The sequence below is a fragment of the Centroberyx gerrardi genome, chromosome 6, assembly GCF_048128805.1.
Source record: "Centroberyx gerrardi isolate f3 chromosome 6, fCenGer3.hap1.cur.20231027, whole genome shotgun sequence".
Classification (NCBI taxonomy): domain Eukaryota; kingdom Metazoa; phylum Chordata; class Actinopteri; order Beryciformes; family Berycidae; genus Centroberyx; species Centroberyx gerrardi.
In genome coordinates this window covers 22072457-22215856 of record NC_136002.1, presented here as the reverse complement: position 1 = coordinate 22215856, position 143400 = coordinate 22072457, and the positions used below count along the sequence as shown (strand labels likewise).

The following is a 143400-nucleotide window of genomic DNA, read 5'->3' as shown; positions in this document are numbered from 1 at the left end:
CCAATTAAAAGCTTTGGCTGGACATTAGAGCAGCAAGTCAGGGAAGAGTGAACTCTTATTGTTTTATTAATACTTTTTTATTATTGTTTGTTTTTTTGTCCGCCTGTTCTGCATTGCATGTCTGCTCAATGTTTCTATGTTTGTTTAATGTAGTATTGTGTGCTGGCCATGCTGCTTCCTGCCTTCTAATTTCTTGTGTGTTTTGTAATGTGCTGTATTAGTCTGCTATGTGATTATTATTATTTTTTTTACCCATAATGAATTCAATCAGTTAATCAATCAAAGTGTTTGTTTACGTAAACAGCAGCATACAGGCTGCCCTTAGTGCAGGTGGCCCTTTCTGTTTTTTATTCATTCATCTCCCAGAGTTCAAGGTAAAGGTCGATGCTAATTGATGGTGGTATAATGATTTTGGGCCCCAGTCTTAATTTTTATGATGGTGGCGGAAAACTATTTTTGAATCTCCCATAAATTGAAGAGGACGTAACATCAGGCCAACATCACTGTCATCATTTTTCAAACCACCAGTTGTGCCATGTTGATGGAGGGATGAATCAAGGGCTGATGCCGATCATTAGTTAGTGGTGATTCGACTTTGCATAGACCTCCTTCAAATTATTAGAGTGATTTCATCCCAGTAAATACCCCCCCTCCCCTCTCCCACAGCACCAACAGAAACCTTCACTGGTGCAAGACTTTGATGTGGCGTTTCACTGTTTTACCAAAAACTGCATTTTATAGTGTCACTGTAGCTGTGGAAAGTGTCAGTTAAGCTTGGTTGAGCATAAAAAGCCACAGAGTGATGCCGTTTGAGTGAGCAGTGTGCTTATGCGTAAGCGATGCATGCTGTCGTGTGTGAACATACAGAGGACACAGATGCCATGCCAGAGGAGTTGGTGAGGTTAGTCATAGATCTGCCCGTCTTTAGTCTGCCTCGATGGTAACTGTCCTCGGAGGTGGAGTCAGTGTCTCTGCCGTCACCCTGGAACACAGACAGCAGCCACAGAAAGCCTCGTGCACAGGGATGCAGAGCAGCCTTTGACCTAATGGATTAAAGGATGCGGGGGCGGCTTTACCTCCTTCTGCAGGAACGAAGGAACCGATTTGCTCATCTTCTTCAGGTGTTCCGGATCAGAGAACGAGGACGAGGAGGGCGAGGGGATGGACGGAACTGAGGAGCGAAAACAGGAATGAGAGGGCCACCCTTTCATGAGAATGCACATCTTGACAAATTTGCCAATATGTTTGCTAAATGAAATAAAGCACAAGGCAAATTTTAACCATCACTAATGCGTCTCAGATCAGCACCGGAGTCTTGTCTTCTTTCTTGTCCTGTGGGAAATTATTAGTTTTTATGGGAACCGTAATAAGATTCACTCAAAACGACCGCTGTGATCTTTACATATTGGGAAAGTATGACTTGGAAGTTGAAGATATGCTCACGTGGTGTTAAGGATACCGTGATGTCCTCCATACTTTTAGCCAGATTTTTAGGCCGTGCTTCAGCTCGCCTCAAGGCTTTCCTTACAGGGTTTTGGTCCACATTATCATTTTCACCTAAAGTAGTGGAAAAAAAGCCCTGATGAATCATTAGCACATGACTACTGGGTTTGTTTGTTTGTTGGCTTAAGGACTGTTTTCACTCTCAAATTGGCTGACTTAACTATTGACACGAGGATTGACAGTATGTGAAAGCATAGATCTGAAGTTTTAATTGCTGGTAAACACTGGAGCAATGGGTTGGCATTTTGATCTGAAAGTTGCAAAGAGATTATAACAGCAAGCGGAAATCCACGTTTGCAGCAAGATGTGAAAAAGAAGCTAAACAATAAATGTAGAAAGTGTGTTTAGTGAAAAATAAATTATCTTAAAATGTCACGGTATTCCTTTAGCATAGACAATGAAAAGAGCATGCCGAAAATAAATGGCATTCAAGTCTGTTTAAACAAAAATCCACCCTAAAACGAAAGGCGTTTCATTAAGTCTTTATATTATTCCTATTATCTTGGATAATTAAGTTAAGATTTGTGTACGTGAACAAGAGAGACAAGTCTGTAATTTGTGATACCATCAATCAAATTCTGGAGCTTCTACATTGACAAAGAATGAGCTTGACTTGAGCATCGTAGTCTAAATTTGTTATTTACAAAATAGGATGATTTTGATTGGTATTTCACTGCCCTGTCCACATGTTCTTACATAAAATATGTAATAAACAACCCACAGTGCATCAAATGTAATCCAGTGACTAGAGGGAAATTTCATGTACTCTGTGAAAGTCCCCAGGGTGATTTTCCAGGCATATGGGAACACTCTGCTTCAGAACGATTAGAGCTACTACGAAATTAAGTTAGGTTGAAAGTGATGTTCATAGTTGCAATGATCGAATAAGAAGGCCGGTCTGAACGTACATTACGTTTTCCAGAGCCACAGTGCTATGCGGTGTCAGTAAAAGTCACAGCAGTGTATCGCCCAGCCCACAAATCAAATAAGGGCAGCTGACTGCAAGTACACACAGTGTTTACAGAGATTTGCCTCTGCCAACACAGATAACCAGACACGGACATTATATCAAGGATACTGCTGGATACGGCCGCTTGTGATGACATACACAGTAAATATGCATACAACAGGAGCTTGGGCCACTTCAAAATAGATACAAATCATTACTTTATTTTCAATATACTGTCATAATTATGTGTGACATTGTATAAAACATAAAACTAATGATTCATACATGCTAATGGACAGTTCAGTGTAGTCTATAGGAAGTCTCTGCCAAAGACAAACTCTAATCTCGACATTCTCTAACCTGTGATGTTATGAAGATTCACTTTCTGCTCTGTAAAACATGTCTATTTTAAGTATTTTAGTTTGTAACCAGATTTAAAATATTTTTCTTTCTTTCTAAATGAGTCACAAATTCTGCCTCTGCTGTGAGATGACTTAATTTTTCAAGATAATTCTAGTCACATAAGCAAAAGCATAATTGCTTTGAAAAAATAGCAAAATTAAAAGGTTTTTCTTCTTCTTCTAAAAAAGTGAAAAATTCTGCAACTGTTGTAATTGCTTTTAAACAAGTGAAATCATCTTAACCTATTAGCAATTTTTTAACTAGTTTCATGCAAAACAAGACAAGGATTTTCAGACTAAACACAAGATTGAGACTTGTCAAGATGGACAATTGCAGTTTGAAGCTCCCTCACTGGCAATGAATGGTCAACGGACATTGGGCAGTGTGGCAGCACCAACAGTGATATTACATATGGGTCCATATTCTGTTGCACAACTGTTGAAAAAAATAACCCCACATATTACAGTATGAACTCTATTTTCAAGCTTTGAAAATAATGGGTCATATTCACAAATTATAATTGAATTGTCCCAGATTGTAAGAATAGCATGTGGATACTGTTGCTGTTGGGTGAAAAACCAGTTTTGGTGATTTTCATGTTTTGACTTCAATTGAAGTTGAAAAAATGCTACAATCCTTAGGTTTATGAAACCTAAGGATTCAAAAATGCATTGTCATCAAGCTAAAACAAGGCTGTTTTCTTAGTTCCTAAGAAGTTGACATTTTCAAGGTTTTCACCCAACAACAGCAATATGCAAATTCTAATTTTAGAGTGGATTTTTGCTTTGAGTCAAAAACAGCCTCTGTTAGAATTATCACACAGTAGAAACTACAGTTGGTGCTCACGGTTAGAACTGTTCCTAGAGTTGGACCAGGTTTCCGATGTGCTGCTCACGGATGACTCTTGGCCGGTGTCTGAGCTGCTGTAGTTCACCCACAGGGGGCGCTGACAAGCCTTGCTGCCCTTCCTGCCATAACGCTCCTCTGAGCCCACTGGGGTGCTGGCCCTCACCGGCCCAGTCAGGTCCAGGTCATATCCAGGCTTGCCCTCCGACCCCTGTTCCTTCACGGCCGGGGCCAGGGAGGTGTGGACGCTGGTCTTCTCCGTCATGCCCAGGTAATGCCGATAGTCCCTGGGAACAAACGCCCGTGCACGTGGGGTCAGAGTTTCAGATTCCTCTACTGGTCTCCTAGGCGTGGCTCCTTTTTCTGAGTTCTGCCTCCTGTTCTGTGTCCGATCGGTGCTCTGCCTTCTGCTCTGGGAGTGGACAGGCCCAGCGTCCGAGGGCTTTTTCAGCTGGCCCACAAATGGTTGATCTTGTTCTTCAGTAACGTTCAGAACAAACATGCTAGTGGCACGACGCAAAGCACTTCCACGGCCAAAGCTGTCTTTCTTGGTCTTGGGAGAACGAGTTTCTTTTCCCAGATTGCCTTGTGATTTAGTGGGTTTCTCCTCTCTAGTGGAGTCTTTTGAGCCCCTTCTGGAATCTCTTTGCTGGCCCAACTCAACCGTCGTGTAATGAGACACGTTGGTTTGGTGGTCATTCCCTGCTCCTGACCCAGACCCCATCTGTCTATCATGTGGTGACTTTGATCGATTCTGGGAGGGTGGAGATGATTTCATAACCGGTCTAGAACTGGTTTTCTCGACAGTGGAGGATTTGCGGTAAAACTCAGGGTCAACAGACTTTAACTCCGGAGCTGGAGGCTGGCCATCTGTTTGCTCTTTCTTTTTGGGACTTTTGGGTTTGTGATCTGAAGCGGCCTCGCCCCAGAACTCACGGAGGTTGTTAAATTGTGCACGGCTTGCTCCGAGGCTTGGGGATAATTTGTCTAACCTCTGATTCAGAGCAAGGACAGTAAAATTTTGTCGGTTTCTGTCAGAGTCTTCTTCATCACTGCCTGAATCATTGCCAATTGACCTCAGGTCATATTCAGACTTGGTGAATCTTTTATTTAGTTTCCCTAGGTTTGCGGCGCGAGCTTTCCCATCCCCTAAACCTTTAGATTTACCAGTGTAAAACATAGGCTTGTTCCTCTCCTGCTCCCAAAAAGACTTGAGCTGCTTTATCCTCTCTGCAGTGCTTTCCTGATGTTTGGGACCCTGCCTCTGTGAATGGGGGCTATTGGCTCTGTCTTTATTAGAATAATCTTCCTTTTTTTTAGGCAACATGCTTGACTGCACACTCATATCTTCACTATCCCTCCTCTTCACATCTTCACTTGAACCTCTCTGCATTTGTGTTTTGGAAGTGAAGTGTACATCATTCCCACCTCTCTGGTAGTCCATATATGGGCTGTTTCTGGACAGGTAGAGCTTCTCGTCCTGACTGTCCCATGTTTGGAGGTTTGTATCAGGCTGTGAGGTAGGACTAGCCCTGGGCAACTCTTCTTGCTGCGGGGTTGAAATGAATGATGAGGATTTGACAGACAGAGGGCTGCCTCCAGATTGGGAAATACTGTCAGGTTGTGGACTCAATGGAGAGAAGCTCTCAGACTCTGGGCTGAGTTTGGAGAGTGTCCTTTGCTGAGGACCGAGTCTGCTTAGAGATATAATCTCAGTGTCTGAACCTCTTCTATCAACTACTTGGGGATTTGCTTGTAATGTTAAATAATCTGTCTTGTACTTTGGGTCCTCTTTCCTTTGAGTTCCAGGACTCTGTTGATTTCCCAAGTGGGTTGGTGATGTATGCATCTCTGGTGCAGGAGAATGAAAGGTACCCTTCTTTGCTGTGTAGTCTGCCTGTTGGTTATAATTTAAATGAACACTTTCATTGATTCCAATGTCTTTCTGTGGACTAACCGGTAGTAGCTGTTCTTGTTCTCTTTCATCTGTATTTGAAGCATATTTGTCATATTTTCCCTTCACACCATATGGGCCAGGAGCAGATGGCATGTCAAATATATAAGTATCATTTTCATTAACTTCTTTCTGTCTCTCCTTCTCCATTGAAAGGTGGACAGGTTTCTGTCCTTTGTCACTGATCTTGTTTGATCTGCTGATGAGTATTTTAGGGCCCGTGTTACCCTTCTCCCAGAACGACTTCAGATGAGAAATTTTGGGCGGTTCGCTTTCATCTTCATTTTCCTTTACTTCCGGTGCCCTCATCTGTGCTCTGGCATCCTTCTTCACGTCTTCTTGCACTTCTGTCACTTCCTTGTTCTCCATTCTGTCTGTTAACTTAATCTGTCCCATATTACCTTTAGCCTCATTGGTCTCTCTTTGCAAATGATCTCTCTTCATTTCTGGAGCCTCCCTCTTTCTATCACTTATTCTGGTTTCATAGATTTCCTCAGCATCTTTTGTTAATGAATCCTCAATTCTCAGTGGGCCGATGTCTCCTTGTCTGTCAATATTGTTTATGGCCTGTTTACTGTCCTCTACATTTAGCCAGTCACTGCTGTCTGTGCTGCGACTGAACCAATCCAGGACTTTGGCAATGGAGTCTTCCTCATCCCCGGTGGGATTGGAAGCCTGAGTGGATAATTTGTACACAAGTTTCTGATTTGATTTTTTGGGTGAGGGCTGATCAGGCTTATCAATGAAGTTGAGATCATAACGTACTGGCGGATCTGAAAACAAAAGTGTGAAAAATGCATTAGATACTTAACAGTAAAGCAATGCAAATATAAATGGGTAATGGGTAAGGATTTAGGTTTGCCCGACCTCCTGGAAGTCATAGGCTCCAGTTGTTTTCAAAAATATATTAAAAACAGCTTGCAGAGACATGCTGCTGCCTTGACTAACGTTATACATCATGTTGAACAGCACGCATATTGCAGTTTTTCCTAACATGACTTTATCACGCAGCTAATTATCAAGATTAATGGGGATTGTTTTCACATTTTTCAATCCAGCGCACTGTTACTTACTTCTGGTGGCGGCGAAGAGGCAAAATGAAAAACTTAAAGGGAGAGTAGGAGTCGATCTGGAAACTTCAATTCTGGGACAATGGAACTACTTTTGATGTGATTGCAACTGCAATGATTGTGGCTTTGTAAAGTCATGTTGATTCAGTCATGATTACATTAGTCAAGGCAGCAGTATGTCTCAAGACGTTTTTAATGTATTTTTGAAAACAACCAGAGCCTATGACTCATTGGATGTCGGGCAAACCTGCAGTAGAATAGACACTAGTAGCTTCAACTTTGGTAAATGAGTTTCAACTTTTCATGGGCATTAATGGTGAAAAAAACAAAAATTATACCTGTGTTATCCTTTAAGTGCTGGTTCGAACTTACATTAAGTAATTTCTTGTTATTGAACTTACCCAGAATGCCTTGGGTCACACTAAGCTCCCCCTGTCTCAATGTTGTTCCCACACTGCTGTTGTTTTTCCTCTCCGAATCCTGACTCCTGGTAGTAGACAGAGGGACAGTGTGCACCCCTGCTTCTCTTTGGGTCAGATCATTTGTTTCCCCACTCTTCTCCGGGATTACTCTGTCAGGGGACCCGTCCTTTTTGGTGTATGTGGCTGCTCTGTAATTGAACAGGTTGTCAGTTTCAGTGGGAGGCAGAGGAGGCTTCAGTGAAGGCTTGTGGTAAGAGTTGTAAGAGGAAGTTTCCACTGACCTGTCTCTTGTTATAGAGGCTAGGTTTCTATCTCTCTCCAGCCCGATATTAGAGGAAACCTGAGATGCATCACACAGCGGCTGTTGGGAGGCCTCATTCGGAGATTTGGGTGGCTGACCAGAGTGAGAAACTTGATTAGATGTTGTAACTGCAGGTTTCTGTGGTATTTCTTCAATGCCCCTCAGGCTAGACTGGTTAGAACTGGCACTAGAGCCATGCTGGAGGCTCGCTCTCGGGGCAGGGACAATGACCTTTGACCCTGCCTGAGGGCCTAACCCGGAGCTGTTGCTTTCTGACAGAGCGCTGGAACGTCTTGAGACAAATGTCCTCTTCTTGGGCACCGGCCTGAACCCTGCAGAGGACCCCTCTGATGTAATGGAGCCTCCTGAAGTCTGACTGGCCTGACCAGCTGGGTGATTCTTCAGTGGAGAGATGGGTTCTGGGGAAACACAAAAGAAAGATGAGAGGGTGAGGCTGATGCTCTGATAAGGTGCATGGATTTCACAAGCATTGCTATCACTTTGCACATTTATTTTTTTGGGTCTCACAAAATGCTATTTTGTCACAGATAACCAGTGCCTGTTCACAGCTTCACAAACGTTCTTGTCTGTTTTTAATGTTGATTCGAACCTGTCTCGGATGACTTCAGAAACTCCCGGTCCCCATTGGTTAACAGTTCCTCTGTCTTTTCAGGTGCCTCAATGAGAATAAGGGAAGCACGATTGAAAGGGTTGTGCCTTGGCTTAAAGGAAAAGGAATGTACTCTGAATGTTTCAAAATATTACAACAGTTGCAATGTGATTGTAACAAGACTACATCAAAGAAGGGACAAGAATGCACCAAAGAAGACCAATCTGCTTTTGTTATTTGCTTTTTCTATTTAACATGTACGCCTACCCTTCCTGGAGAGCGGACTGCTGAATTCAGTTTCTCTTTCTCTGCATCCCTGGGGAAAAAAACAACATTTTTTTTTAATTTACATTTCATAAAGGTGAATAAAAACAAAAGTGTAAATGATGTGAAAAACCAAATGAGGAAAAACAGATGAAGCATGATGGGTCCCCTGCAAAATTCCTCAGCACCTTAGTGGCTGCTTTGCTCAAAAGTATACTGTAGTGCGCATGACTGGGACTTGTTCACACGTAATTAATGCTGATATCAAAGTGAAGCAAAGCCATTTAAGAGAAGACCAAAATACTCAAGGCCCTCTGCGAGTCTGAGAGAACACTCCTGTTTGGTAAATTCCCCTTATTTGGCATTTTAACTTTGTATAGGTAAGTAAATGAGGAATGACATTAAGGGTCAGCACATTTGAAGATTTCTGCCTTTCTTGTTGCTTCTACAATCAGCATAAGCTATTAATAACTCTCAAATCACAGGAACTACATTGGAAAACCAGTTATTGGTTTAAGCATTTTATAGCCTTGTGCACAAAGTTAAGAAGCCTCGTCAAATCAATCATAACACATAGTGGAAGAGTGTGTCAAATGTGTCCCAGCCATGGCACAAGGTTACGCAACTATACATTTTACATTGTTTTTCAAAGTTTTAGTCTGATAGACAAAGAAGATTGTTGCATATTAAAAAAAAAATCGGAATGCCGTAATAATCTTCTTCAAGTTCCTTCGGATAAAATTCCCCAAAAAAGCTGTCCAGAACTGAATGGTAAGTAGGAGCTTCCTTTCTCTTATTTTCATTTCTTTGGATTTGGAAAAACAGGTAAAACTCCTTCTGGACCACATCTTCTTACTCAGTGAAAACAGGAAAGAAACCACAGGGTTAACATCAGATCCACAGGAAAGGTAGAACTTTATTATTGTTTGGTGGTATTTCATTATAGGAACGACCAAGACACCAACACAAAAGGTGGCCTCTCATTTAGAGTAATTATGCTGTGAGCTCTATTCAGTTAAACACGTTGCTAAACAGATGTTTTCCCTTAATATGTCAGACCGGCCTTGTCAGTCCACATCCTGCAGGTAGCTGCTATAAAGCAGACATGTTCCATGCTAGCACCACCTATGTTGACTCAAGCTGAGTCACAAGACAACCACGCATGCCATAACACACACACACACACACACACACACACACACAGGGGCTGTTCCAGCATTTCAAATCCATCAAAAGTTATTTGATGGATTCTGGATTGCTGCTCTAACTTATACCTTCCAGGAAATTTATGGGACACAAGGGAGCAGAATAGAGGGAATATATATGCGAGATGACGTATGGTTTTAAGGAGGGAAGGAAGGAAGGAAGGAAGGAAGGAAGGAAGGAAGAATAGAAATGTACCTCATCTCCTGGGGCTGTGTTGTCTCCAAACGTCTGGCAGGTTTAGGTGGACCGACGATGTCCGAGCCTCTACCACTGGACGCCCTGGATCTTTCAAGTCTGAGAGACCCATCTGCAACAGAAAGGGGAAATAACTTGAATATAGAACAGTTCCATGAAAATAAAACACTTTGTGCAATCAAATCAAACTTTCTGGTCACACAATGTGCATACAAATGAGTCTTTGTGCCTGTTTGGCTTTATGCATTTCTCTGATGTTGTCAGTATAATATGAACACACCTAAAGCTCCTGCTTTCCTCTGTTTTATGGAGGCCAGTATGATTTCCGAGCCATGGATCTTGTCCATGTGTCTGCGAGACTTAGCCTCGTAGAACCACTCTCCTGACAGGTACTTGAGCTTGGCCTCTGGCTGCGAGCCACTGCTCAGTAGCTTCTGTAGTTTCCTGGTGGAAAAAACACAGACAACACATGCACAACGCTGAATACGCTCTATTCATTCACCATCAATGTGACAAAAGGATATTAATCAAATGACAAATGCCTGAGTCAAGACATTTTTCCTGACAATTACTCAGTCAAAAGCATTTTTCCTTTTTAATAATGTCTTGGTAGCACACTGTGCTGAGAACCCTTTCACACTGAATGAATGTAATGAAAGGTGCATCACCACCGCACAGGATAATGTAACTATCCAGTTGCTTTGGAGACACAATAAGTCACTGTCTTGTCAGAGAACAAATAAAAAGACACACTTATTTCATCCATCACTGAATGGAGAATCTGACACCATTTTTATTCAAGTCTTTGAATAGCACTACTCTAAAAATGCGTGGTGAAATATAAATCCATGGGCAGACAAAAAAGGGCCAAAGCACAGGGTGTTTTTAAGTTGTTAACACCACTTCCTTCTGGAACAGGACATGCACCGATGAGTCATTTAGTTTCTGCAGAAATGGATATAGTTAGGATTTGGACTTATGTACAAGCTGTAATTTCTGACCTCTACTCTTCTCTTATTATTGAGAAATATAATTTTTTATATAACAGTGCGCATGATCTATCAGAAATAAGGAATTCGAAAAACGTTTCCAGAATTGAATAAAAAAAATCATGTGCTTTGAAATGACCATTCCAACTCATCTTTTCCTCTTGACGGGTAAACTACAGTGGTCATGTGAAAAAAGGGTAGCACATTATTACAGGCTATTGGCTTAATCCTTTTACACTAGGCTGACTAGGGCCAAGCCCGGCCGAGACACAGCGAGCATTCAGTCTCCCGCTGATGAAAAGGGAGATAGCCGGCCAATTCCATTACACTCACAATGAAAAGCACATTGTTTTGTGACATTCTTGACTTTTGAAAATAAAAACGTACTGTATTTTCAAAGCTGTTTAGCTTAGTTTACACATCGTCGCTGTCAGGTGAAAACCCTATATCTCCAAAATGTCAACTTTTGATCACAATGCATTTTGACTTTCTTTTGTTTTCATAAAGCCCAGGAGGTCGGGGGATTTTCTCAACCCTCTGAGGAGAATGTAATCCTCCAACTGAAGTGAAAACATGAAAATCACCAAAATTGGAGTACATGGTTTTCACAGGACGACAGCGATATGCTATTCAATATTGACTCCGCTGGGAACAAGGAAGTTTCTCAGTCTATTCAACCTGAAGTCTGGCACATGGGAGAGGTCAGACAAGATATTAGGCTACTTGTTAGTCTTAGCATGCCCTTAATATACACAGTGCTGAATGCCTGCTTCTCACCCCTCCCATGGGTTGAATGGAAAGTACTATCTTACGCCTGCCAAATAAGTGTTTTCGTGTTCAAATTAAGTTCAAATTAAGTTAGACTGAAGAACTCCATTCCGCTGCTAATTACATTGCTCAAACTATAAAAAAATGATTTAAGGTGACAGCTGTAATATCTGACATGCAGCGTACTTTAATTCCAGGCTAGTGGTGTCAAAGGAGGGTGCATCAGGATTCATGTTTGGCAAATATTGTTGCAACTATATGTGCATTTTTTTTTTCCATCAGGTGAGGTGTCGCTCTTTGTTGTGCCTCTAAGGGTTTCTATTCCTGTCCATCAGACCAGCATGATCCTCTGCCATGTGTGGAGTTAAACAGGGCTGTAATCTAATTGCCTATCTCACATTGGGGCTTCTCAAGTGAGGCAGGCAATGTTCGCATCCGGCCATGCTGTTATTATGTTATTCTATTATGGCCAGACAAATATCATTTTGACTGGGTTGTTTACTCTTCCACAAAGTCCTCTTCTCACAAAACGGGTGAGAGAAAACTTTGGGCACACTCATCAATGACATTACATGTGCTTAACTGTAATCAAAGACATTTCTGCTTATGTAAAATGTTAGCTTGCGGTGGACGACGCCAAAGTCTGCAAGCAACATGAAAACAGCCCCGTGATACAGCAATGCTATAAAGAGAATGGGTCAAGGCCGTCGAGTTATGATGCATTTTTTGGACTATAAAAAGATCGCCATTGCCTATGCAAGACGTAGATAACGTATCACTCGTTTACCCGATTCTGTCCTCCTCGGCCTTCTTGAGTTCAGCATCCCTCTTCAGCACCGTCATGATGATCCCCTGCTCCTCCTCCGTCAGGTGGCTGAGGTCAATCATGGTCCCTCCTCCTCTTTCTCTCAGCGACAGGTGTGAAAAGCTCAGGGGGCTGCGCACAGCCACCAGCTGGGTCTGTCAGCACCACAGAAATCGTGTGGCAACAAATTCACATTATTGTTAGATCCTGAAAGCCGTGTTCAGTTTCTGCTCACTGTTAGGGCTGGACGATATTGAAATCAAATATCGCAATATTTTTGAACCAATACCTCGATATCGATAATGTGATGATATTTTTCGGGATGACTATTGGTGCTTTCAGAAGATATTTACACATGAGAAAATTTTAAGAGACGAGCATTAGTAGGCTAATATGGATATGATGGCATTCATTGTTCATTTCAACAGTCAAATAAGTTAAAAGATAACTAATGCAGCCTTTAAGACCCAGGAAAAGACATTTAAGCCAAATCACGATATTACGATCTTACAATATTAGGATCTAGTCTGCTATCACGATATCAATATTATATTGATATATCGGCCAGCTCTGCTAACTGTTTTATTGTCTAACTATGCCTTTGTTTAACTGCCAAGGGAAAGTGAAGTGCCCTTTTTTGGAAGCTTTGAAATACACTGTGGCGAGACAATTAACTTGGAAACGCTCAGTTGATTATCAGATGCATTGTCCTCCATAAAAAAATATTGCTGTAAGTCAAACATATAGTTATGGATTAGAGAACAGTTGTCTTTAACTTGCTGTGTACACACCACTTCCATGGGGCAAAGTTTATAATGCTGGACTAATGTACAAATGATAAATAACACCAGCAATGAAAAATTATAAGTCTTCACCTCAATTTTGTAATAGTAGATGGGGCCGCCATGTTGTTATTGTATTATACAACCTGATGAGTTGTTTGACTTACTAAACTGAGTGAACAAAAAGGTAACCATTAACATTGTAACATGCCATGTTTTACATGAACCTTAAGGGCTTCCCCACAAGAAGCTTCAATAAACTTCTAATTGTACAGTGGCATCCATTAGCCTAATTTAAATTGGTAATATCTGGAATGCAATGACAACAACTCCATGCACCAACTCAATTTCTCACAGTTGTTAATCTGATTGTAAAGCAGCTTGTGAATAGATTCTTCACGGCAACATTAGTGCTGCAGTTTATCTTGTGCACTCCTTTTGCACATTTACTTTGAGAGCCGGTAGTTGACACAGTTACTCAGCAGATAACAGCTGCTAACATGAGAGCAACACTGGGGCAAAATATGTGGCTCCGGCTGAGTGACTTCAGGCCTTCTGGAGAGTTCAGTTCTGCAGACCAGACGCAAGCTGAGGCTTTTAAACTTGAGCAGCGGAGCGCAACACTGTGCTGCTTTTCAAAAGAATTACAACCTCTGACTTTGTTACTGTTCAGTAAATTAACAAAATGTCATCTAACCATACGTGTTTTTAAGGGTTAATACAATTCAACATGTAAGTTGTCGTCTTGCCCAGGGAAGACTACATACAACTAGAAAATGTTTTTCTTGGAGTTGTTTTCTCTCTATTTAACAAAGTTAACTCAACTGACTAACTTAATTCTATTTCCCAGATTAAGTTTGGCTTCACTGGGAACACATAATCTTTGCAGTTTTATCAGTTTGTTAAAAAGTTCCCCTTTCTGACCTGAGTCAAAAACTCCATGAAGACGTTAAATAATCAGCAAAATCCTGCAGCTCTAACATTGGACTGTCTAATAGGATCCAGAAAGATTGTATCTAAACTCCTAAGATTGATTTCAGTCATTTTCTGTGGTATTCTAGGAGACCATACTGTACTAAAGGATTTTCAATTGTATGCTATGTAATACTCAATAATTTTCCCACTACTATCACACACACACACACACACACACACACACACACACACACACACACTATCAAGGTTTAATATTGGTCCTAGTCTAGCACAGCAAGTACTTAAAGTTTACTGTTTCAGCTGAGTTAAACTGAGTTGTTTAAGGCAGAAACACACTGGTCTACCAAGAAAGAAAGAAAGAAAGAAAGAAAGAAAGAAAGAAAGAAAGAAAGAAAGAAAACACAAAAAACAAAGCTTAGTAAACGCCTAGAAAAGTGACTAATAGATCAAACAGTTAACCTAGAATTATTTAGCATGTAATTTATCCTACTTCTCCACAGCAGCTTCGCCTATCATCCTCTGCTTTCAGACTGGTACAGTATGAGAAGTGTCTTACCCCGGCACACAGCACACCTGCAGGCTCGTCTACAGGCTCAACAAAACCGCTCCTGCAACTTCCATCCTGCTGTGTCGGTAAATAACAGCTCAGGGCGACCGAGTGAAACTTTTTTTTTTACCTCGTTGACAGGCTTATGGACGCTGCTGGATGTGCTGCACGCCTCGGACAGGAGAGGAGCTGAGGAGAGGAGAGGAGAGGAGAAGAGGAGGAGGGGAGGGCGGACTCTGGGAGGAAGGACCTGACATGTGCAGAGGTAACACCACCATGCAGCAGTCAGCTGAGCAGCTGCACACTCCTAGTTATTACTCCACTCTGCTCAAGCATGTTTTCCCCCTGATCCAGTGGATTTAAACCCACCCAAACTCATTTTACACCGTTTTTAATTCTCAGGCATACAGTTTTCTCGCCTCGTTTAGGCTAGTGTGGATCTTTATGATGTGAAATTCAGAGTGCACATAGTATTTGAGGTAACAGTTAAATTACATTAGGTGTAGAGAGTCTGTTGAGGCTAGAAAAGCTTTTAGCACTCATTAAAAAGGCTCATTCTGTGGTGTAATAGCAGGTGGCGGCCAGCAGGTGTCCTCAGTTTCCACAGGTTCGGATCAGCAGAGCCACTGTTTGTCAAAGAGGTGTGGATGTTTAACTTTACACTATAACATCCCCAAAGGCAGGGCTACAGAGCGGAGGTATTTAAAACAGCAATTACATGAACAGAATTCAGTGTTGTTTTTTCCCATATGGCTGCTGTTCTGGAGGCAATCATTCATTCTTGTGGAGAAAGATAACTTCAACGTGTTGAACTTAGACACAGGGCTCCCACCACAGATGCTGATAAAATTCCATGACTTTTCCATGACTTTCCAAATTAAGTTGGAGCCCTTCCATGATCTAAACAGTTGATTCCTTCCTGGTTTGTGTAGTTGTTCAGCTCAGACAGGGGAGAAAATACAACTGAAAATCACCTTCTAATGCAATGAACATGTGAAACATATTTCTGTATAGTGACACAATTTCACATTTGTAAAGTTCCCTGATATTCCATGACTTCCCCAGAGAATTGATCAAATCCACAGACTTTCCCTGTCTGGAATACACCTCTCAAAATTCCATGATATTTCAGAAATTCCATGACCAGTGGGAAACCTGGAGAGATTTGAAAAGTTGATCAGGAACAAAAATCAACAATTATGTTTTTCTGCTGGATGGATAAATCGTGATTTATGCTGGTAATCAGTTTTCATAGTTGTGCACATGGCTAAAAACCCTTGGGAATACAGTCAGTAGACGTAATGGAAAAGAGTAACACAGTAGAGGGTAATACAGTAGTATTACTGTGTACTGTTTTGCTTGGGTGGAACTGTCCGTTGTATAAATGCAAATGAGTCCTGTCTGGCTACTGACCAGGTAGGCGCCTCATTGTCTAAGCCTAAGCCTTACTGATCAGATAAATTGCCCATCAATCAGTGATAGAGGCATATAAGGTAATGTAGAGTAAACAGTAAGATGGCTGGTATAGTGGATTGGTGCAAAGAATTACAAAGCATAAAAAAATCTGTCATCTTCATGCACATAATGTAACAAATCTGACATATGCCACAGTGTCACCAGTAAAAAAACCACATGGAGAGAAGGTGCATCCAACAATGCTATAACACCTTAATAAAATGAATAAACAGCACTTTGTGGAAGCTGCTCTTTATTTGAAAAAGAAAGAAAAGACCTCAGTCATTGTCTGCTACACGTTCTAATTACATAAAGAAAATATCTGCGTGAGACAAACGCAGAGAATATCCTGAATCAAACTTAGGTAGAGTCAAATTTGATTGAATTGCTTTCATATTTCATACATCTTTCACTTTGCGCTCAACGAACAGTCAGTTTTTATATACACAGAGCACCGATCAACAGTGCTCCACTCCACCCTGGTCCTCTGGATCTTTATACAATTAATTTACATCGAAAACTGTGACCCTTTTTTTTTTTTTTTTTTCCATCACTGCAGCAACAGCCAACAACCAGACACACTGTCCTCTCCATCCCACTCCGGTGAGGAACTGAGGAAGGGGCAGCTAGTGTAGAAAGATGTGTGCAACATGAAGACAACTCTTTCACATTCAGAGTAAAGGCAGCCTTGAATACGGTCAGTGAGTCAATGGCATGCCAAGCTTAAAGCAAATGGAGCCCACCACCCAGTGCGACGCTTCAGAATCGTGGATGAAGTGTTTTTCAACTAGACAGAAAACTGTTCCATTGCAAAAACCCTAGGCACAGAATCGACTATATACTGTTGATAACTGACTCATACTCTAACCCCTGCACTTTAAGTACAATGGAGATTGTGAAATCTTTCATCTAGTAAAAATTGTTCTTAACACAAAACTTGGAGAATATTTAGTGCTCTATCATTCCGCTTAATAGGTGTAATTTTATATAATAGCTATTTTATTTTTTTTTTTAACTCTACCTCTCAAAGATACAGTCTGAGATCCTTGTTTAATGCTGAAGCACTCCCACAGGTGTTCAATGTACTGTAGATTTTACAATAATTTTTTTCCCCAATCTTAAACCAATAATCATAAATAAATACAAACAACACACAAGGAATGTCTACTGTAAACACGGTAAAAAAGACAAAAACTAAACAGGTGTAAACGTCATTAGCATCACTACTTAGTGACAGTTAAATAACTGTAGGAAATGGATGACTGATGATCGGATCAAGAAAGGGAAGGACTCCTCTCCTCTTTTTCCCCGCCTTCCCCTCCCCTCCCAGCAGAACATCAAGCCTTTACATCCAACCACAGTATTTCCAAATACATAATATCAAAGTTTCTCAGCACCCATAACTATCTTTACAGATTATACTGTAAAATGGATGAGGAATCCTTATAAGGGGGTTAGACAGCAGCATCACTCGACGTCTTGGACAAATTACAGAATAATGGGTGTGAGTTATCGCCAAACGTCATTTGGACATGGTTACCATGGTTTCTGACAGTCATTGCACCATTGTGTTCTTGACATGTCTGTATTTGGGGGCGTGTGAATGTTTCTCTGAAGAGTTAGACTGCAACGAGGACAAAGCTTTGCTGCTAAGTGCTTCATCTTCTGAGAGACACTTCCTTCAAATTACATGAACTGCATCTGTGGGGAGGAGAACAAACAATATTATTGAAAGTATAAACCGCTGAAAAATTATTGAAAGTCAAAAATCTTGCAATTCAATCAATTAAACTCAGCAATACCCGCCAGCTGGCTGGGTACTGCATGATTCAGAAAAACAGTCCATAGTTTGTGCAATAAGTGATGACATGTATGAGAACAAAAGGTCAGCACAAGTCTAAGACATAAGGTAAATCCTTCAAAACAGACAAGAAAGCCAAAAGCAACAAAGTCAAGATAAACAGTATAAACAAGAGAAAAATAAAAAGGTAGCATTTAATCAGATGAAGGAGACAGCGAGTATGCAAATGGAACAAGACAAGATAAAAAAGAAACAAAAGGGTATTAGCTTTGGGCATGCAATGCATGCAGGTGCATCCGCAAGCAAAGAGCATGCTGTACCTAAAGAGATGCTCTACAAGAAATCCTTGAGAGAGAGCTGTGCAAATGGGTCCTGTCCAGGGGCTCGGAGAGGACTCTGGCTGGAAGGACTAGAGGCTGCAGAGGGCTATTTCAGGAGGGACAGGAAGAAACAAAGGAAGGAGGAGGACCAGAGGAGAAGTCAGAGAGTCAGTACAGAGAGTGGAGTAAAGAGATTAGTGTGGAAAAATAAAGTTGTGACAAATGAAAGAAAGGTTAATAAAAAGGAGTTGTGGGGAAAAAACAGGGAGTCATAAGGAGGGTGATGATTGACAGTTTTGTCCCTTTCTGCTCCAGAGAGTAAAGGGTCCAGTGTTAAACTGTCATCATCATCATCAGGATGGTAAAGTATCCACACTCACAACACGGCTTACACAGTGGCTAACTATGGTACACTACACAAAACAACACAACACACCTACATTCTCAAACTGACACTGCGTAAATAGATACTGACTTTATGGTGCACTGGTTCAGGACAGTAGTCAGACTGCCATGCACCCACCTGAGCACTGGACACAGAGCCAAAGGGGTTGGGTGGCCTCATCACAGGCTGGGTGTACATCATAGTGGGTGGGTTCATCATGCCCATGGAGCCCATCTGTGGAGGCTGCAACAGACAGCGCAGGGATAAAACAAGTTATTTCAGAGATACAGTCAGTAGTTTAGCAATGTGCTGTTCAAATTTAATTCAACATGATTTTAGACAGCATAAGTGACTGTGTGACTTTATAAGTGAATATAACTACTGAACCGGGGTGCATCACCAAGTGTCTACTGCATGTAGACACACATACATTTGACATAATACTAACCATGCCATATCCCATCATGCCTGTGGGTGTGGTGGCAGGGAAGGCCATGACTGAGGGGGGCTGTAGAGACACAAATAGGCCAATGAGAACATGGCATTTCTCCAACACAAATGACCAAAAGATTAACAATAAGGCACTTGAGCTGCCTGATGTCCCTCCACAATCACCATATTAAATATAACCAGTTGTGCTATTGAGGTCATTAATTAAGCTAAGTAATGCATTAAATAGCAAATATTTCTAAGTCAACGTACTTATCTTCAAGTTACACAAGTGGTATTTTAGATACTTTGTATCTTAAAGCATTAAGGAGTTATAGTAGTTCAGTTTACTTACTTAAAATCTGTGTTTTCCTCATTAATATGCAAATGTATGCAGCAAGTTGCTCCAAAATCTAATCAGATCATCTACTCTATAGGAAACCTGTGGTGTAAGTATGACGTTTCTATCATATATTGTTCTTGAGTTATTGCGTTGAATGTGTCATATGTCCCGGGCCATAATAATAAACAAACACAAAACAGCCTAACATTATAACAACAGTTACTTGGCAGTAAAAGATGAGCATACTGAGAAGAGAGTAACATTATAGCACAGACAGTCAGACGGCGCGAGCGCTACAGTAAAAGGCCTGTGTGTGTCACCATGGAAACAGGGTTCCAGGTCGTGGTCGGCGCTGCCTTGGGCTGCCAGTTGGTTCCGCCGGTCAGCCTCTTCTCCCCAGGCTGGCTCCAGTGGATGTCACTGTAGATTAAGACAGTTAATATTAGCACCAGCTTCTAACTGCTCCCGAACACACAGCGCAGTGCCGCGGCTGCCGCTGAGCAGCAGAGCGGCTGCGTAAAGGCGATGGGCGCTGACCTATCACTTACTTTTTCGCCGTGCCGTTTCCAATGCCGAGGTCTGAAAGGAAATTTGCAGGGAAGACGTTAGATGTCTATCCACAAACATTTGTCTATAAGTAGAATTCTGTGATGCAGCTTATGTCATGTTATGCCCTTATGTGCTTTTAATTCCCCCTATTCTATGTTTATCCTCAATTAGAGCTGGACAGCACAGCAGCTGAAAGCATAATACTTACTGCCCACAAGGTTGGCCAGGGAGGAGTCAAGGTCATCTGACACCAGCTTCTCTGGCTGCTGATTGGACGGCTGGTTGGAGCCGGCCAGAGTGGGTTTCAGAATGCCCCCAGTAATATCTGACAAGACACACAGGGGTTTGACTAACAACAGATGATACATCTGTTATGCATCACTGGGTCACAAACAAGACTTTATAAATGTATTCTAAAATGCACAATGTGAGCTGCTGTGCACAACGGTGCTCAGTTTTCTGCTGATGTAAATTAATTGTATAAAGAAACGTTATGGTTTAAGGTTCATTTCCTGTTAGGTTTGGTCAGACACAAGGAGAAAGTGACATTCTGCACTTTTGGGGTGCTCCTCGTTATTGATGGCATGTGTTAAAAATAGTGCAGTGTAGACGACAGTCTGTTCTTAATATACTGCCGACTGTGGAAAACTTGCAAGGCATGGCCTGCTGTTGCAGGTGTTTTCAGTTACGAGGTTTATTTAGACCAATAGTCTGAAACAAATGACACAACTTAAAGTGTGCCAAATGTCAGGGTTTTTTTCTGTGAGAAAAATAAAATAGTTTGAGATCTGTAGCAGGTCAGCTAGAGGCGACCCATCGTAGATGTCTTTGAGAAACCCATTATAGAGGCTTGCAAAATCAACGGACATCCCCATGACTGCATTCCAGAGTGTCCCTACTCCTTTTTTAAAACCTTTTATGTTTAACTTGTTTCTTGCATGACCCTTTTATTGGCTCTCTTGAGTGACTTTTGTTTGATTTAGTTTTGTACTGAACATAGACAAGTGCTTTATGCAAGATAGGCCTTTGATACTTCAAGTGCGAACTAAAATTAAGTGCCTCTACCTTAGGAACACAGAAACCTGCGAGCATTACACATTCAAAATTAAATTCAAAAGCGTAACATCCTCACCATCAGAATTGAGGCTGTTGCTGCCTGCGGCTTTGGCTCCAAAAACGGACTCAAAGTCCACCTGGAGTCCCCCCGCTGACTGCTGGGGCGGGGCCTGTGGCGTTGAGTATCCTGCAGAAAGAGATGAGAAAACAGACGGTTCAGAACACCGCAGGTGGGGTGACAGAGCTACAGAAAGTCACATTTCTGGTTAAAATAGGGCGCTGCTCGGACTCTGACTTTTGGATTCTGTACTGGCCCGTGGAATTACAGTGATCAGATCAGTCACTGGAGAGTTGGATACTACAGCCTTCTCTACAGAACACACATCTCTGGCAGGTCGCAGTGATCTACCACTGAATATGCTACAGAGAGCCTTCAGTACTCTACCTCTGAATAGACCTGCTACAGTAGAGGGCTCAGTGGGGAAGGGAGCCTGGTGTGGGAGGTGCTGGGCAACGGACACTGGACCACAGAAGGAGTCTGACACGCCACAGGAAGCAGGAAGAGACAGAGAGAGAGAGAAGAGAGACCAAAAGGAAAGACATTTCAAGGCAAGGCCAGAGAGACAGGTGGGAAATGACAGCAATACAGGTAGGAAGAAGACAGCCATAATGTGTAAAACTGCATACAATTCAATTAATTTTAAGGAAAGTTTAAGATAGTTGTGGAATGATAAAATACTGTCAAAAAGGATAGTACTGACCCTAAGGAATGGGGATTAGGATAGGTCTATGTCCACATTTATACGGTAAATGTAAGATTGGGGGCCGATGGGTATTGCATAGGATCAGGAGCCTATGTTTGCCGGGGCTCAGGAAACATAGACTGAGATGGAGAGCCATCAAAGTACCTGAGATGGAGTGTTCTATCCGCACTGTGCGTTTGTAATTGGTTGAAACGGATGAGTTTGTGTCAATAAAGGGATTGTAACGATCTGGAGAATCAAAGATAGTGTTGGTAAAAAGAAGAGCAGATTTCAACTTAAAGCTCTATGGTAATGTTTCTATTACAATACAACACAGCACCAAACTGTCACCATAAAGAAGAGAGAATGAGAGGTAGTAGAGGCAACTGTAAAGCGGATGGGCGTATGGCTTCTATAGAGGGAAATGGGAGTGGCCTGTTTGGTCGCTACATAGGGGGGGAATGTGAGGTGGTGTTTTAGCCACAAAAAACTAAATTTCAGCTTTGTATGAATTGCAATGGGGTATACTGACACAGACAAGGAAAGATAGATAATTTACACCTTTGCACAGACAGCTTATCAACAGAGACTACAGAGACATTAAACATGCGAGCTGGACGTGCGTATGAACAAGCGACTACAGATACATGGGAGAGAAAGACAGGACTTTTGAGGAGATACAAAATGAGTCATTACCACCAAACATTTCATGACCAGATGTCCTAGAGGAAAAGCTAACACCGTCTGAAGACACGACAGGTAAGTGAGCGGCATCGACAACGAGTTTTGAGAGGAAAGGGTTAAGGTTTGGCATGGAATCATCTCCAGCTTCAGCAGAGGTGAAAGGATCTAGGCAGGCAGAGGAAAGAAAGACAGAAAAAAAGAAAAAAAGAGAAAGACAAAAAGAGTAGAGAGGAAGAGGTGGACGTCAGAGTCAGACAACAACAAGAGAAGGAGAGCATGCAGAACAGGTCATGAACGTCCTGGAACACGGACATCAGCTGAACACGGGGGTCAGGTGGCTCCTCACCTGCCCAGGCTGTTGCCACTGGAAGGCCTGTGGAGCCGGACTGCATGGAGGGCTGGAAAGTCGACTGCAGGTCAAACAGGTCGCTCTCCATCTTCAGAGCACTGCACACAGAAAGGCAGCGGTCACACTCACACGCATTTTAAACTTACATGCACTCTTTATCAATTAGTCAATCAACATTACACAAGGGTGGGGGCCATTCATGAATTGAATAGAGAATGCAAGGTAAATTCCAATTCAATTCCTGGAGTTGGAATTGGAATGTCACCCAGCTCTAAGGAAACAGAATTGGAATTGAATTGGAATGACAGGAAGCATAATTAAATTCCATTACATTCCACTTCTAAGAGAGATTGTCTTGACTTGCTAAACATTATAAATCAAACATTATGAATCAGACGGTTAAGCAAATCAAATGCATTCAATCATAATGTATGTATTACAATTACATATTATGCATCAAATACCACCTGAAAGGTTCCTTTAACAGCTGATATCCAGTATTGATAATATATAACACTAACACCGTTTAATCTCAGATATGTGGTAAGAAAAAACCTTCAAAAAAACCTTGGAATTTCACAGAATTTCATTGAATTTAATTAAACTTCCAGAAATTTCAGTTCAATTCCAATTTGTTCAGTTCCATGTTTTCTGTTGGTTTTTTTCAAAGTCCAATTCCAATTTATCAGTTGAATTGGAATTGATGAGTTCATTCATGAATTGACCCCAAATCTAAAGCACATTTAACGCAAAGGGTTTAATTTAAGATGCTCCGAAGAATGATTAAAAAGAGCGTGAATTTAATCCAACTTTGTAGCAAGGGTATTAAAACAGCCATACATCGGTGAAATAATAAAAAATTAGAAGAAGCAGCAGCAGCAGCAAACAAAGGGCATTCTTTATTGCTCTTTTATCAAAAAAGTTGTTTCATTTCAGCTGTCTCAAATCTTGTTTAAAAAATAATTTCAGCTCATCCAAAACTCCACAGGTTATTGATTTCCACACAGTACCCATTGGAGCAGCTGGGTGTGGAGAAGAGGTCGATGGCTGGTGCTGTGCTGATGGTGCCCCCGGTGGTGGAGACGGGCGATGTGTCGGTGGTGGCGAAGGAGGGCCTCTTGGAGAGCTCCTTGAGCCTCTGTTCCTGAGAGGGAAGTCCGATTCAAACATGAACACACTACAGAGACACTGCAAAAATAATGTTCTTCACCGTACGTTCAGTTTTGTTTTTTCTTCTTCAAATAACATCGTTACCTTCAGAGCTTTGAGACGAGCCTGTTCTTCTTCGAGCGCCGCCTGTTTCTCCCGCTCATCCACTTTAGTGAAAGACATTCCTGTGCTTGCCAGCGACGACACTGCGTTTGACAGAGTGCTGGCCCTGAAGAAAGCACACACATTCACACCGGATGTAGCACAGGCAGGTGGGCTTCGAGATTCAAGCAACAGAATAGGAGGAATTCAGTGCAATAAACTGAACGCGAGGGCGAACCTACCTGCTGGCTGCGGTGGAGTCCTTAACTTTCTTGCCCTCTAAGGAGGCCAAGTGCTGCTCCAGAGCTTCGAGGAGGCTACTGGGAGCCTGTCATGACAGAAGACACACAGTCAGCATGTGATTCATACATAGAAGATGCAGTCTGTATGGACATCAAGACTATTTAGGACAGTGGTGGGCAACCAGGCTTTCTAAAGCAGAACACACTATGCACAATATACCACACTATTGTAGCCTACTTGTAGCGAGCCAATTTATGTCTCTGATTGGGAGGTTTCTATTTAATTTTGCTCCTAGTGTATTCTACAGATAGGTCTAATAGGGCGGACAACCTTGCACTATGAGTTGCCCACCACTGATCGATGATTGCATTCCAGCTGAAAAGCTATTTTGGATGAGAGTAACGTCTGTGTGGAATGATAAACCACGGCACTTTCAACAACCTGGGCATTGTTGAATTGACCATGTCTAAGCACAACAGGGCAGCCATTTCAGATGAGCTACGCCGGTTATACACCTCATGTGACAAAGTGTGAACGCAATTCACCACAGAGAGTGTTTTTTCCTTCAACTTTTTTCACCACGATGTAGAAGACAGAGTCAGAGCAGAGGCATGCAAAAGACAACACTAAAGCAAGTCACAGACATAGAAGAAGAGTGAGATGATAGTACTTACACAAACTGTGAACTAAAGTGGAAAGATAAGGGAAAATACAGAATATAAAGGTGGTGACAGTCAGAGAGGAATGTATTTTAGGGGTAAAATCCTCATTTTCATATTGGTCCCCATAGCACAATAGTAGTGCGCTTCCAAGTATAACTAGGACACCCCTGCAATTCTTGTTCAAGATCTCACTGTCACTGTGCAGATATGCTGTGACTGGACTGCAATCACACTAGGCCATCTATTGTCACTGATTTACTTTTAAAACACTTAGTTTGGACTTTACACCTTTATGTACTGTAGAAAGGAGAAGGAGAAAAAGTAGAAGGATAAGGAGAAGAAGAAGACAAAGAAGAAGGCAAAGAAGAAGAAGAAGAAGAAGAAGAAGAAGACGAAGAAGAAGAAGACCTCCTTTGGAAACATGCGTTTGAGAAGGACATCATGCAAAGTGTCTTATCTTAAAGAACATTTGTGCAGGGTGGAGAGTATATAGTTGGACAAGGTGACAACGCTGATTAAAAAGAGAGGAGTTAGCGTTGGAATAGAGACACAAAGCGAAACGCTAATGAAAGAAAGAAAAGAAAGAAAGAAAGAAAGAAAGAAAGAAAAAAAGAAAGAAAGAAAGAAAGAAAGAAAGAAAACTGGAGATGAGAGTGGATATTCTATGTTTTCATTGTAGAGACAAACAGAGAAGAGTATGCCTGCTTTTAGTGTATTTGATTGTTTCAAGTGAACTGTGGGACTCCCTCTAAATTCTAGCTTCAGATGGTCCATGCTTACCTGAGAAAGGTCTGGGATGTCTCCTCGATCGATCCCCACCTGCTGTAGTACGAGAACGGAAACCCGAGTTACAGTGGTGTCTCTATTAACACACACAGTACATACAATAGAAACTCCACTAGCCAGCCTACTCGAGGAATCCAATTCATGACGGTAGATCCAAAACGTAGGACAAGCATTTAGTGGAAATCACCTCTGCTACTTTGAGGAACTCTGATATCCGGGTCATTCGGGTGAGGAACTTCTTGTAAATGTCCAGGCCTTCTTTACACTGGGTCTTCTTCATGTCAAAGTATTTCTCTGTTTGGTTGGAAATAAACAGATTGTACCCATTAGGATAAACTTAAGAAGAAAAAGTTAAGAATTCTGTAACTTAAACCAACAAGAGGCACTTGAGCTGCCTGATGTCCCGCTATAAACACCATGATATATTACACACAACCAGTTATGCTAAGGAGATCATTAATCAACCTAATGAATGCATTAAGTAGCAAATATTTCCACGTCATCATCAACATACTTGTCTTTTACGAAACAGCCCACACACCTATATGTATTCCAGGTTCTCAGAGTATAGGTGCATCATAAATTGCACACTTGCTACTTTTCTTCTTGCTACTTTATGTGGAAATAATGCCAACGCTTCAGCCAACAAATCTTCATCAGGGCTTGTTTACTTGTCTTCACATAATTCATGGGTGGTATTAATATGAACTCCGCATCTTAAAGCATTAAGGAGTTTCAAGAAAATCAGTTTTTCCTCATTAATACACAAATTTATGCAGCAAGGTGCTCCAAAATCTAATCAGATCATCTACTTTCTAAGGGGAACCTGTGGCGTAAGGATGAAGTTTACATCATGTATTGTTTTTGAGTTATTGTTCATAAGAATGAGTCTACACACAGAAAGACCATGCACCATGGTGGTGGGACATAATATAAACATATTCCCACTGCACGCTAACTAATGTGTTATGATTCCACCTTTGCTATATAAATACAAACTAAATCACTACTGAGGAGTCGTTTGGAGAAGAAGAAAGTTGACTTAAGGTCTTACCCAGCAGGTTGATAATGCCTTCATTATAAGCAGCGAAGAGCCTGATGGAATCTTTGAAGAGGAGCATGAAGGCGGCATTGATGACTCCATTAGTCAGCTCATTGGCATTGACCTGAAGGAAAGTAATCAAGCTTACATACAGCCTCAACATTTATCTTATAGGTTGTCTTCATAGCCGTAGATTTGCTGACATACAAAAACACAGTGTTAAGATAATGCATCTCGCTTCAGTTGCGGCGCGCATCAGCCTCGGCGCAATCGGCACACTCCAGACGAGCCTCTTTCTATTACACGAGCAGCACAGCTACGGGTGGCTTCACCTTAAACTCACATTGAAATCGAGGAGGGCATCCATCTGGTTCTGAATAATGGGGATAGTCTTCAGCAGCTTCTCTGTATTCATGGTCCTCATCACACCATCCACTCTGTATGGACACATGGTGTGTCAGAGCAGGCGAGGGCACAGACGAGAGAGAAAAGATGGAGAGGAGGGAAACAGAGGGAGGGAGGGACGGAAGCAGCAAGCAGAGGAACTCCTAATGCATGTTAACAAACTGGCGCCTGTGTTTCACTGATTGTTCACTTCTTTTCGCATTAAAATCTTCCAATTATTGAAATAAATATGGAAATCTGACATTTGAAGTGACAGGTATTGTATTTTCTTCCATGGACATTTCAACTTTTTTTTCCAGCAGCAATACTGCAATGGGAGATTATTTCTACAGAACATAAAGACATTCACTTCCACATAGACAGCACATAGGTGACAAAAATGTGAAAAAAATGACAGTATACATTTAAAATCCTTACCCTCGCTTAACTTTAGTGAAGTCAAAGGCAACCTGTCTGTATGAAACAGCTTTCTCATTCAGGTATCGACTATACCTCCGGATAAATGTGGACATGTCGTAACCTGGAAAAGAAAGGCAGTAAGTAACATTAACATTAACAGGTTCATTATTGTCTTGCTAAAGAAAAGCCAATAATCCCTCTTAAAAAGGTGCATGAATGAAGTACAACTTAAAGCTGAAATCAATGAGAGCCAAAATCACATTTTTACCTTGTAACCCACTTTTGTCCAAAAAATTACTGAGGTTGAATAGTGTATTCCTTGAAGCCAAGTACTGGACAAAACGCTGTGTGAGAAAAAAAGTGGTCAAACACAACAATTTTGCACTTTACTAATCAAAAAATCTGCTGTTGTTACACTAAATAATCCATGTAGTTCTGACGTAAGTGTCATTATATTTGTCATCTCTGGTAGAGTGCATTCAATACAGTGGATAGTGGATAATCTAACCATACTGCATAGTGAAGCAGCTCACCTCATTGCCGTAGACCATGAGGTGGTGTGTGGAGATAAGCGACTTGAAAACCACCACCCAGCTGGTGTTGGTGGTCCTCTCAAACAGCGAGTCAGCCAGTTGGGGAATGTTCACGTTCATCTCATTGGTGCAATGGATCAAATCTGAGAGGAAAAGAGAACAACCTGTGTCATCGCACGTCTCACACTATAGTACAATGGCAGTGCATTATAACAACCAATCATATTCTTGCCCTATATGATGATGTGCACGTTGTCCAGGCCTGCTAGCAGCAACACAAGCAAAGCAAACTAAGCCTTCTAAAAATAAGCTACCTCCAACTGCAAATCATGTAAGTGTCATTTCATCCACAACACTGTGTAAACAATACATGCAGGGAAACTGTCCTACATGTAAGTTACAGTCTCCATAGGGGGAGCAGTAGCCTTGAGGTCTGACAAGTGAAGTGACAGTCTGAATGAGGGAATGTGCCGGTTTCTGAATGGCTGACAGCCATAGCAGATGTATACTGTTCATGTATACACCCTGTCAACACAGCTACAGGGCAGCCACGCATTTACAATAGCAGAAACCTTGGAAAACAGTCAGCCAGTGATCGTGTTACACTAAGCGCTTCAGGCTGAATATTGGGTTAATTCAGCTGTAAAATATTGTAAAATAATTTTTATAAATGTGACGTGAATAGATGTTATTGTCCTTGACTTGTACTCATCTCATGTTACACGTTTGTACTTTTGGTTTTACTCGTTACACACCCTGGACTGTGGTTCAGTGCTGCTCTGGTGTTGCATGTCTACTCACAAATATTCTATGGCGTGCTAAACCATAGTCAAACATTTAAAACTTTATTTATTCATAAACCAGTTTTTGTCACTCGATATTTAATTAGTCATGGATAATTAGATGGTTGGTAAATTTATCATCAAGCAGACAATGTGTTGAGCTGGTGAGTAGACGGACACCTGCTACCTCAGACGCCAAAACTAATTTTGTCAGTCCTGAGCCAAAAACAGGCTGGTGCTTCTCATGCCTGGGTTGACCAATTACTGCATAAATAAGTTGCAATTAGTGTGTACTGAATTTGGTAACCTGTCAGCAGTATCAATAAATGCCCCAAGGTTGGTTTTAGTGAGCGATAAAGACCATTGCATTCAATTCAGTTTAATTTAAGCTCTGACTGGCTGATTAAACCAAATAAAGTTACTATGCCATGCAGATCGCTTCTCTTCCTTTTTTAAAATGGGTGTTTCTCAAAGAGTGGTTCACAGTCAATTTCAATAAAGACGGTAACAGATCACAACCCTTTGAAAATAGTTTAGAACACCTACACATGGAAAAGATAGATTTCCAAACGACCTCTCTCTACAACAGCTGGAAGCCTTAAGTGCTATTAGCCTGATCCACCACATGAAACAGTGCACTATCGAGTTTAAATCCTCAGTTCAATGGAAAACTTTGAATCAAGTTGTACTATACAACTGAGTCAAAACACTATTCTAATCACATTCACAATACTCTAAAACATGCTAGTGTAATATCTGAATAAAACGGGGCTATGGGTAAACGAGGATGTTTTCTAAATACGTTAGCGTAATACACAGTATGCATAAAACCATCATCTTGCAGCTCCAGTGCAATCAGGGATCTACAGTATAAAAAAAGACTTCAAAACCGCTGCAGAAGAAGAAACTGATACTGCACAGTGCATTTCTTAATTGGCTTGTCTGTCTCAGTTACAAACCATGGCTACAGCAGACTAGCATGCAGTGCAATGCAGTAAGATCTTAACCATGCATGTTTTGTCCCAGTTCATATGTTCATCATATGTCCATGTGCTAGTGGAGTGATGCTAGTAGCCCAGCCCCGGGTGCTAATGACCCTGCCATTCACAGCAATGATCAGACTGACAGGGTAATTGGGCCTCCCTTTCTGTCCTATATTTGACTTTTCAAAAGGAGGGGGATTCTAAGTAGGACAGGATAACCTTCCAGAGAAGCAGCAGTTAGCATGGCTGGCTGAATTGCCCAGAGAAGATAGAGAGAGATGATGAAGGGAGGAAGAGGAATATGGGGGAGGGGGAAGCACTGACAGCACTGTCATGTTATAATCAGCCTGCTAAGTATCCACAATGCTATTTGTTTATCCTTATTTATTTATTCATGGTACACAAATGTACTCTTGTAGTATCCATTGTGGTGCGTGATGTTGCTATGTGTTGCAACATTTCGCTGTTCACTCAATCGCTGTTCAATCACCAGCTAAGTGAAAACCTCTAATTGAAGGAAGTGGGTTGTTCAGTGTGCAGAACTTCCTCTAAAGTCAGGAAGTGCAACAACTATTTCAGAATTGTACACTAATAATTGCTTCTATCCTGTTGAATCAGTCGGGGAAAATAACATTTCAAATGCTGTCAGAGTTGACAAAAATGAATCCATCTAAACTTCCAGACAAACTTGCTGCTGTGCCAGTCTAATCCTGGCAGAGACCCCAACAAGCCTCCTTTACATTGCAGCGAGAACAAGGGGAAATCGTGTTATCTTATACAGGCTTTCTGTTCTCTGTGTATGAGTGAGAGGAGTTGAGGCTCGGTCACGTTGGATTGCTGGCTGGCTTTGGACGAGCCAACAGAGTCCCACTCTGCCAACTCTCACTCATCTCACCTCAGGGGAGTCGCAGCACAACAGGTGTGGAACAACAGTCCTGCAACTTCAACGTATGCCAAAACATTCACCTTAAGTGACTATCATTGCCAATGAGGAAATTAACGTTCTGCAATGTTTCTGTCACAGTGTTAATACCTGCAAAGCTGCCAAGTGCACAGGCCACTGTCATGGGTCTGGGGCCTGGAACATTATAACTTTAGAGACACAGTACACACCTTGCTCCAGCACTGTTACTCACACGATGAAATTCAAAAGCTGTGAAGCGTGGCCTTCATGAATGCATGAGTGACCTTTATTACTGCTATCATACTGCAAGTGCAGATTGATATCCACAACAGAAAACCTACTGTTGCATACCCAAGTACAGTGACTAGGTGTATTCTGACTATGAGTGTATCAGACTATGATCACACGAGGATTTGCGGTCTTATGCTTACGTCAGGGTATATATAGCAGTCTGTTTGATGCCCTGGGCAGAGAGGAAACTCCTCCTCATGCCTGGCTCCTGGCTAGAAATAAAGCCCTCTGGCAAAGCACTGTCTTACCCCCACTGGCAACACACCCACAGCTCCTCTACAAAGCCACAACAGCCACTCACAGACCTCAAATACAAACACCCTACTGTGATTTTCCATGCTTCGTTCCTTTAACTTCTAACCTAAGCTTGCCCTTACAGTATTACCCTATTGTGTCTCCAGCTTCATGATCCCACCATGAGAAAGAGGAGTGTCACATTACTCAATCACTTCTGCGCCTGGGCTGTAAAGTGCCTGAGTATGTATGCGGCCATTAAAGCAGACACCTGTCTGACTGCAGGTGTATAAAGAGGAGAAGTGCATGTAGAGACAGCTGAGAAATGGGATTGCATGCATTCTTGTAACTGTTAATTCTAGGCCTGTGCAAGGGGCCCACTTGCTCACACTCATGTTTAGCAGCTAAAATAGGCTGTCCCATTAAAACACTGTTACAAAAATAAGTCCTTCCAGATTTGTGGTAGGCTATGTAAACATTCAAGCAGCCAACACTGCCCCAGTCACTGAATACATTAAAAAAAACAAACACAGAAAAACAAGAGATTACTGCTCAGAAAGGTGGTGAAGGCTTTGCGGACTGAACAAAACCATAGACAGCTAGAGAGGCTAGTTTGACAGCAATTGATGATGAACACTGAATCGAAATAATGCGAAATCACGGTTGGGCGTGTCACAGTGCTATACCTTTATGATCCTCCTCGTTATTTCTATTCATACGTTACGCTGGCCTGTGCTCGATTTTATTCTAAAGCAGTCTGTTTGACAAGAAGAAGCAATAGCATATAGGCTATCCTGAGGCTTTGAGGCCTTGCACCGCCACCACCATCGCCATAACTCGGCGAATACTGGTTTCACAGAGAGCCTACATGGTGATACATCGTGTTGTTTAGGTAGAGATACTCACAATCCAAATGTTTCTTTTTCGGGCCCATTATTTCGTGAGTAGTGGCCTTGCATACTGTTTTCGACACGGCAGATCCCGTTACACTGTGCTGGGCTGCAGTTATCCTGTCCGTAATGCTCTGCCCCGACATCTTCGTTTATTGATGCAACAAAGAATTGGAAAATGCAACAATATGATGTTGTTTGTATGTATATTATAGATCTTCAGCGGCTCAAAATGAAGTGCAAACAACAGCCACCTCCTCCGCGGCCAGACCCCCCCTTTCCCACCTTTTGTGAAATTAAAAATCAAAACTAGGCTATGGCAGACGAGCACCAGGGGAGGGCGGAATAAAGAGAAACGATGTAACAACAACAAAACAAAAAAAAATATGTTATATTGTAGCTCGGTCGTTCCGCCGCGTGCCTCCGTCCCCCCAAAAAAGTGCGCTTTCTCTGCTGGGTGAAGTCAGATCTCATAGGGATGTGGCGGTAGGTGAGGTGCAGGGTCCACTCGCTGACTCATCCGACCCGGGTCTCTGTCTCGCTCTCATCCCGATCTGGCACACCGGATCCCTGCGTGTCTCCTCCTGCCTCCGCCGCTCCGCCAGTCGCCGCTCCTCCTCCTGCTGCTGCTGCTGCTGCCTGCTGCCTGCCGCTGCTGCTGCTTGGCTTTAAAGCACTACAACCACTGAGGGGAAATGGCGGGCCTGCTCTGCTCTCTGGAAGGGCTTGACAGACCCAGAATCAGATTTTACACCGCTGAATTCCCAAGTGGTTTTCCCTGTGCAAAGTGGTCTGCAAAACGGACTATAGTCTAGCTGGGGAAATGCACACACACACAAAAAAAAAATCAATCTCAAGCACTAGGACTGCTAGTCTGTATGGATGGAAGGATGAAACCTGTATTGATTGGGGAGTAAACACACTGAAATAGGAGGTCAGTGAAAAACGTGCATTGTTTCAGGCTGTTTTAGGCCTGAGAGAGTGAAGGAGGGAGTAAAATGTGAATTTGGCTTTTTGCTCTCTGGTTTTTTATCTACCTTTTTAAATCACTATAATATTTATATATGTGTCTAGTAGGCTAAGTTATAGTGACCTTGTTACACTTTTTTAATCTCCTATGGTATCACTGTAATATTCCTATAATATAGGCTATAGGGACTCAGTTTTGCTGTGATATTGGTATTCTTCCAACATGTGAAGACATCAAGAAATTATAAAATATTTAATTCGCTCTGTTGTCTAATTGCAAAGTATGACATTTTTGCAATTCCGTTTTTCAATAAAGGCAACGTGATTTGACATCAGACTGCCAGTGCAGAATAGACTTGGCAAAATGTCTGTAAAGCAGAGATTTTCAAAGTGTGACGCCCTCTCCTCCCCAAGAGGGCGGCGCAGAGACATGAGGAGGAAAAAACCTGCAAAAGCTTCTGCAATGATTGAATGAATACACTCATCATTTTCTGTTGGATTAATTCATAGGAAAATAGCTATAACCTACAATTTAAAAAGGCATGTTCATGTTCATCCCCTTGTCGAAAGAAATAAAGACCGTTATTTCATTGATTGAGAGTCTTCATCTTAGCTACCGGTGTTGCTGTCATGTCACATGCATGAGTAGCACACTTGTAGCACCCTTATGAATGTATCTGCTAGCTTGTTTCCTCATAGTCTGCTTTATTTAGCAGGAATTTCTAGTACACTAGTCTTGAAGGAAAATTCACCCTGACACTGAATTCTCAACAGTGAGTTAATTAGATCCTCAGGTCATTTCAGTCTAGATTTGCACACAAATCTCTCAAAAAGAGAAAGAGAATTCTGTCTAGAGTTAGCAATGCCAGAAGCTAGTCAATGTTGCCACTCAATAAACAATTTGCAGCCAGTGAGTGAAACTTTGGCTAATGAAATGTAGTTGCATGAAGAAAAAGTGAATTACTGGAGGCTTAAAAAGTTTCTGATACCTGTTATTTATTTATTTATTTTAGATACAAAGTTGTGCTTGAAACAAATCAAGAATCTCTTGGTACAGAGACGAATGACTTACTGTATGGACACAGCGGCTGTACCTAAGGTGATTTTAGACTATAAGGATGGAAAAATTATAGCTTAAAATTTATAACACAATTAATCGGAAAGATTGGTCTTCTGATGACATCACAGATTAGAACCTTGGCTGTCTGATTTCTACAGTTTGGGATAATTGGCAATGTTCATATTGACTGATGGTCATAAATCATATATAGGGATACAATATGAATTGTCATTTTTAAAAAGCCTAGCATATATGGGGACTATAAATTATATGCATAGGCCATGAGCCTATAGAGGAGTGGAAAAAATGAGACAAGGGTAAGAAGTGAGAGAAATGCATACCACCTCATTTTTAAAGGTTTGTAGTTAACTACCTGACCTTCATGGCTGAGAGCATTTAACAGGTTAAAAAATAAACTACTAAGATTTGAATTTAAGTAAATTTCCACTAAACTGCAGATTAGAAATTGGGAGCGTAGTCCCCCACAGTGGAGCTTGCAGCTGTGTGCAGTGTGCTATGACACAGACAGCACAGGGGGGCAGCATAGAGCCATGATAGTGTCAACATACTAGATCACAAATTATACCATGTTGCTCAATTATGAACTTGGTAGTATCAACACCAGTTGTGATAACATGTGTTTTGTTGCTTAACTTTGAATTCACACTTTCTGTGAAATTTCTTGGTAAATAATCCAAACACTCAAATCTGACCTGAATATAACCAGTTTTTCCTTTCATTTTTCACCACAGTTTAAGGGTTTGCTGCCCATAATTAACTTAAGCCAAATATATTTTTACATCATGACAGCTGACTTCATATTAATCTACTGTAACTTTTGTTGTGTTATACTTTATCTATTAATTCCCAACCATAATGCATCACAATTCCTGCTTTTTCAGGCCAATAAATAGTAAAAATAATGTGTTCATTTACAGAGTTTTTATCATTACTCTACATAACTAGATGTATTCCCTCACAATTTATCCATCCTTTATTTCCTTCATGTGCATATGGATATATGAACAGTATATGTGAAAGTCAAAAATTGCTACAGTTTCTTCTGAGTGATATCCTTGACAAGGTCATGCTAATGAAAAGGGGAGTTCCTTTGTGTCAGGTACTACATGTTATTCTCTTAATAAAGGGTTGGGTTACACACATAAACAATAAGTCATCCTGTTGTTTTCCCTTTCTCACCTGGGAATTTTCGCAGGTTTCCAGCCTGACAAAAGAGGCTGTCAAAGACCTCTACAAGCATCTTTTCATTTCAACAGCGCAGCTGAAACCTAGAGTCTTGCTAATGTGCTTCCATGCAAACATATAATTTCATCAGAAATTCCCCCGGGAAATGAACTTTTTTTCTTTTAATAAAATCTATCTCAACATGATGAAAATGTATCTCCAAAAATAATGCATGCTCTATGTACTCTCAATATTTTTCAAATGAACATGTGGATCACTCATTCTTCAATCCATACAAATATCATCAGTGTGCACAAACACCATGCAAATAAACAATGTATCTTTTTACCTGAATACATTACTTTTCAAAAAGTGGATTTGTGTTGCTCCTATAAAGCGGAAAGAGGTTTGCGGCTTTTGGAAACATTACTCACTGAGGATCAAATCACAGCACAGCCTTTGATGAGGGCTCCACTTTCCTGCCTGTGTAAAAACTGGAGCGTCAAATTACTGCCAAACTCTCACGGACTTTTGCGATGCAGCCCAGATTGTGTGATTTACATGTCTGTTTGTTGAGTCTGGATGTTTCAGGTTGATCAGATAGAGACGGCTCTATCAGGCAGATGTGGCGGTTGGTCGGAGCCATTAAAAGTCTCTGAGCACAACAACCTGCTGGGACCTCTATGTCACAAAGCTCAGGAGATGGCTGTTGAAGAGGAATGGGTTATGATGCATTGAGACTAATGGTATTCATGTATATGATAACAGCATAGTGCGGAGGAGGATTAGGGCCACATGAAAAATGTATTTGAGTTCTGAGATTAATCTCATAATTCTGACTGCAAACTCAGAATTCTGACAGAATTCTAAAGTCAGATTTCTGAGTTTAAACTGACTTTATTCTCAGAATTCTGACTTTAATCTCAGAATTCTGACTTTAATCTCAGAATTCTAACTTTATACTCAGAATTCTGAAAGAATTCTAAAGTCAGATTTCTGAGTTTAAACTGACTTTATTCTCAGAATTCTAATTTTAAACTCAGAATTCTTACTCTTTCTCAGAATTCTGAGAACTATATAATGATGTTTTCATATGTGGCCCTAATCCTTAGGAAACACATTAATTAGACAGAAGTTTACCTTCAATAGTGATAGATGTGGTTGACAATAAGGTGAAATAGTAAGATTAGTTTCAGCAAGATTAGATCCAGTTTTTTACCTGGTTGTTCTTGTTGAATTCTAAAAGTAAAAGGCGATATATGAAGATATTCAAGATAAGACAGTAAATTGGACATTGAAAATTGTTGTTTAACATAACATAAAACGTACGGGCACATGTGTTTTCACACACACACAGACACACACACACACACACGCAAACCTGTGCTTTGCAGTATAACCTTAGACTTTCTTAAAGAAAGTCATGTGACTGAAACACAAACACAGAAGTGGAGCACATGGCTATATGTTGGCGAAGTAGGTCATTTGCTGGGTGGGATTTGTAAAATAAGCTAGATGGTAATGGGTTCACTATATGTATTCATTTCATGTGTATATGGCCATCTGATCCTATTTGCTCTGAATGGCACTTGTGTACTTGTAAGCGCTTCATATTTGATTTCAGCCCTGCCTCATCAGAGGGAGAGATGAGTGATGAATAGCAAGCTCCTCCAGCCAGTTGTGTTTCTCAGGGCTTTGTGTCCAGCAGTGGCCTAGAGCTTCAGTCTGAGCAGAGTCTGACACGTGAGGCAGGAGGCCCGGCTGGCCCTCCACAAAGTGACGCACTGGAGACGTTGTTTGTTGACGACATCCGTATCATAGGCTGCCAGGAAGCAACAATCCGGGCAGAGGAAACAAACACTGCAAGCACATTATGTTCTTATAAATGCGCTCATAAACGCACGCACGTATACACTGAATGTACTAAATATTAGGGACACTTCCTCTTTTCATGAAGCACACTGATGAGGTGAATCCAGGTAAAAGCCATTCTCCCTCATTGATTCCCTTTATTAAATCTGATACCAGTCACCAAGGAGGAGATGGAGATAAAGAGAAGCAGACGAGATGTGGAAATCTTTACTGCAATGTATTCTATATTTCTGCTGAATTCATGAGACAGAAATAATGACCAAAACCAGAAAATAAGTGATTGATCATATAATATTAACCAATCAACCAATCGGATTACGATTTATTATTTATGTGATATAAATCACAAAAAAATTGAACCAAGGTCCAGCCATATCTTCTTTTTAGTCTTTTGCTCATCAGCTTTTGTTACATACTGTAGCACATGGTGGCTTTATTTTAAAGCTTTTATTTTTAGGGCTCTTTCACAAGGCAAAAACACCACTCCTCTCACCTCGTTTCAACTATAACGCATAAATCAGGTCAAAGGGCAAAGCACTCAGACTCAAAATCCATAGAAGAGGGAGAAAGTCTTCTATATCTGAAACTGGGCTCAAAGTGATTTCAGATTTTGCTAAATGGCTTACAGCAAAATGAAAGGTGAGTGGGTCACCTGGAGGAAGAGCAACAAAAGTAACGAAAAATAGTTGAAAAACTAGGACTTAGTTTTCCACTTTTGCCTTCTACAACGCTGAACACATCGCACCGTATATGCCATAGCATGACTTCACCCTAAGTGATGCCTTGTGCATCCCAATTACCCACACACAGCCCCGCATCAGACCGCGACTTGACTTTTATGTTCATGTGAATGTAGGCCGCAGTTCGCTCCCTGTACCAGCCGATGACAGCTTAATTCCCGGACCGGGCCCCCCTGCTGAGGCCCGCCGTTTGTGCGAGTTGACAGACACAGATCAGACTGAGGAGAGACGAGTGGGAACCCTCCGAGTACGCTCAAGTTTCTGGGCACTGTGAAAAGATTTGTCCAGGCCATTCAGATCTGATGGAGTTTCCCATGTTCCGCGGCGCAGCGTTTTTTGTTGAAGTGTTTGGATAATGAGTCCCTCTATCTTCCTCATGTGCGCACACACACACGCAAAACAGACACACACATATGTACAGCGGGGCAAAGGTGATTCTCTATGTGGGTGCCTGGTATTTTGGGTGCTTGATGCCACCAAACCTACATGGTACACACCATACACACACCAGGGTAAGAGGGGGTTCCAAACAATTACTTTGGATAAAGCATGAAATGGGCGCACAGGTGTGAAAAAAGGGGGAGTGAGGTGAAGGCGAGTAGGAGGGAGAGAGGGGAGTGGGATGAAATAGGCTGGAATAAGGGGCGACCTTAGTTTAGAAAGGGGCTGGGTGATAAGAGGTTTTGGGCCAACATGAGGGACTGAGCTAAAAGGGAGCAGAGGGAGCAGGATAAGAAGGATTAGGGGACTTGGGGAAAGAAGGTTGTACTACTCTGATAGAGGTCAGAGCTGGCAGTGGTCTAGGAAAACCACAGGGCAGGGGAGCGTTGTTTTGAGCACCTCATTTTGAGATAAATACAATTTTTAACACCCGCGCCACACCTGAGGAATGTGGTTAATGCAATGCTGACCTTGTGAAGATGACAGTGGGTAAACCTCTCTCCGGCGCCGAAATGAAGCGAATGTACTTGATCTTCCTGCTGATGAGCGAGACCGCTTCAGTCTTCGCACAATTTAATGGATACAACTGTGACGCCAACTACCACAGCAGGTTTCCTGGTGAGGACACTCAAGATAAATGGTGTCATCAGTGCAGAATATTTTCAGACCCTTTCCGTCTTCTTTCACTCTGACTCTAGACTGGGAAAAGAAGATGATGTTTCTCTCCTCTATTGTCTAAGCGAGTGGTTTTTGGTCCTGGTGCTCAGAGCCCTGCTGCTTTTAATCAAGGACTATTTTACACCTTGGATCCCCAGGACCAGGATTGAATCCCACTGGCTCTAGGCTGTAGCTGAACTTTATTTCCTCCTCATCTTCCTATATCTTATCTGTTAACCCTCTATTCCCTCTTTTCTCTCTCCATCTCTCATTCTCTCTCTCCCCCTTCCTCCAGGGGAACGGGACATTAGTGTGTACTGCGGGGTTCAGACCATCACCTTGAAGATCAACTTCTGCCCGGTGCTGTTTTCCGGCTACACTGACGCGGACCTGGCGCTGAACGGCCGCCACAGTGACGCCCATTGCCGCGGCTTCATCAACAACAACACTTTCCCCACAGCAGTCCTGTTCAGCATCAGTCTCAGCACTCTGGAGGCCTGCGGGAACAGTCTGGTGGTGAGGAAATACCCATACACAAAAGCCGGTGTAGTGTTAATGTAATAAACAAGCAACTTCATCATGCTGTTTATAGGCTTGAGGCAAAGCGAGGTGGCGGGACGGGTGGATTTAGACAAGATGTTCCTCTCCACAGGTCACCACAGCCTATGGGGCCAACGCCTATGGGAACATGTCTCTTGTACAAATCGGGAATATCTCAGGCTACATCGACACCCCCGACCCGCCAGCCATTATCAGCTACCTGCCGGGCTTACTGTACAAGTTCAGCTGCAGCTACCCGCTGGAGTACCTGGTCAATAACTCACAGCTGGCATCGTAAGTCGCTGCCAAGAATTCCCCTCAGCGTCCTGAGGAGAAGTCGACCTTTCATGAATTACCCACTGAAATTTGCTCATGTTCATTTATATTTAAATGTATTCATTTGATTTACAGCTTTGTTTATTGTGTTCATAAACTGTGCTGACAATGATGTGACCGAGTGTAGAAGCCTGGATGGGAATTTGTTTCTTATAGTGTTTTCAAAAGTCTTTATTTTAGGATAGCCTTCGCATATTTTCTTCATTCTTTCATTTTTTCATTCCTCTAAATTGTTATCTTTTAGTAACCTGAGTAAATAAGCCTTAGAGGGAGCACTGATGATGTAGACATAGCTCTTTCATTATTTATTTCTTTCAAAATGTTGCTCATTAAGTAAAGCAAGAATACTTCATCTATATAATATCTTTTCACAGTTCATCTGCTGCTATATCGGTTAAGGACAGCAATGGTACATTTGTGAGCACGTTGAATATGATCTTGTACAATGTGAGTACACAATATGTTCAGCATGCCAAATATTCATTCATTTTCATTCATATTATGAATTTGAGAGCTTGGAATTCTAAGCTTCTGTGGTGAATAACTCTTTACTCACTTTACTCACTCAATAACTCACTTTATTATTCACGATTATCTGCATTTTGATTTCAGTTATCCACATTTTGATTCTCTTCTTTTGATCCATATATTCATGATATTTGAATGTTACTTCATACTGTTGGCTGTTTTTTTTTTTTTCGAAGAGCCTTTTGGGATTAAGTATTTAAAATGGTAGAAACTACATTACAGCCAAATCTTTTATGATCAATATCTCAGTGCTGCTCTCCACCCAAAACTTTATAATTCCAAGCTCACGAATTCAAGTCTTGCATGAAAGACATACTGATGCAAACACTACAGTTGCTATAGTTACAAATATATCAATCCGATTGAGCATTTTGATTCTAACTCTTCTTCTTTCGATTCTGACTCTTTTCTGTACAGGACTCAACATACAATCAGCCTCTCTCTATCCCAATGGCTGGACTGGCTTTGAAAACCAGAGTATTTGCTGCTGTCAAAGCCACAAACCTGGACAAACGGTACCAGATAACATTCAAACATTCAATATTGAATGTTGGCTTTTCATCTAACTTTCAGATATGATAAATCTCTATTATTGCTCAAATATTGCTCAAATTACAGTTTATAGGCTACCAGCAGCTGGTATTATCATTAAAATGACTTCTGTAATGCAGAGGTACCATTTCAGGTAATACTATGAACTTGATGTATAAGTCAAACATTACCCGTCATTCACAGCAAAATTTAATTGATTCTGCTTCTTTACCACTATCATCTTTTTTCCGATTCAGCTCTGTCCTCTATGGTTTGCCTCCATTCATTATGCCATTATGCTATTACGCTGTGTGAAGGCGCCAGTCCACAGCGGAGAATGACAGATCTGTGCTTTCCCTTGTGTAGTTAGAGCTCTATCCTCCATCCTTTCACAGTTTCGTCTCTCCGCAGATGGAACATCTTGATGGACTACTGTTACACAACCCCCTCAGGGAATCCCAACGACGAACTACGCTATGACCTTTTCTTTGGGTAATCTTGCTCCCCCCCCCCAGATGATGACTGGATAAACCACAAAAGGGCCCCATTACCTATTCACCCAACCACTCACTACACAGCCTCTCAAAACGGCTTATCCTCATGAATGCTACATTTTTTTTTCTCAATGAGTACTTAAACATACAACTAGACTCAGAGTCGGTGCTTTCAATGTATGCATGTTGTGTGTGTGTGTATGTGTGTGTGTCTGTGTGTTGTGCTCCATCGACATAGCTGCTACAAAGACCCCCAGACGACAGTTTTTGAGAACGGGAGGAGTCAGAAGGGTCGTTTTGCCTTTGAGGTTTTCCGTTTTGTGAAACACAGACACCAAAAGATGTCGACTGTGTTCTTGCACTGCGTCACCAAGCTTTGCAGGGCAGATGACTGCATCCTGCTCATGCCAGTAAGCATAATCATTCACAAATCTCAAACTGTGACTCCTGCCCCATATGAAAATGTCTCGAAAAGTCTTTCTAAGACTCTTTTTAAATCTGAACATGTGATTGGTAGATCTGTGGGCGGCGGCGCAGGCGAGATGGAGAGGAGAGCCTTGATTCCCGACCAGCATCATCTGGAGATGCCGTCATCACCGCTGGACCCATCATCACCAGGAGTGGTATGAACTAACTCTAAACAACACATACACACAGATTAGGAAACATATTTTTTGAGGTTTTATATGTAGATAAAACCAGGTGTCATGTGTAAGTATTCATTTTTTTCTTGAAGCTGGCCTAAAACTAATTCACTACCTCAAGATCCTTATCATCCATTGTTTGGTGCAAGATCATACACTTTAAAGGTTTACAAAAGTAACCATGACATTTAATGAAAAATACTTTACTAAGGAACACAGATTTAATTAATTTTAGTGTGAGAAATTTGACAATGACAAGCAGCTGAGAAAAAGTAAGGGGAAAAAAAAGTTAAAGCAAAATATGGTACACCCATTGATTACGGTGTATAGTTTGTTTCATTAACTTTGTGGTTGAAATCTTGACTTTGAATAGGCGTTAACATATGTACATATACATTTTAAAAACTCAAAAAATATTTAATTGATTTAAGACCACCATAGCTTTCAAAGCAATTCTAATGAACACTATTTAACAATTTACAGATGAAACTCCAGTCAACAACTCCCAGCTTGGTAAGCTCTCTTTTTTATGTTACAAAACATAAGAAGGTTCAAAACATCTCTCCTCCTGACTGTAATCTAGGATAAGATGAAAGATACGAGATCCAGGTGGAGAAAGATTGTTTCTCCAACAAGCAGGTTCCACTTCCCATTTTTGAAAAAACCTCAGCTCATGTTAGCCCATGTCAAAGAAAGTACTGTATCTGTTTTAAGTTTCTCCTATTGTTCTCGTTTCCGTCCATCAGCATCGCGTGAATCCTCCCTGCCCATGAACCCGGTGACCAGCGCTCTGCTGTCAGGCGTGGTCATCCTGGGCGGAGTCAGCCTGGGCTTCTTCCTGCTGTCGCTCCGCCTCCTGCAGAAGTCCCGCCTCCCCGCAGCCTCATCCTCAGGAGTCTGGAACCCTGGCTTCAAATGAACAGACTTCTGTATGTGATGATCTTTGTGTTGACGGTCTACATGTGCAGCTCACGTGTGCATTCGGTATACAAACTTAAGCACACGTTTATTTCCCATCGCATGACTGGGTACAGTGTGTGTGTGTTTCTTTTCTTTGTATGCCTCCATTATTAAATGTGTGTATTGTATTGTTTAAGGTGTCATGTGGATTTTTTTTTTTTCTTGAAGCTGGCCTAAAGAAACAAATTCAATACCTCACGATCTTTGTCGTCCATTGTTTGGGGCAAGATCATACACTTTAAAGGTTTACAAAAGAACTAACAATGGCATTTAACAAAAAATACTTTACCAAGTATCAGAATTAATAAATATTAGTTTGTTAGTTTGTTAGTTTGTTTGTTCTTAACCTTTTTTTGAAATATGTTTTTAGTTAGGGTGCACCATATGGGATTGGGGGGGTGGAGTTTAAGGGTGGATGGGATTGTTATGAAAATGCAAAAAGAGAATTTTATGAAGTTATCTCTGTATACTGTATATACTGTATACTATACTATATCTGCTTTATAATTCCTAATAAAACACAAATTAAAAAAAGAAATACTAGTGTGAGAAACTTTATGCTGATATGACCAGCAGGTGAGGAAAAAAAGTAAAAAAGCAAAATACGGTATAATACACCACAATGAATACAAAATCAAAGAATCCCAATGAATGAGGTGTATGGTTTCTTTTCATTGATTAACTTTGTGGTCGAAATCATTCAATCAATCCTTTGAATGAGCGTTAACACTGTACAATATTAAAATCAACAAATGATCATTGTACAAATGAGCATGGATCGTTGGATATTTGTATTCTATTTCAGGAGTTCAAATGCATAATTTAATTCAAGATAATGTATTTGGGATGTGGAACTTTCACAAACAAAGAAACCATTCATTTACTGTAACTGTCTTGTCTAGCTATGTATTACTGTATGTACACTGTTTTATATAAATATTTTATGAGCTCTAAGTATCAGAACTGGATTAAAACAATGGATTTTCTTTTTTGCTGAAGAAATTATACTGTATATATTTAACTACATTTAGTTCCAGTTGCATAAATAAACTACAATCCCTTGAAAATCAGCCAACAGTATAGACATTTGGTAACATCACTGCATCTGAAAATGTAAAATGCATTTGCTCCATTATTTGACTTAATATTGTAAATATAGTTAATTTATTCTTCTTTATTACAGGCACATTCTGTATCTATGAAAGGTTTTATAATGCCATGTCCTTGTGGGTGTCCAATCTCCTGGGGAAAAAAAAGTAAAAACAAATAATGAACTGCCAGAGCCATGTATAGGATGTTATGTTTGATGTTTGCCAGAAGTAATCTTTCAATTTTTGCTGTATTGATTTCCTTTCCGTTGACCATTATAAATGTCTGGTACTGGAAGCTTCGTCTGAAATGCCAGATCTTTTTTTTTTTTTTTTTTGCACTACTGTATTCACTGCTCTTCATCGGTCTAATCCCTTATTTCAACAGCCATTGTATGATGCAGTTCAGCATCCACAATGACCAATGATAACTGAAGTGAGAGAAATAAATGCAATTATCACCTTCTCAATTTACTGTCAGTGATGACCGAGTAAACCTTCCTCCCACAGTGGAAATGAGCTTTGGCTTCAACATCCAACTGCCAAGTTCAACTGGCAGGTCCAAAGCAAGGCAGGCACGTTATTCTTTGTGGAGTGACCTGAAAAATATGATACGTGCATGTGTGTGTGTGTGTGTTCATGTGCGTGTGTGTATGTATCCGTATCTGTGTGTGGAAGTGTGTCTGTGTCTGTGTGTGGGAAGGGGAGGAGGGTGCACCAAGATGATTGGGTGAGAAGGTAGAAGGGCTCTTAGCATGTTTAAGTGCACACGTCATGACTGCGACAATGTGAGCGGCGTGTGCGTAATCCTCTCCGCGGTTTCGTGCGTGTGACAAAAGAGTGAGGGCAACACCCACTCCCTGATTTGACCCTAAACACAGCAAACACTTTCCCTTCCCAGGTGGCTCACCTGACAAGATCTGGTTACCACTGTCCTTCACTCAGGTCCTTTCAGTCCAGCCTCATGATGAACCAATTAAGTGATGCTCTGGATATGTGGGAACTTGAGTGGTGACTCACAAGCACAAACACAAAACACAAAAGTTTTTTACTTATATCCTGGCCCATGTGTCATGTGAGAATTGACAGTTTGACTATAGGCTTGAAGCATAGTGAATTCCAGTCACAGTCTCTATTTGATTAGGAAGCACACACAGTCAGACGCTCTGTCTAATTTGTTCTTGATAATTTATTGGTGTCTCACTAAGTTAACACACCCGCTGTGATCATTTGTGCTAATTAATCAAAATAAGGCTCATCCAGGTAAACACCCCACGAAAAACACCTTAGAGGACAACAGGGCCTCCTGTTTTCATTGTGTGTGGTCCCAGTAGACCACAAACTATACATTCTCTTACTTTATTAAGTTTCATATTAGTAGGCAAAGGGGTGCATTTCACACACAAAGTCACAAAGCCATATGGACATTGTTTAACCGTGTAACTTTGAAGGTGACTGTGTTGGGTTTCATCATTTGCCTCCAGGAAAGGACCACAGTGCCTGAGCCACAAAAAGTGAATTGTTCAGGCAAACTGAAGCAGCCCCACCAAAGTGACACTGACCCTGTTTCCATCCAATCGTAAGAAAGTGCTGCAGCCATACAATTCCTCAGCTTGACATATATATACAGCAGACCACTGCTCTCCCACCCAAAATCAGCAAAGAGATTGAAGAGGTAAGATACTGAGACAACCTATAGCATAACTCCTTGCTTGACAACATTGGACCTTACTTTGGACTTTTTCATTATACTGGACCTACAGATGTTTCCCTGTACATTGTAATGGATTTTAACTGACACCTGTGTGTTTGCCTCAGCTTTCCACAGAGGGCAGATCGGTGAGATGGCTTTTTTCAGCTTCATCATACTGACCTGCTTGTGTATTGTGGGCCGAGAGGCCCTCACCCCGGCTGACTGTGGAGCGTACGCCAGACGACCAGGTACAAGACCTTGACCTTCATTCTCACGTTTTGTTTTGGATTAGTGGGTCATGTTGATTTTAGATGAGATATAGAGACATAGAGGGGCCATATAAATTTAGGTCAGGTTTTCAATCAGATATTAAATGACAATACTTGTTAAGGGTATTAATTGCAGTCAATATACAGTATATGAAGTCAGAGAGGTAAAGATGTATTGTAAATCCAGTACAGCAGAACCTCAGACATTCGAAAAATCGTAATACATTAAATGTTATATTTCATTAATTGTAGACAACTAGTGGAGTTTCCTTGTTTATACGTGCAACTTTTTTTTTTTAAATTAAATTACAGGTTGTTCTGTTTGTGTGCATGTATGTGGTATATTTTTCAGAATCAATTGCATCACTATTTTAACGTCATTCCTCCATCTGAGCAATTCACTTGCTTGACCAGTGGTTTGGATTAGCAAGGTTCCACTGTTTAACATTTGAAGTGTGTGAATTCCTATCAGTCTTGTTCAGTGTCACTGTCATCTTATCTTCATCAGAATACACTGATATCTCAGTGGTCTGTGGGACATCTGCCATTGACCTGGCTATCCAGATCTGCCCGGCTGTCTACACCGGATACAATGAGAGTTTACTGATCCTGAACCACATCAGGAACAATGTGGACTGTCAGGGGACGTTGGACACTTCAGTCACACCGCCAGTGCTGAGATTCAGCTTCCCCATCAGAGAGGGGAACGCCTGTGGGAGTAACTTCATGGTAAGCATTGCATCGATGCAGTGTCTTGAGTCAAAATTTTGAGTGATTTATTTATTTATTTGCACAGTGAAACAATCATTCTACAAGACAGAAAACACAAGTGAAGAAAATTGTGCGGGTGAGATAAAAAAAAACAAACCCTAGAGACTTCTGAGGGGAACTCACCTAAACAAGACAGACAAAAGAAAGTAATAATAAAGCAATTTGCATCAATAAAACAAACAAAGATATAATAAGTAAAATGAATTAAATAAACTCAACAATATTAGTGTATTGACTACATAATAACTAATAAGGTGAGGAGAGAGAGAGTATTATGTTGCACAGATGTTCTGGATCAGGTTCAGGTACTGTAGGTGAACTATCACAAAGACTGTCTGGGTGGAAATAAGAGACGATTGCAGTCTGACACACATAAAGTGAATCAATATGCTATTAACTCACTGTACTATTAACATATGCATTCACACCAGCTGCTTTTTGAGGATAGCGAGAAAGTTAAGAGAGTTTTTTTTTTCCACTTTCTTGCTATGATTTCATCACTTTTCATCACATCGTACAACTTCATGTTGTACGAAAGACTTTGGCCTCCATTTATGTTTAAGCATTTCTAAAATAATCATGTTCTCATTAAATAATTCCTCAGACCACGAGCGCTCCAGGGACGGGCGTATTCTCTGACTTCTCCAACATCCAGTCCGTCAACGTGAGCGGACTGGTCCGATCGTTCGACCCCACCGTCGGAATGGTCACCTACAACGCAGAGCTGAAGTACTTCTATTCATGCGCCTACCCACTTGAGTATCTCATCAACAACACCCAGGTGGACGTGTAAGTGCGCTCTCCCTTTATATTAATGCATGGGTTGTAAATCAACAGGGACTTTCATACATCAAATCAGCAATCAAATCAAAACAGCGAGTTCTGAACTTGGAATGATAAGGTTCCATCTGGGTGGGAGTGCAATATTTTCTACATTCAGTGTATAATCTAACTTTCTTTCTCTCTTTCTGCTCTTCTCCCCATCAGCTCGGCCTCCTCCATTGCTTTGGAGGACAACAATGGGAGCTTCATCAGTACCCTAAGCTTGTCCTTGTACCAGGTGAGAATGCACACACCTGGCGCTGCCACTTGACCCCCCTTCTCACATACACACATTTCCGCCTGACGCAGATGGCCAAATGCCAGCATGTAAGCATTATAAAAGAGCAGCGCCCATAACTCTGTGAGGTTTCTGACAGCTGTAAGTCTAGACGATCGATCTTATGTAAGGGCTTGTATAAGGTTTTTGCCTTAATTGTCGACCCTTCTTCCTTTGCCAGGATATAAATTACACCACACCCTTGGTAATTCCGCCTCTGGGTATCGAACTGAAATCTAATGTCTACGTGCAGGTGGTTGCCTCCAATCTGACATCCCAGTAAGAAACTTTATCATTACATCACAGCTGCATCTTTTCATAGGCTGACTGAGAATTGGATGTTGGATATGCATGGATGGCTGGATGAATGCATAGATAATTCAGTGTACTCTTAGTCGCTCTTAGTCTCCATCCGAATGTGTCTTGATAGATTGTGATTAGAGGATTCCACCTGTGACCTGGAGTCTCTGACTCGGTGCTGGGGACCTCACTCTTTCTCCACAGGTACTTCGTTCTTCTGGACCGCTGCTACGCCTCGGTGTCTGCACAGCCCTCCAACTCCACCTTCTTTAATCTCTTCGTCTCGTAAGTCAAACACAGAAAAAGCAATACACTTCAATTGATATTGAGAATAGAGTGTACGGTGCCTTTTATTATAGTATAACCTACTTGTCACTTTCTTCCACTCCATCAAGGCTTGATAGTGAGTTCTGCCCTGTGGTCTGACAGGCAGAGTTAAGTATCTCTGCAGGTTTCTCTGCAGGTTTCCATAAGTAAACACAGCCACCTCATGATCTAGAAGCGAGGGGAGCCATGCTCTTGATTTCATCTTCCTCCTTTCTATCGTTAATACACTCTCTGTATGTATCCGTGTGATGTGCAAATGGGCACTTGTGAGGTTCGCCTTTTCTTAAAAGGTGCTCCATAGATCAGCTGACCACCATGCTGGAGAACGGGGATAGCCAGAAGGCCCGCTTCTACTTCCCGGCGTTCCGCTTCATCGAGCAGCAGAATGAGGCCATCTCCACCTACTATCTGCACTGCATCACCCGACTGTGCGAGCGCAGCACCTGCAGCACCTTCAAGGTAAGATGGTACCACGCACATATAAAGCAGAACTCTCTCACTCCACCTTCTCCATCCTCACCGCCTCTTTCACTCTCGCTTATTCCACAGCAATGCAACAGCAACAGGAAGAGGAGGAGTGTGAAAACCACCATTGTCACGGACGACATCACTACGCCATCTCTGCTCACAATGCGCATCGTCACCAAGGCAGAGAGCCGTATGTCTCCCATCAGTCCATCTGTTTGTATGCATGTGTACATGTCTAACACATGGTGTAGCCATTGATCACATCTCTCTGTGTCTCTCTCTGCTCTTCCTCTCATAAATAATCTTTTAATTCATATTTCCAATATTTTAATATATTTTGGCAAGATATTTATCAGTCATTTAGAACTATCCATACTGATACTGCATAATTTTTCTTCCAGCCCTTCTACCCAAAGAAGAGGGTAAGTATGTTTTTTTATTAATTTGACTGCCATAACAATAACCATTCACAAAGTTATTATTAATTACATTCCACCAGAAAGAATAGCATTTCTTATCTTCAGCAAGACATAACGTCTTCTATTGTCTACTGGAATAATGCATCATTTTGCTGTCATTCTCATTTGTGCACAGCGCTGTCTGGTGGCCAGCCTAATGGCAAGGGTGCATCTGTTGGCCTGGGAATTGCTGTGGCTGTCCTCATTGTGATAGGTGTGGCAGCCATATTGATGGCTGCATCTTTTTATCGAAAGCTGAAGCAGCTAAGCTAGCAGTACCACTGACTGGACCTTGATGATGATGAGTTTGACAGGGTGACATTCACATACTGGTGGAGGTATGAATGTAGGACTCTCTTGTACTGAATCAAACTACTGATTACTTTCTTTCACTTTTGGAGCCCTTGATGTTTGTTTCCAACCCTTGAGAGACTGTTACAGGTTAGGGAATATGAAGTCTGAATAATACACCTATCATGACACCTCACAGAAACAAAGAAACAAAGAAACAAAGAAACAAAGAAAGACAGGCTGGGTCAAAGGGAAAAAAAACAATGCAATACATTTTAAATATTCCATTTTTGTCCAACATTACATTTTGTATATGCAGCCAATGTGTATATATTCTTGGATACAAGTGCTCAGACTTCTGTTTTATGTAACATCCAGTGGGGGAAAAAAAACGATCTCTACATCTGTGTATGAACCATGAGCATGGGTGACACAGACAGTGGACTGCAGACAGTCACAATCCGTATCTAATTTTGATAGTTTGACAACAACATTGATGATTTTGTGCAAGCCAGTGCTGACTCAGTTGAATTAGACTGCTATACGTCTCATTTTTGTTGCATGTTATATGTAGAAAAGCATGTATAATTAAATTCTAGATGCAAAATAAGTGTGTTATTACCTTGCATTCTATTGGCCATATAGGCCACAGGGATTAATGAAAAAAAATCCAAAGATATCACATTAAGTACAGTGATATCAAGACGATAAGCGGGTAAATTCACTTATTTATTTGCAGAATTAATTCCATACGATAGCATGTTTTGCTTGCTTGAACAATTTCAAGCTAAACCAATATATTCAAGCCTGCATATCCTGACTTTTAATGAGACTCAGGAATTTCCATGGTGTTAGTTAAAATATCTGGAATAATGTATATGATGTTGTGGCAGTTGTTCTGAGAAAGTTGTATATTTCCATGAAGCGAATGGTTGCTGTTGTGTATATTTGTGCCATTGTTTCATGTTTTCATGCATTAAAGCTTGTAGGATATGAATCAAGAGGTTATTTCTGTAAGAAATTCACCTGCAGCCTAGTATCTATATAGTGCATGACATGATATCAACACTCAGACATTCTTATTTACAGTCCACATGTGAAAGCACATTTACAAGTAATGCATTATATAAGACATGGCATTGGTTAGCTTGAGTTTATCTGGGGGAATTTAAAGGAAATTAAAGTGATTAATTCATCAAACTGGTTAGAACTGGCACACACTTCAATGCTGTTGTATAACTGTAGGAATGTAGACTATACACGGAGGGTAATACAACAAAGTAGAGCTGTTCCATATGCATATCAGCATTTCATATTCATATGTGAAGAGTTTCCTGCAGTTTAAGGTTTGCTATTCTTTGCAAGCAGGATGAAATTAAGTTAGTGTGGAGATATGTGAAGTGATGTTTTTCTAATCATTCTCCACTAGAGGGTGTCTAATCACCATTTTTCATTTTGTCTAATTTCACTGAAGGCTTTCATTATTGTTGTGGCTTTACCTGCCATTAAATACATGTTGTGGATAGGTTGGTGTCCAGAAATATGCATAATGTTCCCCATAAATTAATCATTTGAGTTGATGAATTTCATAAACCGTTGAATTAGTCAGGATTAGATTTGTTTCATTGCTCTGTCAAGTCAGTGCCTCCATGTCATGTTGTACAACACGGGCTTAAAGCAGGCTTGTCAGCTTTCAGAAGGGCTAAAAGGTAATCAGCTGCCTATATTTCTAGCTTTTGCTGTCAGGGAAAGGTAAGATGGATGTTTTCTGAATGACCCAGTGAAAAGTGAGATGTCTTCTCCTGTACACCATAAAAAGAACAAGCAATGCAATCAGCTAGTTTGAAAAATGATCTAATTACGACTTCCTGTATTGTTAACTAGGCCATGACAAATTCCATGACAAGACGACCCACTTTGAAACATTAGGGGATAAATCAGCTGAGTTGGAAGGTAGAGCTCCATTAGGACTGCAGTGATTGTATGTTAAGCATAAATCCCCCTTTTTATAAGAGTTCCCTCTAATTTAATTAAATCAACAGGGATAAACGCATGCTCTGTCTCTCTCTAATGGTGTGGACATTAACCTTTAGATCCAGCTGGTGCGCCCTCTAAAATGTTAATAGCCTGGGGGGAACAGGAATGAAGAGGAGCTAGGAATTTGTATTGGTGCTGCTTATGTTGTGGCTGACTTTGCATATTTTGACCACATGGAACAGCTGAAGGAAATCATACCTGATCATTAAAGTAGCACAATAAAGTCACGCCATGATGTGATTTATCTTTGTAGGCAGCATTTGTAAAGCTACCTTCGTAATGTCCTATTTTAAGACTAAAAGAAATCTCTCTGCTAGGATGAAATGTTGCTCTGCAAAAAGTTTTTACCGGCATGAACGTTTTGGTCGGTTTTGTTCTCAGTTGAAAGAATAATTGGCCTGTCATTTTCTTTCTAATTAATATGCATTGAGTCAGTCTGTAGGCTATACATTTCATTTAGTAGACAGGACAATCATGAAAAATTGATGGAGCAGCTTTCTGTAATTTAGGTCAGGCATACGAACATGGAGATTCTATCGTCATGATGACTTTGAATAAACAATGTCAGAGTTGCGCTAATGGGCTAATGTGATGTGCTAATGTGCCAAAAAATGTTGGCATGGCTTCACTGCAGGTAAATGTGAAAGCCTGTGTGCTACACAAAGCTAAGAGTCATTAACTGCTGAGCAGCCCATGTCAAGCCAGGTTCAACTGTGCCATTAGCGGCTCTTTGTTGAGACTCAGGGTGAGGCCGAGATACTGTGGGCAAACTGTAATGCCACATTCGCGTCATATCAGAAGAAGCGGAAAAACAGGATGCCATTTTGTTGCTACGACTCGAGAGCGTTCATGTGTGTAACTCGTTAGAACGGCCACATCCAAAATCCAAAGTGGGAGATATCGGAGCCTGCAAAAAAAATGTGTGAACATTTTTTTCCCAGTTGGCAGCTTATATTTACAGTAAATCCGATATAACTTGAACGCAGCATATGCCTAAATGTAGGCACAGAATTAGTGAAGTGTATAAGGAAGTGTAAGTGAGTATTGGTCTAATTAGTGCTGAGAGTGGGTGTGAAGGTGGGGGTGGGGGGGGGGGGGGGGTTGGGCTGTTGAGCCGTTGAGCCTTCAGGGAATGTTGTGGGATAAATTCAACTAAATATCTGTGATGGGAGGTGCCCACTTGACAACCTCAGTGACATACTTGGGCTCACCTTCCCTCTTCTCCTCCACACCTGAGCCAGGTTTCTCTACTGGTGCTCACCCCAGGTAGTACAAGGGAAAGTTACATCAGATCCTGTATACTGGAAGGTTAAAAATTCAAAATAATCACATCGAAATGAGGGGAAGAAAGTGAATGCCTAGTTTGAAAACTTGACTGCCGTGACACTTGTAGCGTTGTGTGTGTGAGTATGTGTGCTTGAGCCTCTGATTACCTTTTTTTTTTCAAAAGCAAATCAGGTGGCTAGACCCAAAACAAAAAACACTTACTTGCCATATTTTAGGAAGGGAGTTAAGGGAGTAAACTCAGAGTAGCCAATCAGGTTTGAGTGGGTTTCAGTTTAAGTGCCAACATTTAAATTACTTGTGATGCCACATAGTATTGGTGGTTGTTCTCACAAATTGTAGGATCTACAGTATATATTTAGAGAATTTCTACATGTCCTACTTTCATTTTAGATGGAGTGACAGTAATGACAACTTCTTTAAATGTGTAAGCAAACAGTCAAATAGCAGATAGCAGATAACCTTTTCTGTTTTCATGAGTGGGCGATACCGCAAAATACAACAATTTCACATAACAACAATTTCACAATGCTTTTGTCAACAACTGTATGTCTTCAGCACCTGAATCAGATTTTGAGATCTTACCCGCCTCAGGTACGTTCCCTTCTGAGGCATGCAGATGGAGGACAAATATGTTTTGATTTGAGGTTTTGGCCCCAATGCAAACATTAGTGAGAATAAAGAGAGCTATAGAATGGCAAATCCCTGCAAAAGGAGGAATAATCCTATTCTGGATGAGCGGCTCCAGTTGTCCTGCATACCAGCACTTTAAAATCCTCTCACAAGTTTTTTCAGGACTTCTAGATTAACAAAGTGCAGATGCCTTACGACTGGGTAAGTACAAGAAAAACACTGGAATTTCCAGAAAAAGAGCTGGCCACCCAAGAGAAAGGTATTAAGTGTCATCAGCGCATTGCCACCTCCGAATCCCTAAAAGCATCTGGCAGATTCACTCTGCGAGTCCAGTTTAGTCCCGTTTAAAGCTTTCTGAGAGAGAACCCCATTAAACATTATTTTCTTCCTCTTAGAATTATGGCAATTTCCATTCAGGATCATTTCATTGCCGCCATCTGGATATTCTATTGTTGTGTCTTGAATAAATTGTCTGAAAAGTGAAAAAGGCCAACATCACCTTGTCCCACTTCATCTTAACTTATTTGTCAAGCTGTCCATCATCCTTTCAACAAGGGGCTACTTGTTAATGATTGATGCGGCACCTCTTAATGTGATGGATGAAACGCCTGCTGCATGATGGGATAGGGTGAGTCACCCACCCCGTTCCCCTCCCCCACCGCTCATCACCACTCCCTATGTTGGGGAGACACACGCCTTGTGTCCATCGATGGTGGAACAAAGGCACATTCAATTTAAGCCCCATCAATAATGTACAGCCAAGAGGAACCCTGTTGCTAAAGTAGCCTGTGTAAACTGAGGCATTGTTGTGGGCAGGCAGTGTTTTTTTTGGCTGATACATTATCTCAGGATCTGTATATACTGAGTCCTAACCCTTATAGAATCATCATTTTATTCCACACTTTATCAAAGTATTGTATGGAAGCATCACTGCTGCGTCTGAGAGTCCCTTAGAGACTGAATTCGGGGCTTGGGAGAATATCTCAAAGGGAGATAAGAAGAATCTATTTTTTGATTCCTCACATATTTCATACATTTGCTTACACATACTGTGTATACAGAAGGGATGCAACCATATATTTGCTTTACATGGATTTATTTGACTAGCATTTTGTCCCAAAACATAGGTGCATCTGATCTGGATGGAAGCTGGACAGGAGCGAGACATTTCTCTGACATTTCTGACATTTCGCAAGCATTTTCTTTAAGACAGAAGCAAAACAAAAAGTTAGAAAATATACTTTTCATGTGTACACACAGCAAAAAGATCCTCTGTCAGTCCACTTGTCAGATTTTGAGGAACCTATCAGGTATCATAAGCAATGTGTGATCACTGATCAGTGGCTTGAGTGGCTTCACTTCCCAGCAGCATGGCCAGGCCTTTCTCTTCAGTTTGTTTCAGTTTGTCCTCGCACTGTGCCAGTGCAGGAGACAGTTTCTGACTTGGATTTATTTGTTTTGGATAAAAATCTGTTGGGGCGATGAAACTTACTCTACTGATACTGCATATGACCACATAAACCTTCAGTTCAAGTAAAAACATAAAACCAATATTGGAGTTTTGAGGTTTTTTCTCGGCAGCAGCGAGACATAAGTTAAAGTAGACTCCCTGATTCTTAAAATGCTGGATGAATAACTAGATAATATTCTTAGGGGTTTTCTTGGTTACATTGCTGGGTTGCCTACTCATCAAAAATGCCCCAGATCGGGGCACCCGGTGGCCCCCCGAGTAGAGCGCGTACCATATAAGGCTCAGTCCTTCCCGCAGCGACCCGGGTTCGAATCCAGCCCGCGGTCATTTGCTGCATGTCCTCCCCTCTCTCTCTCTCTCTCTCTCTCCCATACCTTCCTGTCTCTCTCTCACACTATCTCTGTCAATAAAGCATAAAATGGCTAAAATAAATCTTAAAAAAAAAAAAAAAATGCCCCAGATCTCATTACAGTGGAGAGTTAGGAGCAGACACATCCGTTCATGTGCAGGAATTTAACCCCTCTTTTAACCCAGTATTAATGCAGTCTGCAGAGGGCAAGTGGAACCCAGCACTTATTCAGACAACTGCGTCCGCTCATACAGTACAAACGCCCTTTGACACCGCTGGCTGAGGTGGTTCAGCGTTGCCCCGCTCCATCTGTGGCCACTGGGGGACCTGTGGGGATCACGTTTCATAATTCATAGAGGGAGCCAGACATCCAGAAAGAAGGGGCAGACAACCCCAGGCGGGGGGCTTGCCAGGATGAGCCAGCCCTTTTCATTATGCATTGGATCTCTGACTCGAACATTCAGAGCCAAACGCTGGATGCTCTGTGATTTCTTGAGAGCTATGAATGTGGGTTATTAGCTTAGTCAGATCTGCACACACACACACACACACACACCCACATACACACACTCCAGGCTGGCATTACGTGGTTGATAGGATCTATATAATTGCATTTCTACTGTGAAGAAGACCCCACTCGGTGCTTGCAGAGGTCAATGATTGATTAAGTAGGATGAGCTAGCAAACTGCTGAGATGTAAAGCAGTGGCAAACAGAAACGGCACTTAAGGTTTTGATAAATCCCCTTAGTGCAGTCAGATTCCCACTTCTCAGGCAAATCCTGCAGAGCCGCATTGTTATGAGTTAAGTGCGAAGACGAATGCTAATAGCACACCGAAAGCCTGCGAAAGAATTGAATTGTTCTATTTTTGGGATGCTGGTGATCCCTCTGCCCTAAGCCATATAGTAAAGTTTGGGTAGCAGGGTGGCATGGCGAGCAGGGAGATCAAGCCTACAGCTAGAAGACCTTGGCTCTCTTCCTCGTGTTGGCAGCAAGCGTCCAACCTGCTGAAGTGTCCTTGAGCAACACCCTGACTCCCTGTACCAGCTACAAGGCCGCCGCTCTGTAGCTGACTCGACACTTTGACAAACATGTGGCGGGGCGGCAAGTGAAACGAGAATTACCCTTTGGGGATCAATAAAGAATCATATTATTATTACATCATCAAAATAATTGTTCTAATTTTGGGGCTCTTGAATTGCGCTCTCTCTCTCTCTCTCTCTGTCCTTAACCTTCTAGTAAAATGTCAACACTGTTAGTGATGGAAAGCTGTTTGTATCAGGCTGCCACTCCCTGCAAGCTTTCATATATTAGAAGAGTACTAAAAGGTTAGAATGTTGTTTAGTTGTCCAGCAATAATCGACTCCATAATACACTAACACATTAAAAAAATAAGAAATAAAAAATGGGGCTCCGCCTTGGGTAAAGCAGAATGATAAATTGCATTTTGTGCTCCACATTTGTTTGCTCTCCCTCATTTTTGTCTCTGACAGAGTGTGAAAAAGTGAGATGCAAAAATTCAATGACTTCTTCTCCTGGCAATCATTCCTGAGCCTCACTTTGCCTATTACAAAAGCAGTCTTTCTCTCTTTTCTCTCCTTTTTTCTCACTCCTCCTGCATCTGCCTCTTTGTCTCTCTGTCTCTGTCTCATTCTAAGTCATTTTGTATAGTTTGATATATTTAACAAGAATTCTGAACTAATTATGCGTACTGATCCCGTATGTTGTTTTCCCCAGCCCTTCTTTGTTGTTTTGATCATGTGTATCCTCCTCCTCTTATTCAGAGGGGCTGCTTGCTGATTGGGTGGTGTGTTTGACTTTTGCCTCCCCTTGTGTGTATTGCTGTGCGTACACACATTCATATGCATGCTTTTATAATTGGCAGTGCAACTCCCTTTGTTTGTTATTTATTTTTTCTTTTTATCTTTGTTGTATGTATGTGTCTGTTCCTGTGGGCGCATATGCATATGAACTTGCAAGAGCGCACACTCCAAGTAAGTGTAATGTAGCCTCTTTGAATTTACTGTTCTCTTCACTGAGGGAAGATATGACATGTTGTCTGGCTCTGTGTGTGTGTGTGTGTGTGTGTGTGTGTGTCTGTGTGTGTGTCTGTGTGAGAGTATGTGACACCATATTAGCACAATATTTCCCCTAGTAAGCTCATATATTGAGCGGCACAAGCAATTAGATCAATAGGAACAAATTATTTTTGAACTTATGAAGATAGTTCTGCTGTTTGGTGTATATATAATCTTTGTACACTTGAGACCACACACACTCACATGAAACATGCATAATATGACTCAGTGTACCTGCTTTTCTGAAATCATAACTTTCTTATGATTAAAGTATAGTCATGCATTGTACGTTCATAGGAGAAAATGGGAACAAACACTCATTGATGAGCTGATTTCTGCAACATCATATAAAAAATACATCAACAAACTAATGCACCCTCATGGCTGTTTAGCTGAAATGTACATTCCTTGCAGCCATTAAATCTTTTCATTCATAAATAATCACTTCCTCCTTTCTCTACAACCACAGTGCATCATTTGCAACCAGTAAACTATATTTGCTGTAAGATGCCTTTAATGTGAGGCTAACTACTTAAGAAGAGAGACACTCTTGTGTTTAGCACTCTAGGAAGTAATCGATTAATGCAAAACAATTGCTTTTACTACAGTAAAATGTGTGATATTTTGACATTCTTGATCTGTAAAAACATGGGATCTGGGTGCGATATGATGTAGATGGAGGTGTCTTGTCTATTTGCTCTTCTGTCATCATCATCAAATGATTTGAGCTACAACGTATTCATGAAACTTGAGTCAGTATAAAAACCCACATTTCATGAATCCCCCATGATTTTCTGGTGTGTCATTTTCTTATTTGGCTCACAGTTAATCTGCTGTAAACTTAATAAACACCCTCACTGTTTGCATGTTTATATGAGAACTCTGTTTTAGATATTTAACTGGAGGCAAAATGATTAAGTATGTGCTTCACTACCTCCTGTTCCATGCCCCTTTTAAAATGCTGAAATAGTACGGGGTCCCAGTGGGAGCGACTGAGGAGGGAACCCAAAACACAGCAGCTTCAGTGCACAGAGACCTTCTCCCATGACACATTTGTACTGCAGAAGGGGATTTATCCTGTTTGGGGGGAGCAAGATCTGAGATCTCAGCATCCTCTATCCAGCTTGGCACCGTGAGTGCTGGAGGCAAGGCACATCACCACCGTTTGATTAAAGATTTATACCCTTTCAGACATGTTTTCTCTCATTTTTAGCAAGCCTTATCTCCTGCGTTTTGCTGAGAGCTGTTTAAGATGAGGGAGTGGCTCCTGTCTCAATTGTTTTGCTACTGTTTTCAGTGTCTGGAATGCCAAACAATAGGGGTGTGGATGTTCAATATATGTTTTCAGTGTTGCTGATTTAGATATGTAAATAATGAAGGGGCAATATTGTAATAATTTGAATTTTGATAAAGATAGATACATTTGCTGCACAAAATTTACCATTATAACATTTTCAGAGATGTATTCATTTTCACAGACAGCTTTGGATTATCCCCAGTTAATGCATGACTGGACTGGACTTGCACTTGATTCGCACTCCATCCTAAACAACTGTTTAAATGCTTCCCCTCAGCAGATTTGCATTTGAATTGGTGGGGATGACTCAGACAGGGCAGCACCCCTGTCTGAGTCCACTATTGTAGCTGTTCTGCATGTGAAATATTTTTTTTCCCCTTCAAATTCATTCAAGAATTATACTATTAATCGAACAATATTTATTTGAAAAACATTGTGAAGCACAATATTCTCATCCTGAGTCATGGTATGTTAGACACCACATTCATGAAAAGGGAAAAATATGAGCCCTTTAGGGAAAAATCCACACTAAAATATTTTAACTGCCTTGCATTTCCATTTCCATGTCCATTTTGTTGTTTGGTGCTGTATTTTTATTGTTCCCATGGATGACTGGCCAAACAAACACCATGTGCAGCTACAATTGAGTTTAATAGGAGAAACATTTTTAACAATCTAAAACCTCTAAAACACCAGGTTTTGGTGTCAGACCCTTAGAATCAAAGGGCAAGGGCTTCTTTCTAGACTCATCATTTTGCACCGACGTTCAACAATCACACAGGGAGAAATCCATCATAGAAGAGGCAGAGAGACCCAATTTCTCCACTGACAGCAGCCTCAATAGACCAGAATGCAATGCAACCACAAGCCATGTTGTGTTTTGAGTAAGGGACTGGATATCTCGCTTTTTCTCGACTGGAAAAAAATCACTCTCTTGCTCTTACTATCATTATCGCTATCACTATTGTTATTGCTCTCTCCACCAACACCCATTGACTGGATGCAACAAGTCCAGGCGAGTTCTCTGGGGGTTGTCGAAAGGCTTTCTGGGAAATTTCTGAAATCGCTAACTGAAGTAGAAGCAGACAAGGCAGATTGAGGGAAAGTGGATACAACAAAAAGGTGATTTACAACACAGCATCGCAAAATAACGTCTGGAACACACTCAGCATCACAGATTGATGATATATAACAGTGTAAGAGTATCAGAACGTGGATTTTTTCCTCTCTCTCCGCTCTTTAATGAAAGCCACCTGAGTGGGCTGTTTTCTGCTGGAGGTGTCAGTCTGTCTGTGCCCTGAAGCCGTGGACAACACCAGTGACTTTTAATTGGTCCCTCTGTCAGAGAATGAAAATGTCTCAGCCCTTTAATTCTCCACTGGTTGGTTGGAGTAAAAACTCTAAGAAGCTCCACTTTTTACATAAAATTTAAATGAGTGAGTAAAGGGATGAACGTGTATTCCCCCAAAACTCTGTATTAAATGTAAAATGGGTTTGACTGATATTTTGATGGGGAACAGAGAGGGAATGGGTCAGAGAATTAATTAGCTCTTTAATTAATTGGTTCTTTAATTAGTTCATCAATATTTCCTCAAAGAGAAAGGGAAAGGCTGACAGATCATCTCAGCAGTGTGTGATGTAAAGAAATATGAAATAAAAGATGAAATAGTTTCAGATATTGATGTTGTTCATTTTTAATATATCGTTTGTTGCTTGCAGAAGGTTGAGAAGAATATAAACTAATGACTCATGAAAGGAGAAAGTACAGTTTGTGTGAGTGAGTGGGTGAATGTGAATGTGAATGTGGTTTATAGCCATTCATTACTTAGGGAACTTGATGGACTTGCTCACAAGCACATCATTGTTGCTCCGAGACCTCTGGAAATAGAGGTCTCATCTTTGAATTGGAAAGGGGAAAGGCTCTCAGGCTTCGGGGAAGGCTAGGGAGCTGACCTTTGACCCCTGTAATGGAATGTGGCCAGTGTTGGCAAGGAAGCTTTGTTTGGAGGGAGGAAAGCGCCAGAAGGCCTCGTGGAGGCCTTGATAATACAAGACCACAGTGGTTCAATCATCCTTGGAAGCAGAAATACCAACATGGAGATGATTTGATGACCTGTTGTTTACCGCCGCTAATATAACACGGTGAAATGAAATGCTCCCGTAAAGGCTTCGAGCATGCATGAAGATGCATTTTTTAAACCTGTGGAAAGTGAAGTATATGAAAGAATTATAGTATACATACATATTTTACATATTCACATTGTTTTCACCGGAAAGCAAGAGGGAAAAGACAAATAAAGACCTCTGGCATTTCAGGTAATATCACACATTAGAAATCACCCAGAGCAGAGGCAGTGGAAGGTGTTTTCAAGAATGTGAACAGGCCATTATGCTGTCCACGTATCAGACCAGATTAATGGTTTGTTGTCCTTGTGGCAGTTGCCAAGGCTGCTGGAAGATGAATGAAATGTGACTTTTTTTCTGCAGAAAGAGGAAACCAGGATACATAAAGAAAGAGATTTGAAGAGGTTGTCTAATTAGAGTTGGAGATAGGCAGTCCTACTCATTATCAATCCAGACAGATACTCTAAGCGAGAATAGGGTTGACATCAATGAATAATTGCATTACCCTTCACCTCTATATCCCCTATGCACTGCAGTTGTTGCTGCACACACAAACACCATGCAGTAGGATCGCCTGTTTTCCCTCATGAGTAACAATTTGGATAGACCGCATCAATGTAACTGGCACATATTTAAACACACCTTGAATCCCGACCTTAATCTCTACACACGCCTCTTTTCCACTAACAATCTTATTTTCCTGGCAAGCTTTCGCTTTCTGCAATTTCATTTTATCGATTGGTCATTTTGCAACCCCAGAAAACTGCTTATTTTTTTCTGAAAAATCCTGCAATTACGCTATAGACTGTATGAGAAACTATTCATGTGACAGGAGGGCTGTCAGTCATTCATGGGTTTCCATCCACCAAAACACCCAGCATGTCTGTGCCAGGCTGCTCTTGGTCTTGGTGACTCCTTGGGGAGGGTGCTGGAAGGACCTCACCGCTTTTATATATAAACTATTCAAGCCTCTTCTTTTCCATAACGGGACTCTGAAAGACTCCTCAGTGTTTTTGGTATATACAGTATACTTTTCCCGTACCATACATTGCTTGATGTTTAACATATCAAAAAACGAAATAAGGGATAATACATAAGAAGGTTTCCATTAAACAGTTTTAATGGACAGTGCTAAAGCAGAGAGCCAACCAGCGCAAAGATTTCAATGGACGTCTCAAAATGTATTATCCTTCTTACAACATGGCTACTTTTAAAAATAGAAATGTTGAGTCAAATGTTTGGCTTATAGTAACTGTGATACTCGCCTGACTTGAGACACTAGAAAGTTTCTCTCTGCAGTGTGTGATAAGCTGCACCTCCTGATTCAGCCTGACAGCGTGCCGATAAGCTAATAATGGCTCACCAAAACACTCAGGTTAGCCTAAATGTTTTCCATTTCAGTAATATAAGGGCTATTTTTGAATGGCAAGTGCAGGATGCGTCAGTTTGACTCAAATGTTCATTTAATGAGCATTAGATGTTTCTACACTGTAGATATCACAGCATGTACCTGCCCTCCAAAGTTTCATGCATGGAAATCCTTTTAACTGCACTAGTTAACTCAGTGAGAAACATTTCACTAGAAAAAGACAGAAGCCAGTAGATTCCAGCAGCACAGAATTATTTAGAATATTACATGGTATTGCTTTTAGTAGAGAGCATACTTTTTAATTCTGTAAGGAAATACAATTCATTGAGCCTTGTCTTTCATAGAACAGAAACTCAAGTTGCTGAAGCTGAATTTAAAAAGTTTTAAGCAATTCAAACTGGTTGACCTTGGATTTAAGGAGTAAGTCAGCAATATCCATTAAAAAAAAGTTCTCACACTGAATATATCAGATTTGACTTCCACTGTGTGAAAAGGGCGTCCAATCAAACATTGCTTATGAAGCAAAATATTTAGTAAATTAAGATTTAAAAAACTGGTCAATGTTTATAGCTGACTCAAAACTAATTACCTGCTCTTAAAAACATCACCATCAAAGCATTTCTCCAATAACACCATCTTAAGAATTATTAAGCTTTACTGCCGCCTACTTAACGTGTTATACTTAAAGGTTTTTTAAAAGTTAAATAGAACCAATCAGTCCCTGTATTAAGAAGTCATGAAATTCAGAGCTGCTTCACCAGAGCAGGTTTGGTTTGAATGGCACAGCCAGCTAATCTCCATATGAAATGCATGCCACAAAGGGGAAAAATTAGCCCCGAAGAGTAATTGTTTAAAATGAGCCATGGAGAAAGTAAGCACCAGAGAGTGAAGGCACCAGAGCAGGGACACGTCAGCTTTAGTCAAGTGCTGAACTGCCCTGCAAAAGTCCCATGAGTTCACCACACTGAAACCTTTTCTGCCCCGAAGTAAGAAAAATCCACAGCAGCTGCTTATCAAGATTAATTCCACCTTCATTTCCTAAATAGGATCAGATTAAGGACTTGGAAGTGCAAAATCTAAATTCAGCCTGGAGTATTTACCAGGAATGAATCAGTAGCCAATCAAAAAGCCAATATAAGCCATTCAAGTCTATATCATTTTTACCATTTAAGATATCATAAGCAGTTCTTTGTCATGGGGATCGTCGGCATGTAGCCTGTGTCTAGGAATGATAAAATATTTTTAGCACAAGGCAGTGAATTCCAATAAATCCACAGAGAGAATAACCTAAAATAAAAATAACACACTATCTTTATATCCCAAAGCTAACACAAGTCAAACAAGTTAGTGTAACCCAAGGCACATCATGGCTGTTTAAACATAAACATGTCATAACATCAGGCAGAATAGAGCATGGACACACTAAATAGAGGCAATGTATACAACTGCAGAGTTCAAAACACGTCAGCCATGTGGGATATGTACTGTATGTGTAATCCATGATTCATGACTTCAGGCAAGTTTCAGGGTCATTTACATTCTTCCAAACAGCCTCAGAATTTAACAATACCAAACACCATGCCCTCTGACCCAGCAAGCCACTACAGTAGGCAGCTTTGTCCCGCCCAGCTGTCTGTGGAGCACATAGTCGGAGTTGCATTGTCATGGACACGGCATGAGGCAACCAGTTGAAAACAGTATTGACTGGTATGCTAATTTTGGTTTGTTTGGAGGTGCGGTGTAAAAGTAGGTGTGGCTAATTATGTTCTCGTAGGTCGTAAGTGAATTTGAATGCTACGGCTGTTGTTATTCAGAGCACAGATAATGTCAGCCTGGCTGGGACCAACTTCCACCAAAACAGAGCGCTGCTCCTGCCCCGTTGTAAAAACACACAAACTGGTATTTCTACCGGTAAAAACCCTGGGGCCAAAGATACTCCAATCCCTCCAGATTCCAGCTTCACAGGGCTTAGTCTCTCCTCTGCTCGGCTCTATCTTGTGGGCAGACTCCCAGTGCAACTGCCTATGTTTAAACAGTCTTAATCAGATCTATCTGTTGGACCGTTGACAGAGGGCAGGGCTGGATCCACATTGTTACCTTAAACAATGGCAGGGTTTATGGCAACAGTGTGAGGTCTAGACCTGCAAGGTCCTTACTACACACACAGCAAACAAGGTATAAAGTAGCTGGGAAAAAAAACTTCTGCAGGAAAAGTGTTTAAATGGCGATTTCATTTTGAAATAATTTTCTTCTATTTCAACTTCACAATGTAATTTGTTGCCATTCTTGCAGTTCAAAATCATTGGGTAACAACAAAAAAAATTCAGGTCTGTTCATCTGCACAATGTTAATTGTTTGGTTTCTTTCCCTGGCATATCAAACTGACCGATCCGATCACTGGATTTGGTTCCTATAGAATTGTTTTACAAGGGATTCACTTTTGATATCTAGCACTCATCTAATAATCAGAAAAGACTTAGAAGAAATCAACATCATCAGCAACTGTTAGCAAATATGTTTCAACCTCAAGTAGAGGACAATATTGAGTAGTAGCACAAGATTTAACTAACTACTGAGAAACTTGATGCAATCTGTGGAGGAAATTACACTATTATACTATTCTATATGTCTTTAATATCTGTACTGTACTCTCTTTATATTATTATGAGAGCTCATCTCTGTGTGAAAATTTACAAACTGCTGTTCAGCACATCTCTCATGCCTTTGACCTGACCTGAGACAGATAAGACAGTGGCTAGTTGAATTGGTCCTTGTCTGCACTGGAAATAAATCTTTCATCTCCGGAACCTGGCCATTCTATTCATCATGTATCAAGCATGATACCATTTCTCAGTTGAATGCTGTCTCTGTCTTCAGTAATTTTCCATTCTCCACCAGTTTGAGATAAACAAAGGTTCTGACCTGAGAAGGCCTTGAGTGTCCGGTTGGAACTGGATTTTGTCTTGCACAGATGCACCCTAATCGTAGAATGTTTCAAGTATAAGAATGTGTCGGACCACTCATGACTCGGCTGTTTCTACTACGTGATTATAAAAAGGGTGGACAAAACACATTGGTTTGCTCTTTGTCTCACACACTCGTTGGGTGGGCATTGCGCCTTGCTTGCAAGCAATAAAGATAACAGAAGGACAACTTCTCATCTCCAAGTCTCTTTATTACAGAAAACTTCCACCACACAATCAATAAATTCAGCAAAATGCATGAGTGTCATTGATGCGTGAGATATGTTTATTTGTGCGAGTGGGACCTGCACAAGGAACTTGAACAGTGGTGCATTCAGAAATCTGACACTCCCTCAAAATAAACCACAAGTCCTATTCTCTGTTGGGGAAGAGCATAAACTCAGAGGGCGTTGGGGAACTAGATATGTATTGCCTCTACTCCAAACTAACCAACTTCGCTGATTACAAATGCATATTGTTTGTGAATTCCCAATGTCAATGTTTGTTTTAAAAGCTAAATAGAAATTGAACATACATCACTGCACAGATAGGGTTTGAATGGCAAATGTGACAAAGGGCAGATGAGAAAGTGTCAACCAATAGCTGTATGGTACACAATTAAACTAATAAAACTGGCTTGCATGTAAATAAAAGGCTGAAGGAGAGTTAGTATTCATTCTAAAAGGTGCACTTGCATCAAAAGGTGCTGGTCCCAAACACATCTCCTCGTAACGGCACCAAAAGGAAATCATATTTTTGCTCATTGGTTATATGTACTCAACAATCAGTGACCTAACCCAAGGCAATAGTTTAACACCCTGCTAGCTGTGCTCATTGATATTCCCCAGTTTTATGACATGCATGATGGTCCATTAATCAAATAATAAAAATACTTTTACACAATTGAAAATATAACCCCCCAAACTCTCAAAAACCTTGTCTGGTGACACATTTTCTAAGAGCGGAATGGGAGAAGGATTACTGTAATGTATGTAAAGCTCAAAAACAGGGAAACGTGCAGGGCCTCAAATGGTTCAAAGCAATAGTTCTTCTTCTCAAACTACGTTTTGATGTAATCACAGTGTTTTCTCTCCCAGACCATAAATGGCACCAGTTGATTCAGTTGTTGTGGATGAAAATGTTCATCTTTTATATCTGATTTCTTTGTCATCTGTTTGATATTCTTGACATGCCCTTTTCACTCCAATATATCAAGAGATCGTATCTTCCCTTGGTTGGTATCTACCCCTTCTGCTTTAAAGATTAACTGGCTAATAGAATGTCAACCTGCTTTCACCACTGTATTGTCAGAAATAATTTCAGGGAATGATAGTGTACAGACAAATTATTCCAACAACTTTGCCTTTGAAATCCAATGCAGCAAAGAGTTGGAACTTTTTAATTATGACACAGAATTACCATAACATAACATATCTTTTGTTTAAGCGTTAATTTCATGGAACATTTGGGTGTTGCAGATTATTATGAGAAAGTGGCAGAAGAAATATTGTAAAATATTCTCTGCCACATTAAACAGGGATAACAAGAATCTGCCATTTGTGCTTACTCTGGGTTGTTGTTCAAAGCGTAAGCCTGCAGCAGCCGGCATTTAAGTACTCTTGATTCCACAGGCATTCAGCCACCATTAACTGACAAACCAACAAATAGTTTCAGGCTTAGGTGAGGAATAAACAATACTGACAGCTGACAGCTGCCTGGGTTGTAGCAGACCAGTATACGTCTTCATGAATAGTTTCTCTGCCTCTCACATTGCCAGTGAATTACATTTATTCATTCACAACCAGGTAATTTAGGAAGACGGAGACGACCAGCAGCTGGCTTGGTATAGACTCTGTAATGGATATCAAGCGGCGGCACCAACAACTGCATCCACGCAGAAGGCAGGCTGAGACAGACTGTGAGCATTTCGCCTGTAATACATCTGACCGCTATATTTTTCTTTTAATTGACTGTCCTGCAAAGATCAGCTGATATTTGGTTTCCCTGATGTTTTTCTTTTTGAATTTAAATTCCTAAAAAGCCCTCTGTTCACTGTCCTACCAATATAAAACAACTTAATTACTGAGACTATTCTCCCTGCAATATCCTTCCAAAAGGCTTTATTCGGAATCGGAATCGGAATCGGAATCGGAATCGGAATCGGAATCGGAATCGGAATCGGAATCCCTGTTTTTCCACCAAGGAGTTTCCCCCCGGTAAATTGGTGCCGACATACTACAAGACAGTTACACAATACAGGATTAACACAATAGGCACAGTACCAAACACAACAGGACCTCACATATATAGTGCAGACAAGACGTACAGCATGAAATTAAACTGAACAAACTACAAGTATCCATTCATTCAACTGTACCAGTGTAGCAGTGTTGGCATTGTTGGCAGCAGCATCGGCATCAGTATCAGATATGCAAAGTACAGCTAAGTTGATATATAGCAAAACATGAATCTATGGCAGATATGCAAAATGCAACTAGGTCGACGCATAAATGGCATTGTCATCATTTATAATAAGTGTCCTGTGGTTGACATCACTTGGTGAATAAACTCACACCCATTAACTCTTAGTAACTGTGATTCCAAATTAATTTGTCCAAGACTGTGTAGTTTTGGAATATGTGTGAGAATGTGTACATAACTGCATAATAAATATTTTTTTGGTGCAGTGCCAAGAACCACGAGGGATATATCAACCTAACAACATAAAGAAGTGGCATTTGGTCTCCTCGTTTGTTTTACTGATGGTATCGAGAAGCCATTTCTATCGATTTGCCTTAATATAACTGAGGCATGGATGGTATGGGGACCTCGGACAAAGAGATCCATTCTCCTTTTCTGCGTGTAAATGTGAGGATTAGTTGCAGGAAAAAGTTAGGCTCTACAGAGAACAATGAAATCAATATAACACCGACTCTTCACAGAAAGAGAGGTAACTCGGCATCGACTACAGGCTGCTCACACACTCAATCAGATTAACTAATGAAGCAATTATTGATTGAAAGTGGGGCTGCTGGCCGACACAGGACTGGCCATTAAGTGGATCTTCCCCTCCCTTGGCCACGCTGAAAATGTCAGGGTCACTGTGTTCACTGCTCGACACAGTTTACCAAAGCCCATTCTGCAGGAGACTAATCACTCCTCTGCCTCCCAGGTGCAGCTCTGAAGGGGTGAACACTCCGCGGGACAGGGGAGGATTTGATTTTCACAAAACCTTGGAGAGGAGCCAAATTAACCTGTGCCATTCTTGCTGCTTCAACACAAGTGAAATGAAGGAATGAAAAACAGAACTGACCACTGTGGTGCTGCAAATGGGCACTCTTGAGTCCCTGCTATGTATTCACTGTGCAACCCATGCTGCATAACCAGTTCTGGCTAGTGGTGTTTGAAATGAATCTTTACTCAAGCAAATAGTCCATTGTTGTATTAAAAATAACACACTGAATTTAATCATCATTATGTACGAAACACACCTAAAATAATGAGTGTAGCAGTGCAACATGAGCCAGTGGAAAAGATTTCCTCTCTGCAGCATCTCTGAATGTCAAAAATATGTGTACTTTCATTGCCCAAGTCCATGGCAACGCAAGGTTGTTTGTACCCATCCTCATAGCGGGAGCAGTGTCACAGGATGCCTCACAAGATGTCAAAATAGGAACGCTCATTCTTTCATCAAATAAAAGACAGCAGGAGCTGGTACAGTTCCTCCGATATGACATGATATATTGTAATTCATTATTCCTTGTGTAATCTCTTTCCCCAGCCATGGGGACTGACTGAAAATGCTCTCCAATGAATACAAAATCCACCTGCACTTGACTTACATTCGTTCCACTGAAAGAAAATGCATTACATGAAGTTTTAGGAGTACCTGCTCATATGTTGCTATAAATTTGCAGTTGTAAGAATTTGTGGCCGTCTTTGTTTTTGAGTATCTGGTCCTTGGAAATGATGTACCTTTCTCAGATCTTGCCTCAAATCCCAATTATAACCGGAATGTTTTTGTTTGGTAATTCAACACCAAACTCAAGGCTTGGTCATCATTCAGCCTCAATCACTTTCACCCACGCAGAAGAAAGGAAATAGTTTTCGTTTTCTCTCTGTGCAGCGAGGCAGGGAAAATATTGCTTTGCGGTTAACTTCTAATCAAATTGCATTAGGTTTTCACAGCCTGTGCCCCCACTACATTTGCACAAACCATCACAGGCCTACATGAAATCCTCACCCGGGGTGAGGAGTTCTTACTTCTTCACCCCAATAACTCGCCCCCATACCCCAACAGAACACACACACACACTATGCACATAGAACACACACGTTCACACACACAGACACACACACAGACACACACATGCGCGCACACACACACACTGTGATCAGCCAAGCATGATCGTGCAGTTACAGCACAGTGGTAAATGATTTTAGCTCCAAGTATGGTTTTTAATTACATTTTACATGCTCAGATGTTATTTTTACCAACTTCTGAAACTAACTGGCTGAAACTTGCACCGCCATGCCTGGTTTAGGATGTGGTATTTCTCAGAAAACAGCCTTCATATACTCAATATATGAAACTTGTAGTCAAACCATGACATTCAATACAAATAAATATAGAAAACGTGACATTGTACTGGGTCAAAGGGAGTAATAAGTGAACGCTCTGTCACTGCCATGTTAAACCCTCTCATACTGTGTGGATTAGTCTTTTACATTACAACTTAGTACCTCACATTAATACTAATTATTAGAATTACAGTAATACTCATTACAGGAATATTAATGTGGTGTTGACTTCAATGTGCTCAGTGAAATAATTGAAAAGTAAAAAAAGCTATGAGCATGGATTTTAAATAATTAATAATTACTAAATTATTCATTTAAATTATGTAATTATAATAATTAACCTTTGCCCCACATGTTATATTTACCATCAACCGTCTGTCCTTTTCCTAAGGCGCAAGAGAGTTCATGCAGCAGCAGCTAGCAGTGTGAGAGGTATCACATCGGTCAGTTGGTATTCTGTGTGAATCAAGTCTAATGCTGTCGGTGAGTGAAAGTTTCCCCTTTATGTGTGTGTGTGTGCGTGCATGCGTGTGTACGTGTGCACTGGTGTGTACGTGTATGTGCGTGCATCTGTGTGTGCGTGCGTGCATTTGTGCGCGCATTAGTGTACGTGCATGCATATCTGCCATGTCACATATCTGTCAATGTGTATCTGCTTGTGTGTACGTGTGCATTGGTGTGTATGTGTATTTCATGCATTTGTGTAGCATGTGTGCGTGTGTGTGTGTGTGTGTGTGTGTGTGTTGGAGAGACAGAAAGAAGGGAAACAGAGCGGGAGAGAGAAATGTGTTGGAGATGGGGGTGCAGAAGGGAGTGAGGGGGTAAGAGCTAATGGTGCAAAGAGGGGGAGAGAGAAGGGGGTGGTTGTGTGTGTGTGTGTGTGTGTGTGTGTGGGGGGGGGGGATGGGGGGGGGGGGGGGGGGCTGTCAGGGGCGGAGCTGCTGACAGTTTCCTCCGCCCCTCCGCTCGTCCGTGCCCCTCGCAATTACCTGTTCACCAGAACTGATGCAAGTGTGAGTCAGTGAGCACATGTCGCGTCGGGAGAAGGGACAAAACTGACTGAACTGCCGTCACCCGCCCCTCGAGGTTTCACAAGGAACATTTGCTTTAAAAAAAAAAAAAAACAAAGAATACAAACTCAAGGCAAGTGGTTTTAAAAGCCTCCAAGCAGAGCCAAGGATCTGTGAGACTTGCAAGGATGCACTTGTTGTCTGCCAGCTGCGTGTGTGCCCTCCTCATCGCGATCATCTATCAAGGTAGGCTATTGTCTCCATAACCATGTTGCCCCCTCATGTGATGCAGGTAGCGTTAATTCAGTATAAACCCGCAGGTAGTCTGGAAAAGTCCCAGCATGTCATATCATGTGCCACCAAAACTTCAGCCCGCCTATCGAATGAAAGTCTGGGGTCAAGTGGAGCAATAACTGATAGTCGCACACAGTTTAGAGGGGGATTGGTGCTGAATTCTCTCCAGATGTGTGTGTGGGTTTTTTTTTTGTGGGGTTTTTTTTTTAAGATATGGCTTCCAAATGAATTTCTGAGGATTTCTGCTTGATTTTTATTCTCCTTGCTAAAGGATAAAAACTGCTAAATCTTACAAAATCAAACTTGTGCCATATAGGCCTACCCAATTGACGCCCATGATGTCCTGTACCATATGATATTTTATTTATATATATATGTATAGTTTTTAAACCATATATGCAGGTATCATTTTCTACTTGTCAATGGTGTAAATAATTAATTCCATGAAAAAATGAAGATGTAAGGTAAAATAGATTAGTGTCAGCCAGCTCAGTGAAACCGGTTTGGAGTGCAACTTGTAATTAGCGTGTATCGTGCCATCTGCAGTCACACTGGCTCCTCATATTATGCCAAGTGACAATCATTAGACATAGGCTAATGAAGTTTTAAAACCCCTGTCATGTTTTCTTTCTCAAAACTGATTGTTTTCCATGGGATGTTGTCCACTGTACACACGTGCCTGTGTTCCCCACACGGTGGGAGAGGGGGTGAGGGAGTCATCTCTTCACATGTGCTCTGGCTGTAACGTCACCATGATCCCTCGTTGTATGTTTTTTGGCTGTTTATTTTTTTTTTTTCCTCTGCTATGCAGGCTACTGAGTGTGAATTATGCCGCGTTCATGTCATCGTGGATTTACCGTAAATACGAGCTCCCGAGTGGGAAAACCCGTTCACGTCAGCCTCCTAGTAGCTAATTACAAGCGGGATATGTGGGATTTTAGGTTATGTGGTTGATTTTTAATTCATAAATACAAATAATTTTGGATGTGGGCGTTGCAACGAGTTGTACATGAACGCTTCCAAGTTGTAGGAAGATTTCATCCCGTCACTTCCAATGCGACCTGAATGCGGCATTATTGGGTACAGCAACATTTTGAAATGTAATATTTTGCCGCCAGTGCTGCCTTGCTAGAAGGTGAAACTTGATGAATTATTTGCAAGATTGTTTGGGGCTACAATGGGGGTTGTTGGGCCTGGAGGTGGGGGGTGGGGGGGTGGGGATAAGGGGTTGAGGAGGTTGTAGCTGCTTTCTAATACATGCACAGCTGTTTAGTTTGCAAAGGTGGTTTGATAGTTAATGGGGAGGGAGGAAGGCATATCTCAGATTAATGATGATGATGATTAATGATAATTAAAGATGATGCCTCCCTGGAAGCTTGCACATTTGCTTGGACTGTGTGTGCCATTTCCTCCCTGCAAACATCATTTTCAGCCCAACAGGTAGCAGCACCATGTGTTCATATCACTCAGCCTGGTCATTAAGCAAAACTGCATGGAGCTCAGTACTAAGAAAGGGGTGGAGAGGTTGATCTGAGTGTTCCTTCAGTCTTGCACCTCGTCACACAACACTGCTGCCTGTTGTTGTAAATTAACACCATGCGCCACCTGTCACTCAGGCTCAGGTGCTTTATTTTAGAGGAAACGAATGCCCTTTTTTTTTTTTTTTAAGTTTTTTTACACTGCTGTGCTGCTGCAGTGCTATGTGAGAGTGCAGTATGATGGTAATGAGGCTAGACTTCATGGTCTTGTACACCACCGTGTGTTGAGCAGACACAGTGCCTTAAATGATGGTCAAACCATGTGTGTGTTTTTGCTTACACAGCAAATGGCCAGTGATGTCTTCTCCATGTTGTTATATGTTACAAAAACAATCTGTGCTGTCATCATACAGTCACCAGTCAACCAGGTTCTTTCAATTGAGTTATCACAGAATATAAATATTTGTTATTCTCTGTTGAATTGTATGGTCTGGGCAAAGGCTTATTGAGGTGGTTTATTGAGTTTGGGATTCACAATATAAGCTACATCAATACTTGTAATAAAAAAAGGGCCTGTGTTTTATTGTATTTGGAGGGAATGAACAGATGAAAAAGCAACAGCTCCTCAGGCTTCAACATAAAAGGCTGACCCATGGCCCAAACCAGATAGTACTGAAAAACAGGGCTCTGAATTGCTCTTAGAACAAATAGTCTGCGAAGATGCATCTGGTTTTTGTTCCCTCTCCGATCTCCACCCCTCCCCCACCCTCACCCCTCCTGAACAGACACCACTCGGTGTCACAGCTGGTATTACTTGTCAAGCGAGTGGGGCTCTCCCATTGCTAATGGACTAATCTCTTGTGGGGGTCACACAATTTCACCTGTGATAGATTCAGTCTCCTTTCTTTCATCCATAACTAGGTTATGTCCAGACTCGACATGTGAATGTTATAATGATAATGCCCAGGAAGGAAGGGCTTATTTGTATGCTTGGTTTGCATGTGGGATTTTGTACGACTGTGTATTTGTGTGCTTGTGCACGTCTCATCTTGTTTATAGGCGGGATCCTCTTGATGTTTGAAGACTGCTTGTGGTTGTTACTCCTCTGAAAAAAGATTTCTTTGTGACTTGCAAAGTATTGTATCTCTTCATGCAGAATTCAGTTGCATTCATAAGAAGTACGGCAACTCAACCAAGTCATGGCTTTGAATAGAAATGTTCCATCAGTACTTGGTGCTATCAGGTTAATTCTTCCTCTCTAAAAACAGATTATTCTCATTTGTTGATAATTTTAGCAAACCGCTATCTACAGGACATAATCAAATTATGAAATCAAGATTACTGAAGAGACACAGAAGGAACTGAATTCAGGCTTAACTAGGCTTATGTGAGGATTGTTGCATTGTTATCAAATAGGATATTTTACAGAATTCAAAAGCGGATGTCAATTTTTGTTATTATTCCTTCTCCAGTCACGTGTTGTGGTTGAGTGGGCTGCAAAATATTTCCAGCTGTATGCTCAACCCAAACTGGCTGCACCTAATTCCTCTGAAAAATCTCTGCGGGACACTCAGTCTTCTGTGTCTGGACCTAGATATTATTCATGCCACTGGCCGAGGCATGTGGAGTGTGAAGCAGAATCTAAAACGCCCAAATCAAATTTGATGTGTGACATTAGTGTACTTGTGTTTATTGATGAATTTATGATATCAGACAAACCAACATGCAATACTGAATAGCACATGTGAGATGTTCAGATGATGTCGCTGACGCCAGCATCACAAGCTGAGTAAGATATAAGAGATAATCGTTCAGGACAGAGAGTGTACATTAGGTGTTTGCATTGTGTGCTGCCGAAGCCTTGATCAGACTTGAGATTCTGCAGTTGGAAGACATGTGGATATGTGAGCAGCAGCCAGAGGCGCCGCTAGTGGGGAGAAAAGGGGGAACACTTTCAAGGGGCCCCAAACTAGAGAGGGCCTTTCAGACAGGCGAGGCGAGGCTGTGACGACGGGGTGGGGAACCCCTGTGTCACTTCTCATCAGGGGGCCTAGAATTCCTACCAGCGCCCCTGGCAGCAGCACTTTGTAGTGTGGATCCGAGGATCAAGCTTATTCGATTGACAGGGTAACTTATACTGAAACCTAAGCTTTGAATTAAAACTAGAAACTAAAAATAAAGATTACGTTTTTGGGTAAAAGAAGAGAAATAAACGGAAGCTATAATGAGATAAAACATGTATTATTCGCTCAGGAATGGAGAGAACCATCTATAAATTAATAGGATTGACATCTAATATTAAGACAGTTCTTATCAAGACATCAATATATTCTGTAGGTCTCCAAGGGAATTCTCCAGCCATGTATAACGAATTTGGACAGAGCTGGAAACCTGTAGGTGTGGTCTGAATATTTGGTGCCATAGGAGATTAACGTTTTCTTCTCAGCTTGTGTGGCAATTACATAGTCCTTGACACAGCACAGAAAAGAGCAAAGAGCAGGTTTTATTCCCTTTTTTCAGATGAAAATTGGGGAAAGTCAGATCTGACAAAAAATCTAACCTGGCCTAGTTGAGGAAAAAGCATTTTTTAAGAACTGAGGTCCATGCATCACCCCGTCCCTACTGGAACAATGTTATAATAGTTACAATAGATATTATTAGTATTATCTAAATGGCAAAATTGCATTCAAATGACAATTTGTTCACCTTTGTTCATTCTTGTTCACATAGGATGAAAATTGGATCCAGATTAAGTCTCAAAATGTGCAAATCAACCTAAAATGAAAGGGTACAGTTTCATGAAACAATAGTAATATATCATAGGCTTTGATGTAATATGAATTAATCTAGACGAGGGTCACAGAGTTACACAGTGGGTTGGTGTTGTACACATTATGCTCGAGGGTGTTTTAAGGACCCACCCACCCCACACACACACACACACCAGCAGGACACTGAACAGGTGGAGGAGTGTTGGTTGGTTTTAAGGCTGTGTTGGTGGGGTCAGTGTCTCTTAATGGTTCCTCTCTGTGTGTTCAGTTGTCAGGAGACATGCAGTGTGTTCCTATCATTCACATAACTTCTGTTAAAACAGACATGATATATTAAGCTATTTTAAATCTGTAAATCATAACTCTTAAATTCATACTAGTCAGTTTTAACCTTATTATTCACTTGATTATAACAAAAGGAAGTGTTGTTTACTTTATGGCATAAGCTGGGAAACCGTTTCAGTTTACATTGTATTTTTTCATTTGTTCAAAAATCCCATTCACTGAAACCCATTTCACTTCCTAAAATCACGTGTAGTGAGACAGCAGTGAAGAAATATTAGCCACCGCATGAACATGCTGAATTTCCGACATGTCAGAGAGAGTAATTCACAGGCGTACTGGACACACAGAGCGAGGAGATGTATGAGTGGCTTTGCCTGGAGAAAATGAAAGGGCTTGTGTGGCAAATGTAATCACTCTCAAGCAATGACTCAATGAGAAAAAAGGTCTTTTGTTCGCCTGTGACAGTTTTACACACAGGAGTATCAGTAAAACAGCAGCAAGTGAATCTTAATTACACTTTGGTGATTGGCTTGCCCCACTTTAAGTGTGAGGTTGTGAGATATATTCAATTTCTGTAATCACAGCTAAAATTGCCTATTTATGCTGCCCTTTTTTTACTTGCCAGTCAGGTTATGAAATGCTGGCTGAATGTGGCACTTATACGAAATGCTTTGATATAAGATATTATGCAGCGTTTTACATATAGTTTACATGTGAAGTTAGACTGTGGCAAGATCCTTTTAAAGGGAGATATGGAGCATTATAATAATCTACCAAATGGAGAGGCCAACTTCTCAGTTTTCCCTTTCCCAACAATTTTCTCTTCGCTGCATGCAGCATCCTTGCTCTGTCATGCAAAATAATGGTTTATTTGTTATCCAAGGGGAGGCACCAAAGTTACATTGTTTCAGTTAAAAGGAAAGGCTTAACAACAGGAGAGAGATGGCTGTGCTATGCGGTAGCACTCCTTTCTTTTATGCGGGAATAACCCCATTGAAATGCATGAAGGTATCCTTGGTTTTGGTGAAAGACCAACGGCACTCTGAAATTGGTCATCCCTTGTATTTGGGACAAAAAGTGAGGTTGTTTCTCTCTTTTGTCATTGATGCAACCCCCAGCTTTCACTGGATTCCTGTGGACTCCCGCCGACTGTATTGTGAAGCCGGCTCTTTTTAAACAAATGGGTGTATGATAGCGACTTCTTGCTCCCGCTCTTCTCTTTGTCATTAATATGGAACAGCACACACCCCTCGGAGACGGCACAGAGTAGCTGCTGCCCGTCCCCACACTTCACATGTGCAGCCTTGCTGGGGGGGGGGAAGCATCTCTCCTCCATATGAAAAGCCAGTAGCCACACCCATCTTCAACAGGGCCTGGATCTTTGTTAGAATTTTCCATTGTAGCCATTACTCTGTTTTAATTAATTCTTTGAGAGGCGACCATTAACTGTGATGGTAATCATACAACCTTCAAGAATATGTAAGGGGCTACCACACAGGGGCGCGTGTGTATGGAAAGGCAGGGGGTAGGTGCTTGAGGTCGCCTTTGTTTTTGTAAGTCACATTAATGAACTTCTCTTTCTCATTATAATGACTCATCTAGCCGGAAAAGAAGAGAAAGCAGTAATACTGTTTCATTACTGCAGTGAGGGCACAGTGTCACCACATGGCAGCGTCAGCAGCAGGGGCTCCTTCTGACCCATAAAGGGGTCAATGGTGAAACCTCTAAAATTTACGCCTGCACTCCCCATAAAGTCATTATTTCTGCTGATTTATGAGAGCCAAGTGGCACGCAGGTTGCTATTGTACCAAACTCTTTTCTGACTTTGTCTTGGGTTCAGGGTAGTCAGTCGAGATGACACAGCTTTTGTCCAAAAGGTGAAACATCCAATTCAAGCCCCGGGCTAACAAATAAAATGACATGCATTTTTGTCTTTCTATTCACTTCTGAATCAGCCTCTGTTATGTCCAAAGCACTTCTGCAGCACTGAGGGGTCGCTCTGTTCATTCAAACTCTCTTTAGCAATTTTTCATTCATGAAAACATCGTGTTGCACCCCGTTACGTCTTGCCTTTGGGACTCGACAGAACGGTTCTGTGTCTGCGTTTGACCCCGGTATCCACGGTCTGGCCATTTTAAAAGCTGGCTCTTTGTGTTGTGCTGATGCCCCTCATCCTTCCCTCATAGACTGCAGCAGCAGTCTGTGGTGCCTGAAGCTATCTCTGATTACACGCTGCTTCGGTTGAACTTGTAGGAGACAGGAGTTCTCATTCAGTGAGCCTCACTTTCACAAGGGATACGAACTGCATATGTCTGCTAGGAATTAAAAGCCTGTCATTTTGTCAATGCTTAAGTGTATAACAAGATAAAAGATTAAATGTTCGTTCGGCCCATCTCTCTAGTCCATTAATGTATCAGCAGGTCGGGGAAAACCCTCATGGCTTTTTTTAGAGGTCATGCAGCTCAAAAAAGTCATGCCTTCTCTCATACCTCAGATTCCTCTTTTGAAATCTCAAGTGTTGGTAGGTTTTGTGAAGGAGTGGTATTTACGGTGATAGTTGTTTTGTTGTAAAACTCTCCCTGACTGGAATCCAAAGTGCTGTATTGTTATTATTCTTTAGATGTTTTCCTCTTACATCTCCACAGAAGCCTTAACCACCTACTCATCGTATGTTCCACAGCACATGATTACTATTTATACAATATATCGGTGAAAATGTAAGTAATTCTTTGATCCTGTCTTGAAATGTTCCTTATTATATAATATAGATAAAACATTAATCCCACCGTTCCTTTGAAAGCAAGACAAATTCACATTTCAGCCCTGAACAGCTGAGTCTGTCATCCTGGCCTAAAGGCACATACTTTATAATGTAAAACTCTTTCGGCGCTGTGATTAAGCGAGAAGGAATGTTATCCTCACATCTGATTACTGCATTTTATTAAAACTGCCTTTTTGTAAGCAAAATGCATCAGCAGCAGCGCTGTTATCTTAGTTTCTGCATCAGTGTGTATTCAAAGAAGTCAAGTGGTGGCTTTTTGCATGGCAATTATGCTACTGGCGATGCCTCTGCTGATAAGCGACTTGTGGATGCGTAGGTGTTTATCATAAGTTGCTGCACTGCTGTTAAGTATTCAGCTATTCTACTGTCTGACCTTACAAGGAAGGTGAAGAGACTCTTGTCTGGTAATTGGATGCAATACTTAATTTTCTAATGGGACATCTTAAGAGGTCAAGTAGTTTTGTGTTTCTGCGGAGAATGTGTAAGCGTTGCACCTGCCACTTGCAGTTTAAACATTGACTTTTATCTTCTTCAGCAAAAAAAAAAAGCTTGGCATGGTGTACAAGATGCGCTGGGAGTCTAGTCTTTGCTTTAAAATAGAGTGGTCACATGAAGGGGAAGCAGGAATATTTAATGGCGGACTCACAAACTACCTGCCTGCCTAGCTCCTTGTCAAATAAAGCTTGCATTATTGCCATGCCAGGCCGGTCTATAGAGTGAGGACACTGTAAAATGAACTTCAGAGTGTTTCATTTTGAGTAATGGAGGTGCCATAACCCATTATACATCCATTCATTTTTTCACCTGCCATATTATCATACAGGTAATAGATATAGAGGAGAGGACATGCCATTTCCTAATATAATGATAGTGATTTCATTTGAATACCCAGGGTCACACAGCAAGAAATTTGACGGGGAGAAATGAACAACAACTTTTTAGTCGTTCTAAGTTTGGAATTGTTGGGATAAAGGGGTTATGGCTTTTCCACTCTTTAGAGGATGTTAGAATTACCTGTCTTTATACTCGAGGGCCGGCCGCTGTGTGCTCGTCCATAAACAGAGTTGACACAAATCAATGCTCCTCACCAGAGAGCACACGCAGACACAGTTTGTCATTACGTGAATATGTATTCAGACAGTAAGATCTCCCAATGGCCTTCCAATAATTGGACAGTTTTGTTACCTTTCAGCTCAAGGCAACACTCCTACTGAGTGTGAGTGAATGAATATATTCCGTATTTTCTCCAGCAGTGTCATGTACTCACTGCATTTACCCATCCCATATCACTAGTGAGAATACACACATTCTTTGTATTAAAAAGCACAAATGATGACAATGGAGCATGGTAAGAAATTCACTTTTGTTTTAGAGGGTATTTCTCTCTCTGGGGGCATTTTGGTCCTTTTTAGGCGCAGTTTTTTGTGCAATTTGTATGGTATATTAGCAAATAAACACTCAATTTGTAAGATTTGTTTTATTTTGAATCATGAAAAGGGTATTCCTGATTATTCGGTGCATTTTTTGCCCCTTTATCCTTAATTTCACAGGCATTTTTGCCCCGAGCCGGCGTTCATTTCTGACCCTGCAATAGAACAAGTACATTTCTTTAAAAGGGCTTTCTGAGCAGCATGTTGCAGGGAATATGCTGTGCACAATGTTCCAGAGGCGATTTTAAGTCCAGAGCTCTTCAGCCCACATTGTAGATTTATTGAACATCCTTCAGTGGAGGAGAGATGTTTCTGTGCAAATTTAGCTTATTGACAGGTTTTTGTGAAGTTGGGCGTGTTCCCGCTGTCAGTGGTGAAGTCAGAACAACTCACTATCAGGTAGATCTGCAGGGTTTCTGCTCAAAAGAACCATGTTTTGAATGAACCACACAGGGCAGAAAAGAGGGTGGGGGGATGTGTGGATAGTGAAAGATGCGTGGCGCCGGGCTAGATGGTTAAAAGCACTTACCTTGATATATGGCCACTCTTCATGTCATGATGGCAGACGAAAATGTAATAGCCATTGAGTCATTTGTAGTAACTAATGAAAATGTTTTGCCTTAAAGGACTGTGCACCCACAACAAAGGTGACATATGCTGAATGACTTGAACTGAGATGGGTTATCTCGACCCACAGCAATAAAAGAAAGAAAGAAGAAAAGGAAGAAACGGATACATTTGGTGTGTTATGACAGTTTTATCTATTATCTTGTTCTTTGAAGGGGGATAACGCACCCTGGCCCATAGTAGCGACGGTGTTTCACCGAAAGATAAAACAGTTCATTCCCAGTTTCATATTTTTTTGACGTCTGAATTCATTTTGTGCAAGCGATTGCATTCTTCTTTATGGAGTACACAAATTCATCATACACAAGTTGGTGCCGTTGGGGAGTTCAGACTAGTAATAACCATTTAACCAAATCATATTATGGGTTATCCCACCACGTAAATCTGAAAGTACTGAAGTGGTAGGAGGACTCAGTGGTGTGACAGCGTATGTTAATCTCCAACCTTTCACAGTAGCCCATCAAAGGAGACGTTGGTCGGTGGGTATTAAATGTGAAACCACGCAGATTTGATGTGCATGCAGGTACATAATCCTTTGTATGTATTATCTGCATTCCATGTATTCCTCCCACAGCTCTCTGGTCTGTTTTGCCTTCAGAGGCTTTAGGACCCCCCCCCCAGAGTCAGGAGCTGAAGCAGGACACAATTTGAAGCCGTCATGCCCTCTTAATACCAACCAGGCTGTTGGGCTTATTGGAATGGGGAGCGGGGCCTGCTCTGTTTCTCAGTGAAGGGTTAGAAGGTCAGGTCTGTCATTATGAGTGCACAACGGCACACTACGCTCTTTGCTCAACTAATGTGAAAGCATCAGTCCTGCTACGGCAATTACCAGGGATGAAAGTAACATAAGCCGTATGCTGAACAAATGAGAATATCTACCTGTTAATATTTGTCTGTTGTTTACAGCATAATAAGACATACATTATTGATACAGTAAAGTAGGGACTGTGCATTAAAACAAGATAATAATAAAACTCTAGGCCATGCTAAGTACAAACTCCCATTAATCATTCATTTTGTGTTGGGGGGGAAATATTAGTCCCTGCTTCGTACACCATCTAATGAAGCACTTAAGGATCAATACCTGGATGCTGTTTTGTTTACCCATGTAGAAAAGCGATGGGCCTTGGGGTGAATCGCGCCTCTCTCCACACATCTAGTCGGGGCGGGGGCTGGCTGCCTGGCCTGCTGTGCAGACAAGGCTCCATTTACCCTCAACAGAGGTGTGTTGTGGCAGCAGGTTTGATTGGTATCTTCAGGCACCACCTGCAACCATAAGCTGGTCATACAGATAGTGTAATGGTAAATACAAGTGCTCCACCCCCCCCACCCCCCACCCCCAGGACGTACGGGATGCAAATGTTCAAAGCCTTTCTATTGTGGGAGTTCGGGGTGGGGCAGGGTGGGGCGGGGCCACTTTCACAGAATAGGGAATGCTTTTAGTAGAGACTGAGAGGCAGGTACAGGAACAAAAAGATAACACCGGCTTGGTAAACAGGCAGAATCTTCATCCGCCAGCTGGGCTGTTATTGCAAATAATAATTTGTTTTCAAATTTATCAAATGTGCCACTCATAGAAAGGTGCTTTTAGTCTACGGATGTTTCTCATTTTCCTATCTTGACTGTCCCAAAGGCCTCTGTCTGTTCACATACGCAATATGCTGGGTATGAAGGTTTCTCTGGGTCTTGGCTTGCTTTTGAAGTGCCCTATTATGAGGATAGTGTTGAGAACCCCCGTAGGCTAATAATGAAATTGATTGATTGAAAATTATGGACATTTACCCTAGAAGTTGGTCCTGCTCTACTTAGCTTGTATGTTTTGGTTTTGCTTCAGGCAAGGGAGGCAGATATTTTACGGTCTATATGCAAAAATGGATAGCTCCTGTCTGATGTGATACCTGTTGAAGAGACCTGGTGAAACGAGGAACGCTTTGATGTCAAGAATGTTGTTTTGAATGTGTCAGGAGCATTTTGAAGCTGCCTAATAACACTGCTGAACAGGTAAAAAAAAAGTATGTCAGTATAAAATGTTATGATAAATTGGCAAAGGACTCATTACTTGCCCATAGACTTAAAAGCAGAAGTTCAAACTCTTCAGTAATATGCAGAGCGCTATATTCATCGGTGAAAACGTTATCCAGTGTTAAAGGCTCCATCTGGAGTATCGCACCATCTGCTGCACTTCTTTTAACCCCCTGCTGGCTTTATGTTTATTTTATTAGACTGTAAACATTTCTTTGTCAAATTGATTGCCTGGGCTCTTTATATCAGGAATGACAACATGAGTTTCAATGTATTTTCAAGCCTTAATTGGTTTGATTATGTGTGGGTGTTTTTGTGATAATTGGAACGAAAACGGTTTGTATTTTACATAACATTGGCATGAAAAATAGAGAAAATTTCCTATCAGCAAGTCCCACCCTCTGAGAACCTTTGTGTATTTATCTATAACCTCAAACCCAGAAAAAACACCAGGGAACCATCAGAAATGCGTTATCATCATCCATGGGACCAGAGTTCAGCTGGACTCCCTGGGATCCCTACAGTTTGCAGGACACACGTGGCTCCGCCTTTTTTTAGTCTCGACCCCCTACACACCCACAGCTTACTTCTGGGTTTCTGCCTGTAACGGTTGTTTTTATCATTTGAGTTATTCTAACAGGAAAACTAAGAAAGTGTCCATTATAAATGCCATTACCTTGAAAGACTCCCCCATGCAAAGTCTTTGACCTAAGACCTGCTACAGATAAAATTCTATTTTTTTTTAACATTGGGGTTACACATCAAATTGGGCTGAAAAATACTCAGCAGTCTCAGCAGTGTCTGAGTAGCATTTTAGAGGCAACGGTAGCTACAGGTTGAGTTGATTTCAGTTGAAAGCCTCTGATAAGGCGGTGGATGGAACCACAGTTGTTGCATGTAGATGCAAAGCGATCGTTAGGCATGGGGATGATGAGGGGCAAACTCAATAACACTCATATGATCCTTTAATTCATTAAAGTATGAAGGTTCCCTCTTGGCAGGAGAATGCTGTCATATTTAAATTATTCAGAAATAATTGAGGCAGAATGAGTTTTTTCTCATGACCATTTTGAATTGATTGAATTGAGAGTTAATAGATTCCAGCCTTGATATCCTGTACACAAACACAACATTTGAAATAGAATCGTAAGCAAGGTTTAATAGGCAGCATTTCATTGTTACGTTTTATTTGAGTATTGAATAGTGTTTCACCTCAATGGATGAGGGCGCAGTTGTTTTTTTTTGTTCGTTTGTTTTTTTCAGTTTGCACATAAAGCTAAAGCTGCACTAAATGAATGAAGGTCACTGGTTCTTGCACAGACTCGGCTTTCCATTTCATCCCTTTACATAAAACATTTCAAAAGAATTCATTTTCCATCTCCAGAGCCTTTCTTAACAAATTTCCATCCTATATCACAACACTGTTGGGCCGGCATGTCGGAGCTTATCTAACCTGATCCCAGGATTGGCTTGTTCTTCAAATTCCCAAAGTTAACTCCGACAGAGGAGAGACTGCATTTCGATTCTGTGCCCCTCTTACTTGGAATGAACTGCAAAGCATTTTAAAGGTAGATTCATTTATTTATTCTGCTAATTTTTCTTTGATTTTTGTGTTCTATCTGTTGTTACCTCAGCACCATTGTCTTTCCCTCAATGTGTCCCTAAGGATTAAATAAAGTTTGAATGAATGAATTCCTATTGGTATTAAAAAGTTTAAGAATTATTAAACCTCCAAATGACCTGTCAAAACCTGCAGATGACCTGTTTTCGAAAGCAATTTAACTCAAAAATGCATTGTACGATCATTTCCGAATGCCACAATCCTAATTAAAATGAGGTTTATCTATGCAGCAGGGGATTCAGGACGAGAGTGCCCAGCTTTTCCTTTTTAAAATTATTATTAAAAAAGTATTTGATATTCCTAATTTGCCCTGTGAAAAAGTGATGTGCTTGCAAGCTATGTTTTTTCTTTAATATTTGCAGAGTCATAGAGTCGTTTTGAGTCATGTGTGGGAAACACAGTGAAGACATAGTCAGTACATGTATATCCAGTAGCTTTCTAGTGCCTCGGCCACTGACAGTGAAGTAGTTTTTCAAAGGGATATTTAAGGACTTCCATATTATCGTACACATAACCCATAGACCAGGGTGAGGTAATCTCAGCTCTTGCGGAAGCAGCAGAATGAAGTCATTGCCAAAACGCGGGGCATGGAATCACATTAGGAAGAGTTAATGGATAAGAAGGAAGCAATATGGCCGTGCTTTGTTAATGGCCTAACGTTGGGTTTAATGGCAGGCCGTTAATGGGAGATGTTGGTGGATGTATAGCGAGCTTTCCTATGATCCGCCCCAAGCCCACCTAGAGGCATCCCACCACCACTCCTCCCCGAGGGTCGCCTGGCCTGCACCCTCAAATGCATAATTCACAACATAATGGAAGTGATTTCTGAGTGCACTTCAGAAGCCGCTGCTTTAACAGCAGTTCCTGCACCCATGCAGCTCGTCTGCTGATGCAATTTATGACATTTTTAAGAGGGTTTTACGGGAGCTCATGTGGTCTAATGTATAGCAGTGAACATTTGAAAGACTAATGATCATGCCACAAGATCAATTCCAAGGAAACCTTATGGAAAGTCATTTTAGAGTGATAATCACTTTCCTTGTAATATGCTTTATCTCCTCCCGTCTGTCTCTCTCTGAGAAAAATGCAGCAAAATCACTCTCTGATATTGCTCACAGCGTCCCAGGACATATACAAGATACTGACTACTGTTTTCACACCCTTTTCCACATTCTGTAATAAGTGTAAAGCTTAAAAATTTAGCTATTGCTTCCACACTTTACATATACTCTTATAAACCAATCTCTATTTGAAAGTATATTCTCAATACTCAACTAAGAGCATTTATTCATGCTTCCATTAACTTCAGTACAAAAAAAAAACATTTCCGCCCCAGGTACTTTTTTTTTTTTACTAACAATGCACTTTGTTGAAGCTTGCAAATATTTCTAATTTAACAGTTTCAGCTAAATCAAAGTCATATTGTCTCCTTTGATTGTGCTGTCAGCGGCAGTAATTTAAAGAATCTTGAACATTACTTATTGAAATTGTTTTGCAATGGTTTCCTTTTAGTCAAAGTAAAATCTTATACAAAACTCATTTGCTAATCAAAGTAAAGTAACTTCTTGAATCTGTTGGTAAAAACAAGTCTTTCTGTATTCTCCAAGTCTTTATGTACTCTATGTTATCCAGCTTCAAAGCCTGAATGTTAATGAGAATAATGAAGCAGAAATTCAGAGCATACTTTTATTCTCTGTAACACTGAATGTGCAAGAGGACGACTCTGTTGGAAGAGCTGGTGACACCAGACACCTGCACACAAATGCAGGCTGGATAATTTGTTTGCCTGACCTGCTGTTGGCTTTTGGTTCAGTGGAAATAGAGGTGTGCCTTCACTCTTCATATTACTCTCTGTTCGTTTTAGATTTAGGCTCGATGTTAAAGGAAAAATCCACCTTAAAACACTTTAACGCTGTTAAAAAACAGCTATTGGCCTTGTATTTCTGCGGCAGTTTTGTTATTTGGTGGTGTAGTTTTCTTATTCCTGTGGATAACTGGCCAAACGTAGATGACATTATGCCATGTGAAGATATTTCCATTGCAGATACAATGGAGCTGAAAAATGTCCAGCTATCTAAAACATGAACAGGCAGAGATACATATGCTTACTATGCTATGGCTATCACAATCGCTCTCTCCACTTACACGTAAAAACCCGCAGCTGAATGCAGAGCGTTCACATCCGTTCTCTGGGTGTTGTCAGAAGCACTCTGGGAAACGTAGGGAATCACTAACTGAGGGGGAAGCAGACGAGGCAGCTTGAGACAAAGTGGATACACTAAAAAAAGTAAATCACAACACTTCATCACAAAATAACTCCTGGAATGTATTCAACATCACAGATTGATGATATGAAACACTGTAAGAGGATGGATTTTCCTTTAAATATTCAAAAGCAAAATATAGACTTTTCATCAGGAAACCAGCTATTCATTACATGAGTGGCGTAAAAAACACTTGAAGTGAAACTCATCCTTCCTACTCCTTGAGCCCCCCTCTTTTTTTTTTTTTTTTTTCCTGGAGTCTCTTCACAATCCTTGACGAGTGAGAGAAGCAGAAACCTGATCCCGAGGCAGCGAGTCCACACAGGTATTGAGGCCTCCTCAGGATAAGTCTGAAACCAGGGAAAATGGAGCCAGCATTTCAGTCACAAGGCAACAATGGAAACCCGACAGGTGGGACTGCAGGCGGCGTATTAGCCCCGTTCCCGCCTGCCGTCGTCCGTAGGTGTGGCTGTTGACCACACATGATGCAGCAAATGAAGTTGTGCCTGAGGGAGCCAGCTTGCCTATATTCCCCTCTAAAACATGGAATTTTAGACGTTTTTTCCTTTTTATACCAGTGAGAGGGCAGATTAAACTGGTCAGGTGAGGGGAAGATATGCGAAAAACACTCTGGAAGGTTCTTTAGCTTTTTGTCCTCTGTGCCTTTTGTATTCTTTTATTTTGTAAAACCTCCCGAATAGACAGCAGAGTTTCTGTTTTTCAGTTGTTTTTTACTCCTCTATTGATTGATTTTATTTGACTGATTTGAAAATGAACATCTCTTTTGTCTTTTTTTTTTGGTGCAGAATATGCTATGAGAAAAAAACGCTTCCATGCCTCTGGTTGAAGTAGGAGAGCAAATGTGCTTAATAGACTCACACTAACAATACATTGTGTTATACACTCGACATAATTTTCCATCTGGAATCCATCCTCCTCCTCTGCAGAATACAGGCTTGTGTTGCCCTGACAAGCGTGGCTCTGCTCAGTGTAGTCTATGAAAATGTGAGTTTTTGTTTTCCTGCCTGTTTGGCTTGTCTTGTCTCTGTTGGTGTTTAATTATTGAGTTATCTGTCTTGATAAAGTCCGCATGGTTTGAGTAGAATGCCATCTGCACACAGAGAGAAGCGGCGGAGTTGCACATTGACAGTTTCGGTACAAAGCTTTCACTGTAAGATGCAGATTTTTATTCACTGTCACAGAGTTAATTCTTTGAGTGTTGTGTACCTTTTATAAACCCTAACCAGAGGATGGTACCAATTTAGCCATTTCTGCCGTTTCAAAACCCATTCATTTATCAATTTAACTTAAAGGGCGTTTGGAGCAATATATGCAAGCACAGCAGACTTATGCAGTGTAGAGTTTTGTGATCATTATAAATATTTTACAATTCATTGTTTTTGCAATTAGTCACTATAATTATATCAAGATAATGTTTTGCACAGTCATCAGTCTAGTTTAGTGAACACCAAGTTGTGAGAGTAATTTGAAACTCGAAGATGCCTTGAAAGAAATGTCTTGGCAAAGTGAGGCCTATATGTTGTGCAGAGAAGATAACATTTCATAAGTATGAAAATAAATTGCCCCACTGTTCAAACTAATTTCCCATTCCAGTATTTTTTCACTGCATGGCTATGCATCAATTCAGTGTTTTATTAATGTCAGACAATATCAGACAGTCTGTTCCATCATAAAACTAATAAATGTGCTAGACTTATGACAGAGTTTCACATGTAACTTCTAGATAAGAATCCACAGAGAGAGGATCATTTATTAAAAAAAAAATGCTGATGCCTTTAGCGTTGTTCTATACACACACTGGCAGGAGACTATAGCAGGCAGGAAAAAGCAAAATTGTAGAGCACACAGCGCTTGTGTTTGGCATGGTGCTCCCATGATATAGCCTGCATGGCGCACGCAACAAAAGAGTCCTGTGTGAAAAGGATGTTGTGCAAGTCTGCTGTCAGTTATCCATCAGTGAGATGATTACACTCCTTCCCTAGAGAGAAAAATACAGACTGAGATAGAGATGATATGGCTGTGTGTGTCATAAAAAACCTGTTCAACGAGCTGGTCTGGAGCACTTCCTTATCAACAACTGGTATTGCGACATTCGAATACAGTCATATGTCTATCATAGTCAATAACGTACAAGTCAAGAACATACATTGATTTGAAGCATTGTCAAAACAATGGCATATATAGCTCACATATTGCCAAATAGCTGCAAATATCCTTTAGGGATCCGGGTGGTAGACTCAGCAGTACTGTTAGGAGAGCACTCAATTTCATGTAATTCCACCCTACCTACCCACACCACCGTATCACATCAGCTGGGAGTTCTTCTATTTTTCTTGACTGCAAATAATGAAAGATTGAGCTTATTAAATCAGTGATCTCTGCTCATTTCAGGCGCTTGATATGGCTAATTAAAATTCAGTTCTTGTTAAATAATTCAAGGATAGATGGGGACGAAAAGCATAATGTCATTGAGAGTTTGGTTTTCTTTGATTTCTTGCTGCTTAGACAAGCACTGTTCACTACTGGAGTCTGGCCTTTTCTCAAGCATTATTGATCTAGCTGGAGTGGTTCTGTCTGCCCCTCTCACCACTGAATTCTGAAGCTAGGCTATTTGCTATAGAGTCTTTGTGGACATGCGCCATGGGATCACCATTCACTGCACAACCCTCATTTTCAGCACTTAATAAGTTTGGGCTTTTTTTTTTTTTTTTTGGATCTTGCGGTGTGGTGCGCCCGCACACACACACACACACACACACACACACGCACACATACACGCACACACACACACAGAGGGGGGAGGGCGTAAGGTAGCAAAACAGGGATATAGAGAGTGGTGGAGGGAGGTAGCTGATTTCCCTGGTGAGCTTATATCTGAGCTGTCGTCAACTGTCTCTTCTCGGGGATAGAGGCACCTTAATCAGGAACATGAAAGTATCTCCTGTGGTGCTGCCTCCTCTCTCTGTCACTTGCCTGTCTTTTATTTGATTTCCCAACGCCAGAGTATTAGCTAATTTTCTTTTTCCGCGTCCAGTTTGAGGACTTGACTTTGATAAGTATAGATGATTTCAAAACTGGTGAGCCAAACTTATTCAGGTTTCAGAGGACCGAAGTGTCAAAAAATAATTTGTAATGGCGTAGATGTGATACAGTGGTCCTTCTTGAAATAGTTTTATTTAAACTGTCAATCACTATTTTCCATTGCCCCCTCATCATATAGACTAGTGTTGGAACTGATTATTTTTTGCGTGCGTGCGTGTGCATGCATGTGTTTGTCAACGTGATGTCACACTGTTCACCTACTTTTGTTGCAAAGGATTACCTTATCTCAGTAAGCAGCAGGAGCTTTGTCTTCTGTAACTCAACATTTGCGATTAGTTCTCATTGTGTAACAGTGTAATCTGGGGAGATAAAGTCTTTCCTTAATACAGACTCTTTCAAAGTTCTCTGAGAGGCTTTACACAGCTTTATTTGAATATTCAAAATGCCTATTTGAATTTGATATGTAAGGAGTCAATTATACAGGAAATATGATAACCTTTCCAACATGGCCGCGCTTGCAGTGTAACCTGAATATAACTGATTCTTGTTATTGGTGGGGAAATTTTTGTAACTATTCTAATATTCAGCTCGGCGGGTTATGCAGGACTGTTTTGAGAAGTTTGAGTCCAACGCGAGAAAAACACATCCTGGGCCACAGTTGCCAACTAGATTCTGAAAAACATTTGGAAGTTTCCATGACCACTAGAGTACGTTGGCACCGATGAGCCCAGGTACACAATTTGTGGCTCATAAGCTACATGTGGCTGGCAGACCTGTTATTTGTGGCTTCCCCACATAACTCCAAAAATAAATGGAGTTGGAAATCAACACGATTTTGGACAGCACGTATCTATGGCAATAGTTTTCACTTCAAAATGTAGCCTTGTTTTGCACAGAGAGCTCATTAATTCCCTCCTCTAATAGATTTACAGTGTCTTCAGTTTCTTTTCCATCCAGCTTGTGCAATCTCTTCTGCCTGGACCAGAAACCTGCACGTCTAGCTGAAGCTCAGTCAGGCGTGAGAGCCAGTTTCATTAACTTTACATCAGAAAGCCAAAACAAGGAAGTAAGATGACTACATCAGTATGCTGTGTTCACGCCAGCAATCTGCATTACCTTTTCAGTTGGATCAAACTGATGTGCACCCAATTGCCAAAATTTGGAGGTGTATGACACCGTGAAATACAGACACAAATTAACAATCCAGCAATGTGCCCACCTGCTGCACATAGTGTAAATAAACAGCGTTACCTGGATCAGTACGCCTACATTACAATTACGACCCATAGACTGCGGTTCAATGGCATGACAATCAAATCTCAAGTCTCGTCCAGCTAACATCTTAATCAGAAGTAGCCTAAACTTGAGAAATACTTTAGAAAAACAATGCAAAGGACAGAAAGAAGAGAATGTGCGAATGCTTCTGAAGTCAAGGAATAAAATGAGTTACCTTTTTATCCTTTTGACTCTTACAAAAAAAAAAAAAGCACTTACTGAGACAGATCAATGCATCGACTGATGGAAAATAAGCTTTTCATCCACTATAATGTAAGAAGAAAAAAACTCAGGCAAGTTACAGTCCATGATGGGCTACTAAAGTGAAGGGGAATAAATGCATTCCATACTTTTAATTGTATCATAGTCGGCAAGTGGCAGAGATGATCCTGCATCAAGATTGCGTTCGATTACACAATTAAATTTCACTATTAAATGTTGACAGCCTTATTTGAATGCAGGGACTGTATCTCTGTAGGTGAAATGCGGTGGTGTTTGTGTTGTCTCAAATAGTTTTTTATTTGGTGGGTTAGGGTTAGCAGGGAAGTCATAGCAACAACAACAAAGGTAGAAAGCAATGAGAAAAGAAAGTACAGTGAAGCTAAACGTGCAGCAGACAACACCCGTTCAAAATCTATTATTATTACAGATTGCCTGATTCCTCCGTCTGCTTCTTCAGTGCCTGTGGTGGCTTTACAGATGCTCATTACCTCAGCCTCAGGCTAGATGATGCTTCAAAGTAGACAGCTCCTCAAGATGAATGACAAGTATTGGGGCGTTATTAACAATAGCAGGGTGGGACTAACAATAGACTTCGCTGACTGACTCAAGGCAAAAAGTAGCATATTGTAGCTTTACTAAAGTTATATATTACAAAAGCTCATAATTATTTAGTTAAAGTATTGGTAAAAGTAAATCATGTGTGTTTAGGTGGGGGACACATAACGGCCCCCAAGTAGTGAGTAGACATTTCTGGATCCCTGCACCTCCAGAATTGCCCATCCCAGCATTAGATCCAATTGTACACACACAAGATGCAGGGTGCTAGTTGCTACTCTGGTGTAATGTGAACAATGGTAACCATAGTAAAAGCATTTACTTCCATTCAAACAGGATTCAAATTTATGGCACGCAGAAAACAAATAAATAAACCGCCCGTCTTTGCTTCCGTCTGATGAAAACTTCATCTTTGCCCTTTTAAGAATTGATGAGACAACATGGAGTGAAAGTACAATTATTGTTGTTGTTGCGACACAATGGGGGCATTATTGTGTAAAGCTGTTGCTTTTGTGTGTGCACAGAATCACACAAATTCAGGTTTGAATGTGCACAGGACATTTGAGCATCTTGCTCGTTGTGCACTTCCCTGTATATACAAGGGAAATCTTTGTCATTTATTTAATAGATAGAGCCATGGTTGGTCGCTGCTTTGTTGTCACACATTCCCACTGGACATTTGATAAGCTGTGTTTGGTTATTTCCTTAACTGTACCATTCCCTTTCACCTACTTATGCCTTACCGTCAGCCTGGGCTCCCAGAGGGCTGAAATGTGAATTCTAGATATGGAAAACTGAGCAACACCTTATTTTCAGTTGCTCCATGGCAACCTCTTTTCCCCGCGGCCCTCTGGCTAGAACCCCTCATCCCAACTCATTCAGACACTTCTGCTGGCACCCACCTCCTCCCATCCCCCTCTCAAGCACTTTGTCTCCATGGCAATGTTTTGAATGAAATTTAGGGCAGGGGAGGGCTTTTTTTTAAAGGGAGCTGCATAATTGGCAATAGTCTCTAAAACCTGCTTTTCTTAGTGTGTTTAGGCAGATGCTGAGAGGTATTGATGAATGTCAGTCAAACATGTACAGAAAAGAGAACTTTAAAGCATTCAGAGTAAAAATAGATTTTTCAGTCAAAAAATTTCATGCTGTGTTTAAGCTGACCAGATTAGTCCCACTGGAAAGTAATTGAAACTGTGGTTTCACTTTGTCTCTCTCAGTGAGCGGTTTGGAGACTGTTATCGGTCTGTATGGGGAAACACTCGAGGTGCCGTGCAACAATGGAGCTGCAAAACCAGAAGACCTTTTCATCACTAAATGGAAATATGTAAGTCATTTCCCTCATGTAGGTCAATGGATTCAAAATGTTGACGCCTGCCTGACACCCACTTATCATGTCTGAGCCACGCCCAGTCTGAGTGCATATGCTGTGCAATTGACCACGCATCTGTTCCTCCATATGTTACTGCATGAACAGATACTTAAGAACAAACCACTGTATGTGCTTGAACTGTGTTTGAACTAAGAGCCAATGCCATATGTGACAGACATGTAAGTGCAAACTACCTTCCTCTCCAGGACAAAGGAGAGGCAGTTTCAGGAGACCTACTGGTCAGGCAGAAAGACCAGAATGCCACTGTCACCGCCACTGATGAATACAAGCACCGTGTGAGCATGGCCGAAAACTCCAGCCTGCTGCTGTCTGCTGCCACACTAAGCGACCAGAAGACTTTCACCTGCATGATAGTGGCTGGTACAGACATATCAGAATACCCAGTTAATGTGCTGATCCACAGTGAGTACAAGTAACAACTTCCCATTCTATACGAGACTTCTTCTTGTGATTGCTCGGGATATTTTGTTTAAGTGTTGCGATCAACGACGTGAGCAATATGCAGCATTTGAATCAGTAACAATAATGCACTGTTCAATCACACTGTTTTTGATGTGTTGCAGAGGCTCCATCAGGGCTGGAGATTTCTGAAAAAGCTGAGGAACTGGAGATTGGCAAACTAACTAAGGTGGGATTTTTAATGATAAACATTGCTTATACCTACATTATTTTAAGCAGTAAACCATCAAGGGAAATCCCTCACTTGAGCTAAGGTATCTTGAGGCATACCAAAGACCATGTTACTGGAGTAATGAGTTCTTTGAAGTGATTCTCATGAATTAGTAAACAGCAGAATCCCCCCTACTGCAATTAAAAGACCCAAAGGATCTGAGAGGCTTTAGAAATGCTTTGGGCATTTCATGGTCTATTGCGTAGAAAACTAGAGTCCTCAAATGCTGTAGAGGCACTAAAAAGACCTCATTTGCACAGATATTTGGTCAATTAAAAAGATTCAGATTTATTCTAAACTCATAAAATGGTTATTTTCTCAAAATATTTCTAAGCCTGTGTAGAGTGCAGGGGACTGCCATTTTTCTCAAGTTTCATTATTTGCTCCACAGCTGGGGAATTGCAGTGCGCAAGATGCCAATCCAGCTGCAAATATCACATGGTTTAAGAACAAGAAACCTCTGGTGGCTGATGGGAAAGGTGTGTATGTCTTCATCATGTTGCATGATTTTCCAGTGAAATACAACTGAACATCGGAGGGGTGTGGTCGATTTGCGTGTAGATTTCACACGCACGTTTTTTTTACAGACTTATCTTTCTCCTCTCTAACTGGGCCCGTTCCATTATTTTTCAGCTGTGGATTGCAGCCTGCCCTCTGTGTTTTGGTCTTTTTCCGTTAGTCGTTACACCATTGTTTACTAGGGTTATGTTTTGCCGTAATACTGCACCAGTCAATGTTGTTTGTTTTCTTTCTAGGGATTTTGATCCATGCCTCGGTGCAGGTTGACCCTAATACCGGCCTCTCGACCACCTCCTCCATGCTGGAGTACTCTGCTGGGAAGGAAGACACGGATGCCCAGTTCACCTGCGGCACTCAGGACACTGTGGGCGCAGAGCAGGCATCCTCTCCAGTGACCTTCACTATCACCTGTAAGTACACACACAGTCACCAAACTCTGCTAACTGCATTAACTGGTCAAACTTTCCAACTTCTTGTAACTGCTGTTAGCATACTGGCTGTCCTCAGTGGACTTACAGAGTTAATCTCGTCACAAAATTAATGACCGCTTGGTAAAGGCTATTTAATTCTGGTATAGACAGCTATTTAGAGCTAAAGAAGGGTACGGTCACATGGTGTTTTTTTATTAACTGTACTCGACTGATTAAATGTAATGTTTCTGACATTATCCTCACAAAAAATGACATTTTATAAGATGGAGTGTACAGTTGAGAAACAGTACAGCAAACAAATTGGAAAATGTTTAAATGTTGAAAATGTCATCTTCACTAAAAGTGTGGTGCTATTGTTTTCTACTCTAAGGTTGAACTGAATAATGAGACATATTTTCAGCGACTGTAATGTCATTATTTTAGTTGACTAGCATCACAGGCCATTTCAGTCAGTAAATAATTGACTGAATTTATTCAATATGCCATGACTAAAATGTGACAGAACTATTTCTGTCAAAAGACTAAGACTAAATTTAAAGATGCTGTGAACATTAACACTGGCAGACTGTTCATCTGCTCATTAGCCAATAAAGATTCATCAATAAGCAGATTGATGCCCGTTTTATTTTCAGGCTACATTTACATAGTTAGCTTGTTTCCTAATAAATGTTTGCCTCCAGCCAAGACAGACAACAGTGAGGGCATCTTTATGGTGATAATTGATGTGAGGATGAGCCTGTTATGGGAGTGATACTGAACATAGCATTAATGATTAATGCTATCTTCTCAAGATGACCTTTTAGTAGAGCCTTATTAGTGCTAGAAGGCTGTTTAAACACTTTCTTAAAAGAAATATGAACAGTCTCATGTGGAGCAGCAACACTGAGGTTCGAAAGGATTGTTTGGTCCAGTGCCTCAGGATGCGACTGCAGTTCAACCATCTCCTCAGCTGCATTTGAAGATGGCCATAACCAGTACTAGGGCATGATGTTTTAGCTCTCTGGACCACTGTAGCGTACAAGCAGTGCTCGTCTCTGCGGTTCCTACTGTCAGCTGCCTTGGGCACATACAGTCCTCCTCTTCATATACACGCACCCCGCCTCCTGAAGCACATACACCCTCTTGCTCTCTCTCTTACTTTCTCCCTCTGTATTTCTCTTGCTGCTGACTCTACACAGACCCTACAGAGAACATCAGTCTCCAGGTCATTTCTGAGGGACATCTTATAGAGGGAAACAATGTGACTCTGAAGTGTGTGGCAGACGGGAACCCGGCTCCTACCAGCTTTAACTTTCACCTCAAGGTAGACTCTCCTCAATATCCCTCATCAAAGGCTCAAAAGCATTCCTCCCATCCGTATTTGTTACAGCTCTGCATCAGCAAACTTATTATAATGACTACCTGTTCCATCTCTCCGGTGATGCATCGGCAACTAAGCACCTGCCAACGTGTGATGGTCTAAATGTATCATTATGTCTTTGAAGGGAGAGGTGGTGAAAGTGGAGAATTCAGACGCTTACACCTTGACAGATGTGACACGTGACACCACCGGTGAATACAAATGCTCTCTCATCGATGACGCCAAGATGGAAGCTTCTAAGAACATCACAGTCAGCTGTAAGCGACCAAATCACTGCCACGGTGTATTACTAACATTAGGGACTGCTACGCTTTTGCCACACACCAGTAAATTATAAAGATAAAAAAATCCTAATTTGTAATGAACACATTTCAACACTATTGACTCCAGAATGCTCTACCGTTTCATCGTCACTGTGCTGTATTTTTCCATCTGCATTCGTATTTGCTGCTGTGAAGGCACATAGTGTTTGTTGCAGAGAAGAAAGACGCTCTCTAGAATCTCTTTGCCAGCCTGCTGGTCTTCCCATGCTTTGTGATGAAAGTGTCAGCTGTGTTGCCTTTAATGAGCTGCATCTACAAGGATGCTTTGAGCCCGTCACAGGGGTCTAGTATGGTTAACGGCAACAAAGCCTTCACCCTTCTCAGGCTTCTTGAACCATCTTTTCACAGCTCTGTCCTCTCTTTCAGACCTGGACATCAAGTTAAGCCCCTCTGGGAAGATCTTGAAGAGTGCCGGGGAGGCTGTGGTTCTGGCTTTGCAGGTTGATGCTTCTGGAGACCCAAAGGTGTCCTGGACAAAGGTGGGGGAGCAATCACTATATACCAAAGCCTATATAAGTAGTCCCAGCTGAAATTGTGCAATAACTACTTAAAAGAAGAATATTATTAATAGCCGTGATATTCTTTTTTATTTAATTAGGATAATGTTAAGCTGGACAAGCAGCCCGTGTTCAGCAAGCTGACCTACTCTGACTCTGGCCGCTACGACTGCGAGGTGACAATGGGCCTTCTCAGCCAAAAAGCGTCTTTCGAGCTGGTTGTCAAAGGTAAGGACTTGAGTGAGATTTTCCTCAGTCATTTTTTATGTGGCCATGAATGAAATACCAGTGGTCTTTATGCTGCATAACCGTGTGATGTAGACAAATGCAATAATTTTCCCAATCTGATGTAGCTGAAGAGGTACGTCTTCTTTCAGGTGCTCCAGTCATCAGGCAATTGTCCAAGCGGCGTAGTGACGATGGCCGACACAAGGTCCTGATCTGTGAGGCTGAAGGTTCCCCAAAGCCCTCTGTTTCCTGGAGCATCAATGGCACCTCGGTATGCACACACACTCATAGAGTATTATCCCTGCTAATCATCATCATGAAATTCTCCTTATGCTAATTGTTACAATTTCTGAAGGTCATATCTATCAGTTTGATATAATTGCACATGCATATTTTCCCTTGTAATTGGAAGAGAAGATTTTTTTTTATTCAAAGCCACCTTTCTTCCTTCTGTTGCCACCACACAAAGCATGCACAAATTCTCCCCATTTTTCCAGACTTGTTGCACTCTTAGAGGGAAAGATGCTTGCAATGAATAATGATTGTTCAGCACATAATCACATAGGAGCCAGTTGGGAAAAAGATAACAAAAACATTCAGCTCCTGTTTAGACTGAATGGTAGAGACTCGAAGATGTGAGTTTAAACACAAAGCAATCGGTCATCAGTAGGGATGGGACGATATATAATTCAATATATCACAATGTGAGAAAATGAAGAAATGTGACAATATGTATCATGGGACAGAAAAACGTGATATTAGCTATTTTTCACTTTGTAATGACATTTTTAAATTGTTGTTTACATTCTAGCAAGCCATGCCATTGCTAGATAGATTTGTGCCTCAGAAATAAGCATAATTCTGCAGTCAGACAAACTTTTATTTATTGCATCGTATTGTGGTTGTATCGACTCGTGAACCCCGTATCGCGTATCGAATCGTATCGTAAGATAAGCATATCGTCCCAGCCCTAGTCATCAGTGGTCAGCTGCGCTTCAAAGGCTGATGTTTGCGCCACTTTTTACAGTACTTTAAATTGGTTGGGCTGTTGGAGTCAACAACTATCACAGAACCACTGAAGGAGCAAAGATTGCATAGGCTTCACACCCTATAATTTCTGTGAAGTGACGCCCCTTCTGCTCAGGCTGGGGAGAGATCTGGAGATTCCTCATTAGGTTACATACTATACTTGCAATTTTCCTTGCTTAGACCTAAACATGAAAAAAAACAACAACAAAAACTGAAATATGAGAGAAATGGCTCAAATTTGCCTTATGCAAAATTGCCTCCTTAAGCTCTTTGCCTCAGCGGTGAGAAAGAGCCCTTGCTGACCCTGCTGGTCTACTCCATTATAAAGTTTTCCCAAGCTAACTTTGTATTGTTGTTTAGCTAACTCTGCCCTTTAGATTGATAAATATATTTATTAGCCACAGATATTCATGTTGGTGACTCATTTAAAGAAGCATCTGGTGAAGGCTTACAGTGCTGTATTTTTTAAATTATTTTATGCATTCCTCATAAATATCACCATTATAAACGATGGAAGATAGTTGTTGATTTAGTGTTATAAACGCTGAGATCTTAACAATTAGGCAGCCCTCCTAATTGGGTGCAGATCTAAACCCGCTATAATTGGACCCTGAGGTCAAATTAACATTACGATGTTCATAATTCCTGTTTTCACGCTTTCAAGAACTGTTAAAATGCATTGCATTACCTAGTGTATTGAGAATTCAAGTGTCAATAACAGTTTTAAATACTTTAAGATCAAGGATGATTGGTGTGAATGAAACTGAGTTCCACCTATTAACACCCAAGTGCTGTGATAGCACAGTGTTGTTATAACTAAGAGAATTGGTGAACCAAATATTTAAATCATGAACTGACTTAGAACACTACAGTTAAAGAAATCACTGAGCTACTTCCTGGTAAGTGAATGTACCCCTGGTACTGGCGTGACTGTCCCCTTTGCAGGGCTAAAGAGGCATCCCTTAATTCCCCTAAGCACTGTGCATTGCAAAAAGCGCTACAAACTAACCAACGAACCAACGAACACACAGAGCCGGCTCTTCTTGAGGTGCTCCTCCCAGGCGTCTAATAATACACCGAGGGCTGAAAGAAATGAAGGTTTCTGGAAGCACTGCATTCAGAATACAGTATGTGCAGAATGCTTAGAATGTGTCTGTCCTTGTTTAAGCTTAAAACCATCATTATTGCTGAAGAATCAATACTGGTTGTCATAGAAATGTATGTTCTGAGAATGTTCTGCCCATATCGCAGCAACAGTTTGTCCCACTGCGACAACAGCAATAAAATCAATAGGTAACCAAGGGCAACATCTGGATGTTTTTTTCCACAAAGTAGCCAAGACATAGCTGCCATTTCTATCTGCAGCAGGTAAATGTACAACCAAGTTTGCCATTTGGAACCTCTGAAACAAAAAACACGTTTCTACAGGTATATTATGGAACAGCTAGTAGTTATACGGAGCAACCAATGGTTCCTAGAGCAGCAAAGAAGAATCACATGTTTCTTCAAATGAACTGGTTCTATAAAAAGCATGGTTTACCTCACAAAGACCCTCTGAAGAACATCATGTTACACTGAGCAGAAATAGGGAGGTGTGACCCTGCAGAGGCAGTCTATTTAAGCTTCCTTTTTATCAGACTCTGTCACGAAGCCAGAAAACAATGTGAGGTTCATTGTCAATGTCTTGGTCGCGAGGCAGTCCTTTCTTTGCTCTACTATTCACACTGTACTGCAGAGTGAGTGAAAGGTTCCCTGCTATGCGTATAGCGGCTTGACACTGTTAGCATTTCCCTAACTGTCATACTTTTCAACTTAACTGGTCCAAACAGCTCTAAATGTTGTTTTTTTTTTCAAAGAGTAAATTTCTTCATTTTCTCTGAGGCTCACTCATTTTATTATGCACCAGATTGTCATGAAGACAAAAAAGCTCTTGTTTTTTTGCGGAGCACCTGTATGTGCACTGATAGCAGAACCACACAATAAGACAGTGTGAAATGATGTGCAGCCTTTTTTGCATTACATAATGGGTGTGTGTGTGTGTGTGTGCGTGTGTGTGTGTGTTCATACACACATGTAAACGTCTATGTATGTAGGCTTGTAACAATTCTTCTCTATTCTTTCTATGTCTAACCATTGTATTTTATATGTGCAAATAAACTCTAACTCTACCTAATTAATCAACTCCAAAGGTGCGCTGACCTCATTCACTGAGTGACAGTGCATTTGGGAGCAAACGCACATTTCAGACAAAGTTTATTCTCTCCCCTCTCAGTGTGTGATGTGGCATCCTTTAACGCCTATTCAGAGAGAATAATATAAGACTCAAAACACAAGCTTAGAAACGGCTATTTACAAAGTACACACATCCTCTTGTATATGTAAAGGATGTGAAAAGGGTGTTGGCAGTTTGCCTTTGTGTCTGGGGTTTTCCCTCCGAGACCCCAGTGTCTATATCCCAAAGGCACACGCGCTCTCTTTGTCATCCCAAGGCTGAGTGACACATAGATCCAACACCGCCCCCTAGTGGTGTGAAACAGCATTATACACTCACTCTCTCATTTTGGCCTTTTCTACAGCAGCTGGATCTTCTGATATCTAAAGCTATGGGACGATTTATTATTTCTTCAGAATTACATACCATGGCAGATTTGTTAAACCCAAGAAAATGTCAACTTGTGTCAAACTACCTTAATACTAACAAATGTGTTTTTCTCATGTTGTTCAGCTGGATGAGAGTCCCTTCATCAATGGAAAGATAACGCACAAGATCACTGTTGTGCCTACTGCGAATCTGACTGTCTCTTGTACGGTGTACAATGAGCTTGGCCAGGATAGCAAGGCCATAAATGTGTCATCCTGTAAGTACAAAGTGGGAAATTGGGAGTATGGCCTTCAGCTTTCCTGCCCTTCACATTTTCCCTAACGCATAACTAAGTAATCTCGCCTTTGTTGATCTGTCCTTACTCTCTGCTCACTAACTCTCTGTCTGCATGTTGACTTGACAACGTTTAGTGTTGCTTTACATTAATGGTTCACATAAACTTGATGTAGTGGAGGGCATCGGTTTACACACATTTTTATTTGTGGAATAGAGTTTACACACCTTTTTTTCTGAAGTTTTATGACATGAATTGATAGTATACAACATAGTAAGTAGAGTCAAGTTGATCTCAGTCATACAGCGTAAGGACTTTTAAAGGGAAAGGCAGAAATAAATGGTTTTCTGGAAGTATTATTGATTTTTAGTTATATTGGTGGTTGTTTGCCTTATGATGATCACCAAGTGGAGGTTGTACTTTATCCGCCTTTTTATGTATCACTACATCACTGTCACTTACCTAGCCAACTTTAATCTGTGCATGCACTCAGCTCACTTTTGGGTACACACTCTTCTCCATAACTCTACAGTGCTGCTGTCAGTCTTTGCTTCCTCTCATCCCTGTGTGTTTGGGACAGCATTTCACCTCTCTTCTCCCTTTACTTGGTGTGTGTATGTTGGGATGCTGGACTCTATCCTTTCCCTCTCTGAATCGTGTTTTTGATTTGCATGCAAAAGTAGCATAAAAGTAGTGTAGAGATCTTTTTTTTGGTTTGGTTTGGTTTGTTTTTGTTTTTTGGTTGGACGTTAATGTTATTTTATATCTGATTTCAGTATTTGAGGAGGTGAGAATGGATAAACAAGGTAAGTTGTAGCGGTCTTCTTGCTTGTAAGAAAGGGGAGAGGGGGCTGAAAAAATACTGTATTAACTGAAAAAGAAGCCTCTTTTATTGTACATTCATGCTCTTTAGAGCTTTAACACCACCTAGGGCTCCTGTACTACGAAATCTATCTTTGGACAGTGTGTTGCTGGTACAGTAAATATTTGCTCATGGCTGCTTTGAAATGTGAAATAAATAAAATTTAGAGGAGTAAGAGGAATGGAGCTACCAGCATCCTGACAAAATCTCTCTATGTTGTCCATTCTCTCAATGGCTAGTGAAATGAGTCATGAATTAAGGATTTCCATCATGTACATTTAACTCTACAAGAGTCATAATCATTGACAGTGTGGGTGTGTCCATTCATCAATGCATTTATTGAACATAATGCTTGCTTCCCCTTGACGTACATTGATCAGGCAGGTTTTTCTTCATACTGAAAGTTGTCTGCAGGTCTCTGATGTTTATTTTTGTATCTTTGTTACAGACCAGTCGGATGACAGCGAGCAAACCAAGTTGGTGGTCGGACTTGTAGTTGGTCTTCTCATTGCCACTGTGCTTGTAGGCCTGGCATACTGGGTGTACATGAAGAAATCCAAGTGAGTCAACATCAGCTTTTCTACAAATCAGAATTATGTTACATTGAATATAATGTGTTTTTAGTCAGAATCAAAATCACTTCATTTGCCAAATACAATAAATGTTAAGGAGTTGGTCTCGGTGATGTTTGTCGTCTCAATCTAATTTACTAATATAAATACAATGAGGAATACATGGCACAGGGACAAAAGCAACTCCCATTCAGTGCAATGAGACAGGGACTGATATACAACAGACAGCAGCAGATACACAATATACATTCATCATTCTATCACCATGTGCAATTAATGTTTGTTTTATACAAATGACTATAAAGGGAGGGGTTATCAGCATGCCAGTGCTGACAAGTGACAATGTTTTATTCTAACAAGGCAAGGAAGCTGGAAGACTGGTGAAAAGGAGAATGGATCTTCTGAGGAGGAGAAAAAGCTGGAGGAAAAGGTGGAGGAGAACAGCCAAAAAGCTGAGGTGTAAAGAAGCAGGAACCATCCTTTGGGAATGTGAAAGGTACAGGACAAAACAGGCGCATTTTTATATATAGAGGTTTACAATGTATAGCATAAATAGACACGCAAACATCTAACAAACAACAAACTGACAAAACACGTATACAGAAGGGAAATGTAAATAAGGCTCTCGGTAAATAAGGCTTAATTTCTTCATATTTTCCAACATAAGCATAAATAAAGCACGGATGATGAATGCATTTTTCATTTGTTATTTTTCTCGTAATTATTCTCTCGTAAATAACACGGTTTTGATTCATTCTTTCCCCTGCAGTGAGGAAGCGATAACAAGAAGCTTTTGCACATCTCTCTTCACCTCTGTCTTTGGGGAAAACGAGCGGAGTATTTGGATGAAGACCATTTGGATTTGGTTTCAGGGAGAATTTCCCTTAAAAGCATATCCACGGATACTGTATGTGATATACATAACTTGTCTGCACTACTGATACATGTGTAAACTTGTCTACTATTAGGTTTCATATCCATTAGAAGGGATTTGGGGAAACTGAGGAAATGCAAATTTTTGGTTTGTTAGTTGATACAAGTAGAATTACTACTAGACCAGTTGCCTTTGCTGTAAGGATGTGTTGGCCTACATTAGTCTACGTTTGTCTCTTTGACCCTCAAAAGGCATAGGAGGGGCAGAGGGACATCGCCATCGTTGCTTCTTAGTTTCATATCATCACAATCAAACAACTTCTGCCTTCAAAGTCGGTGTATTAAATCTGTTTATTTGTGCATAAAGTTCAGTTTGTTTGTCCATGCATGAAAATGTTGAAATTGAGATGAAACCGCTGAAAGGGCTAAGGGTATATAGTTATACTCGGCATTAGATATAGATGGTAATATGATTTACGGGTTATGAGGCATATTTCCCCTAGCATTGCAGGAAATAGGCGATGTGCCACAAAATTATTTGATGTTACATGATTTTTGTTTCTTTGTTTGTCTGTACCTCTTTACAAAGTATCAGGAGAGAAACGTACAGACTCTCAGTTCATTCTGCCTTTCACTTGTCATTATGTAGATCGAACATTATCACTGCGACACAGGTAGATTTTTGAAAGAATCTAAGTCATAACATTTTTATTGGCATTAGTTTGATTGCACAGATTGTATTACATACAGTCATTGTTTCGTTTCATACTTTTCCTTTATGAGAAATCCTTAAAAGCGTAGGAGTGAAAAAGATGTCTTTTTTAGGCTAGTAATAAGTGTGTTAGTGAAATTCTCAGTTGGTGCTCCTTCTGAGGTATGAATCATTTCTCATATAAGTACAGCCTCGTTTTGTAATTAGTGAGCACACCACTTGCTTGGAAAATAGCTATCATGATATACTTGCCTTCTTTTGAAAATCTACCTGTAATTGCTTCAGTTTGTAATGTGCACTAGGGTTTATGTTTTTCATGTCAAATTTGTGTAGAATATGATGGAAGATACGCAGCTGTACATGTCACAATTTTGGTCAGGGTCATCTATGAGCATTTACTAAATCTGAAAATGTGTCAGACCAGGATGTAATTGTGAAGTTTGTGATTTTCTTTTTCTTTTTGCTATTTATATTGTTCAAGATTAGAAATCCTGTTAGGCAAAATCAATAACTGTCACATGAGTCATATCTTAGATTGAAACAATTGATAACAATTACTTGCAGACTTCACAGAAAGTAATTCAGTTCTGAGTCATCAGTAGGTTGCTCAGCGTCTGGTTGAATATTAGATTCAGCATGTGATAATCTCAGACTTTCAAGCTGCTGTTTGTTCCCTACGTTGTGTAAAACCATCAAATTGGAAGAATGACCAAAGAAAGTGAACATTGCCATGCAAGTATTGTAAATATCTGACATTTGTTTTTGTACTTTTGTTTAAAATAAAGTGTACATTTGGAAAGGTTATGTCCACAGAATGTTATGTTGTTATCTTTGTCATTAATGAAGCCTTGATAGCCTTATTCAGTCTGTTTTCCATTACTCACTCAATGGCACATTGCTCCTCTTTTGAAATAAACTAAAAGGCAACCCTGGTAAAGGCCGAGTTCAGATTTTAGAAATTTTTTTCGCTTTCATAACATTCACAGGAAACTTGGGATAATGAGGTAAAAAACTAGAATTCTGAGTGGGCAGAGAGAGTTGAAAAAGGTGAATTTTCTATATACACTATTCATGAATAAACAATGAATTCTCAATATAATTATGGAATTAGATTAAAAAAATTCTTAAATTTAACAAATCTCCAAAATGGAAATAGACATCCATATGGAATTATAGACTTTAGAATGTTATTTTCCAAGTTTTCACACATTTGCAGTAGAAATTATGCTAAATGTATTATATATTTGTTGCGGTTTCAGCCACTCAAACGCCATGTTTGAACAACGGGCAACATGCGCCTTTGGAGACAAGTGAGAAAAACTACTGTCTCTGGACACAAAAATGATCAGAAGTACACTTTCTGGATTTTGCTGAAGGCAGGAAAAACAAGGATGTTACTACTGCAATAGATTCGGTAGTGTACAATATCAAGGCTGCCATCTATATATTTATAAAAATTGGCTTCATAGCAAAAAGCTAACAAGGCTGAGTAAGAGTTGAAGGAAGGGTGAGGTCTGATGTAACATTTCAGGGGAGGTGGAGTGTCGGGTAGCAACCTAAGTACAGCCGCTATGAACAAAGTGGACTCCATGGGTTTAACTGTGCTTTAAAATAGGTGCAAGTTGTGCTTCTAATCATCTCATCAGATTAAAAGTAGTTTAATTTAGAACCATTTTAGCCCATTTTCCATTAAGTTACAATATTATACTGTGGTACGATGGAATCCTTGGAACCTCTACTTTCATTTGGCACCTGTGTCACCGCAGAAGCTTTAACACAGTGTCATAATTTACAGCATAATGTAGACGCCATTACATCCTCTGACCTACCAGCCCATGGAGTGGAGGGGACACCTTCAACATGAGCACCTTCAACTGCAACAGCAATAGGGCAGAAGCATGTTTGATCTGATGATGCATGTTGGGCCATGCGGGCCTTTCTACGTTGGGGCATGAAAAGAAGAAGCCTTATGAGCTTAGTAGAGCTTTGTAGCATAGCAACCTGACAAAAATCAAACATCTTAAATAAAAAATGGAACTAAATCTAAGTCAAATTGATTTTCTTCTTCACAAAGACACAGAAATTCATCTTAAACACATTATATATTTTCATAGAGAGGTCAGAACAGGGTCATCTGCAGATTGAGCTGGTGGGGGTTCAGTGCCTTACCCAAGAGCCCTTGGGTAGTAATAGTAGGTGCTGTAGATGAATAGTTATTCCCTTTAACCAGCTCCCACTCAGCTGATTGGCCTCTGTGTCGCAATGGCCAGTCTCCCAAAATGAAATGAAAACTGAGAAATGTAATTGTTTCAGTCAGAATCCAGGCGCCTTTGACCTCAACACCAGGCGGTCTGCAAAACACAAAATAAAAGATGAGCTTCTGCTGCCATCCTCTGGTCAAAGAGCATAACAGGCAGGAGTGTAGTCATGGCAATACACAGGTTTGCAGAACATAGCCTCTTTTTGCTCTGGGCACAGAGACTGTACTCATATTTTCAGCCAAGCTAAGCTACCTTTAATTAATATAGCATGGGTGGGTTGCAATATCCCCACCTCCTAAGAAGTCTACTGTTCTTAAGTATCACATCACTGATAGCAGGGTCACTTTTCAGAGATGTGCAGCGAAGGATAATAGTGTGAGTTCCAAAGCTTTTCACTCCTTTCACTGCTGTTGACCTTTCTGGAAACACTTTGTTTGGATAGTCCGATGTTGATACTCAACTAACTATCAGGTGACAAAAAGTAGATGTTCGACAAAGTGTCACTATTGCACCTGTGTACCTATTTGGTGCATCTCCAACCTTAACCCTCACCCCATTTTAGACCTAAACCAAACCCTAACCTGACCCTATTTCTAACATTAACCCCACCTCTAAGATTAACCCCAGCCACGACATTGAATTGAATATCTATAGACTACCTTTCACACAGTTATGAGTATCACTTGAAACTCAGTAGACTTTCAGTGACACGTTATAGTCACTTGATAGGAAGTTGAAAATCAGCATTGGACTATCCAAATAAAGTGTGACCTCCTTTCCTTTCTCACTACTATTAATTTCCTACCAGGGATCTTGGAGGATGTAGTGATCATGCAGGAGATGAGGGAATGAAGCTTATTTTATTTCACAGGATAACCTATTTGGAAGTAGCCGCAGGTAACTTTGGATGCTTGATTTAGTTCATCTGAAGGATTTTGGCAAATAGAGTCTCCATAAACTCATTAAAGGCGAGAAATAAAAATCAAAAGTTTCAGCCTACTTAGGTCAGTTTGGAGATACTGACATTCAAAAACTGCAGGAAACAAAGTGCACACCTGTTGCTCATGAGGTCGGCTACTGTAGCGTCATATTGCTTCTTCTTCTCTTTCTTCTTTTTTTTTTGCAAAATTGTATTACATTATAACAAAATAAAGTGTTATTTATTTATAAATGAGGAATTCCACCAAAACTGAGTGTTACAAAAGTAGGTTCAAAAGTTCAAATCTAAGACTTTATTGTCCAAAATGGTCAATTTGGTTTGCAGTGAGGCATAATACACAATACACACAATAAAAAATATACAGGACTACATGCAAGACTTATTATAATGAACAATTGAAAGAGCAGCCTGAAAGGAGTAATTCTCCCCACAAGGAACGACTAGGGCATTGTGTGACGCTCTGGGCTTTAGGACTTCTCTTACATAGACATCATTGAAGGTATTATCACTGAGGGTTTTCATTTTCAGTCTGAGAAGGCAAGCATCAGTTTGACAAAAGATGTCAAACAAAGACATCATAGCCCTGTTCAGATTAAAAACCTTCATAAAAATATTATCTCTATTCAGACTTTTTTACAAATTGAGTCAGTACGATAATCACAAGTAGTTAGTCAATAATGGTTTCCGAATATTTGTAACGCTTCACAAATTCAATATTCTGACCTTTGATACAAGTTGCAGACTTATAGACTTATAGGGCGTATTTCCTAAAATTAGTTGTCCTGTTGTTTTGGACACATTGAGATGTATCACTACACCACTGTGGGAATTACCCAACAAAACACTCCTACATTGTATCATGATGTTGTAACATGCTTATGATAACAGTGTAATCAGTGATTTTCACAACGTGCCTGTCCTGATGATGACCCATGAAGTCATTGGTGTAGAGAGTGTATGGGAAACGGGACAGGACACAATCCCTGAGCTGATCTAGTGGAAGATGAGGCATTAACCTACTTTCACCCTCTGAGAACATGTTAAAAAACAATCAACAATCCAACATAAAAATTAAAATGACTATGTATTGGGTAAAGCACGCTGCCATGTTGTATTAAAGCCAGAAAAACATCAACAAATTAAAGCCCAACGTGTTCCTAGACCATCCAGATGCTTTTACAGAAATGTGAGTAGGTTCACACTGGCATCTTTCTCCCCTGTCTCATTCCTACAGGTGAACTGGATGTTGTCTATAGTGATGGTTTGAAGTCATTATTGGGAACCCGTTTCTTTGCTTCAAAAAATGCTAGATTGATTCCATGGCCTTGGAACGTTTTGTTATTGTAGTCACAGTTTAAATATGTAACACAGTATTAGACCGCTGCTCAGCACACAACCTCAACAGCTTCACTGTGATATTATCTGGCCCTGGACTTTAACCATTTTTATCTTATCCCTCGAAAACGTTGCTGAAACATTGTGCATCAACGTTAAGCTTGATAGTAACTAGGTCATAACTGAGTCCAGTCCTTTCATTAATCAGTAAAATCATATTGGTTAAACCTCAAATTAAAAAACGTTGAATTAAAAGTATAGTTTTATATAGTTTTGAGTTATAACTTCTCAAGATCAAGAAAAATACAGTCCAATGATCAAACTGTGTTACTTGTGATGGTTTAAAACAAACCCCAAATGTTTTGGACTTCTTGGGTGACAAAATTTTGTAAAAACAAACAAACAAACAAAAAAACATTCTCCATTGAGCCATTTAGTTGTGTGCCCTGTAGCTCTAAATACTGTTCAACTGACTTTAGCACTTCTACTGATACATAAAACAACCCTCCAGATGGTCCAGATGGGTCAAAGAATGGAGATCGGATTGGAATCGGAGATGCTCGGACTGAGTCCCGGACCCACTCACACTGTATCAGCCATGGTCCCGAGCAAGATCAAGATCACCTCTCAGAATCTGGGATTTTCCTGATATCCAAAATTTGTCTGGGACGGCCAATCTGGCCAAAATTGGAGCTAAAATCCTAGGTGGTAGGTAAAACAAAAAGTGGCTTTTGAACCCAAACTATTCACAAAATTGTGTAAGTCTATTGCAAAAAAAAAAGAGCATGGTTGCAAAAAAAGATAGTGTCATCTGCATACATCTGTACTTTTCATTTTGTGATTGTCCAAATCTCTAATAGCCATAATTGTTTTTATCCTTTATTCCTAAAGCTGTCATTAGAAATAAATAAATTATGGTCACAAAGGGCATTTTTGCTTTGCCCATCTAAACAAGGACAATGTACTTGATATACGCAAATGATGTAGCCATCATTTTTGAGTCTGCATATAGAATTACTGCACAGGGCAGACACCCACTTTCAGGTGAGTCACAAAAATGAATGTAACTCAAAGCGCCACAATATCGTCACGGACCGCCACAAAATCAAAAGTTGGCCAGTTTGTAGAAATTGATCTAAAGCGATCACCAGAGACTAATCACGCCGGCGCTCACACACAGTTGCTTCTTGTAAACTCACTGCACACACACACATGCCTCTTTCTGTCCCATCCGATTGTGTGAGAAACACAGCAGACCTGTAGTTTTGCACTCAAAACGAAAAGCGAGCTTAAAATTCTACAATTTGCTCCAAACTTGCATGCGTTTGTAACGGTGCGTGTAAAAAGTAACTTGACACTTTTAATCGGAGCTGTGTGAAACTGCCCAACACTCAGATACGAAAATTAACATGAGTGCAATGCAAATAGCCTACTGGCATATTGCCCCTGAACCGTGATGTATTGAAAATAAGTCATGACATATTATAAGTCCATATATAAAACTCTGTGATATATTGAAAAAAAAGCCGCACCCCCCCAACGGTCTGCCGCCACAGGTACATTGCCGGAAGTTGTTCTGAGGAGAAGGTACAGGCGGAAATTTGCGGCTCCCTCCCATTCCCAGACCCCTTCATACCTCATTACAGCTGGCCAATCACTGTGGAGGTGGGGGGGGCGTGTTGGGATGTTTCTGTTTCGGAGAGTCACAATTTCGAACTGCCCCCCCCAAAACAGAAGCCCTGTCCGACCTTCAGAACAGAGTATAAACCACGCTTTATAAGGGTTGGGAGGGGCTCCAGCCGAAGGGGGAGGGGGAGCATTTTTACGGCTCCGAAAAATACACTGAGCTGAGGACAGGAAACGACGACAAACCAAATGGGGGGAAAAAAATGAGGAAATCTTACATAGGATACCTTTAAATAAGTTGAGTTCAGTAAAACTACACATCCACACCCTTTTCTATGTACATTCACATTGGACACTCACTTCAAATAGCGCAAACAGTAGCTTTAAGTATACATTAAAACTAGCATGAGAACCAGTATTAAAAAAACCAAACACACATTAGCTTGAGATCATCTGTATATTTTCCAAAATGCATATAATTTTCACTTCTTTTTCCAAAGATTAAAGGTCCAGTGCAATGAGAATTGCATTTCTCAATTTCATGGTATAATTTAACAGAGGGCCTGTTAATGTAAAGTTACCCAAATTATTATAACTGTCAGCATTGTGGAAATGTGACCTTTGAAAAAATCTCCCTCTGGTTGTCAACAGCATCAAAGAGATTTAGAATCCCAATCTACCTCCTGGTATAAATGATGTCACCAACACCGAGGCTTTAATGAATGCTCTGATTGGTTGACAGCATACCTCAAGGAGGTGTCCCATAGTCTGTCAGACAGTAGCCAGCCAGCTTCTTGCCAAACTAGCCAAAATCTCCATGCCTCCATTGTTGCTTGGTGCCGAAGTTCCAACACTGGATATTTGTTCCCCAAAGATAGAAATTTTGGAATTCGGGGGAGGCACAATAGGGAAGATTAGACTCACACTCTGTCCTGCAAGCTATGTACCATCTAACCCTCAAAAACTGAAAAAATTATGCTCTCTAGCTGTGTTAAAAATCTACTTTCCTGACTGAGGTGAAATGCACTGCTATTTTTAATATAGAAAGCTTACCTACAAAAAAAATCTACCACATTCCATAACATTGTAAACAATAAAGTAGTAGCCAATAAGTTCAACTGGTTTCCGAGAAGATGCTAGTGGCACAGTAAGACAAGCTAACAATATTGCCACTCAACTAACTCGCAGTAGAATTTGAAATTTGCTGACTTTGACGACCCCTTGAGTCCTTTAGTGGTTGTGTTTTACATCACTGCTTCAAAGACGACTTGCCACTTGTGCTCGCCACTTAACCCCCATTCCTCTGGAGAGCAAGTATAAATATGTATACAGAAGAGGTGATGTGAAACTGTCATAATGCAAATTGAATAATGGAACAGTAGCTGGAAGAAGAAATCGTGTAAATCAAAACTGTAGCTACTATAGGGTAGCTAGCTAGTTTATTTAAAAGAATTACACAATTGTAGGAATGTTTATCAGTATCATAGTATGATATTTATGAAATAGCAATGGATGGAAACAACATGAATGAAACACCGAAATTTATATCATGGTTGTCACGCCTATTTTTCCATCAATTTTGCTCTTTTATGATAAGCTTTAGCAAACATAAAATACTTACAACTTAGTTACTTATATAAAATACTTCTACAAATTCATTTTATTAGATTATAATGATTATAATGATTACAATTCTGTTAATGTATCTGAACTATTTGCATTGTAAAAACTTTAAAGGAGCAATAAGTAATATTTTTACTGTCCCATAGCACAAAATGATCATATCTGCAGGGTTTGATAGGATTACTTCCTCAGGTGCTGAGATTTCTGGCTTTCAAAACTCACTCTTTGGCCTGTTTTTTGGAACAATAACTCACCAATCTTTCTTTTAATCTAAACTTCCTCTGTCTAAAAAAAAAAAAAAGGAATACTGAACTGCATGACCTCTAAAAGTGCATTTGAATGCCTCACATAAAACAAAGGATTTGCTGACTCTACATACAGGAAAAAAAATAAATGAATGCTTTAGTTTTAGTGTTAAAACCATTGTCTTGAAGTAAATCTCGGTTATATTTCCAACAGCTACTCCCACAACTGTTCATTAGGGGTTTCTAGGTCTTACAACTCGGAGGAACCGTGGGCGGGGCCAGCTGGGTAGAGGTCAGCGTAGCCGTCACCATGCATCTAGCAACCAGCACTCGACCTACACTCAACTATGGACACTTGTCAACTCAGAAATTGGTGAATTCATTTGTGACTTTGAACAGTCAACCTTTAAAAAAAATGTGGTGTATACCTGTCTGCCAACACGTTTGCAGGGATTCTCCCCTGCAAAATTTCTCTTGTTATTCTTCCATATTTGAGAACATCATTGATAGTTCACAAGTGTCTTTGCACCAATCTTTTGGTGTGCGTATGTGCATGTGTGTGTGTACATGCATAGCTGTCTATATGCATGCTTGTTTGTTTGTTTGTGTGTGTGTGTGTGTGTGCTTTCTTATGCTCATGTTCAATGCTCCTTGTAGCTTTTATTCTATTTTACTTCATGAATTTGCCATTTACAGATCAATTTGAAAAAAAAAAGTTCGCCGAATTTATTTCAATCTCAACACTGTTAATCAAATACAGCGTATATTATATTATTTTGCTTCTATTCATTCTGTCAGCATTTTAGTTTGTCAGTATCTACCTTACAAACAATGAATTGAAAGATAAGGACATGGGATGATTGACTATATGTTAGGCTTTCCTGCATGGAACAGCATGAATTTCCCTTGATATGGCCTAATAGGCCTATTATTTTTGCCAACTCAGGATATTATCTGTTATATATTGTGCTCAATACCAAGACAGTACAATTCAATTTTAAAATATTTATATTCACTGTAACACTGTATTGATGTTGCGCCCAAATACACAGACATGCACACACATTCACATATACATTAGTAGAGAGTGTAGCCAGCAAACGTATGAATCATTCCAACCAAAACAGCAACAATATCCATCCAACTTACTAATATTTAATTCATGCCTTAAGGAAATATGTCTTTAAGCCTCTCATATTCCAGCAGCATAGTCCATCCAGCATGTGTGGTAGAATTTGAAAATGTAAATGTGGAATTTGAAAATGTTAAAAGACTTTCAAATTACTTTAACAACCTTGTTACCTTGTTTACCATAGTTACATTTTCTTTGAAACATTTTGAAAATGCCATTCGATGATAGAACTGCATTTTCCTTCAACTTGAGAACTCATAGCTAAAAATCCACAATACAAAAAACATCCAAAAATATAGGAAAATGTCTGCTTTTACAGAATAACAAACTACTGTAAAAGTCATTTTTTTCGAGTTAATCTTCAAATCAACAACATTAATAAAGACAACAAACAAACATGCAACAGACTAATTAAAAAATAGAAACCAGAAATTAAATAGCCTGTCACATGAAAAAAAAAATGTTAAGATAGACTCATGTTCCAAATAGGAAAAATGGTCAGCATCACAGTCAGCCCAGGAATACTTTGGGTGAGGGGCCAAAAGGCTCGTATTTGCACAGTGCTGTAAAATCTGCAGAGGTAAATTTGGACTGTTGTACAGCTAAACTACTCGCTGGTTACTACTAGTACCAGACTAAACACGGCTAAGAAGACAGACAGGGACAACCAAGGAGGACAACGCCAGAGTTATGAGTATCCTATAACTCTGGGCAGTTAGATTTTATTCGTCATTGGTACATCCGGGTACTTTATTTTTTGATTGACAGTTGCCATGGCAACAAGCTAGAGCATCGCCATTTTGTCAGAAGGGTTTTTTTCCCAGCTCAGTCTTTTCAAATGTTCTCCCTTCCCGCCGGAATAATGCTGTCAGTGGATATATATTTGACGTTTTTGGTTAAAGAAATGCGTCGAGTGGATCGGATTAAGAAAATCAAGAGGCCAACGATTTAACATAGTTGAAATAATTAGGCGGCGCCGCACTAACTCAGTTGTCCGTGTCTCTGGTCCACCGGGCCGGTTCACTGCGCAGGTTTGGACCGCGCGCCATTTTGTGAAAATTGACACAAAATTCTTAACCAAAATTATCAGAGGACACGATTTCTGTTTCATGTTTTTTAAGTAATTGGGATTTATCTAAATGGTTGTATGTATCGAAGTGACCGACGCTGAATTTGTAAAGACACGTAAAATCTGAATTTGGCACAACGTTTATTTAGCGGTAGCTAGAATTGTTAGCTTCAGGCTAGCCAAAGAAGCTAGAGCTAGCCAGGGTTGCTAGCTAATGTTAGCCGCGTTCATTTTGTCAACTAGCTAGCCAGTTTGCTAAGGTTAGCTAGTAAGTTATGCGTGCTAGTTAACGTTAGCAAGCTGCTAGTCATCAGCTGATACTAGTCAACGTTGCCTTGGTCACCGATGCTGTTCGTGAAAGCTTATGGTATAAAAAGCATGGTGAAATTGGCTGACGAATTATTTTAGAGTTTGCCGGTCAGAAGAAGGGGATTGGGTTTAACGTTACTCGCTAACCGTGCAGGGAGGGGAGAATCTCAAGCTGGATAAGTTGCCTCATCATACAGGTTATTGGACTTTAAATGAAGATCGTGCCATCAGAGGTGAGCATTTGTAAAACAATATCTTTGACGTCAGCTATCGTTAGCTTAACATTCAACGTTGGCGAGTCTGCTAACATATATATGTAACGTGAACGGTTAACAATGATGGACGCAACAGTAAAGTTGAGAATGGTAACGTTAGCTCATGGTATGGCAGCTAGCTAACGTTATGTGGCGGTGCCGACTCTTCTGTAGCTAGCGTTAACGTTTGCTTTCAGTCAGTAGGTCAACGAACTAACGTTAACGTTAGACAGGATTAGCTCCCCAGCTAGTAGTGGGCTAAAGGTGCTAGCGGATTGTGTGGGCTTGGACGGAGAATCATGCTGGCATGGTGTTAACGTTACAGCTAACCTTGCAATATGTGAGATTGTCATTGTACGAATGAAGCAAATGTTACCGTGCTAGCTAACGTCCACATTCGCTTTGCTGTTAATGCAATGTTTAATTGCATCAATTTTTATCAGTGTCATCTGAGTTTCCTGGTAAGACGTTACATTAGCCCACCTAGCTAACTTGGCTAACGCCTGTTAGCTAATTTGGCTAACCTGGCTAATGGTTAACGTTGGCTTGTTGACGAGCCAGCTGAATGGGCCCACAACCCGCTGGCTGAACATAGCGTCACTAGCTAACGTTAACGTTGGATTGGTGAGAGATATGCTTGCTTGTCCCGCAGTTTGTAGGGTAACGTTAACGACGGTAACGTTAGCTAGTTAGAGTGCTAACGGTAACGTGAGCTTGAATGCGTTTGTCATTTATACGGGGAATTCGAGGCATACACGAACGATATGTAGCAAGTGAAGACGCGAAATACACTGAATATGCTCTGTAAATTCCAACCATGACGAGATCTACCCCATCAACTGTAAGTACAGAGAGCTACTCGGGTACCTTCTGGACATGAATCTTAAGCTTTTAATTATTTTGGAGGGGTTACATTTCATTCAGCTTTGGAATGGATGTGGTTATCAGCTGGGTGTGGGAAGATGAAACATAGGCTTGTTAGAGATATTTTACATAGCCATCACTTATGATACGAGACAGCTACTAATAGCTAGCTAGCTATATTTACACCTAAATAGGCCCGTTGATGCCGTGATGAATAGAAGCCACGGAAGGAACTGTTCATAAGTCAGTACTGAAAATGAAGAATGATCTCAACGTTCAGAATGGAGATAGGAGCTACAAGTGCGCTTGTTAAATGGTTTTATGGTCTTTATTGGTCGTTCAAAGAAGTTAAATCCATCCTGTAGTTTTGTCGGTTGGCCTGTTATCAGGTATTACGTTTGGGAGATGGGCTCAAAACAAACTTTTTCACTTCTTTGTAAATTTGCATAATCTTGTACAGTAATTTTACTTGGGCCTGTTAGGCTGTGACTATCATTTATTTTTTCTGAACAACAGATTTCAGGTCCTTGGACCCACTATAATTTTCATCTGGATTGCCTATGGACATGCTGAGAGGAGATATCCAGTATTATGAAATCCACAACAACATTAATCCTGATTTGTTTTGATTGTTAGGTAGTATCTAGTCTGTGCCCCCCCTGAGTGAATTATGTGTCTTAACAGTTTCTCACAAGAGCTTCAGACCTTTTGTGTTTTGAAAATTTCATTGTGTAGGCACTAACTGCCTTTGACTGTTTGGTCTACTCAATCTATAAGCAGCTTGCCTTCTTTTTGAATTTCAGCCATATTTTTGAATTTCTTGATAGTTCATGAATTTCCCCCCACCACAGTTTTTTGTGGGGTGTACTTTCCTCTGTTTGGGTTTCCTATCCCTTCTTTTTCACTAAAGTTTAATCACTATGAAGTTAAATCCCACCAAAGATGCACAATGATAATGATCTGTTTTTATTCTTTGTAGTGGGTTGTGGTTTGCTGCTGGACTCTCCTCCCAGGATGATATGAAATTTTACAGGAGACGATGCATCCAGGTTAGCTGCTATATATTAAGTCTTTACCCTTTGGTGGGGAGTGGCACACTTCTGTTCTTCTTCCCTTTCAATAATTTCACTGTTCTGACTGAATAAGGCATCTAATCTTCTAAATTAAAAGGCATCCTAAAGCGGAAAAAGTCAAACAATGTCTGGTCATAATTAAGCTCTGTAGTGAACACAGTATTTCACATTTCCATGGTTTGGAATTGTATTTTTTTTCTTTGTCTGATATGGTGTCAGACCTCAAAATAATGTAAAACTACTTGACATTATGGTCTTTAGGTCGCAGCAGAGGAAGCAGGAAATAAAGACACACCAGTCGTCCTGACAAATCAGTCTTATCATTTTAGTGCTTGAACAGTGATAGGTTTTCAAAAAGAGCTAAACACATTATTACAAATATATTCATATTGAAATGCTTTAATTAGGATATAGGCCTATAAAATTGAGCAAAATTACAATGCTTCGTTTACAGGATGCATAGTTGAATCCTTGTCACTTGAGGGTCATCCCCTCTTAAATTCAATGTGTGTGTATATTTATATATATATAAAAAAAATAAATATATATATATACATATATATTATATATATATGTACACACATATATATATTGTCACACAGTACTATGTTAAATCATATATCTTAGTTTTCTTAATTTATAACCACTGTTCTATCTATCACAGTTCCTCTTATTTCTTTTACTGGATCTGTATTTTTTCCTTTTCCACAGCTGGGTCAGCTTTCTAACGCTCTCAGATGGAGTGCAGGTTTTGGGCTGTGCTGCTATTTTGCTGTCAGGCTCTTGTGTTGAAAGCAGCGTCTAAGTGTGCCAAAGTTCAATTTTATTTCTTGTTTATTTCTTGTTTTCTCATTGGAAAATGGGAGCAGCTCTGCCCTGGCAACAAAAGTAGGCTATTTGCATACTGCGTTGTGATTGGTCTGTGCATTGATGGGCTTGCCAAATCACGCTGTATCTCTGTGGTGATAGGCTATGCTAATTAGGTGCTGTTGCTGGGATTCTGAATAGTGGTTACTGTGTAGCACTGGTGAATTGTGTTGTCTGGTGAGAGATGCTGATAGCTGAACATGCTATTTAATAATTTTTTGATTCCTTCTGGCTTAAAATGAAGGATGATTCACTGTACAGTGTGGAGATGTTTTATTTTCACCCCCTTTTACTGTTAAACCCACCATTTTTGCTGCTTTTTCTTCATAAAGGTTGATATATGACTGTTATATCTTTATTTTGTTCACATCCTTTGATGCATTTTATGACTTTATATATTTTATGCAAGACAATGTATTTAATTTGACATTTGCCTCAGCAATGAATTTATCCTTTAGTTATTGTTCTCTCAACATATTATGATTATCTTAGTCCATTTAAAAGTATGAGCTTCAGAATGTCAACATGCATGGATAATGCATAATATTACAAATGCATAATTTGCAATAGATTTTACTTTCAAGTCTCCCTTAAAGGTGTATTAATCCATTTTTGTTATGAGGAAATTTGCACTATTGTATTGGTTATATTGTAGTTGATGGTTTTTGATATTAAATCTGCACATTAAGGCTTGAAGCCCAGGGTACCCTATATTTTTAGCTGTCTTATTTTTCGGCCATATATGTCTTTTGTGTGAAAGAAGAAATGCACCTGTTCTACATCCTGAAAATTGCCCTTTTCACTACATGGTATATTTTGTGGTATATCATGTAGAATTAAGTTAACATGCAACTCATAACAATGTTAATTTCTTCCAGGAGGAGAGACTTCAGCATGCAAACCTTCGTCCGTCCGGCTTGCGCCCTCTTTTTCTTTCCACACTGCTGGTCTTCAGATGGCTGCTCCAATGCCCCATACGCACCAGCAGTACAGTGACCGCCACCAGCCAAGCACTGACCAATCTGCTACGGTCTTACCGTACAGCGACCAGACACCACAGCTCACTGCCAATCAGGTATACTGTTAACTCACAATTTAAGCTATAAACAATGTTTTACACATACTTCAAGATTGGGTCATCATTAAAAAATTTAGACAATGGGGTCCCTGCATCCCACAAGCCATACCACATGCACATGCTGTATGATTTCTTTTGGTGTTAACGTGTGATGTTTAAAGAATAGTAATACCTCTGTGAAATGAAATTTTTAAACAAGCCCACTTGATTTTTTACTACTATCACTAGGCAGACTAGTTGCTTGTCAAATGTTTCCTCCACTCCAGCCGCTTATAGTTTTCTTAAATTTACTGAATGGCCTTAAGATTTAGCATAAGTTCTGGTACGTATAAAAAGTAACATGCATATTGATAATGTATCTGAAATGTTCATGTGTTTTTCCTGTTTGATACTTCAGAGGCACATGCCCCAGTGCTTTCGTGACCCAACTTCAGCTCCCCTGAGGAAGCTCTCCATTGACCTTATCAAAACATACAAACACATCAATGAGGTTAGTGGGTTTATTTTCCTTATTTTTAATTGTATTTTTCAAAATGATTTGTCAGCATGACAGTGTAAGGTTTCTTAATTTGGAATTTTGACAACTCTAATACAAAATATTAAGTCTGATCATGTGTCTTGCTTTTCTTTTGTTAATTTTACAGGTGTATTATGCAAAAAAGAAGCGACGGCACCAACAGGGTCAGGGTGAAGACTCCAGTCACAAAAAAGAGAGGAAGGTCTTCAATGATGGCTATGACGATGATAACTATGACTACATCGTCAAGAATGGGGAGAAGTGGATGGACCGCTATGAGATTGATTCCTTGATAGGAAAAGGGTCATTTGGACAGGTGCTTAATTATACACACACTCTTGCATAAGTATATATGAGAGAGAACGAGACAAAATTACGATTAAAAATAGAGAAACCAAGTAGTGATGTTGTTTTTGCTCTGTATAACTTGTGAGATTTAATCCCATCTCCTGTATTTTTTTTCTTACAGTTAAGTTGAAAATGGTATTTAACTTTGGGAAACGCATAATTATTTTTCTCTTCCTTGCATCTTCAGGTTGTGAAAGCCTACGACCGTGCAGAGCAGGAATGGGTTGCCATTAAGATCATCAAGAACAAGAAAGCTTTTCTCAATCAAGCCCAGATTGAAGTGCGCCTCCTAGAGCTCATGAACAAACATGATACCGAGATGAAATACTACATAGGTAATGCACTCTTTCAATTTTCATCTGATGCACTGCAAGACTTAATTGAAATAAACTAAGCTGGCTTTCGTTTTACTTTACTGACCTGTGTGCACTCTGGCTCCTCCGCAGTTCACCTCAAGCGTCACTTCATGTTCCGGAACCACCTCTGCCTCGTGTTTGAGATGCTTTCATATAACCTGTATGACCTACTGCGAAATACCAACTTCCGCGGCGTCTCGCTCAACCTCACCCGGAAGTTTGCCCAGCAGCTATGCACGGCGCTGCTCTTCCTGGCCACGCCTGAGCTCAGCATCATCCACTGTGACCTGAAGCCTGAGAACATCCTCCTGTGTAACCCCAAGAGGAGTGCCATCAAAATAGTGGACTTTGGCAGCTCATGCCAACTTGGACAGAGGGTACCTAGCTACAAATTTCAGTATCAGTGATACCAATACTTTTTTTTGAAAAGCAAGAATGTCACAAAGAAATGTTGTTGCATTGCTTAAAAACAAGTGGCCAGTGGAGTGGGCAAACGGGTGGTCTGACTGTTCCTGGTTTCTTTTTGTAGATATACCAGTATATCCAGAGTCGCTTCTACCGTTCCCCAGAAGTGCTGCTGGGAATGCCCTATGACCTGGCCATCGACATGTGGTCCCTGGGCTGCATCTTGGTGGAGATGCACACTGGAGAACCTCTCTTCAGTGGAGCCAATGAGGTATGGGGCCAAACACTGAAGTGAAATATCTACTCAAATTTGTTTTGTGCTGTGGTCTGTAATGAAACTAAGGATGCAAATTTTAACTAGGTTCACTGACGTAAACAAAAATATGAAAGCAACAAGCAAAGGTCTAAAAGCAGAAACATGCCAAAACAGAAGTAGCTGATAACTTTTTGTGAGTGCACAAAAACTCGCAATACATGAACAAGGACATTTGAAATGATTGAAATTACTTCACAATAGTGAAACATGCGAAAGTAGCTTATAACCACAGAAATATATTCAAACATTCCAGTTCTGTTCCTATAACACTTAACTTTCATTTGACATACCGCCTACAAATACTGACATCTAGGCCACAAAGATTGGGAAGTGAGGTTGATAAACCTTAAAAATATCCCATTACATTCAGTTGTCAGGTCTTGAATCTGACTATTTGTTTACACGTTAAACACATTGCAAAATTATCAATTATTGTGGCCTCTGGATAACATTTGATGACATACACTTTACATACAATGTGTGAAAAATGAATGTATCCTGACTGTTCCTTTTCTAATTATTTAAAAAAAAATCAAATGCATTCTAAAAACCATTCAGCAGATCTGCCTGATACTTTTGCCTCTAACAGCAGGTGTAACTAACTTAATCAACAACACTTTCCTCAGGTGGACCAGATGAACAAAATAGTTGAAGTTCTTGGTATCCCGCCTAATCACATTATGGACCTAGCCCCAAAAGCCAGGAAGTTCTTCGAGAAGCTATCGGATGGTACATGGAGCGTTAAGAAGACCAAAGATGGCAAAAGGGTGAGCTCAGTTCCTTGCTGCTATTCTCTTGAGCTGATAGAAATCATACAGTCTATGGCTAATAAATGTGATTTGTATATTTGAATTATTGTCATAACCAATCAAGGTTGTGTAATGTAATGCAGAACTCACTGATGAGTAAATCTGTTGATCTGTGTTCCCTGCCTTGAGCAGTATAAGCCTCCAGCCTCGCGGAAGCTCCACTCCATCCTGGGTGTGGAGGCAGGGGGTCCAGGTGGCCGGCGGGCGGGGGAGTCTGGCCACGCTGTTGCTGACTACTTGAAGTTCAAGGACCTGATCCTCCGGATGCTGGACTATGACCCCAAGAGCCGCATCCAGCCCTACTATGCCCTGCAGCACAGCTTCTTCAAGAAGACTGCGGATGAGGGGACCAATACAAGCAGCAGTGTGTCCACAAGCCCCGCACTGGAGCAGTCCCAGTCTTCAGGAACCACCTCCAGCACCTCCTCTAGTTCAGGTAACTGCCATTTGAATCTGTGTCCAGCTCCCCCATTAGCCATCATTTGAAGTAGTGGAAGCCATTGATTTGTCAGTACTTGTGTACTTGAGAAACATTACAGGAGGACAGTATCACCTGTCACCTTGGTACAGTTATCATCTATTGTACAAGGAGTATTGGTTTGCAAGTGATATTGTGAAACTTGACATCTGGGCTATGAACTGTAGCAAGTTATTAACCACTCAGCAAAATAAAATCTTATCATATAGCTGTCTGAATTTGCATTTTTTGTGAAACTTCAAACAACTGTAAAACTTACAGTCGTATTTGGTCTTGTCTTGCACCTCAGTAAATGTCTCTTAGTCCTATTGTTGCATCAGACATGAATGTTTTGTTTATGTAACATTGTTAAGGCTGTGCTTGTGACACTTCTGTTTACCCCTTAGGAGGGTCATCTGGGACGAGTACCAGTGGCAGAGCGAGGTCAGACCCTACCCATCACCACTTGCACAGTGGAGGGCACTTTGGCACGGCCATGCCTGCCATCGATGGTGACAGCCTCTGCCCACAGGTCAGTAAGCTGGCCTGGAAAGATCTAAAATCATATTTGAAAATTAGTCTAAAAACATTTTGTTGTTTGTAGAATCAATGTATTTTTTTCTGTCACAAGTTTTCACATTTGTACTCATTCAGTATTACCTCAAATGTCACAAGAGAAGTATCGTATGTGATGACTGTTTGAATGACACCTTTTCAGAACGAATCCATTTGAAGTGAATCATTCTTTTTTTTTTTTTTTTTAAAGTAAAGATTTGGTGTCATTTGCAGGATGACTGTTGTTGATAGTCTGGTGGCAGGGCAAACATGTAGTTGTAATGCAGCCTTCTAGAAATCAAATTGTGTCACAATCTCCAGCAAGTAACGTTAACAAAATTAGTTAAACTAGCTAACTGAGGGGAATTGTAAGCCAATGCTTCCATTTGATTTAAAAGCAAAAGTAAAAAAAAAAAAAAAAAAAAGTTTTCCATATGAACATGCACCTTAGTTTATACCTCTGCATGGTGAAAACTTGTAATTGTTAACATTAATCTACTGAAAAAATACAGTCTGAGGATGTGTCATTGAGAGGGACAGAGGAATCGCAATATGCAATCTGCTTTTCCATCATCTCACTTAAAAGATAGACTACCTTCAAACACTGAAAAAGAGGCAGCAGCCCTATGCCACAAGAAGTAACTGTTTTCATTTGCTTGACATTGACAGGCAAGACAGCCTTACCCCCCTCCACTGGTGTGGGGAGGTGGCGTTGGACCAGAGTCAGTCACTGGAGAGACCCACCCAGTTCAGGAGACCACCTTCCATGTTCCCCCTCAGCACCCTAAGGCCCTGCATCCCCACTCACACCCTCATCACCATCACGGGCAGATGATGGCTACGCGGCCACGCCCACGCCACTACACCTCCCCGACACACAGCTCCTCGACACAGGACTCCATGGAGGTGGTTCATGGCCATCTGTCCATGACCTCCCTGTCTTCCTCTGCCTCCTCTTCCTCTACATCGTCCTCTTCCACTGGGAACCATGGCAACCAGGCCTACCAGCTCCGCCACTTGCCCGCCGGTGCCCTTGACTTTGGTCAGAATGGTGGGCTGAGCATGGGGCTGGGTGCCTTCTCGAACCCGCGGCAGGAGACTGGCATGGCAGCGCACCCTGCATTCCCCATGGGCACGAACACAGGGCCTGCCCACTACCTAGCGGAAGGCCACCTCGGCATGAGGCAGGGCATGGACCGGGAGGAGTCTCCAATGACTGGAGTGTGTGTGCAGCAGAGTTCTATGGCCAGCTCGTGACTGCACTGACATTTGGCTGTGTGTTCCCCCCTGTGCGTCATTTTTAAGGTGGTGTTTTTTACTACAAGGTGTGTTGAGAACAAAAGCTGCTCACGTCAGAAGGGAGATATCACTGAACCGCTACTACAGAGAAAAACCTTTGTTAAAAAGTATATATGTAATTTTCATCAGTTTTTCTTTTGCAATCATTAGGCACAAAATAATACTGCGGAATAACCATAGTAAGATTGAGACATCCATCTTACCATTTCACCGATTTCATGTAACCACCAAGTAATCACCATATGGTATTATGTGGCAAAATCTTCTGAGGAGCATTTCAGAGTGAAGTTTGAAGCTGTTTTAAAGGTAGCTGTCAGTGATGAAATGCTTGGCGTCCTCTTTCGGTTCAAGCCGTGGAATGCCTGACATTACTGTTCCACTGGTTATTAATTATTTTGCCCTTTTTTAAGTGAAATTTCACGTAAAAGCTGCTTGTAAATCCTGTAGCTTGACAATGAGGGGAAGTGTTTGCGGTGATATTTCTTGTTGTTGGTCGGTATTGTGTAACTCTGTAAAAGGGGAGCACATAGCAGTGGAGTCCCTATAGCGTGTGCTGGCCGGGTGGAGAGGAGACCCCGCGGGTGGATACTGACGCCGGCTGGGTCGGAGGAGAGGGAAGCACCACCCCTCAGGCCTAGAGGCCCCGTAGTCCTGCAAGCTGCAACCGGGCCTGGCACAGACGAGAGCAGCGGTGGGCTCGCGAGACGAAAGGATCCAGCCCAGTGAGAGGAAGACAGTCAGTGGCTGGTTCTTAGATAACCCTTTGGCCTTATGACTCATGGACTTGGAATGGGATGGAGCTGGACATTATCATTTGAATTAAGATGGCTTTTCTCTATTTTTCTCTCTAGACAGCCCTTAATTCTTTAAGGAAATTAAAACAACATAGAAAAGGTAAATAAGAATGGTAATTTGAGGCCTTTCTCTACAAAGATTTCTTCTTCAGCAGGGCCCCACATAACAGGGTCTTATTGTACACAACAACCTCCTAAACATTACTTCCTTGAAAATCTTATTCACTGATTAAGGATTTTGCAGTGGAAAGAACTATCTATTCCAGAGTCTACCCTTTTACGTTCTGTTACTTTTTTCCCTTTTGCATGTAGTTCCTCATCAGAACCACCTGCACAAGTCTCTCCATCCAAAACATGGAAACTGAAGAAAAAAAAAAAATGAGTTAAGTGACTGCCTTTTTTCTCCTCAAATTATGCTGTGAATTTTACAAGAATTTATTTTCCCTTTGGATATGTTTTTATACCAAAGCAGTTGTTTTATAGCATATAGGTGTCTGTAACCAATAATGTAGCAGTTCACCACTTTTGACGCAAAGTTTATCAAGATCTTATTTTAACGTCAATACAAAACAGCTGCAATATATTACTTTAGCAAAACTGGAGACCGTTGTTGAGACCGTTGGCTATTGTGTATTCTGGCCAGATTTGTTTGCAACGTTTTACCAAAACTGTTTCCATATTAATTGGTAGATTATTTTGGGAGTCTTTTAAAACTTTGGTATGTTAGAGAATTTGGTAGTTACTCTGCAGGCTCCGGAGTAGCAAGATAGAAGCTGATGGTTAAAAAAAAAAGGAGACTAATGCGTTCTATTTCTGTGTCGTCGTTTTTCTTTTGCCCCCATCATACTATTTCAAAGGGTTTTGCTGCCTTTCATACATCATTTGGTCAACACGCTAGTTTCTGCCATGAAACAAGACTTTATGTCATTGTCCTGGCAGGGTAAGGATAATTGTGGCAAATCGGAATTTGTTTGGAATGGTATTGTTCTGATTTGGTAGGGCAGATCCCCATGATTGTTGTCCTATTCAAAGGGAAAGGGTGCCCGTCAGCCCACAATCACATGCTTGGCTTAGGCAGACATGCATGTCCTCAGAACATTACAGTCAATAACCAGATTTTTTTTATATCAGGGATTTTGAAGTGCTTTCTTTTTCTGTTGCTCATTTTATCAACTTTGAAATTAGACAAAATAACCTGCCCGCAACAACATTTCAAAGCGAGGGCAGGGCACAGGTCATTCTATTGTCAAGTTCAGAGGAGAAACCATCATACGGAGAAATCATGCTTGGTATTTCCACAAACACAAATGTAAAGCTACCTATAATGAGATTGGGGTTTTATCTGGATGTCAAGGTTAATTGCAAATTTGCAATCATTTTTCATACCCCACAGAATTTGAGACATTCAGAAATTGCCAGTGGTTTTATTACTGGCACTCATACTGGTACTAAACATTCCAAAATAAAGACTGAAAAAAAAAATTGACTGCAGTGACTCGTAAGTGTGCGCCTATTTCAGATCATGCTGATTGACCTCTTATTTAGAGCAGTTGTCATGAAATGCAGCCCCTTTTTAATAGTTGAAATAGAATTTATGTATATATTTATATTTTTTTAATAAAGGAAGTATAGAACTCACTACCTTGCTCCTGCTGGTATGTTGATTATGTTTGTCAATTTGGTGACCATTCAGTGGGCAGGAACTCCTGTTTTCTTAGTGGCAAAACCTTGCCTTTTGGCAAAGGTACTTGACTACATCAGGACAACACTATGAGGTAGGGTTTGAATCAAACAGGGAAAGCTAGATCTTCAAACCTTAATAATTTTCACAGGGTATATTGTAAGTGCATGTACATCACAAACCTTACTTTTTGGTTATATGAGAAGCACATGGTTGAAAAAAATGGTTCCATTTTCCATAAGCCTGTTCAGTTTGTGGGTTTTACACAAACGCGTATACTTGTTAACATTATATCTTACACCCAACAGAAGTCGAAGTCCTCTTATTTAATTTGAATATTTTCCTTCATTTTTGATTTCACATTTTATCACTTTTTTGTACATGCAACATGCACTATAGAATTGAACAGCATGGGGGAAAGGATAAGTCCATGTATCCACAGATTGTAAGATCTAGTCAAGACTTTGCTGTGTTTATGACAATGCCCTTTGTATTATATTAAGACAGTCTTATGTATGATATATAAAAAGAAGTTAATTGAATTGTTCTGCGTGTCTTTATTTTTCTCTGCCAACTGTACATAACTTACTGAGCAGGAACTTCACACTATTAAGTCGGAAGCCATGATATTCATGAGTTGAACAGCTCTTGGCATTAGATTTAAGTATGTAGCTTCATCTATTGCATAATCATTTGTTAGATTCATATACATTCATCGCCATAGCTTTCAAAAACATTTCCATGAGTATGAGTCTATAGATAAACATAAATACAAGTGATATTGTGGGACACGGCAGAGTGCACTGTATAGAAGAGTGGAGGACGGCCTGTATAATGCCCCGGCTCGTTGGTCTAGGGGTATGATTCTCGCTTCGGGTGCGAGAGGTCCCGGGTTCAAATCCCGGACGAGCCCTGGTGTCTTTTTACTTCACGTACAAAAGCTCTTATTCAAGTAATACTCTGATAAATAGGTTACTCAAGACAAACGAAAACAGGTCGAAAAAGAAAGTACAGTAAGAACGTGGAATAATTTACCGTCAGTCACGGCCCGCGTTTGTCTTATCCATTTGATTTAACATCGCCGTTTGCGTTCGGTGTTTCCGCCCGTAGATACACAGTGCGCTACTGGCTTTTGCCCGGAATCCAAAATGTTTAAGGAGATTAAAAATCGAAAAGGTGGGCTCGTCCGGGATTTGAACCCGGGACCTCTCGCACCCTAAGCGAGAATCATACCCCTAGACCAACGAGCCACGTGGTAACTACGGCATCGTTTTGCAATTTTTCTGTTGTTTCGGACGTGGTGCACTATTCGTTGGAATAACGTTCATTTCACTCACTACTCAGATAAACAGCTGATGTATAAAATAAATCGCTTGCTGGAAAAAGCCACACATACAAAAATACATTTTACAACATTATTTTGGGGAATATTTGTTTTCAGCAGCCTTGTTAACTGTTTAAACTATAATTCACTTAACTACTGTCTACAAACAAATTACCTCCTTTGCAGTAGTAATGTAACGTTCATAAACCGGCAGCCCCACTTGCCATCTGCTAACCAGCTAACATGGGTTGAGCCAAGAAACACGGACGTCACATCCTATAAACACAAACTGCTAGCTCTGTTGTAACTAAAATGATTGTAAAAGAAAGTCGACGACAGTTACTGATGTTGCTTTCAAAGGCCAGAATTGACCTACATCGCAAGGCAACCATTCATTTCTACATACACTGGTAGTGAATATCTAACGACGACAAGCTAGCCGCCATACTGTCCTAGCTCCTGTTCCACAGGGAACCAGTGGATGGCAGTAACGTTAAAACGCCTGAAAGAGCAGCAAGATCACACGAAGAAGAAGAACGGAGGTTGGCTCTGTTTTGAATCTGTTGTGAATCCACAAGCCCACATTCTGCTGCATGTTTAAATTAGTTGCCTTAGGTAACGTCTAGTGGATACGAACACAAAATAAGGCATTTAATGTTAGAAAATAACATTACCATAACAAGCAATACGATCGCGCAAATTCCTAAACAAAACCGCTAAAGTTATAGCTAGTAACTTAAGTTAGCTGATGGTAGCTAGCTAAGCTAGCGTTAGCTACCTGAAAAATGCCGAATTTTTGCGCGGCTCCCAACTGCACAAGGAAGAGCACACAGTCAGATTTGGCATTTTTTCGTTTTCCAAGGGACCCTGAGCGGTAAGACATGCGATCTAACGTTACATCGTTAACGAAACGAAGTATTGATTTAACCTTACAGGATTCATTATCTAGAGTTGTACAGTAACCTTAATATTTGCGAACGTTACGTTACGGCCTGAATCAGTGAGTGCAGTCCTGACAGCACATGATGAACTTACCGTAATCACTTTCAGTAACTCATGTCAGTTGTGTATATTTATACACGGACGTTTGGAAGGAGATGATCTGTTTAGACTTGCTAAGTCAACATGGATTTACATTTAGTTCCATTGTTTACCTTTTTCTTAGTGAGTTTTATCGGCAAATTATTTGGCTAGAACAACCATCAGTAACCTTGACAGTGATCCACATCTATCTTTAAACTTTGTAGCAGGCAGGGTTTGAGGCTGTTTGATAACTCAGACCCTTGATTACAACATGCTAATTCAAATCCAATTTATTTGTATTTCATATATATTACAATTTAGTGCAAAACAAAGTCTCAGCAGATTTCTCGCTGAGATACAGTAAAAGGCAAAGGCCGGGAAAGAGAATCTGACAATATTTATAGAGAATTTTGGTACATTTCTTGCAACAAGGCAGAGGCAACATGCTCTATTGGCAAGGACATTTTCCATAAAACTTTCTTGGTGTATCAAAAAGGCTATGTGAAGTCTACAATTGAATTTGTTTTTACATAAACTTGATCTTTAGAAAACTTTGTGATACAACTTTCAGTTAATCTGTGATGAAATGTGTGTTCTGACACAAGCATTGATAATATATATATTTACAGGATATTTGGACCGTTGGGAACTGCATCCTTTGATCCATTCCTCTTGCCACCATTATACCAATGTCACGTTGCCATCAACCACTATTAACTTACCATTTTGTTTTTTGATTTGATTCAGTTTTTGTCCTTAATTTGTATTGTGGCCCTGTCTGAAATGCATTTTAAATTCAAATGTAGCATGAAATTTGAGTTATTGGTGTGCGCACTCATAACTGATGGTTCTTATACTGCTGCTCTCACAATCAGTTCAAGTGCATCACTGTTTTTCAAAAGTCAAGTCAAGTTGTTATGTTTTGTGTTTTAGATGCCGAATCTGGGTAGAGAACTGCCGCAGGGCAGATTTGGAGGCAAAAACATCAGACCAACTGAACAAGCACTACAGGTTATGTGCTAAACACTTCGACCCAGCAATGGTGTGCAAAACAGTAAGTAGCTCACATGATTCTAGTCAACATGCCACTAGTGTCATTTTCCGAACAGAGGTTGTATGAGGTGATTGCTCTTGTTTTTCAGAGCCCTTATAGGACAGTGTTGAAGGATACAGCTATTCCAACCATATTTGATCTGACAAGCCACCTGAGAAATCCTCATACCCGACATCGCAAGCGGATTAAAGAACTGGTATGGAAATATATCAGTTCTTTAGTCATTCTTCAAGGTTGTTTCAAATGCAGCTGCTATAGCTGCATTTGAAGCAACCTACCAATTGCTGTCTGACTTTCTCTCTTAATGTAGTAACTTTTTTTTTTATTATTTCAGACTGAAGAAGATATAAGGAAGATTAAAGAAAGGAGATGTAAGTACATAGGAAATATGTTTGAGTTGTTTTTTGTCATCCGTTTGTTTCAAATAATAACCCTCCTTCCCCTTTCCTGCCTCTCTCTCTCCCCAGTGGCGTCTTCTATTGAGCAGTTGATTTCAAAAAAAGATGCAGTAGTTGAGGATAGCAGCAACAATGAGGATGAACCTCAGCTGTCTCCAGAGGAGAAGGAATTCCGTGATTACCTGAGATCCTTGTTTGAGGTTGTGGTCATGCTGGGAAAACAGAACATCCCTTCAGCGACTGACAAAACATCTGAAACTGAACGCGACTGCAGCAACTTCCAGGCCCTTCTAGATTACCGCATGAATGCTGGAGATGAGGCCTTGAAGAAGCGGTTTGAGGCAACAGCTGTGAACACAGAATACCTCTCTGCAGCCCAGCAGAGCCAGCTCCTGGACATTTGTGAAAACACAGTGAGAGAGGAGATACTCATGGAGGTGAGAGAGAGTCGCTTTTTCTCCCTAGTCACAGGTGACACTGTTGAATTTGCCAACGAGAAACACCTGCCTCTATTCTTGCGCTTTGTGAATCAGCACAACATTCTTCGGGAGGAGTTTTTGGACTTTCTGCCATTTGATGGTGATGAGTCTTCCCTGGTAGAGAGGCTAGAGGCCCAGCTGACCGACCGCTGGGGGCTGAGCATGGAGGACTGCCGTGGGCAGGCCCACAAGGCCACTGGGACCTCCACCACCAAGATGAAAGCTGTGGCAGTAATACTGATGGAGAAGTATCCCCTGGCATTGCACATGCCTTGCTCCATCACTGCACTGAACATCCACCTGGCCAGCAGTCTACCTTTCCCCAATGTCCAGATTGTCATGGAAACCCTGAGGAGGATTGATGCTTTCTTTAGGACACCGTCCACCCAGGGTGCGCTAGAGAAATCTGTCTCTACTCACTACCGGGGAAATGATGAGAAAGGAGCTGTACTGAAACAAGCCTGTGACTCGCACTGGACAGAGCAACACAGTGTCTTTGATTTGCTGTTAGATATGCTAGAGTCGCTTGTGCTATGCTTGGACAGCATCCGGGACAACGAAAATGGAAAGTTTACAGATGCCATTACAGCAGATGCCTATTCAATCACAGAAACCCTGGCTGACTTTGAGATAATTGTCACCATTGTCATCTTAAAGAACGCTCTCTCTTTCACCAGAGCCTTCGGCAAGAATCTCCAAGGAGAGACGCTTGATGTGTTTTTTGCTGCCAACAGTCTAACTGCTGTCCTGCATTCACTGAATGAGGTCATTGATAACATTGATGTCTACCATGAATTCTGGTATGAGGAGGCTGTGAATTTGGCGACTGTAATGGAGATTCCTGTGAAGGTACCGAGGCTGTTTCTTCGGAAACAGCGCGCAGCCGATGTGGGCGAAATCCAAGCAGAGGCGTATTTTAAGGAGTATGTGACCGTCCCTGTGATCCGTGGTATCATCCAGGAGGTGGAGGACATGTTCTCTGAGACCAACCTCAAAGCCCTCAAATGCCTGTCATTGGTCCCGGCCGTCATGGGTCAAATGAAGTTCAACACCTCCGAGGAGAACCATGCAGACGTTTACCGCAACGACCTCCCCAACCCGGACACGCTCCCCGCAGAGCTTCACTGCTGGAGAATCAAGTGGAAGCACAGAGGCAAAGAGGTGCGTCTGCCCACCACCATCCACGAGACCCTGCAGCTTCCAGACGTCAAGTTCTTTCCCAACGTGAACTCCTTCCTCAAGGTTCTCTCCACCTTGCCAGTGCTGAAGTTGGAGGACAACAGCGTCGAGACGGCGAGTGAGCGGCTGCAGGCCTACATGGACAGCACGCCTGTTAAGCACCGGAGCAAGAGCCTGGCAGTGCTTAACGTTAACGCTCACGTCAAGCACGACCTGGATGTCATGGTGGACAAATACTGCAGACTGTACCCAGAGGATGAGCCTGAAGCTGAGTCTGAGCCAGCGGCTGAGGAAGATGCTGTGATGACATGATATGACACTGAGACTGAACTTGAGTGTCAGTTTATGGGACAAAATCTAATGAAACGGATGTGCCGTCACTCATAAAAGCACGCTCCCTTTGATGTTTTGCACTTTTTAATCAGATTACTGTCAGTCTTTAATTTGTATTGGGTGCATTTACACCAGGGTTTTTATGCTAATATAATAATATAATGCCACTTGTAAAGGAGGTAATGAATGGCAGTTGAATCCAGTTCCTGAGGTTTCAAAGAAAAAACCTTGTTCTACTGTATGTGGAAATACTGATATTGTCATTTTTGCTTAGTTACTGGCTAATCTTACTGTGTAAGTAAGTGAGCAAATTGGACAGGAAGAACATGTTAAAAGTAATATAGAGTAGCTCTCAGAGATTCAAAATATTTTTGCTACACAACAAAAGGTGCAAAAAGTCAAGGGGAGTGATAGTTTTTTATGAAGTGTCATGGACATGGTCTAATTTGTTCTTGGTAACACTGTTTGATATGTACATAGTTGAGCCTGTATGTAATGTTGCTATGATAAGGGAAGTATTTTCTAGCCTCTTTTTGTATGATCAATAGTGTTCTTTCCATTATTTTCTTCATATTAAATCATAGATGTTTTTTTCCCCACAAATGAATTTCCCTTGAGCCATCAAGGGAAATTAATCACTAGACAGCTGCATCTATATGATGTTCTTATTTAGGCCTGCTACTAGCATTTCTTTATTAAGTCCTTTTAATTCAAACCACATGATGAGGGCAAGTGGCCCAATTAGATTCATGGTTGGTTGCATCCCACTGACTGTAAGGCAGGGAGAGCACAAGAGGGAGCAGTTACCTCTAACATCAACATTATCTCATTGTCTGAACCAATGCTCAAAGAGAAGCCAAATTGTGGAAATCGCATCAGAATTGTTTTGGGTAATCTAAAAAGGACCAGACTGATGAAAGTTGACCACTTCTACAGTGCTATAAATCATTTAACAAACACCATGATTGGAGATTTTGTTTCCCCCCCTCATATTGATTGGCATACCTCTTGTTCAAAACACTGCCATTGTCTATCAGCTAAACACAATTTTGAAATGTATCATTAAGGCACTGAAATGTTTGTCTCACTCTGTATTGTGTGAAAACATTGGAGCAATTTTAGGAGTGTCCTAAAATGCAGTACATTTAAAGGTGCTAAACATAACATTTCAAGTCCATGTTAAGAGTCTGTGCATTTATAAACATTATTGAAGTTCCCAAAAATATGAATATCTGATGCAATTATAAGACAGCAATTTGGTCATTATTCTGGATGTGACAGCGATTAAGTTAGCATTATTGTGTCATTTTTTTGTATTGATAAATAGCATGAAAGTGGACATTGGAAGAGGATTTCACATGTTTTCCAACATGCTGCCACTCAAAGTATTCGATATCTTGTCACCTTGTACATACATTTTCACAATTCCCTTTTCACTTTGATTTAATAAAAATCCTTTGAATGAACATTGCTGAAAACAAAATGCTAAGTCATGATGAGTAGGTTTATTGTTCGTATTTTTTTCCAGCCAAGTAGTGTGGATACTTCCTTTTTGGACTCATGTGATTGCCATCATTAATTTAGATGCAAACCCCACCCAGAAAGAGATGTTGAAGGGAAAGGAGTAAACCTAGAAAAGAAAAAAATGGGGTGAAACATTTAGTTGATTTTAGCATATGCTATAGTGAAATAGAACTTATAAAGAGCAGGAGGGACATGGAAAGGTGAACCAATGCTTTTTATTTATTTTAAATTTTCAACTGGAGAACTGGAGCTGTTAGATTGCCTTTGTCGTTTTCCTTCAAATGAAAATCCAGTAGCACACACTGAGGACCCCTCCTCTGAAACAGCCATCTCATCGACATGGCAACAAAGGGGTTAATTAATCGTAGTCTCCTCCCTCTTGGCTGGCCAGACGGTGACGAACTCAGGTGATAGTTCACCGTGCAAACTCACAGTGCAGACCCCGGGCATCTCCAAGCATCACAAATTTGTGGGTGGGGTCGTTTTGATGCGCAACCAGACAGCAATGTGCTCCACACAGCAAACCCCAAAGTCCATTTAAACTTCAATAACATCAAAAAGCCTGCGGAAGAAAAGGGACGTGACGGGGTTCTTTTTTTTTGTACCTGAATCCTAGCCAAGATTTGTGAGATACTCAGCAGAGAATAGATAAAAGGCTATAAGACGAATAACCCTGACTGGACAAAAACTGAGTGGGTACAGGGTGAGGGACCGAGCATTTTCAAGTCTTCGAGTCGTGAGTAGGACGTTCATTTAGTACTAAAGTGAGCTATACATTTTAGCCGCATTCGAGTCTGTGCATTTCGCTGTTTTATCTCCCATTATCTTTCACCATGGCATGGCCGTGCATTACGCGTGCTTGCTGCATCAACCGCTTTTGGACCGAGTTGGACAAAGCGGACATCGCGGTGCCTTTGGTTTTCACGAAATACTCGGATGTGGCCGACGTGCAGCATCTCCCCCATCACCCCCAGCCTAAACAGAAGAGGACCGGTGCCATTGCCATAGAAACCCAGCCTCATCCCAGTGAGCAGGAGGCAGGAAAGGCACCGCCCGCGACGGGTGCCGCAGCGGCCAAAGATGGCTCTACTGCGTCCGTCATGCGCCAAGACTTCAAGGCGTGGAAAGTGCGCCCCGAGCCCAGCTGCAAGCCCAGGAATGAGTACCAACGCTCGGCGGCCCCGTTCAACAACGAAACGCAGTATCAGAAGGATTACAAGCCCTGGCCTATACCGAGGAAGGGCGACCATCCCTGGATCCCCAAACCCAGCCCCACCACCTCCAGCGGGCGAGAGGGGAGCGCAGGGAGCAATAAGCTGGAGCATGTGGCCGGCGAGGCCGAGAGCGGCGTGGAGAAGAGCGAGATCGAGGAGAAAGTGCAAGAGAAAGAGACGAAAGAGGTGACGAAGAAAGCGCCGAAGAAGGAGAAGTCCGCGGAGAGAAAACCCAGTGAAAAGACGGAGGGACAGTTGCCTGCTGCGGATGTCAGTGCGGAGAGGAAAGGGAGAGCAGCGGCGGACGCTCTCAACAGACAGATAAAGGAGGTTGTGTCCACTGGTAGTAGCTACAGGTAAGTGCGTGTGTTTGTGTTTGGGGGGGTGGGGGTGGGTGATAATAATATTAGTGGGAGTGATTACAGTAAGCCTACAGTTAGTTAAGTGGACTAAACAAAATATTCATTGCAAGTTAAGATTGCTTTACTATGACGTGATAATGCTCGTTTAATAAGACTTATGCATTGTAATTTGAAGGCTATAGCTCTAGTTTAATATCAGGGATACAAAGTCATCATAACCTCAAATTGTTCAAAGTGTAGTCCACAACTGTTACACAACACTTCTGATGGCATTTCAACCATTTCTGTGAGAATAGCAAGGTTGGCCATTACTGGTGCAGGGATAAAGCATTAGCCTATTATTAGAGAGGCCTTTCTCTGCTGTCACCATGGGATATTAGGCTAGTGCTCTCTTGTTATCTTGTTACAATCTCCAGTGATTTTCATAATCAAACTAGTATTGTCATAGATAAATGCAGCGTTATTGATTTTTGTTTTCTCCCCTTTACCCTGAGAGTATTACCAAATCAATACAGTGGCCCATGAAGGAGTAAAACCAGTAAAAGGATCTGACTGTAATCATGTGTGTCTAACATGTCTTCTCTACACAGGCTCTCTCTCTATTGACTTGGTTGGTGCTGTAAGGTTCTATTAAAGTTAAAAAGTCTTGTTGCCCTCATTCTGTGTGTACTTTCTGAAGGGGGAATTCTAATGAGTTGAACACTAGTTGCCCCTCTGTCCTCAGACAGTTTGGTGTGTTGTAAACATGAACTAATGTCTCCCATAGGCTACTCAATGTTACAGAAGAGCTTGTTCCAACTGCTAAACTGTGATAATAATACATTTTGCATGACACTGAAAAATTGAGTCACCAAGTCCTTTACAAGCAATAAAACAATAATAAAAATAAATAAAAATGGTTACAGAAGAAGAACACATGCAAGTACAACAAGAATAAAGTAGGTAAAAACAAGTTCTATACATAATGATCTTTAAGAAATAATGCAAGAGATGACATTTTGCAACCCAAGCTCATGAGGCAGCTCAAAGACCAGATCATCTGTGTCTTTACCCAGACATCCTAATGGTGAAGAACACTGCCTGACAAAGACTTAGGCCATGCCGTGGTTCATAAGGGGTTAAAAGATGCAAGATAAAGCTATAAAATTGAAATTGTCATTGAACACTTTATTAATCATGTACGGCAAATTACTTGCTGCCAGCAATCATAAAAAACACTATAAATACTATACAATACACAACACACACAATAGCAGTTACTAGTGATAAAACAGGAACACTTACATAAACCAATAAGTCTAGACTGAGCAAAAGCTCAATAAATAAATCGTAGTATCTAGATGCATATTTTAAAAATAATTTCCTAAAGTTTCCAGTGGAGCATCAAGGCAGGACGTCTTTGTTAGAGAAAATGCTTTGATAGTCACTCACTACACTACAAAAAGGATGTAGTCCATATTGTCTATGATAGTACATGCTTAATAGTGCATGATAGCCTTGATTCTACCTTTTCACAGACTACACTAGAGGTCTAGTTTTCTGTCCATGTGGACTCCAAAATACTTATTAGATGACAAAATCCCCTCTGCTTGCCCTTTGATGAGGAAAACGTTTGGTTCCTTGTTCTTCTAGCTAGGAGGCAGATTTATCTGAGCCTAAAAAGAAATCAATTAAAATGAATTAAAATCACTTCTTCCAAAAATAACAGGTAGCCAATGTACAGAAGCTAAAACAGGGGTACATGATCCCATGATGTGAATTAAGCATTCGTTAATAACCTGGCAGCAGAACTCAGCACAGTCTGGTGCTGTGCCAATGGCTTGTCCAGTGAAACAGGAGAACAGGGCGTCTCACAGCAGTCAACGTGACACAGTATAAAAGCTTGGTCAAGTCCCTCAGTGCCATCAGATGACAAATCCAATTTAAACCTCGCTATGTTCCTAAGTTGGTAAAAGCATGTCTTAACCAGCTTTTTAGTATGTTGTTCATGGGGATGTCATGAGAAAGGCTTGTCTGCTGTCATACATGTGTATATAGTATGTATGATATACTGTATGTATATGTGTGTGTGTGTTTGTGTGTGTGTGTGTGTGTGTGTGTGTGTGTGTGTGTGTGAAATCCTGTTGCATTTTGTCCTGCACCGAATGTATCAGCAAAAATTGACCAGGTGAAATTCCTTGTGCGTCTGCTGGAGCGATTCTGATTCTGAGGATGTGCTGTGACCGTATTAAGGGCGATTATCTGGGGATAATGGCACATTTTCTGGTTCAGAATAGATGACATAATTATGAAGTACAGCTCATTTGAGTGTGACAGTTCAGACAAAAATTCTGAGTTCACAAAGTCTTTCCTCCATCCATTATCATCTATTATCATATAGCAACCTCAAGCTGTTCATCAGTATGATACAGATAAGAGTCCTGATTCTCTAGTTTTTAGCTTTGGGAAAAACTTGTTGTATCAATTATGAACTATCCTAGACCATAAGAGTTGCATGTTATGGCATACAACTTAAATAACAGTTTAATGTATTTTTATTTAAAATTGTGTGGCATTACATGACATATAACTTTAAACAACCACACACACCTGTGTGTGCATGCACAGTGTGTGTATGTTGGTGCCAGCAACATATTTACTTTCAGTTATGTTCCAACAAGCTACTGTTTGAATCTAGTTTTAAGTGAAGTTAGTGAATTCTTGAAAAGAGGGGATCATCAACTGGCTAAAGATACAGGTTGGTGTCATGAAAATTCATCTGGGGTTAAGATTATTTTCTCATTTATAGTCCCATACCTAGATGAAGTCAGGTAAGTCAGTCAAGGATCAAAGCTGTAAAACCAGCTCAGATCATCATGCTCATACTGGCCCAATGATTAAGAGCCAAATGAAGCTACAACTGAAATCTCATTGTCAGTCCCTCACAGAATATAGGGACTGCAGTTGTTGTGTTTGGAAACCAAACTCTAGTAGCTTAATGGGCTGCAACCTAGATAATAAAGAGTAATAAGCAAATACTGTAAAGAGCTCAAATTCTTGAAGTTTTGATAATGATTCACTTGAGACTGCAAGTCTAACTACGCACAGCACATGGGAGGTTATTTATTTATTTTACTCATAAAAGCGTGCTGCCTTCACACCTCATCTTCATCAACGACACAGTTCAATATTTTCAATGACACTTCACTATTTTGTTTACCTTTTCCGTTGCTCTTAGGAACGAATTCAAGGCATACAAGGATGTGAAACCAGTGAAGCCCATCAAAGCCCCCTCCCAGTATAAACCCCCTGTGGAGGAGACCAGCCTGGAAACCAGCTACAGTGCCACATTCAAGGGGGAGCAGGCCAAGGCGCACCCCACTGACAACAAGCAGCTGGAGCGCAGGAGGATACGCAGCCTGTACAGCGAGCCTGGCAAGGAGCCCACCAAGGTGAGGAACTGCTGTATCTACTGACATGAGAAGATTAGGACAAGTCTGAGAAATACATTCTGAGCTATGTTTCCTCTACACTGTCACCATATATTATTACTCAGCACTGGGAATTTGAAAAGTTAATCGAGTGAGATAAGCATTATCAATTCTTAGATTATAGCCAAGGTACTGTATGGTATTATGCGATTAATGTATTGTGTTTGTCAGTTTTCCGTTCATAAAGTTTCTGTGGCAGGCAGGTTACTTCACCACTATTATAACGTTGATATACATATAAAAAATAATGGTAGAATCTGAATGTGGTAAGACGTTAATTTGAATTGCTTCTTTGTATTTCCTGCAATAACTCAAACTGTACTGATAACAGCTATTTCGGGACCTATCAAACTTATATCCCAACTAAAACTGCTTATTTTTGTCAATTTTGAGAAACTTATAATGACAAAATAAATACAGCGCTTGCTGGCAGCATACATTATCATTAAACAGATGCACCTGGTGGTTTAGTGTATCCAGTGGCATTTTCCAGTGAGAGTAAGTTTTAACTGAGAAAGTAAAGTCAGAAGTCAAACAATGCAACAAATTATTTTTGCCTTTTTGGTATTCACAGTAAAATAGAAAAATGTTCTGCCTCCATTTGAAATCCTACAGGAATATCCCTTCTAAAATTAGTGATTTCCCCCCATGTTAGTTGTAGGCCTTTATTTGAAGATATTATTAACATAGACTGATACCTCTCCTCTCTCGGCGTGCATGTCAGCAGTAGGTTACTTCTGTGTCTGCATGCTGTGTGTTTATATGGCCACTCCCTCTCTCACTCTCGTAGGACTTCTCAGAGACTGAGAGCAGCTCTGTTCTAAATCTGCTGTAGTCAGGTGTGTTGTCTATTTCTTCTAGAAGGCATGGAGGTTGACCTCAGATTGATAGACACACACAAACATACACACGCACACACACACACACACACACACACACACGCACACACACACACACACACGCACACACACACACACACACTCACAGAATGCACTATGATGGAGACCAGATCCAGGGTCACATTTATCACCTAGCTGCCAAATGCAATCCTTCTGCCAAACTATCAGCCACATCTTCACTGTTTGCCCACCTCCCCGCCTGCACCACCCACCGCCTCTTGTTGGGCTCGGTTTCAACAACTGAACATGCAACTACTGTGGGTTTGTGCACAAACCCACTGAAGGGTGGGTGGATGGATGGATGGATGGATGGATGGAACAAAGAAGGTTAGATGCCACAAACACATAAAGGAAAAGAATCAAAGCACAATGGAAGGATTTATGACATCAATTGAAGTCAATAATCTCTTTTCACCTTTGATTAGTATACCTTTTACACAGGACTTGACTGGTAATCTTTAATTTAAAACCATCAGAAGAAGCCTTTTACACACAGGATGTAAGAATTTTTTTAACCTTTATTTATTCAGAGAGTAAAGTAAAGTTGAGCATACATGCTTTTTTGTTCTTTTTTACATTTACACACACTGACACCTGGGAGTTTCCTCAGTAGAACCACAGTCTTCTACTGTTTCATAGTCTTATTCAACTCCACTGGAGCAGTTGGGAGTTGAGTGCCTTGCTCAAAGGCACCTTGACAGTCGTTCTTAAGGGAGAGGACCAGTGTTACTCATTCATCTCCCCATTTCCCCAGCCGGTATGGGAGTTTGAACCAGCAGCCTTCCAGTCACAAGCCTGCTTCTCTAGCCTCTAGGCTACTGCCACCACTATTAATTGTTGACCGTTACCAAAATATGTCATTCTGTGACATAAAAGACTAACATCATATACTAATATAGACCATGTAAGTTGTATGTTGTGCTTTCTTTAGAACTGGTTAATGGAAAACTGCACGAACCACATATGTATATAAAGAAAGGCACAAACACACCTCATGTGCTGTGTTTTTCTTTTCTTTTCATTGCACTAACCACATAATGCAAATATCACCAACACCATATGGTGACATTTGCCTGTCATTATTTAATAGTGGCAGGATAAAGAGGGTATGTATTGCATGCTCAAAATGAAGCTGATTTGGTGTTACCATGTGAATGAAACAAACATTTGACATCAGAGTTTAAGTTTGATCGATGGCTGTTTTTGAAACGTACCGCAGTTTAATCTCCGTATTTGCCCCTCTCCTCCCCTTCAGGTGGATAAGCCAGTGTCTCGCTCCAAGCCAAAAAAGACACCAACAACAACAACGGGGAAAATGGTGAAAAAAGCAAAAGAGAAGCAGATTGCTAGTTCCCAGTCAGCCAAGAAGAAACCTTCCTCCAGCACCCCAGAAGCCAAGCCAGAGGGAGGAGTCACGAAGAAGAGCAAAGAGATAAGCAATAGACTGGCTGAGGCAAAGCAGTAAAATGTTACATCTCTGCACCACGCTCTTTATTTGGGGAATAAAAGGCTACTGAAGGAATTAGGCAACTCTCATTCCTTTCTCCTTATCTGTTGTTTTTGCTGTCTTTTCCTTTACTGTTCACCTTTGGATGGGCACTGATGTTGAGCTTTTAGATTAATGCAAATTTCCACATATTTTCACTATAAACTCTGTGTGTGTGGATATGTGTGCGTGGATTTGTGTGTGCGCGAGTCTGTCTGTGTTCCCATGTGTTTTTGTGCATACATCTGCTTACTCTATATTATCGAGCACATAATTTGCACATTAATTACATACGAGTTCATTTTGAAGTCAAACTGTAAAACTTAGAGCCATCGGTACACGTGTGTATGAAAGGGCATTTTTACCTTTTTCTGAATGGAGATCTCCTAACCATTCAAATCATTATCGTAATGATTGTAGACAACGTCAAGGGATTCTTTTTCTCTGAGGCTGTATCAAACATGACGTTGCTTGAAGATACAGAATCTGTATTACGGTTGCATTTCCTGGTTACAGTGCCTCCGCTGTATGGTCCTGGTTTTCATTTCATTGTTCTGGATGATATCTGGTTTCATCAGTTTGGTTGCTAAGAAACCAAATGAACTGTAATATAATTGCTACAGCTTGCATGCAAGACCCCATTTTTGGTCGAGTAGTAGCAGCATTGTAGTCGGCTATATAAGTCACAGTCACATTCTAGCTTGTAAATTAAGTCATTCAAGATAAATTTATAGGGGCAAAACATTTCCAAATATAATGCATGTGTAGTGATAGACTTTGGTCACACCAGAAAACAAAGGAATAGAGTTTCACAAAGACACATACGTAAAAAACATAGTCTAGTGGCTGTAAAAGCTATAAAATAAACCCACCAGCAATATGGTTCTACCCACAAACACGTTTCTTGCAATCTGTGAACTGGGAGTGACTATGTCCGCTTTCCACCCCTTTGAGTTAATAGGCATACTGCAGTTTTTATGACGACACAGTATTTTGTGGCATAGTACCCCATCTTCTTCACTGAGCTGTAATGCTGTAGTTGTGCTAAAAAAGAAAATAATTATGCGTATAGGCCTGAAATAGGAGAACCTATTGTATTTACTCAATAACCTTCACTTTCAATGGGCTGATCACTCCAGGTGTTAAAGGACAAGGAATGAGCCAGGACTCGAAGTTCAGCTCTTTAAATGCTGCTGTCTGAAAATACTCAAATCACGTTTGTTCATCGTGAGTGTGAGATGAGGTGTTTTCACTATCGGCATCTCAGCCTTCCTTTCTGTGGTTGTACACACAGTCCTCCTCCATGTTACCCTCGGCGGCCCTGTGTGTGAGGGCCCAGTCTAGTACTAGCCACCCTGGGTCTGCTTCCTGTCTGTGTCTAAGCTTCTGTGAGTGTGTGTGTGTGTGCGCGCGTGTGTGCGTGTGTGTAAGGACAGTCTTTGGTGTCTGACCTCTGCAGCCTGCTGCCTGCTAGCACCCAGACTGGCCCAGCTACTAGAAGTGCTGCTAAGCACGCCAACACCCTGGTGCTATACTGTATCTCTCTCATCTTATGCTGTGTGGCTCGGACTGTCTGTGGGTCAGACCGAGTGAAATGACAATATGATGATGTCATTATACTGCTGCAGACATGTTGTGATTTTGTGCTTGTATTCTCAGCTTGCTCTGAATGAACTCTGATTAAAATGACGATACAGAACCATCTGTTGTGACTTATTGCATCCTTTGATTTAGGCATTGGTGTTTTTGTGTGTGTGTGTGTGTAAATATATTTATCTTGGTTTGTAAATTTACCCTTTAGTCTTTTCACAGTATTTGACCCTGTTACGCAGATTTTGAGGTCATGTTCCCTTTGTAAGTATCTTGCCACACTACGTTTTTTATTAGAACAAAGTAGCTAACCCTATACACTATAAACATTAACTCACTACATTATTTTTGCATTACCAAAAACCAAAAGCTGGAGCGTAGTTGGAGCTATTGCAGGTGCTATTGGATATTTTTTATATATCAAAAAATGCACTGCATTCGAAATAAATTGCTCTTTGTATTTAAAGCAATAGCCTTTGAATGTTATTGTAATAAGTTAACTTGTTAAAACAAAGGAGGAAATTGATGAATGTCAAGAAATTATAATAAAAGCAAAATAAAATTGCATTAGTCACTAACTGATTACATAGGATCATGTAAAAGATGGAAGATAACGCAACACATCTGTAAGGTGTAAAGTTAGTTGTTCCCCCAAGATGTAATGTATAAGTGCTTTAACTTGTTACTTTATGATGCTTTAACCCAACAGTGATACCTACAATCTCAACCTTCATGTGGTTGTTTTTAGCAGATAACCTAAACTTTCACTTGTCTATTTTACCAATACTACAGTGTACACCACTACTGTGATGAAAGGGGAAGTGATTTTTATGATT

General features: G+C 40.8%; 8 protein-coding genes and 2 non-coding genes across 20 annotated transcripts in view; 7 read left to right on the top strand and 3 right to left on the bottom strand.

Annotated features, from left to right (window-relative positions):
- sytl2b (synaptotagmin-like 2b) overlaps positions 1 to 4273 on the bottom strand; it is a 9223-nt gene extending 4950 nt beyond the window's left edge. The window contains exons 1-5 of the mRNA XM_078284332.1: positions 3701 to 4273; positions 1444 to 1557; positions 1282 to 1332; positions 1077 to 1171; positions 866 to 982 (exon numbers count right to left, since the gene is read on the bottom strand). Coding sequence (XP_078140458.1) covers positions 866 to 982; positions 1077 to 1171; positions 1282 to 1332; positions 1444 to 1557; positions 3701 to 4202 — 879 coding nt within the window. The 5' untranslated portion in view covers positions 4203 to 4273. The remainder of the gene's footprint in view (positions 1 to 865; positions 983 to 1076; positions 1172 to 1281; positions 1333 to 1443; positions 1558 to 3700) is intronic.
- Positions 4274 to 16240: 11967 nt separating this feature from the next.
- picalmb (phosphatidylinositol binding clathrin assembly protein b) lies at positions 16241 to 32732 on the bottom strand. Of its 9 annotated transcripts, XM_078284192.1 has the most exons (22): positions 32354 to 32732; positions 32085 to 32214; positions 27985 to 28127; positions 27720 to 27795; positions 27470 to 27572; positions 26991 to 27084; positions 26660 to 26771; positions 25793 to 25899; positions 25600 to 25641; positions 24157 to 24242; positions 23918 to 24041; positions 23674 to 23807; positions 22661 to 22761; positions 21333 to 21425; positions 20964 to 21074; positions 20040 to 20180; positions 19831 to 19861; positions 19603 to 19702; positions 18959 to 19018; positions 18601 to 18753; positions 18126 to 18231; positions 16241 to 17705 (listed from the first exon to the last, which is right to left on the bottom strand). In XM_078284192.1, the coding sequence occupies exons 2-21, from the start codon at positions 32212 to 32214 to the stop codon at positions 18139 to 18141; spliced, it is 2034 nt and encodes a 677-aa protein (XP_078140318.1). In that variant the 5' UTR covers positions 32354 to 32732; the 3' UTR covers positions 16241 to 17705; positions 18126 to 18138. The 9 variants fall into 9 exon arrangements, with proteins under 9 accessions (XP_078140318.1, XP_078140317.1, XP_078140319.1 ...); XM_078284191.1 differs by having other exon boundaries at positions 32085 to 32732; XM_078284193.1 differs by having other exon boundaries at positions 18649 to 18753; positions 32085 to 32732.
- A 6082-nt stretch (positions 32733 to 38814) lies between these two features.
- On the top strand, positions 38815 to 42984 carry zpld1b (zona pellucida-like domain containing 1b). Its single transcript, XM_071905937.2, has 10 exons — positions 38815 to 38953; positions 39288 to 39508; positions 39645 to 39826; positions 40243 to 40315; positions 40814 to 40911; positions 41339 to 41419; positions 41660 to 41831; positions 41939 to 42044; positions 42549 to 42578; positions 42812 to 42984. Exons 1-10 carry the CDS (start codon positions 38815 to 38817, stop codon positions 42982 to 42984), a joined length of 1275 nt encoding a protein of 424 aa, XP_071762038.2.
- A 2973-nt stretch (positions 42985 to 45957) lies between these two features.
- On the top strand, positions 45958 to 49771 carry LOC139916859 (zona pellucida-like domain-containing protein 1). The gene is made up of 10 exons (XM_071905877.1): positions 45958 to 46054; positions 46584 to 46804; positions 47451 to 47635; positions 47834 to 47906; positions 48127 to 48224; positions 48450 to 48530; positions 48863 to 49031; positions 49122 to 49230; positions 49442 to 49462; positions 49635 to 49771. The coding sequence occupies exons 1-10, from the start codon at positions 45958 to 45960 to the stop codon at positions 49769 to 49771; spliced, it is 1191 nt and encodes a 396-aa protein (XP_071761978.1).
- A 21221-nt stretch (positions 49772 to 70992) lies between these two features.
- Positions 70993 to 104815, top strand: LOC139916869 (CD166 antigen homolog A-like). Its single transcript, XM_071905890.2, has 16 exons — positions 70993 to 71231; positions 92892 to 92998; positions 93250 to 93466; positions 93628 to 93692; positions 94126 to 94213; positions 94490 to 94663; positions 95863 to 95987; positions 96169 to 96301; positions 96734 to 96846; positions 96966 to 97092; positions 97242 to 97363; positions 100847 to 100979; positions 101774 to 101803; positions 102308 to 102419; positions 102792 to 102927; positions 103201 to 104815. The coding sequence occupies exons 1-15, from the start codon at positions 71174 to 71176 to the stop codon at positions 102892 to 102894; spliced, it is 1707 nt and encodes a 568-aa protein (XP_071761991.1). The 5' UTR covers positions 70993 to 71173; the 3' UTR covers positions 102895 to 102927; positions 103201 to 104815.
- A 9179-nt stretch (positions 104816 to 113994) lies between these two features.
- dyrk1ab (dual-specificity tyrosine-(Y)-phosphorylation regulated kinase 1A, b) lies at positions 113995 to 126771 on the top strand. 2 transcript variants are annotated; one of them, XM_071905901.2, is made up of 12 exons: positions 113995 to 114789; positions 116654 to 116723; positions 118493 to 118689; positions 119090 to 119182; positions 119337 to 119525; positions 119745 to 119892; positions 120004 to 120290; positions 120443 to 120589; positions 121261 to 121401; positions 121576 to 121879; positions 122308 to 122432; positions 123125 to 126771. In XM_071905901.2, exons 2-12 carry the CDS (start codon positions 116714 to 116716, stop codon positions 123710 to 123712), a joined length of 2229 nt encoding a protein of 742 aa, XP_071762002.1. In that variant the 5' UTR covers positions 113995 to 114789; positions 116654 to 116713; the 3' UTR covers positions 123713 to 126771. The 2 variants fall into 2 exon arrangements, with proteins under 2 accessions (XP_071762002.1, XP_078140225.1); XM_078284099.1 differs by lacking the exon at positions 116654 to 116723.
- Positions 126772 to 127070: 299 nt separating this feature from the next.
- Positions 127071 to 127142, top strand: trnap-cgg (transfer RNA proline (anticodon CGG)). Its single transcript has one exon. It is a non-coding gene; the product is annotated as a tRNA-Pro (tRNA).
- Positions 127143 to 127407: 265 nt separating this feature from the next.
- On the bottom strand, positions 127408 to 127479 carry trnap-agg (transfer RNA proline (anticodon AGG)). The gene has a single exon. It is a non-coding gene; the product is annotated as a tRNA-Pro (tRNA).
- Positions 127480 to 128124: 645 nt separating this feature from the next.
- On the top strand, positions 128125 to 133479 carry thap12b (THAP domain containing 12b). Of its 2 annotated transcripts, XM_071905907.2 has the most exons (5): positions 128125 to 128427; positions 129510 to 129630; positions 129719 to 129826; positions 129965 to 130001; positions 130098 to 133479. In XM_071905907.2, the coding sequence occupies exons 1-5, from the start codon at positions 128339 to 128341 to the stop codon at positions 131996 to 131998; spliced, it is 2256 nt and encodes a 751-aa protein (XP_071762008.1). In that variant the 5' UTR covers positions 128125 to 128338; the 3' UTR covers positions 131999 to 133479. The 2 variants fall into 2 exon arrangements, with proteins under 2 accessions (XP_071762008.1, XP_071762007.2); XM_071905906.2 differs by having other exon boundaries at positions 129965 to 133479.
- Positions 133480 to 134376: 897 nt separating this feature from the next.
- map6b (microtubule-associated protein 6b) lies at positions 134377 to 140953 on the top strand. The gene is made up of 3 exons (XM_071905975.2): positions 134377 to 135113; positions 138337 to 138550; positions 140744 to 140953. The coding sequence occupies exons 1-3, from the start codon at positions 134377 to 134379 to the stop codon at positions 140951 to 140953; spliced, it is 1161 nt and encodes a 386-aa protein (XP_071762076.1).
- Positions 140954 to 143400: the final 2447 nt, after the last annotated feature.

Excerpts from the sequence above, each read along its gene's own strand:
- picalmb (XM_078284191.1), bottom strand. The coding sequence starts at position 32,214 with ATGTCGGGGCAGAGCATTACGGACAGGATAACTGCAGCCCAGCACAGT. Across the intron at positions 21,075-21,332 it reads TGTAGCAGGTCTATTCAGAG|GATACTCAACGCCACAGGCC; the intron begins GTAGAGTACTGA and ends CTCTTTCTGCAG. Across the intron at positions 19,703-19,830 it reads GGAAACGGCACGGCGAAAAA|TGACATCCACTGGAGCCAGC; the intron begins GTAAGTGATAGG and ends CTTAATCTACAG.
- zpld1b (XM_071905937.2), top strand. The coding sequence starts at position 38,815 with ATGACAGTGGGTAAACCTCTCTCCGGCGCCGAAATGAAGCGAATGTAC. Across the intron at positions 39,509-39,644 it reads CCTGCGGGAACAGTCTGGTG|GTCACCACAGCCTATGGGGC; the intron begins GTGAGGAAATAC and ends TCCTCTCCACAG. Across the intron at positions 41,832-41,938 it reads ACTGCATCCTGCTCATGCCA|ATCTGTGGGCGGCGGCGCAG; the intron begins GTAAGCATAATC and ends TGTGATTGGTAG.
- LOC139916859 (XM_071905877.1), top strand. The coding sequence starts at position 45,958 with ATGGCTTTTTTCAGCTTCATCATACTGACCTGCTTGTGTATTGTGGGC. Across the intron at positions 48,531-48,862 it reads TTCTTTAATCTCTTCGTCTC|GTGCTCCATAGATCAGCTGA; the intron begins GTAAGTCAAACA and ends TTTTCTTAAAAG. Across the intron at positions 49,231-49,441 it reads CGTCACCAAGGCAGAGAGCC|CCCTTCTACCCAAAGAAGAG; the intron begins GTATGTCTCCCA and ends TTTTTCTTCCAG.
- LOC139916869 (XM_071905890.2), top strand. The coding sequence starts at position 71,174 with ATGCACTTGTTGTCTGCCAGCTGCGTGTGTGCCCTCCTCATCGCGATC. Across the intron at positions 97,364-100,846 it reads GGAGCATCAATGGCACCTCG|CTGGATGAGAGTCCCTTCAT; the intron begins GTATGCACACAC and ends CATGTTGTTCAG. Across the intron at positions 102,420-102,791 it reads GTGTACATGAAGAAATCCAA|GCAAGGAAGCTGGAAGACTG; the intron begins GTGAGTCAACAT and ends TATTCTAACAAG.
- dyrk1ab (XM_071905901.2), top strand. Across the intron at positions 121,880-122,307 it reads CAGCACCTCCTCTAGTTCAG|GAGGGTCATCTGGGACGAGT; the intron begins GTAACTGCCATT and ends TTTACCCCTTAG. Across the intron at positions 122,433-123,124 it reads GTGACAGCCTCTGCCCACAG|GCAAGACAGCCTTACCCCCC; the intron begins GTCAGTAAGCTG and ends TGACATTGACAG.
- thap12b (XM_071905906.2), top strand. The coding sequence starts at position 128,339 with ATGCCGAATTTTTGCGCGGCTCCCAACTGCACAAGGAAGAGCACACAG. Across the intron at positions 128,428-129,509 it reads TTTCCAAGGGACCCTGAGCG|ATGCCGAATCTGGGTAGAGA; the intron begins GTAAGACATGCG and ends TTTGTGTTTTAG. Across the intron at positions 129,631-129,718 it reads CAGCAATGGTGTGCAAAACA|AGCCCTTATAGGACAGTGTT; the intron begins GTAAGTAGCTCA and ends CTTGTTTTTCAG.
- map6b (XM_071905975.2), top strand. The coding sequence starts at position 134,377 with ATGGCATGGCCGTGCATTACGCGTGCTTGCTGCATCAACCGCTTTTGG. Across the intron at positions 135,114-138,336 it reads TCCACTGGTAGTAGCTACAG|GAACGAATTCAAGGCATACA; the intron begins GTAAGTGCGTGT and ends CGTTGCTCTTAG. Across the intron at positions 138,551-140,743 it reads CTGGCAAGGAGCCCACCAAG|GTGGATAAGCCAGTGTCTCG; the intron begins GTGAGGAACTGC and ends CCTCCCCTTCAG.